The following is a 144179-nucleotide window of genomic DNA, read 5'->3' on the forward strand; positions in this document are numbered from 1 at the left end:
ACCAAATAGCCCCCAGTTATAACACATAACAGTTATTAAAAAGAGAAAAATTTGGCAAAAAACATAATTTCAAGGCACCTAAAATAATATTACACACATAATTATTCAGAATTAGATCCTGAAGTTTCCCAAGAAAAAACACATTGGCAGAGCAAAGAGCAAGAATGGCTTATAAAGTGTGATGTGTTCGGGAACAATGAGCCTGAGAAGCTAGCACAGGTATATCTGCCCTCCTGAAGCTCTGCAGACAAACTGTGGTATCAGGTTTCACACAGCAGCTAAAGCCAGTAGACTACCTGGAGAGAGGGGATTTTCTGAAAATCTGGTGAGAAGGGAGAAATGAAAGTAAAAGAGATGCGCCTGTCAGGCACATTAATCCCATCCGAGGGTTAATCCTTCCTTTCCTCCTCCGAACACTCCTATACTTTGGGCCACAATTAATGCATGGAAATATTTGTTGAAACAATCTCCAAAAATGAGTAAATACACTCAAATAAAGAATTTTTCTCTCCATTTTTTAGCACTGTTGGATAATATAGAACTTACCAAAGCTTGGCATTCCCTGAACTTAAAAAAGGTTTCTCATATACATGACGGCAATGATTTCATTTCCATTCTTGATATCAAAATCAAGCATAAAATTGCAGATATAGACTTCAAAACCCTAATGTCTTTAAGAGATACTCTTAGGAAACTTTTGGCTAACAAGAACTCGCTTCATGATTTGGTTGATTCTCTCTTTTGCAAATTGGATAATGCCCTGACTTGGAGCACAAAAAATATTTATCATCACCTGTTAAGCGATTTGACCTTTAATAAGCTGAAACACATGATGGAGTGGGAAAAAGATCTTGGGATGGCGTTTTCAGAGGAAGATTGGTTTCACTCTCTTAAAGCAACTAAAGGGTACTTTACATGCTGCGACATCGCTAGCGATCTCGTTAGCAATGTGAAATTCTAGGTTGCAAGTGCGATCTTTCGAGATTGCACATAGGTCATTTTACACATGTGCGATCTCGAAAGATCGCACTTGCTATCTAGAATTTCACATCGCTAAAGAGATCGCTAGCGATGTCGCAGCATGTAAAGTACCCTTAACTCTTCTTCCTTGTGTGCTTCTCTTCTGGAAACTCATTTCAAGATAACTTCTCGCTGGTACTACACTCCAACTAGGTGGCATAAATTTAATCCTTCCATTTCCCCATTATGTTGGAGAAATTGTAAAGGCATTGGGAGTCTGTTACATATCTTCAGGGAATGCCCAGTGTTGAAACCTCTCTGGGATAAAATATCAAATCTAATCAATAGAGTTAAGCGGGCTTTACACACTACGATATATCAAATGATATGTCGTCGGGGTCACATCGTAAGTGACGCACATCCAGCATCATTTGACATATCATAGCGTGTGACAGCTACGAGCGAGTGTGAACGAGCAAAAATACTCACCTTATCGTTGCTCATTGACACGTCGCTAATTTTCTAAAAAAATCGAACATCCGGTTGTTCATTGTTCCCGTGGCAGCACACATCGCTCCGTGTGACACCTCGGGAACGATGAACTGAAGCTTATCTGCGTCCTGCTGGCAATGCGGAAGGAAGGAGATGGGCGGAATATTTACGTTCCGCTCATCTCCGCCCCTCCGCTTCTATTGGCCGGCCGTTGTGTGACGTCGCTGTGACGCCGAACGTCCCTCTCCCTTCAGGAAGTGGATGTTCCTCGCCCACAGTGAGGTCGTTCGAGAGGTAAGTACGGGGGTTAACGACTTTGTGCGACACGGGCAAGAAATTGCCCGTGCCGCACAAACGATGGAGGCGAGTGCGATCGCACGAGAAAATGATACGTGTAAAGCAGCCTTTACTCATTTCATTTAGATATTGTTTTAACACCCCAGTTAGCTCTCCTTTCTCTTGATGTAGATTGATTAAGTCCTTCCAATAAATTTTTAATCATCCACATTTTCCTAACAACAAAATTATTAATTGCCTCTCATTGGAAAAACCCTCTGTCCCCTGATATAACCCAAGTAACAAACTCAATAAAACAACATAATGAATTTGAGAAAAGACACGCCACTTTAAATAATTGCTTTCCTAATTACCATAAACAGTGGAACCTCTGGAATGAGTACCTCCAGAGTATTACATATGTTGTCTTATCGCTATGGATAATTAGCTTCTTTTCGGTTTTAAATACGTGTTCATCATATGAAATTCTGCCTCACATACCTTCTTGCCTACTATTCCCATGATTTAAATATATTGTGGTCATTTACTTTATGTGTTTTTGTAACTCAACATAGTTATTTAAGATTATATAAAGATTAGTTTGTGCACTATTGTATTGTTAGTTTTTTTTTTGTTTTTTTATAGTTCTCCTATGTCCCTCTTTCCTTCTTCACTCCTTCCCCTTCTAGTAAACCCAACCAATTAAACTATTTGATCTCCAACTTCCTATTTCCTTTTACTCTCCTTCCTTCCTTATTATCTAGGTATAGATTATATTAAGTTAGTTGTTAATCTGTAATTTATGTGCATTATTTAAACTATTTCTATGATATTACTTTTCCCCCTTTAATTGTTAAACCCTTTAATAAAAATATTTTAACACTGAAGAAAAGCACGCCCATACCATGATGCTGCCACCACCACGTTTGACAGTGGGGATGGTGTGTTCAAGGTGATGAGCGGTGTTGCTTTTACGCCAAACATATCGTTTGGCATTGTGCCCAAATAAATTGATTTTGGTTTCATCTGACCAGAGCACCTTCTTCCACATGTTTGGTGTCTCCCAGGTGGTTTGTGGCAAACTTTAAACAACACTTTTTATGTACCGTATTTTTCGCTTTATAAGACGCACCTGATTATAAGACGCATCCCCAAATTTGGTGAAGGAATAGAGAATTTTTTAATAAATGGGGTCCGTCTTATAATGCCAGTGTCCGTCTAACAAATCATATAGGGTATATGTCCCTCATAGCCCCCCCATCCTAAAATTAGCCCTCTGAATCTGGATATGGCCCAGTGATGCCACATGTCCCCTATGCCTGGCACACATCCTCTATGGCTGGCACACGGCCCACTGTGGCTGGCACACGGCCCACTGTGCCTGGCACACGGCCCCATGTGGCGGCACACGGCCCCATTTGGCTGCACACGGCCCACTTTTGCTGGCACAAGGCCCCATGTGGCAGCACACGGCCCCATGTGGCAGGCACACGGCCCCATGTGGCTGCACATGGCCCACTATTGCTGGCACATGGCCTCATGTGGCTGCACATGGCCCCATATGGCGGCACACGGCGCCATGTGGCGGCTCATGGCCCCATGTGGCGGCACACGGCCCCATGTGGTGGCACACGGCCCCATGTGGCTGCACACAGCCCACTATTGCTGGCACACGGCCCCATGTGGCGGCACACGGCCCCATGTGGCGGCACACGGCCCCATGTGGCTGCACATGACCCACTATTGCTGGCACATGGCCTCATGTGGCTGCACACTGCCCACTATTGCTGGCACACAGCTCCCTGTGTTAAATATCGCCCCATGCTGCTGCATTTAGTAAAATAAACGCTTTCCTTACCTTCTCCAGCATTGTTCTGTCTCGTGTGTCCCTCCTCGGGGTTGAGCTCCGGCCTCCAGCATTTCCTGGTTCTCGGCCGGTCATATGATCGGCACGGCAGAGTGAAATCTCTGAGTGCCTTATCACAGCAGCAGGAGGGAGGCCGGGCAGACACACTGGAGGAGGTGAGTAAAGAGTTTATTATTTTACTGTATGCAGCAGCATGGGGGCCATAGCTAACACAGGGTGAGGGGGCATGTGCGATCAAAGAAGGGCGCAGACAGATATAATATACACTTGCTGCCCCAGCCCATCGCCGCGGTGCACTTTCAGCACCATGGTGGTGGACAGCGGCTGTGCATAATATATGAGCGGAGCAGGAGATCAAACGCTGCTGCTCCCAGCTTTCACAAGCCCCCCAGCAGAGCTCCAGAGCTGCCCGCACCTCCCCTGGACTCTGTAGTGTGTGTGTGTGTATATATATATATATATATATATATATATATATATATATACACCCCCCCCCCGTATATTCGGATTATAAGACGCACCCCCTACTTTCCCCCAAAATTTGGGGGAACAAAAGTGCATCTTATAAAGCGAAAAATACGGTATATCTTTGAGAAATGGCTTTCTTCTTGCCACTCTTCCATAAAGGCCAGATTTGTGCAGTGTATGACTAATTGTTGTCCTATGGACAGACTCTCCCACCTCATCTGTAGATCTCTGCAGTTCATCCAGAGTGATCATGGGCCTCTTGGCTGCATCTCTGATCAGTCTTCTCCTTGTTTCAGATGAAAGTCTGGATGGCTGGATGGACGGCCGGGTTTTGGTAGATTTCCAGTGGTATGATACTCCTTCCATTTCAATATGATTACTTGCACAGTGCTCTTTGAGATGTTTAAAGTTTTGGAAACCTTTTTGTAACCAAATCTGGCTTTAAACTTCTCCACAACAGTATCACGGACCTGCCTGTTGTGTTCCTTGGTCTTCATGATGCTATCTGCGCTTTAAACAGAACACTGAGACTATCACAGAGCAGGTGCATTTATACAGAGACTTGATTACACACAGGGGCTTATATTTATCATCATCAGTCATTTAGGACAACATTGGATCATTCAGAGATCCTCAATGAACTTCTGGAGTGAGTTTGCTGCACTGAAAGTAAAGGTACAATTAAACACACAAGAGGATTGATTAGAAATCGCATGATCACAGGAGCAACAACTCATACATCGTATTGAAAACAAAGCACTAAGAGTCTTTACGTTTGCAATAATAGGATACCCACACAAGCAAAATTAGAATATATTAAATATTTATTAAAGTGCTGAAGGGTATAACAATGATTGAATACATATAGATAATAAAATAACCAGAAGGGAGCTGTGCTGGAGGGAAAGAGAACCCCACATTTCCCAGAAACTAGAGAGGGAGTTAGTTCCCCAAATCTAGAAGTGATCATATAGGAATAACGGCAAGTGCCGATGGTGAGAGGCAGCTGCATGAATGATTTAAGCCTCACATGTAGTAATTAAACTACCGTGTGTAATATAATAGGAGCAGCGTTACTCACCAGAAGAGATCACAGTGAATCCGGGATAGAACACGTGGGGACCGGCGTCCCAACACGTGTTTCGCGTTGGTGTGCTTCGTCGGGGGACAGGTAAGAGAAGTGCACATGTACAGACCTTATAAAGGCACCCAGAGTCAAGAAGCCGCCCACCCCATGCGCGTCACTGGAATACCCGGAGGCAGGAGAAAGTGCCGAGGATCGGCGTCCACAGCAGAGACCGGATGGAAGAAAGAACTTCCTCTGACATCATCAATTTTTCCGGTCCTGCTGTTAAGGACGCCACCACGGCCATGTCCCGGCAACGGGTCCTCCCCGTGACGCGTCACCAAAACCCTGCCCAGGTAAGGAGATCACTCCCGACCCGCCGTCCATAGTGAAGAGTGAGTTCCCTACAGGGGGAAATCCTCGTTCCCCTCCATGAATGGCACAACGTCGCCGATTCCGCGCACAGACCTGGAGAAGACCCAATGCTGAGAGTTCCTCATAATGAGAAAAGGGGACGATCAGTGTGACAGCAAGGAGTGCCCAGAATTAAAAGACATGCAGCAATTAGAAGGGAAAAAACAGTGCGGTATTTTATCAAGCAAAACACATATTTTATAGTTATAAATATAGTTGAATTAATGTATAACATTGTATAACCAATTAGTATATAGTCGCCGCAGGTCTTCTGTGAATTCATTACACTGGGCTCCAGTCCTTGGATAGAGAGATGTCTTCATATAGAAAATCAGGCTTCATCCATTATAGTTGTAACCCCAGTAATTCAAATAGGTGGGCTGGTAATGAGCGGAAAGGGGACGGGATGGGCGGGAAAAGATGGGAAGGGGAAAAAGGGGGGGGAGGGAAAAAAGGCTAGATGAGAAAAGAGGGTGCCATATCACTATAAAGGACAAAATAAAAGACACACTGTTAAAAAAGAGAACCATAATGACTGTCACATTAACGAATCGCATGAGCAATCCAAATCCAGGCATTATAAAATTTTGGAGTAAAAATTATTGTAGGACAACCGTGCAGACACATACGTAAAAACTCGCATATATCTGCACGGTGGCACCACTGCATCATATCTAGTTGGAGGAAAAAATGGCCCCACAGATGGACAAGAGGGCCAATGAGAGGCAGAGGAGGTTATCCAGCACCAAGAAAAAAGGTCTCCTGAATCTTGAAACAACTCATAGAGACAGACTACAAAAAAGGTGCAAAAGTGAGACGCTCATTAAGGCCATAAGGCGACATGGTACCCAAGGTAAAAATCCAGCGACATTCCACCTGTGCAAGTCGCTTTTTGATATATCCACCCCGTATACCAAGATGTACCTTGTCAATACCACGGATCTTCAGAGATCTGGGGTCACAATTGTGAACCTCTCTGAAGTGCCGGGGTATTGTTTTCAAGGACTCTAGGTTGGTGATTTCCTTAGCTGCGAGGATGTCACGCACATGTTCTCTTGTACGTATACGGAGTTCCCGGGAGGTCAATCCGATATATATCTTGCCACAGCCACATACGGCGTAGTAAATTACGCCGGATGTGCTGCAGGAGATATATTCTCGGATAGAGAACTCCCTTTTCCCATCTGCCGAAGAGAAATGGGTAGCCCGAACGATGTTTTGACATCCCCGGCAGCTACCACAAGGATAACATCCAACACGTGGAGGACCACAGCCAAAGAGGGGAGGTGCCTTCGCCACATAGTGGCTATGTACCAGCATATCTTTAAGGCTCCTACCCCTCCTGGCCGTCATGAGAGGACATACTGGGAGGTATCCCTCAAGTGAAGGTTCAGTTTGAAGGATACCCCAATGTTTATTCAGCACCCCTCTTATTTGGTCCCATTGACGGCAATAGGTGGAGATAAATCTAGCAACTGGTCTAGATGCAAGGTCATTTGGACTATTCTCAACCAACAGTTGGTCACGTTGGGAGTATTTAGCTCTCTGGTATCCATGCTTAATGGATCTACGACTATTTCCTCTGCTGGTGAACCTCTCCCTCATGTCTCTAGATTCACTCTCAAAGGTGCGATCCGTAGAGCAGAGTCTGTGTAAACGCAGAAACTGCCCTGTCGGAATTGCATTGACCGTAGACTGTGGATGTGCATAGGTAGCATGAAGGACAGAATTCACCGCAGTTGTTTTTCAAAAGATATTCGTGGACACCATGCCGTCATGTTCGATTGAGATCCTGATGTCCAGGAAATCAATAGCTCTTGGGCCAATATGATAGGTCAAAAAAATATTAGGGTTGTTGGCATTGAGACGACGCACAAAGTCTTCGAATTCAGAACCGGTTCCCCCCCAGATGACAAGTATGTCATCTAGATAGCGGAGCCATGACTGCGCATGGGAGCTCGCCGGCACGCCATCCCCGAAAACCTCCCTCTCCCAAAAGCCGAGAAAGAGGTTTGCATAGGATGGCGCGCAGGCCGCCCCCATCGCAGTCCCCCGCCGCTGGAGGAAGAACCGGTCCCGAAAATTAATATTAATAAATATTTAATATATTCTAATTTTGCTTGTGTGGGTATCCTTTTATTGCAAATGTAAAGACTCTTACTGAAAGTAAAGGGGATGAATAATATTGCATGCCCCAATTTTCAGTTATTTATTTTTTATAAAAGTTTAAAATAAGCAATAAATTCTGTTCAGCTTGACAATTGTGTCCCACTTGTTGTTGATTCTTCATTATAACATTAAAATGTTTATATTTATGTTTGAAAACTGAAATGTACAAGTACGCGAAAAACTGCTAACACTCGGCCGACACGTTGATCAAAGTCTGGTAAAAAAAATCAGTTATTAGGGCCAATTTATTTTTTATCAGACTTTGATCAGAGTATGATTAGAATCTTATCATTTTTCAGCTCACCTGATGAGGTTGATCCTCCAAGCCCAATGTAAGGGGGGGCACATGGGCTACTGGCCTCAGTGCAGTTGGCGGTGAAACATGCAGGAAACTGAAATAATCCAGCAGGGGGACCCAGAGACCCCTGGAGTATGTAAGGTGGTAGTAAATGTATTATACCAGCATGGGGAGCTCACACAATAATAATGCTGGGAAACTGAAGAATCCACTAGGTGTAACTAGCGCCACCAGTGGATCAGAAGGGGTTAGTAATACAGGCCGGGGTCTGAGCCAGGAGATCACGTGGTACCTGGGATGAGGTGGAGTCACAGTCAAGGGAGAGCCGGGTCAGAAGCTGAGAGAGAATTTCAGGGACCAAAGGAGAACATTTACCGAAGTCTGTCACTAGCCGAGGTCGGGAGCCAGGAGAGCAGATGGTAGTAGGGAAACACAGAAACTGAACAACCGAGAGGGGACCGGAGGGGAAGGACAGAAGTCAGGGAGGACAGACACGGTAAGGAGGAACACTGACAGCCTTGAGTCATGACAGAAACAGTTAGTGGAAGTACAGGAGGCTAGAGTCAGATAGGAGATCATGAAGCAGGTAGTGAAAGCATAGGAGGATGCAAGCAGATAGGAGACAATGAAGCAGTTAGTGGAAGCACTGAAGGCTGCAGGCAGACAGGAGACCAGGAAACAGGTAGTGAAAGTGCTAGAGGTTGTACTGTAGGCATACAGGAGACAAGGAAATGTGACGCCCTGGGCAAGCCAGGGGTCACAGGTCATCACACCACCACACCCTACACCCCAGTTAGGAACATCACAGCTAACCAAAATCCTTGTTGCCTTCCTCCAGGGGCTGATGTTCACACCAGGGGGTGGGCCAGGCGGTTGGCTCCGCCCACCGAGGAGTTCACAGCCCTGGAGGCGGGAGGAACCAGGCAGTTTAGCCCAGGCAGGGCTTGAGTGAGGAGTAAACAAGTAGTCAAGTGAAAGTAGGAGGAAGTGGAAGGAGGTGAAGTGGTAGAGGAGCAAAGGAGAGAACTGGAGAAAAGGAGTAGAAGTGAGAGTAAGAACGCCTGAAGCTGTTCCGGCTGTGTGCAGGACAGAGTCAGCAAGGTCAGCAACGGCGGTGATTGTCCGGAGGGGTGACCGTTTGGAAGTTCCTGGAAGGACCGTGGACGGGTGGTGGCCCGGCGGTCTGGAGCAGTGTACAAAGGACAGTCAGCACCAGGGCAGGGGCCTCTCGGACCCCGGCAAGGCTAGGAGTCGCCATAATTTGCCAAATCCGTCAGTGAAGGGGACGTCTGTCTCCCAACAACCAAGTCCTGATTGAAGGCAACAGCCCAACCATTACAGTAGAGACACCGCCACCGCCAGGGCACCAGTTTCTAAGGGCCAGCACCTGCGGGCAAAGAGTAGAGCTCCTCCGGTCCAGCTTGAAGCCGGGGAGCGGGTTACCGGTGGGAACCCATCGAGACCATCAACAACATTAGGTGCAGGAAAAGGGACATCACCGTCACCTACTGGGGAAAGCAAGTGCAGCCGTCCGTGGGAACCGTCTTTACAGCCGTGTGTTTTACCGAGAACTGTGTCAACGTCTCAGGCTGAGTGAGTACCACAGTGCCGAAAGGCACAGCGCTGCCCCCGCATCCCTGCGCCCACCAAGCCCTGCATCTCCCACCTCATCACTGGGCCCCGGGATCATCAACCCCTACCCACGGAGGGGGCAACACAACAACTTGCTGCTTCACACCATCACTCCCGGGATCCCCACACCGAGCAGCGGTGGTGCTAACAAATCACCACAACCGTGGGTGGCGTCACGGACAATAGACTATATCCCAAAACCCAATCCCCTTTCACTCATGGGTGAGGAGTGCCGCTCGAGAACCCCCGGGATCCGGCCCACCGCTCGAGCCACCACTGAGCAGCCGGACCCGAGCAGAGGGGTGAGCGCAGTGCTGACACCCTCCTCCCCGCCCGCGACAGAAGCAGGTAGTGGAAGCGCTGGAGGTTGTATTTTAGGCAGACTGGAGACCAGCAAGCAGTTAGTGGAAGTGCTGGAGGCTGCAGGCAGACATTAGACCAGGAAGCATGTAGTGGAAGCGTTGGAGGTTGTAAGCAGACAGGAGACCAGGAAGCAGGTAGTAAAAGCACTTGAGGCTGCATGCAGGCAGGAAAACAGGAAGCAAGTAGTGGAAGCACTGGAGGCTGTAGGCAGACAGGTGACCAGGAAATAGTTAGTGGAAGTACAGGAGGCTGCAGGCAGTTGGGAGACTTTGAAACATGTATTGGAAGTGCTGGAGGCTGCAGGCAGACAGGAGACCAGGAAGCAGGTAGTCGAGGCACTGGAGGCTAACAGCAGACAGGACATAGGAACACTAAATGTCTTAAAACCAAGACACAGGTGTGTGTCTTGGTGATATTTATATAGGCTCAGGCAGATGATCACATGGGAGCATGCCAGGTGATCTGCAAAACCCGTCGTGGTGCACAAGAGAGTTTGTTTGATCAGAGTGTGGTCAAAGAATCATCATTTTTTCTCATATGTGGAGACTGTCATCTTTGTGACAATTAGTGGAAATTTGATTTCACTTGGCTATCATCCGAGTGCAGTCCGATTTTTCCACGGACCTTTAGACCTGTATAGTAGATTTTGATTCAATACCTGGATCAAAATCAGATGTAATAATGGCTAAGCTAGTATTTTCCTTTAAAGGGTTGTCTAGGCTATGGGCACAAGTTTGCAGTTACGATATATGACTGCAGACTTGTGGATTCTCACAGTGCGCACAGAGTGCGCTGACAGAATTTTTCTGAGTCAGAGCTGGAAGTAGGCAGACATGTGTCTGCAAGTATGTGACTTGCATACATGCGGTCACATGCTAACTAGATGTTGTCACGCTCCCGGTGTCCCAGCAGCGCTCCTTACCTACTAAGCCAGTCTCACCATCCAGGCACCGCTCCGTAACCACTGAGCCAGTCACACCTGCGTCACGCCACCGCTCTGTACCCACTGATCCAGCCTCGCCAGCGTACCACCGCTCCTTCCTCACTGGTCCAGTCCACGTGTCCACTGGTCATGGCTGCCGCTCCCGCTCTTGCTCTCCAGAGTCCTGTTCCTAGTCTCAGGAGTCTGATTCTGACTGATGTTCTGTATAGGACCGGGCCGCACCCACTCACCTGGTCTTATAGCCCCAGTACTGCTGCAACAGGAAATGACCTGAGGCTGTGCTGGGTATATAGGACTGGCCTCTCCATGTGGGCGGGGCCTGATCATCGCGTGTGTTTCTATGCCTTGTCTTGTGAGCTAAGTGCTCAGGTCTTTGTTCCTGTTTCCTATTACTGCCTTAAAGTACGCTGTGACCTTAGTGACCTGGTCCTGTCTTTGCTTCCTGATACCTGCACCCGTTCCTGCCACGTTAGTGCTCCAGCTACCATGTACCCTGCCCTCCAGGTGGGGTGCTCGGTCCAGTGGATGCACCTCCTGGGCCTACCAGTCCTCCCCAGCCCTCACAGTATGATCAGGCCATGGATCCCGCTGGAGCACAGGCCATGGATCCCGCTGAAGCGCAAACATCAGAGCTGGCTGAGCTGCGCCAGGAGCTGGCGCAACAGCGTGAAACCCTGAACCGGATGCTGAAATTCTTGGTGTCCGTGGACCACCGGTTATATACGCTGCAGACCGCCGCCTCGTCCACGCAGCAACCAGTCTCCAGGTCTGAACCAGGTTCCTCCACAGCCTCACAACTTCGCCTTGCTGCTCCGCCTCGCTACGCAGGGGATCCCAAGTTCTGCCGAGGCTTCCTGAACCAGTGCTCCCTGCACTTCCAGTTGCTCCCGCACTTGTTCACCTCAGACCAGGCTAAAGTGGCGTTCCTTATGTCACACCTGGAAGGTGAAGCCCTGGCCTGTATTAACCCCCTTTGGGAGAACGAGGACCCGATGACCACCGACATCCAGGAGTTCCTGCGAGCCTTCAGGAGTACCTTCGATGAACCCGGACGAACTACCACAGTGACCTCTACGCTCCTCCGGCTACGCCAAGGGACCCAAACAGTCGGCCAGTATGCCATACAGTTCCGCACGCTCGCTTCGGAGCTGGGCTGGAACAATGAGGCCTTAACAGCGGCCTTTTGGGAGGGTCTCTCTGGTTGTATCAAAGACGAACTCGCCGGCCGTGACGTTCCACGCACCTTGGACGCTTTGATTTCCCTGGCCACCCGGATTGACCTCCGTTTTCAGGAGGGTACCAAAGAGATAGTCCGGGAGAAGCGACCACCTTGCCACGTCTTGCCCCCACAGAAACCTACCGCACCCTCGTCCCTGCCTTTCCGCGAATCGTCACCAGAACCCATGCAAGTGGACCGTCTGACCCAAGCCAAGCAACGCCATGCAGAACGGCTCGCCCGGGGCCTGTGCTTCTATTGCGGAGACGGTTCACATATGCTCCATTCTTTCCCGGAGAAACCAGGTAGACCCCAGGTCCAAGGGATGGTGGGAACCGCCACCCTTGCCACCAAAATCCCTTTGGTTCCAGTTAAACAGACTGTTTGTTTGACGACAGAGGGGACCCGGTTTTCAGCTGAGGCCCACATCGATTCTGGGGCGGCAGGCAACTTTATCCACCAGGTCACGGTAGACAAATACCAGGTCCCTGTCACCCCGCTGAAGAAGCCTCTCTGGATCGCCTCTGTAGATGGCAAACCGCTCTACGAACCTGTCCGGTATACCACCGAGCCCGTGAACCTCCAGGTTGGTACTTTGCATACAGAGACCATCGCCTTCTATGTGATCCCGAGGATGGCTCCTGAGCTCCTGTTGGGCCTGCCCTGGCTGAAACTCCATGACCCTGTTATTAGTTGGCGCTCTGGCGCGATTACCCGCTGGAGTCCCTTGTGCCACGAAACCTGCTTGCAGCCTGTTCCTCAGCCCCTGGCACTTGACTCAGTCAAGCTGCAGGATCCTGAGGAAGAGACTACGCTATCCAGTGACGTTCCACCGCCCCAGGCATCCGAGACCTTGATTCCACCATCTTCTGGAGATGAGACTTTGATTTCACCGCCTTCTAGAGTTGAGACTTTGAGTCCAGCGGCTACTGAGGATGAGACTATGACCGATACCCGGTCCGAGACGCCCGATCCGGTCATCCAGGATTCCAGTCCTGCTTCTGACTGTCCTTCCCTTTCCGTTGCTTCCGTTGCCACTGCTCGAAAATCTTCGGTTAAGCGTGTTGCGGTCCGGAAGGGTGCATGGGGTCAGCCGTCCCTCCTTTCCTTTGCGCTGGGTTACGGTTCAGGGGCTCGGTCAAGGGTGCCCCGGGGGTCCTTTGCTTGGAGAGGGGGGCTTCAAGGGGGGGTACTGTCACGCTCCCGGTGTCCCAGCAGCGCTCCTTACCTACTAAGCCGGTCTCACCATCCAGGCACCGCTCCGTAACCACTGAGCCAGTCACACCTGTGTCACGCCACCGCTCTGTACCCACTGATCCAGCCTCGCCAGCGTACCACCGCTCCTTCCTCACTGGTCCAGTCCACGTGTCCACTGGGCATGGCTGCCGCTCCCGCTCTTGCTCCCCAGAGTCCTGTTCCTGGTCTCAGGAGTCTGATTCTGACTAATGTTCTGTATAGGACCGGGCCGCGCCCACTCACCTGGTCTTATAGCCCCAGCACTGCTGCAACAGGAAATGACCTGAGGCTGTGCTGAGTATATAAGACTGGCCTCTCCATGTGAGCGGCGCCTGATCATCGCTTGTGTTTCTATGCCTTGTCTTGTGAGCTAAGTGCTCAGGTCTTTGTTCCTGTTTCCTATTACTGCCTTAAAGTACGCTGTGACTTTAGTGACCTGGTCCTGTCTTTGCTTCCTGATACCTGCACCCATTCCTGCCACGTTAGTGCTCCAGCTACCGTGTACCCTGAACTCCAGGTGGGGTGCTCGGTCCAGTGGATCCACCTCCTGGGCCTACCAGTCCTCCCCGGCCCTCACAGTTGTGTACGGTCTCGCTCAGTGAAAGTGATATAATTGCTCTCTGCGCAGGAAGCGGAAAAACTTGACTGTGAACACTGTGCGCTGTAAGGACTCAGAAGTCTGCAATCACATAGAATGACTGCAGCCTTAAAGCCGCTTTACACGCTGCGCCATCGCTAGCGATGTCGCTAGCAATCGCACCCGCCCCCGTCGTGCGTGCATCACGGGCAAATCGCTGCCCGTGGCGAACAATATTGCAAGTATGCATCACACACACGTACCTTCCTAACGACGTCGCTGTGGCCGCCGAACAAACTCTTGTTTAAGGGGGAGGTTTGTGCGGCGTCACAGTGACGTCACACAGCGAGCCACCAATAGAAGCGGAGGGGCGAAGAGCAGCCGCATTAATGTCACTCCCACCTTGTTGCCAGAGGACGCTGGAACGCTGTTTTTCGTTGTTCCCAGGGTGTCACACGTAGCGATGTGTGCTACCTCAGGAATGACGAACAACCTGCGTCCTAAAAGATCAACGATTTTTTGGAAAGCAATGACGTGTCAACAGTCAACGATTTTTCCCTTTTTCCGGATCGTTAGATGTCGAATGTAGGTGTCACACGCAACGACGTCGCTAACGACTGCGGATGTGCCTCACGAATTCCGTGACCCCAGTGATATCTCGTTAGCGATGTCGTTGTGTGTAACGGGGCCTTTACTCTTCAAAATTGGAGAACCCATTCAATGTTTAGCAGGATGTCCTATTGCTATTGATAAATAATATATTTCAGTAAAATTGAATTGTTCTTGAATTTTACAAAAATCTGCATTGAACAAAATGTGGATTTTTGTCATTACCTGTCACGCAAATTCAGCAAAATGGTGGTCGATGGTCGCCAATTTTCTGTAATATTTTCCCAAAGGCAGTGATATAAGTTTCCACTATGTCATATTTGACTTTGTCTCTATTTGTTAATTATATTAGTCCAATACTTCAAACTGTGTTTTATGATCAATTTATCTTCTTTACAATTATTTACTGGCATTCCACGGTTAGTTGGTGTCTCGTGTCAAAAAACTCAGTTCAACTTTTAGCTGTTTGTTTTGTACTTATCTTCTATATTTCTTGGAAACTCTGCAATGTAGATGTTCTCGCTCACGGGACATAGGTCATTTGACTTTTCAGCAATGGACAGTATTACAATGTATAGAAATGTGCACAAACGCAATAAACTAAAAATAGTTGTACTGTGAATACCTGCCGAGAGGTAATAAAAAGCTGTTATGAAGTGCAGGGGAGTCCTAAACAGCATAATAACACTCAAGATAAAGATATATACACACATAGACAAAATTGTTGATATCTTTCTGGTAAAGTAAGAAAAATCCACAATGGTCAGTGAAATAACTTGATACTAACAAAATTAGTTTTAGTTTAAATTTACTGAATATCAGCTACATTTTAAATTCTGGTGCAATCGAAAAAAAAAAATAATAATGAAAATGGTCTAAACAAAAATGATAGTACTATTAGAAAAGAATAAAAATATTTTGACCACAAGGACGTGTTAAACTAAGGCGAGACTGTATTTAGCATCAAGTGTCTGCAAATTTGTAATCTGTTAGTTGCCTATTTATAGCTTGAAAAGTAGTCACTGTGCTGTTTGGTATCAAGGTGTGTACCACAAAGAACATGAATTAAAGAAAGCTGAGAGAGTTGCCTCAGGAATTTTAGAAAGACAATTATAGAAATACATGTTAAAGTTAAAGGCTATAAGACCATCAGTGTCACACTGCACCATTAGTCGCTGTTTTGACCATGAACATCACCAGTACCCCCTGGTATCATTTAGCTCTCTCGACCAATAACAGTTGCAATAGGAAAAGGAAAAAATCTGTCACCAAAGTAGTAAAAATTGCTTTATTGTGCTAACACACAATTAAAAACATAATGGAGGAAAAAAATCTCCTCTCTACAATACCTTACGCGTTTCGGTGGAAAAAAACACCTTACTCAAAGGCTTACAAATGTAGAGTGAATATAGACATATATATAGAAACAGTATATGCATATGCAAATTACAAACAAGCAATCAATTAAGCATGAACACCAGGTTACAGTTAGCCTCAGGACTCAGATGGTTAAGCAAGAATCAGGCATGGAAAAAGTTACAAAGATAGAAAGACCCAATCAATGTATCAAAAAACTGTGTGCACACAATTAAATGAATATATTGAACATGAGCATATATATACACGCATGCAATAAGTATTACAAATGGAAATCCCCACAAGCACACGTATGTAATCATGTGCTGGCTATGTCTCAACAAAAAATACAAAGAAAAAAAAACACCCCAGAATCACACATTCAATAGAATTGATATTAAATACTGTCTGTCTCTCTCTATCTCTTTCCCTGTCTGTCTGTCTCTGTCTGTCTCTGTCTGTCTCTTTCCCTGTCTCTTTCCCTGTCTGTCTGTGTCTGTCTCTTTCCCTGTCTGTTTCTGTCTGCCTCTGTCTGTCTCTTTGACTGTCTGTCTCTGTCTCTCTGTCTCTTTCCCTGTCTGCCTTTTACTCTGTCTGTGTCTATTTCTGTCTGTCTCTCTCTCTCAGTCTCCCCACCCACATCTTATTACCTCACACATAAGATTCTTATCCTAACAATTTATTTTGTTCCTATAGTAACCACCACTGCTCCTAGTAATGACCTGTAGCTCACAGCTCTATTGACTTTAATGGAGGCAGGTTTTTTGGAGAGTAACTGTAAAGCGCTGGGTTACATTTTCCCATCAAAAAATAGTCTATAACATTCCCTGAGTCACATGAGGCGTCTGTGCACAATATTGTGCTTGTAAATATGATGGTGCGGATTCCTTTAGCGGACACACACACACACACATACACACACATACATAAACACATACACTCAGCTTTATAAATTAAATGATCTGACTTATCTCTTTCATAAATGTGACTTGCAACTATTTAACATGCTTGTATGATTAGTACTGAAGATTCTTGTCATGTCACTGCATTGTTATTATTTTGCTCATGATGGGGGAAAAATCTTTTTCTTCCTGTATACTACAAATTACGACCTGTTCTCACATTCCCTAATATCTCAGTATGTTACTAGGTTCATTCCTAAGTGAAAAGTTACTGGTTCGAATTGAGGAGCAGCCATGAAGAAGATTTCCCAAGAAAAGAGAAACGGAATCAACCAGGTAATTGATAGCAGTCTCTCGGCCAAGAAAAATGCCAAACTGCTTCAAGTGAGGCCATAACAGTTGGAAGAATATGAAATCAAGTTTGTCCATCCATTCAAAAGCCAAGAGGTGGAAGTCCAGGCAAAATATCAGGAGTCAACAAGTCGGTCATCACAAGATCTATTTGTTCTGGTGTGACAAACATGGCAGGGGAGGTGGTGCGTATGTGGCTGGGGAGGTGGTGCGTATGTGTCATGATAGTGAGATCACAGACGTCTATGCAAGCACAGTGTGATGCACATTACACAAGTCTGGAATGGTGGCCCGAAAAGAAGGGAAGAAGATTTGTCTTCAATATCATCATAAGAAGTGTCGGCTCGAGTTTGTACAAAAAGTGAACAGTAGAGTATTGGAAACGTGTGATTTGGAGCAATGGGACAGAAGTCAATAGACTAGGCTCTGATAGGTGCAAATGTGTGTGGAATGAAAAAGGGAAAAAGGGGCAAACGGATCAAAGTTTGAAGGAACTGTCAAGTTTGATGTTGGAAGCCTGATGTTATGGGGTTGTTTCACAGTCAAAGGTGTTGGATACTTGACCTGGATTAATGTTGATATCAATGCTGAGCTATATGTGAGTATCCTAAAAGATGAGTTACTTCATACATTTGACTACTATTGGTATGAAAAGAAGACATAGTGTTCTGGCAGGACAACGATCTAAAGCATACATCGAGATTGAGAAAGAAATGCTTCAATGACAGGGAAGAAGTGGTGCTGGCCCTTTTGCCTTCACTCTGCGGTCCAGCTTACCCCAAACCATCTCGATTGGGTTCAGGTCTGGTGACTGTGGAGGCCAGGTCATCTGGCGAAGCACCCCATCACTCTCCTTCTTAGTCAAATAGCCCTTACACAGCCTGGAGGAGTGTTTGGGGTCATTGTTCTGTTGAAAAATTAATGATGGTCCAACTAAATGCAAACCAGATGGAATAGCATGCTTCACAGTGGGAACCAGGCATGTAGAGTCCATCCGTTCACCTTTTCTGCATCACACAAAGACACGGTGGTTGAATCCAAAGATCTCAAATTTGGACTTATCAGAGCAAAGCACAGATTTCCACTGGTCTAATGTCCATTTCTTGTGTTCTTTAGCCCAAACAAGTCTTTTCTGTTTGTTTCCTGTCTTTAGCAGTGGTTTCCTAGCAGCTATTTTACCATGAAGGTCTGCTGCACAAAGTCTCCTCTTAACAGTTGTTCTAGAGATGTGGCTGCTGCTAGAACTCTCTGGGGCATTGACCTGGTCTCTAATCTGAGCTGCTGTTAACCTGTGATTTCTGAGGCTGGTGACTCGGATAAACTTATCCTCCACAGCAGAGGTGACTCTTGGTCTTCCTTTCCTGGGGCGGTCCTCATGTGAGCCAGTTTCTTTGTAACATTTGATGGTTTTTGCCACTGCACTTGGGGACACTTTCAAAGTTTTCCCAATTTTTCGGACTGACTGACCTTCATTTTTTAAAGTAATTATGGCCACTCATTTTTCTTTACTTATCTGCTTTTTTCTTGCCATAATACAAATTCTAACAGTCTATTCAGTAGGACTATCACCTGTGTATCCACCAGACTTCTGCACAACACAACTGATGGTCCCAACCCCATTTATAAGGCAAGAAATCCCACTTATTAAACCTGACAGGGAGCACCTGTGAAGTGAAAACCATTTCTGGTGACTACCTCTTGAAGCTCATCAAGAGAATGCCAAGAGTGTGCAAAGCAGTAATCAAAGCAAAAGGTGGCTACTTTGAAGACCCTAGAATATAAGACATATTTTCAGTTGTTTCACACTTTTTTGTTAAGTATCTCATTCCACATGTGGTAATTCATAGTTTTGATGTCTTCAATGTGAATCTACAATTTTCAGAGTCATGAAAATAAAGAAAACTCTTTGAATGAGAAGGTGTGTCCCAGCTTTTGGTCTGTACTGTATATCAGGGTCCAATTTTCATAGAATCGATACTCAGCTCAGTTAATTACATTAATCACATTTAACATATTTTACAACACAGTGCGTGATTCAGGCAGAAGATCTCATACTGTACATGTCTTTATCATTGCACACTATAAACCTGCGTGCCTTTATCCTGTATAGAATCACATAGGGCTGTTTTCTCAAAGGTTCATGTGGAATCCATAGAAAATTTAAACTTGTGCATGATCCATCAAATATTGCACAAAAACTTGAATGAAGGAGAATTTGCTACATTCATTATAACTAATTTAAATTAGAGAAATCGTAGGCAGCGAGTTCTGAAGATGGAGGTCTACGTCCTGACAGGTGAGCCAAGTTTCTTTTTCTAAAAGGTGAATCCAGTTGAACTGATTTCCGAAGTAAAGTGAGTTCTTGTAATGTAAAAAGTTTGCACAACAAAAACAAGCCGCATCAAAAGCTCATTGTGAAAAATGGCCTTATGTAGATTAAATCTTTATATTTAAAAAAAAAACTATGAAAACCACAAGATCCCTCAAGCATGTAGTAAGGAATTTTATAGACCGCACTCATTGATTACCTTTTTAACCCACAACATTGACCATGATAATGGTCAAAAAAGTGACACAAAGTCCAAAAATATAAATAGATTATTTTAATAGAATAAAGGTAGATACAACAAATAGGTGCTTCAAGATGAAAATTTAAACACTGGGGACGAGTGGACATGTAATAGGACCAACCATAAATATGATTACCAATGCAAACATATACAGTATATACCTACAAAAAATTCCAATAAATGTCTATAACATGCTGCAATGATAATATGCAGATATACAGTTAGGTCCAGAAATATTTGGACAGTGACACAATTTTCGCGAGTTGGGCTCTGAATGCCACCACATTGGATTTGAAATGAAACTTCTACAACAGAATTCAAGTGCAGATTGTAACGTTTAATTTGAAGGTTTGATCAAAAATATCTGATAGAAATTGTAGGAATTGTACACATTTCTTTACAAACACTCCACATTTTAGGAGGTCAAAAGTAATTGGACAAATAAACCAAACCCAAACAAAATATTTTTGTTTTCAATATTTTGTTGCGAATCCTTTGGAGGCAATCACTGCCTTAAGTCTGGAACCCATGGACATCACCAAACGCTGGGTTTCCTCCTTCTTAATGCTTTGCCAGGCCTTTACAGCCGCAGCCTTCAGGTCTTGCTTGTTTGTGGGTCTTTCCGTCTTAAGTCTGGATTTGAGCAAGTGAAATGCATGCTCAATTGGGTTAAGATCTGGTGATTGACTTGGCCATTGCAGAATGTTCCACTTTTTTGCACTCATGAACTCCTGGGTAGCTTTGGCTGTATGCTTGGGGTCATTATCCATCTGTACTATGAAGCGCCGTCTGATCAACTTTGCGGTATTTGGCTGAATCTGGGCTGAAAGTATATCCTGGTACACTTCAGAATTCATCCGGCTACTCTTGTCTGCTGTTATGTGGCTCAGTGGTTAGCACTGCAGTCTTGCAGCGCTGGGGTCCTGGGTTCAAATCCCACCAAGGACACTATCTGCAGGAGTTTGTATGTTCTCCCCGTGTTTGCGTGGGTTTCCTCCGGGTTCTCCGGTTTCCTCCCACACTCCAAAGACATACAGATAGGGACTCTAGATTGTGAGCCCCAATGGGGACAGTGTTGCAAATGTATGTAAAGTGCTGTGGAATTAATAGCGCTATATAAATGAATAAAATTATTATTATTATTATTATTATGTCATCAATAAACACAAGTGACCCAGTGCCATTGAAAGCCATGCATGCCCATGCCATCACGTTGCCTCCACCATGTTTTACAGAGGATGTGGTGTGCCTTGGATCATGTGCCGTTCCCTTTCTTCTCCAAACTTTTTTCTTCCCATCATTCTGGTACAGGTTGATCTTTGTCTCATCTGTCCATAGAATACTTTTCCAGAACTGAGCTGGCTTCATGAGGTGTTTTTCAGCAAACTGTCTATTTTTGGAATTGATGAATGGTTTGCATCTAGATGTGAACCCTTTGTATTTACTTTCATGGAGTCTTCTCTTTACTGTTGACTTAGAGACAGATACACCTACTTCACTGAGACTTTTTAAAAAAAATCCAGCACCGAATCCAGGAAATGTATTAAAAATTAATGACGTTTATTGAAACATATTAAAAAGTCCAAATAGGGTCCAGAGCAAGGAACCGGAGAGGACGCGTTTCGAACTGTATAGTTCTTAGTCTGTCTCGACAGACTAAGAACTATACAGTTCGAAACGCGTCCTCTCCGGTTCCTTGCTCTGGACCCTATTTGGACTTTTTAATATGTTTCAATAAACGTCATTAATATTTAATACATTTCCTGGATTCGGTGCTGGATTTTTTTGAAAAAGTCTCCATACAAGATTGCCAGCTGGTTTATCCTTGCACGTGTCTGGGAAGCATTGGTCTCCTTCATACCACAGGTGAGCGGATACATACACTTTCCTTGGACTCTACTTCACTGAGAGTGTTCTGGACTTCAGTTGATGTTGTGAACGGGTTCTTCTTCACCAAAGAAAATATGCGGCGATCATCCACCACTGTTGTCATCCGTGGACGCCCAGGCCTTTTTGAGTTCCCAAGCTCACCAGTCAATTCCTTTTTTCTCAGAATGTACCCGACTGTTGATTTTGCTACTCCAAGCATGTCTGCTATCTCTCTGATGGATTTTTTCTTTTTTTTCAGCCTCAGGATGTTCTGCTTCACCTCAATTGAGAGTTTCTTAGACTGCATGTTGTCTGGTCACAGCAACAGCTTCCAAATGCAAAACCACACACCTGTAATCAACCCCAGACCTTTTAACTACTTCATTGATTACAGGTTAACGAGGGAGACGCCTTCAGAGTTAATTGCAGCCCTTAGAGTCCCTTGTCCAATTACTTTTGGTCCCTTGAAAAAGAGGAGGCTATGCATTACAGAGCTATGATTCCTAAACCCTTTCTCCGATTTGGATGTGAAAACTCTCATATTGCAGCTGGGAGTGTCACTTTCAGCCCATATTATATATATAATTGTATTTCTGAACATGTTTTTGTAAACAGCTAAAATAACAAAACTTGTGTCACTGTCCAAATATTTCTGGACCTAACTGTATGTGCATAACATAATATCAACCACGTGATACACTAATAATTTATCAGCAGCACAGATTACAGCCAAGTACAAAAAGAATATTTTTTTGCCACAGTAAATGACAAACAAAATATCATATTATTAATAACAGTATACATATACACATCATGTAAATCACATGGTAATGCGCAATGCATGAAGTGTGTAACCACAGGCAATTGGAAAGGGCTGCTATACTGTGTCACTGAAAAAATATAGAATCAATTGCACATCATACCTGCCAAAGTATATGGTCCTAGTAGCACGTCCACGTCCCGACCCCGACACGTGTTTCGCCTTAGCGTCCTCAAGGGGCGTGATTTAAAAAAACTAAAATAAAAAAATTGGAGAAATGCTATGATTTCTGTTCTTAGTGAAAGTAAGTTTTGTATATCACCTATTGAATCACTTTACAATTGCTGGTTTTACAAAATCATATTTATTAATAAGAACCATAAGATTTAATTGACTCCTGATTGTGATTTTATGAGTGATTGAAGAAAAAAGCTTTGGAATGCGTAGAGATCTTCACCGGGTAAAGTCAGTTCACAGATTAAATATTTTCTTAGTGTTTGCTGCTGTATATAAGGCTCCGTGATAATGCATTACATAACGACTGTACAGGGAAGAGGAATCCAGCTGTGTCCTTTACATTGCATGGTAAGCAGATAAGAACTTATACTTGTTTTAATAACTTTTCTAAATGACAAAAAATGATTTTAAATTATTTATAAACTATTAATATAAATCTAAAATTGATTTTAATTTAATGTTAAACTTATTGTAAATCTACAATGCAACTATGACAGACAATACATTTCCAGTCTGCAATAATCTTAAGATTTGTTATTCATGAATTCCGCTTTCCCATATCCCCAAACCTCCATCATGTATTTATCGATATGTTTGTTAATAATCTTCTGAACAATCTCTTTTTATTATCTAATTGATTTTTGCACATGGAAAAGAAACGTTTTTTAACGTGATGGCAATATATTGAATTTATCGTTTTATAAGACGCTCTGGATTATAAGACGTACCCCAAATTTGAAGGTGCAAAATAGGAAAAAATAATTTTTACTCTTAAAATGAGATTCCGTCTTATAATCATAGTGCCTCTTATATTTGTTCACCAGGGGGGAGCGACGGTGGTGAGAGGCTCGGGAAGGTCACAGGAGGCAGGATAAGCAATGCTGCAGGCTCAGAGGAGGGGGTGTTGTGGCTCAGAAGTGTTGGTGATGCGGCGGGTTCGTGGGGTGTAACGGTGGTTAGCACAATTGATCTGCCAGCGGGCGGCACCTCTTTTGTGAACCACCCAAGCATCAACTCTTCTATGAGACAGCCCCATACTCATAATCACTGGTCTGCCCAAGGGTTGAAAATGAATAATTGGTTTTCAAATGAGTTCTATTTACTGAAATTAATTATAAGATTGCTAAACTATCTAAAAATATTTGATGAGAATTTAATATGGAACACATCATTTTGAAAAGGTTTGATATTCTTTTGACGTGAACCAGCATGTTGGGAAAAAAATCCCATAAATGAATCTGAAATCTTTTGAAATTCTGTATCATTATTTATGAAGATAAAATCATAGAATGGTAGCGTTGGAAGGGACCTCAAGGGCCATCAAGTCCAACCCCCTGCGAGTGCAGGTTTTCCTAAATCATCCCAGCTTTATGTTTATCCAGCTTCCATTTTAAGATTTCCATCAATGGAGAAACAACTACCTCCCGCAGTAGCCTTCTCAACTGACCTTCATCTAGAGCCATTGCACTGTAATTTAAGACTCTCATTTCTCCACCACAGGTTCTTCTGAAAAAATGTTGCCTCTTGATCCGGTCACAGTTCTTTTGTCCATCGTAACATGCATTTTCTTGGCAACTGTTATGTATAAACAGAAGGGACGTGTTCACCCGAATTACCCTCCTGGTCCAAAGCCATGGCCAATAATCGGAAATATTCCCATCCTGAATGTTCAGAAACCATACTTATCATTTCAAGAGGTAAGATTTTAGGATCTTTGACTGGTGGATCTCTACATCCATAAAACAGCAATTGGATGACATGGTTGAGGACAGATTGCTTGCTTGATGACCTGACTTACTGCAGTCCTTGACTGGAATAATAATAGTGGTGAAGGGCACATGGAGGTGTGCACCACTGCTCCGATGGTCCTGATTCATGAAGAAGCCTCTTCATGAATCAAAAGTCTCTAAATTCAGCATACCACCGCATCAATACCAGACGGAACAATGCCTGTTTTGATGAGTCAGGACCATTGTATGTACTGAGAAGTGAGAAGCTTTATAAAGTTCTATTGGCTTCTGTTTTGCAGCTCGCAAAGAAGTATGGACAAGTGTACAGTATAAGGATTGGAGCCCAGGAGATGGTTGTGTTATCTGGATATGACATAGTGAAAGAAGCTCTTGTGAACAAGGCAGAGGAGTTCTCTGAGAGACCGAATGTGCCTATTTTCATGGATTTTTCAAAAGGACACGGTAACATTTATAACCCTTTGATAACTGCAAATATGCCTTTTTACTGCCCTAAATGATAGAGCATAGAGTCCTCTGATGGGCAAAAATGCACCGGTATACTATAGCTAATATCCTGCTGCATTAGTGCTGAACATGGTTGTTTAACCTCCCTACATGCTGCTGTCAATAGCGACAACGGCATCTAGGGACTTAGTAGAAGAACGCGGTTTCCTATTTATGCAAATCAGCATCCCACAATCATGATTGTGTGGTCCCAATAATTGCCATCACAACCAGAGGCCATATAATGGCCCCAGAATCTAACAGTTATGGTAGCCTGGTCCACTGTTAACAAAATTTTAGTGAAAAAAATGGAATCGTTAATTTTATTAATTATATTTAGCTTTAAAGGGATTGTTCACTACTCGAAATTACTACATTCTTCCAAGTTATGTAAAAAAGCTTGAACTCCCCGCAAGTGCTAGCACCGTTCCATCATTGTTGGTGCCGTTTCTCCCAGGACTTGTGTAACATGGTTATGTGATGTTAACCCTGTAGGCCATCAGTGTCAGCTACTCATTCATCTCAATCTCCCTTCTTGTGGATTAACTTGATATCTGGAGGAAGTTGGAGAGTAGCAGCATTTCTCACTTTTTTCGGATGTCCGTTTCTTTACAAAGTGAGAGTAAAGTGGTCCATAAGTTACGGAAGATTGGCTGTAATAAGGAAAGGAAATAACTAAGGCAATATACTGTAACCAGGAAAAAAGGTGGCCAAATCTGTGCTGCTGTAGGCAAAATGTTCCAAGTCGTTGAAAGTTAAAAGGTGGTTTAATTCTATGTGTTTCGAAGTGCAACCCCACCACATAACCACCAAATAGGTACAGTGAAACCCTGGTTTACGAGAACAATCCGTTCTGGGAGTGTGCTTGTAAACCAAGTTACACGTCTAGCAAAGTAAAATTTCCAATAGGATATAATGCAAGCTCAAACAATTCGTTCCACAACTTGTGCAATGTCCCATCCTGGTCTTCTATTGTGCCATCCTACACAGATTCGCAAACACAAACACACACCACACACACACACTATGCTCACCTTACCCTCTGTTCCCTCACCGGCCTCCTGGTTCTTTTAGTCCACAAATACAGTATGTGTATCGGGTAACCATCGCGATGATGCAGGAGCTTCCACTGTTAGCGTCCCCGTCATATGTAGGAGCTGCTTGCTTCTTATTGGCCAGCGCACTGACGTCAAAGGCATGAGCCGCTTGCCTCTGATTGTCCAGCGCGCTGACATCAAGGACATGAGCCACTTGCCTCTGATTGGTCAGCGCACTGCCTTTGAGAAGTGGCTGACAGCGAAAGTTGCTCCATCGTCACGATGGTTACCCAATACACATACTGTACCTGCGGACTACAAGAATCAGGAGGCTGGTGAGGGAACGAAAGGTAAGGGGAGCATAAAATGTGTGTGTCTATACATGTTTGTGCGTGTTTGAGCGGACTGCAAAAGCGGTCAGAGCGCAGTGAAGGTACAGAACCGGAAGTGTGTACGGTGAGTATTTGCTTGTACAGCAAAGCTTGCTCGTAAACTGAGTTACAAATTTACAGCAGGCTTTGCTCGTATAGTGAAATACTCGCACACCAAGTTACTCGTAAACCGAAGTTCCACTGTATTTGGTGGCTTGTCCTGAGAAAGAAATGGGGTTTCACTTTAAAACGCATAGCATGAAACCACGCTTTAACAATCTACGACGTGGATCGTTTTGCCTAAAGCAGCATGGATTTAGCCACCTTTGTTCCTGGTTACAGTTTATTGCCTTGTCTCTTGATAATTCAGCTGCATCCAGTATGGCCATTGCACGGGCATAAAAAGCTATGGTAAGTTTGAATAAAACTATCACAGCTCAGGAAAAGCATGGAAATGTTGTTACCAAAATTCTCCTTATGCCACTACCACGGTCATCCATTATGTAAAGGACTTAGCACATGAAAGAAAGCTAAAAATGACGTCTATTTTCCAGGAATTGTTTTCTCTAATGGACATAGCTGGAAAGCCATGAGATGGTTCACTCTTTCCACATTACGAGATTTTGGCATGGGGACAAGAACCATAGAAGACAAGATTAACGAAGAAACCAATCATTTAATAACAATATTTAAATCCTACAAAGGTCAGAGATTATTTTTGTTATGCTGAAATGCACGAGTGTATAGTACTGAGTAGATATTAACAGATCCATCTGCGGAAGATTGAATTTGTGTCCAATTTCCAAAAATTTGTGGTTTTGGTTTCACAATTTGAGATACAAGTAAAATATATCTTTGTACCGTGTTAGCCAGTAGAGATAAAAAAAAAAATTGTTTAAAAGAACTCAAGTCCTCAGTGGTTGATACCTTTTAATGGCTAACTGAAAAGATGGTAATACTTGCAAGCTTTCGAGACTACTCAGGTCTCTTCATCAGGCATGGTATAACACAAAATCTGAAGAGTCACATATTTATGCACAACAGGACATAGAATAGTGCAGTAAAAAAAAAGAAAAAAAGCAACAACCAAGTTATATAAAACAGAACTATCTCTATGGCAGGGGGAAACTGTTGTGGCCATAAATTTTGCTGCAGTTCAGTGTGAAAGTTTTATTGTCCTCTGATAAGGGTCTGGTCCGGGCTGTGACACGCTCGGATGGTCAGAGGAGCACATCTTTTAACTGATGTAAAAAGACATGAATCCATGAGACACATTCATTCCTGCTCTGAATGTGTCAAAGGTCATCATAAGTTTGTACTCCCATAGTCTCCTATCTCTCTGGGACTTGAAATTTCCTTTCAATACCAGCAATTTCATGTCCATAATGCTGTGGTCTGAGTTACAAAAATGTTTGGCCACAGGTAGATCCATCCTTTTTTCTCTAATTGTGTGGAGGTGAGAATTCATCCTTGTCCTGAGCTGTTGTCCTGTCTCCCCTACATACAGACCCCCAGTTGGACATTTGGTACATATAATTAAGTACACCACATTGGTTGTAGTGCAGCTGAAGGTACCTGGGATCTTGTAGTCCTGATGTGATCTGGGAATCTTTATCTTGTCCGTTGTCAGTATTAATGGACAGGTCTTACATTTTTTCTGGTTGCAGGGAAATGTTCCTGTTGGTGTTGGAGAGGACAGGGAGCTTCTAACAATGATGCTTCTTAGATTTGGGGGCTGTCTAAAACACAGAAGTGGGGGGTCTGGAAAAATAGATTTTAACCGGGCAACTTTTTGTAGTAATGGTTGTAGTTTCCGTGCAGCTCCTCTAAACACCTCCAGATGTGGATTGTAGGTGACTACAAGAGGGACCCGATTGTTTTCTTCTTTGTTGTTGTGTATAAATATGTGACTCTTCAGATTTTGTGTTATACCATGCCTGATGAAGAGACCTGAGTAGTCTCGAAAGCTTGCAATTATTACCATCTTTTCAGTTAGCCATTAAAAGGTATCAACCACAATTTGAGATGTGATTTGTAAAAAGAAACCATGTAGTGGGTGGTGACTGTTACAGTTCCGTTCACCACCTTAACGATTGGAAGCAAGCAGCTGCAGGGAGAATAAAAATTATATTTTTCCCTGCAGCTGTATTCCCAGTAAACAAACCAAACATGATTTATACACTATTTACCTGTATACGGATAAAAAAGCATTTTTGTAGGTTACAGGATCCTTTTACACTCCCTTCTTACTGTTATGCATATTCTGTATTTAGAAAAAACAAAAAGCCAGCACTAAATGTGCACTTCAGCACTAAACATTCCAAACTGTACTTATTAAAAATTTTGAGATTTTTGGCAAAAAATTGAAATTTCTTGAGCTGCCTCGCCACGTCACGGCAAATCTCATTCGAGGCAGTCCTACACTAAAATATTTTTATAAAATGTGCCATACGGCCTCACATATGAATAGTAGAACTGCTCTTAGCAGCACTCACCTGGTCTATTTCAATCCCGTACCCATGACTGAGTCATGGCTGTGGGCGGGACAGGTCCAAGCAAATGCTGCATGAAATAAAAAGCCTGTGGACAAGGCTTGATGACTTACTGTGAACAGTCACCAACCGCCAAAATCTAGACAGATGGAATACATCCCAAATTGGGGTGCATAGCAAGGTGGAGGTCAACCATCGACCAATTCAATGAAGAAAAAACAAAAAGCCAGCACCAAATGTGCACTTCAGCACTAAACATTCCAAACTGTACTTATTAAAAATTTTGAGATTTTTGGCAAAAAATTGCAATTTCTTGAGCTGCCTCGCCACGTCACGGCAAATCTCATTTGAGGCAGTCCTACACTAAAATATTTTTATAAAATGTGCCATATGGCCTCACATATGAATAGTAGAACTGCTCTTAGCAGCACTCACCTGGTCTATTTCAATCCCGTACCCATGACTGAGTCATGGCTGTGGGCGGGACAGGTCCAAGCAAATGCTGCATGAAGTAAATAGCCTGTGGACAAGGCTTGATGACTTACTGTGAACAGTCACCAACCGCCAAAATCTAGACAGATGGAATACATCCCAAATTGGGGTGCATAGCAAGGTGGAGGTCAACCACCGACCAATTCAATGAAGAAAAAACAAAAAGCCAGCACCAAATGTGCACTTCAGCACTAAACATTCCAAACTGTACTTATTATAAAAATTTTTTGAGATTTTTGGCAAAAAATTGCAATTTTTTGAGCTGCCTCGCCACGTCATGGCAAATCTCATTTGAGGCAGTCCTACACTAAAATATTTTTATAAAATGTGCCATACGGCCTCACATATGAATAGTAGAACTGCTCTTAGCAGCACTCACCTGGTCTATTTCAATCCCGTACCCATGACTGAGTCATGGCTGTGGGCGGGACAGGTCCAAGCAAATGCTGCATGAAGTAAAAAGCCTGTGGACAAGGCTTGATGACTTACTGTGAACAGTCACCAACCGCCAAAATCTAGACAGATGGAATACATCCCAAATTGGGGTGCATAGCAAGGTGGAGGTCAACCACCGACCAATTCAATGAAGAAAAAACAAAAAGCCAGCACCAAATGTGCACTTCAGCACTAAACATTCCAAACTGTGCTTATTATGAATTTTGAGATTTTTGGCAAAAAATTGCAATTTCTTGAGCTGCCTCGCCACGTCACGGCAAATCTCATTCGAGGCAGTCCTACACTAAAATATTTTTATAAAATGTGCCATACGGCCTCACATATGAATAGTAGAACTGCTCTTAGCAGCACTCACCTGCACTATTTCAATCCCGTACCCATGACTGAGTCATGGCTGTGGGTGGGACAGGTCCAAGCAAATGCTGCATGAAGTAAAAAGCCTGTGGACAAGGCTTGATGACTTACTGTGAACAGTCACCAACCGCCAAAATCTAGACAGATGGAATACATCCCAAATTGGGGTGCATAGCAAGGTGGAGGTCAACCACCGACCAATTCAATGAAGAAAAAACAAAAAGCCAGCACCAAATGTGCACTTCAGCACTAAACATTCCAAACTTTACTTATTAAAAATTTTGAGATTTTTGGCAAAAAATTGCAATTTCTTGAGCTGCCTCGCCACGTCACGGCAAATCTCATCCAAACAAATTTTTATAATAAGTACAGTTGGAATGTTTAGTGCTGAAGTGCACATTTGGTGCTGGCTTTTTGTTTTTTCTTCATTGAATTGGTCAGTGGTTGACCTCCACCTTGCTATGCACCCCAATTTGGGATGTATTCCATCTGTCTAGATTTTGGCGGTTGGTGACTGTTCACAGTAAGTCATCAAGCCTTGTCCACAGGCATTTTACTTCATGCAGCATTTGCTTGGACCTGTCCCACCCACAGCCATGACTCAGTCATGGGTACGGGATTGAAATAGACCAGGTGAGTGCTGCTAAGAGCAGTTCTACTATTCATATGTGAGGCCGTATGGCACATTTTATAAAAATATTTTAGTGTAGGACTGCCTCAAATGATATTTGCCATGACGTGGCGAGGCAGCTCAAGAAATTGCAATTTTTTGCCAAAAATCTCAAAAATTTTTTATAATAAGTAGTTTGGAATGTTTAGTGCTGAAGTGCACATTTGGTGCTGGCTTTTTGTTTTTTCTTCATATTCTGTATTTAGACTGGGCAAAAAATTTGAACCTTCATCTTTCTAATCATTATCTTAACTTATGTTTTGCTGATACTTTAGGTGAACCCTTTACTAACACCATGATAATGAACACTGCCGTCTGTAATATCATTGTATCTATATTATTTGGCCATCGCTTTGAGTATGATGATCAAAAACTTCACAAGCTTTTGAAAATTGTAATGGAAGTTGCCAAGAATACTGGTAGCCCCATGGCCTTGGTAAGTTTTTTTTAATGTTTTTATGGCTATATAGTACATGGCACAGAGGCTGTCAAGGCAATAGGGGGTTTTGCAATGTAGCAGAACTGCTTTACTCAGCCATTTTTATATATTGAGTACATTTTTATCTCCTCAAACCCTCTTGTAAAGCCAGACATCTAAATTTCCCCCTTTTCATAAAATTTCAAGTGTGTCACCTAGTGGCACCTCCACATTCTGTCAAAGGTGTTGGTCACACTCACTAGGAAACATCATTTTTGTCTGCCAGCTTGCATGAGGAAATGCTATTGCAGATATAGGCTGGGGCAGAGTCCAACACTATGTGCTAGGTGTAGTGGCTGTGATGACGAGAACTCAGGTGTAATAAGACACCAAACCACTAGGTGTCGCCAGGCACACTAGTGGAGTGGATCTGCCTGGTTTATACACTAGGTGTTGCTAGACACACCTAGTGAGGAGCAGTCAAACAAGTCAGGGGTCAAAAGCCAGGAGAAAATGTAAATGACAAAAGGAGCAAACAGAGCTGGAATCAGGGGACGAGCCGGAGTTGGTAAACAGAGAGGTCACATAAGTACAAGGGAGCGAGCAGAGCTGAAGTCAGGGGGCAAGCCGGGGTTGGTAAACAGAGAGGTCATGTAAGTACACGGTAGCAAGCAGAGCTGGAGTTAGGGGTGCTTCACACACAGCGAGCTCGCTGCCGAGATCGCTGCTGAGTCACGCTTTTTGTGACGCAGCAGTGACCTCATTGGCGATCTCGCTGTGTGTGACACTGAGCAGCGATCTGGCCCCTGCTGCGAGATCGCTGCTCGTTACACACAGCCCTGGTTCGTTTTCTTCAAAGGCGCTCTCCCACTGTGACACAGAGATCGCTGTGTGTGACAGCGAGAGAGCGACGAAATGAAGCGAGCAGGGAGCAGGAGCCGGCATCTGGCAGCTGCGGTAAGCTGTAACCAAGATAAACATCGGGTAACCAAGGTGGTTACCCGATATTTACCTTAGTTACCAGCCTCCGCCGCTCTCACGCTGCCTGTGCTGCCGGCTCTGGCTCTCTGCACATGTAGCTGCTGTACACATCGGGTTAATTAACCCGATGTGTACTGTAGCTAGGAGAGCAAGGAGCCAGCGCTAAGTTAAGCGGTGTGCGTTGGTAACTAATGTAAACATCGGGTAACCATACCCGATGTTTACCTTAGTTACCAGTGTCCGCAGCTTCCAGACGCCGGCTCCGTGCAAGCGCAGCGTCGCTTGCACGTCGCTGCTGGCTGGGGGCTGGTCACTGGTCACTGGTGAGATCTGCCTGTTTGACAGCTCACCAGCGACCATGTAGCGATGCAGCAGCGATCCTGACCAGGTCAGATCGCTGGTCGGATCGCTGCTGCATCGCTAAAGTGTGAAGGTACCCTTAGAGGATGAGCCGAGGTCAGGGAGTCAGAGAATAAAGTCAGTAGGTCGGGAGATGGGAAGGGAACAGAAGAACTAGGGAGCGGGACAAGATCAGGTCAAACACTTACGGGTACCAGAGATGTGCACTGGAAAACAGGAACTATCACTGGCATTGTTCAGGGTGAAACAGCTCCCAGATAAAGCAGAGAAATCACCCAGAATGAGGCTCCAAAGAACAGACCCCTCCTATACCATACAGGACTCGACAGGGAACTGGGGAAAACTATAAAGCCCAGCATATGAGAGCAGGGCACAACTGAGCAGAATCATGACAGTGGCCCTAGCGAAAGTCCATAAATTAGAAAAATGTGGTCCCAGTTGGACAACATATGGTAATTAAGGTAGAAGAAGGACCTTCTCCACAAGTGTAAGAAGAGTGGGCCTGAATCAAACCATAACTGACTGTGCTTTGGACTAGTGAGAGACTTAATAGTAAATGTCCAGCTGGATAATCTCTTGTGGTTTAGACAAGGTAAGAGTAATTGTTTCGGTTTGGTGCTCAACATCTTCTGCAGCCCAGGCTTTGAAGAGAATCCTTGGTATGTTTTTACACATAAATATTTTCCAATATTCAATGACTTCAAATGTATTTCCATTCACAATTGTACAACGCATTTCCATCTCTGATGCGTTGGATTCCTGGGACCCACAAATCTGTACAGCAAAATGTTGATGAATTACATTCATTTATTAGAGAGATCTTCACAAGACAGAGGAATAAACTGGATGTCAATGACCAGAGTAGTCTTATAGATTACTTTCTTATCAAACAAAAAGAGGTAAAGTATATATATTAGATGTTTATTAATACTGTATTTTTAGGATGTATGTAGAAGGGGAAGATTAATGACCTGATTCATTAAAATTGGCGTTTTGTATGCCGATGATTAGCATGCAGGAATAAAATCCACAGAATTCTTAAAGAGGTGCACTCCACTTAATGAATTTGAAGTATCTTATCAGTGTCATGAGCCTGCATGTAACATGTCAGATATGTTACACTATGCAGGATATTAGAAACACTGACACTTTTGAAAAATAGGCAAACTTGGCTAGGCCCATCCTGCTCTGGCTCCCCCCCAGGTTGCGCTTTTTGGTAGAGAAACCCAAATCTGATATGCAAACACAAAAATTCACAACATTTTTTAACAATCTCTCATTGAGCAAAAATGTAGTAACTTTTCAATGTTTTACACTAGTTGTTTCAAATTCCTGTGCTATTCTCTCGCTTTCTAGACCTCACATTTCCACCTTAGAGGAGTCATATTAACGTTTTCTTGAGGGCTCTGTTGCTTTAAAACTTAATGCTATTTCCAAGAGTGGGTTCGGTGATGTCACAAAAACTTGTTGTTTAAACCCTAAGACATAATTTTTACTCACAGATTGCTAAGGGCTGTATAAGTCAAGCTCAGAAGCAAAGCCTGCTTCATACCTGGCAGATGTTTGCTGAGTTATACAGTTATTGTTGTGTAGCAGAGAGCAGAGCCGAGTGTCATAACAAACACCTTCATATTGCGTGTCACAGCAGTCAGTGTGGATAGGAGGAGATACAGCTGAGCTGACAGCAGAGAAGAGCTAAAGCTGCAGAGGTGTTTGGAATCACACTTAGCTCAGCATTACTCATATTCCCCCACAGTGAGATGAAAGCTGAAGGAGTAATCACACAACTATGCCCTATGCTACAAACAAAAAGGGAAAGGATCCAGCACTGAAAATTTACTCGTTTATGCATATTAAAAATACAAACTGTGAACATGGAGGAGACAGACAAAAATAGGTGTGATTTTTGCCTGTCTCCTCCATGTTCACAGTTTGTATTTTTAATATGCATTAAATGAGTTAATTTTTAGTGCTGGATCCTTTCCCTTTTTGTTTGTTCCCTGTTGGGTTTTTTCTGATCTGTGCACGTCTTGCAGGTGAGCTGTTGTTTTCTTTTTTCTTTTGGCTTTGTATGTTCTATGCCGGAGGTCCCCAACTCCAGTCCTCAAGGCCCACCAACAGTGCAGGTTTTTGGGATTTCCTTAGTATTGCACAGGTGTTAATGTAATTACCTGTCCAGGTGCTGGTTCCAACAGCAGTGCAATGCTAAAGAAATCCTGAAAACATGCACTGTTGGTGGGCCTTGAGGACTGGAGTTGGGGAACCCTGCTCTATGCTACTCAGTAGATGCAGCGATAAAAAATGAGAGCAGAGCTGTCTGTCTTAAATACCTCAGAGGATAAACCAGGTTTCTTTGTCGCTCTATTGGGAGACCCAGACAATTGGGTGTATAGGCTATGCCTCCGGAGGCCGCACAAAGTATTACACTCAAAAGTGTTAAGCCCCTCCCCTTCTGCCTATACACCCCCCGTGCTCCCACGGGCTCCTCAGTTTTTTGCTTTGTGCGAAGGAGGTCAGACACGCACAGCACAGCTCCACAGATTAGTCAGCAGCAGCTGCTGACTATGTCGGTTGGAAGAAAAGTGGGCCCATATAGGGCCCCCAGCATGCTCCCTTCTCACCCCACTCTTGTCGGCGGTGTTGTTAAGGTTGAGGTATCCATTGCGGGTACGGAGGCTGGAGCCCACATGCTGTTTTCCTTCCCCATCCCCCTCAGGGCTCTGGGTGAAGTGGGATCCTATCGGTCTCCAGGCACTGAGACCGTGCTTCATCCACAACTCCTGTGGAGCCTGATGGATAGGAGCCGGGTACCGTTCAGGGACATGGCCCTGCTACGTGAAGGTACTCTGTATCCCTGTGGGGACCGCGCACGGCAACACCTCAGCTTTGCTGGGTGTGCTAGTGCACCGGGGGACCGGGTTAAACTGTGCCATTACACACTCAGCGTCGCTGAGTGTGTTTATATGTAGGGGCTACCGCGCTAACCGCCGCTGCCATGGGAAACTGCGGCGCGGCTGGGACTTGTAGTTCGCCGGGGAGTTCGGCGTTGGCCGCGCTTTTACGGCGGCCACGCTTATACTCGAGTCCCCGGCTTGGCTTGCGGCCTAGTTTCCCTTTCTCCCGCCCTCAGCCCTGACAGGCAGGGGAAGGGCGGGACGCTGCACGGAAGAGCAGCACTGAGGGCTGGAGTATGATTCCCATACTCCACCCCCCTCACTGTGCACAGTGTGAGCACCTCGGCTACGCCCACGGCTCCCTCCTCTCATCAGGACGCCGCAGCCATTTCCTGTCAGCTCCTACGACGCTGCAGAGAGGGACAAACCCTGAGAGACCCAGACACAGTCTCTGGTGGCCTCATAACCGCTTTAGGCGGCTGGTAAGCAGCACCTGTTGGTGCTAGCCTCATGGTGCTGTAGTGTACTGATACATTATTTGTTTTTAGTATATATTTTACACTGTATGAGCACAGTTCATTCTGGCTATATACCCTAGTGTGTTACTCAGGGAAAACAATAGCATGGCGCCCACAAAAGGCAGGGGTGCCAAAAACACAGGCTTATTATGCTGCCTGCGTCGCTTGTACGACCCAGCTGCCGGCAGGTTCCATTGACCCTCATTGTGTGCAATGTTCGGCCCCTGTGTCACTTCTTCAGCCAGGGCCTCTGCTAAGAGGGGCCCAGGGGGCCTAGTGACGGGGACGGAGTTTGCAAAACTCTCTGAGACTATGGCTAAGATACTAGAAGCCTTGCAGTCCAGGCCGGTATCTCAGCAAAGGGACTCTGTTGAATCATTGTTCCCTGGCCCCCCTCAGTTGGACCAACAATGTCCTCCCGGGGTATCTCATACATCCCAGGCTGAGGGTTCTGACTTAGACCCCAGCCCCAGACCGACTAAGCGGGCTCGCTTAGAATTTCCCTCGACATCATATTGTTCAGGGTCTCAGCGGGGGGAATCTCTGGTTGATAATGCGGAGACAGCTGATCAGGATTCTGATCCTGAGGGCGCTCTCAATCTTAATACTCCAGACGGGGACGCCATACTGAACGTTCTTATTGCGTCCATCGATCAAATGCTGGATATTTCTCCCTCAGCTCCTCCGGCGGAGGAGTCAGCTTCTCTTACACCGAGTATGTTTCTAGACCACTCTGATTTCAGAGAGGCAGTCCAGAATCATCATGCTTGTCCAGATAAGCGTTTTTTTCTAAGCGCCTTAAGGATACACGTTATCCTTTTCCCCCTGACGTGGTTAAAGGTTGGACTCAGTGTCCCAAAGTGGATCCTCCAATCTCCAGACTGGCGGCTAGATCCATACTTGCAGTGGACGAGGGGGCCTCGCTCAAGGATGCCACTGACAGGCAGATGGAGCTCTGGTTGAAATCCATCTATGAAGCTATCGGAGCTTCTTTTACCCCAGCATTCGCAGCTGTATGGGCGCTACAAGCTATCTCAGCAGGTCAAGCACAAATTGAAGCAGCCACATGCACGGCCGCGCCACAAGTGGCATCCATTACCACCCAGACCTCGGCAATTGCGTCTTACGCTATTATTGCTGTCCTGGACTCTGCGAGCCGTACGGCGGTCGCGGCCGCCAATTCGGTGGTACTCCGCAGGGCCTTGTGGCTACGGGAATGGAAGGCAGATTCTGCTTCCAAAAAAGCGCTTAACCAGTTTGCCAATTTCTGGCGACAGGCTGTTTGGCGAGCGTCTGGATGAAATCATCAAACAATCCAAGGGAAAGGATATATCCTTACCCCAGTCCAAACAGGACATACCCCAACGGAGGAGAGGGCAGTCGAGGTTTCGGCCCTTTCAGGACGCGGGCAGGTCCCAATTCTCCTCGTCCAAAAGGTCTCAGAAAGTACAAAGGAACTCTGATGCATGGCGGTCTAAGTCACGTCCTTAAAAGGCCACCGGAGGCGCCGCTAACAAAGCGGCTTCCTCATGACTTTCGACCTCCTCTAGTAGCATCCTCGGTCGGTGGCAGGCTTTCCCGCTTTTGCGACACCTGGCTGCCACAAATAAAAGACTGCTGGGTGAGAGACATTCTGTCTCACGGTTACAAGATAGAGTTCACCTCTCGTCCCCCGACTCGATTCTTCAGGTCATCCCCGCCTCCCGAGCGAGCCGTGGCTCTTCTGCAGGCGCTGAGCACTCTGAAGGCAGAAGGAGTGGTGGTCCCTGTTCCTCTTCAGCAACAGGGTCACGGTTTTTACTCCAACCTGTTTGTGGTCCCAAAGAAGGACGGGTCTTTCCGTCCTGTCCTGGACCTGAAACTGCTCAACAAACATGTAAAGACCAGGCGGTTCCGGATGGAATCCCTCCGCTCCGTCATCGCCTCAATGTCCCAAGGAGATTTCCTTGCGTCGATCGATATCAAAGATGCTTATCTCCACGTACCGATTGCTCCAGAGCACCAGCGCTTCTTGCGCTTCGCCATAGGAAATGAACACCTGCAATTCGTGGCACGGCCGTTCGGCCTGGCAACAGCTCCACGGGTTTTTACCAAGGTTATGGCTACTGTAGTAGCGGTCCTCCACTCTCAGGGTCACTCGGTGATCCCGTACTTGGACGATCTGTTGATCAAGGCACCCTCTCAAGAGGCATGCCAACACAGCCTCGACGCTACCCTGGAGACTCTCCAGAGTTTCGGGTGGATCATCAATTTTACAAAGTCAAATCTGACACCGGCCCAATCGCTGACATATCTTGGCATGGAGTTTCATACCCTCTCAGCGATAGTGAAGCTTCCGCTGATCAAGCAGTAGTCACTACAGAAAGGGGTACAATCTCTCCTTCAAGGCCAGTCACACCCCTTGAGGCGCCTCATGCACTTCCTGGGGAAGATGGTGGCAGCAATGGAGGCAGTCCCTTTCGCGCAGTTTCTCCTGCGTCCCCTTCAATGGGACATCCTACGCAAATGGGACAGGAAGCCGACGTCCCTCGACAGGACCGTCTCCCTCTCTCAGGCGACCAAAGCTTCCCTTCGGTGGTGGCTTCTTCCCACTTCATTATCGAAGGGGATATCCTTCCTACCCCCATCCTGGGAAGTAGTCACGACAGACGCGAGTCTGTCAGGGTGGGGAGCGGTTTTTCTCCACCACAGGGCTCAGGGTACGTGGACCCAGCAAGAGTCCTCGCTTCAGATCAACGTTCTGGACATACGGGCAGTGTATCTTGCCCAGAAAGCGTTCCAGCAGTGGCTGGAGGGCAAGCAGATCCGAATTCAGTCGGACAATTCCACAGCGGTGGCATACTTCAACCACCAAGGTGACACACGAAGCCGGCAAGCCTTCCAGGAAGTCCGGCGGATTTTGATGTGGGTGGAAGCCACGGCATCCACCATATCCGCAGTTCACATCCCAGGCGTGGAAAACTGGGAAGCAGATTATTTCAGTTGCCAGGGCATGGACGCAGGGGAATGGTCCCTTCACCCGGACGTGTTTCAGGAGATCTGTTGCTGCTGGGGGGTGCCGGACGTCGACCTCATGGCGTCCCGGCACAACAACAAGGTACCAATGTTCATGGCACGGTCTCAAGATCCCAGAGCTCTGGCGGCAGACGCCTTAGTTCAGGATTGGTCGCAGTTTCAGCTCCCTGATGTGTTTCCTCCGCTGGCACTGTTGCCCAGAGTGTTACGCAAGATCAGGACCGACTGTCGCCGCGCCATCCTCGTCGCTCCAGACTGGCCAAGGTGGTCGTGGAACCCGGATCTGTGGCATCTCACGGTCGGCCGACCGTGGACACTACCAGACCAAACAGACTTGCTATCTCGAGGGCCGTTTTTTTCCATCTGAATTCTGCGGCCCTCAACCTGACTGTGTGGCCATTGAGTCCTGGACCCTAGCGTCTCCAGGGTTATCTCAAGACGTCTTTGCCACTATGAGACAAGCTAGGAAACCAACGTCCGCCAAGATCTACCACAGGACGTGGAAAATTTTCCTGTCGTGGTGCTCTGCTCAGGGTTTTTTCTCCCTGGCCTTTTGCCTTGCCCACTTTTCTGTCCTTCTTTCAATCTGGACTGGAAAAGGGTTTGTCGCTCGGCTCCCTTAAGGGACAAGTCTCAGCGCTCTCTGTGTTTTTCCAGAAGCGCCTAGCCAGGCTTCCACAGGTACGCACGTTCCTGCAGGGGGTTTGTCACATCGTTCCACCTTACAAGCGGCCGTTAGAACCCTGGGATCTAAACAGGGTTCTGATGGTTCTTCAGAAACCACCATTCGAGCCAATGAGAGATATTTCCCTCTCACAACTTTCGCAGAAAGTGGTTTTTTCTAGTAGCAGTCACTTCTCTTCGGAGAGTGACTGAGCTAGCAGCATTGTCGTGCAAAGCCCCTTTCCTGGTGTTTCACCAGGACAAGGTGGTTCTACGTCCGGTTCCGGATTTTCTCCCTAAGGTGGTATCCTCCTTTCATCTCAATCAGGATATCTCCTTACCTTCTTTTTATCCTCATCCAGTTCACCAATGTGAAAAGGATTTGCACTTGTTAGATTTGGTGAGAGCACTCAGACTCTACATTTCTCGTACGGCGCCCCTGCGCCGCTCGGATGCACTCTTTGTCCTTGTCGCTGGCCAGCGTAAAGGGTCACAGGTTTCCAAATCAACCCTGGCTCGGTGGATCAAGGAGCCAATTATCGAAGCTTACCGTTCGGCTGGGCTTCCGGTTCCATCAGGGCTGAGGGCCCATTCTACCAGAGCCGTGGGCGCGTCCTGGGCTTTGAGGCACCAGGCTGCGGCTCAGCAGGTGTGTCAGGCGGCTACCTGGTCGAGCCTGCACACTTTCACGAAACACTATCAGGTGCATACCTATGCTTCGGCGGATGCCAGCCTAGGTAGACGAGTCCTTCAGGCGGCGGTTGCCCACCTGTAGGAAAGGGCCGTTTTTACGGCTCTCTTACGAGGTATTATTTTACCCACCCAGGGACTGCTTTTGGACGTCCCAATTGTCTGGGTCTCCCAATAGAGCGACAAAGAGGAAGGGAATTTTGTTTACTTACCGTAAATTCCTTTTCTTCTAGCTCTAATTGGGAGACCCAGCACCCGCCCCTGTTTTTTTGTGTACACATGTTGTTCATGTTGAATGGTTTCAGTTCTCCGATATTCCTTCGGATTGAAGTTACTTTAAACCAGTTTATAATTCTTTTTCCTCCTTCTTGCTTTTGCACCAAAACTGAGGAGCCCGTGGGAGCACGGGGGGTGTATAGGCAGAAGGGGAGGGGCTTAACACTTTTGAGTGTAATACTTTGTGCGGCCTCCGGAGGCATAGCCTATACACCCAATTGTCTGGGTCTCCCAATTAGAGCTAGAAGAAAAGGAATTTACGGTAAGTAAACAAAATTCCCTTCTCTTCTGACCTTCTGGGGGCATGTCTTTTTGCCCTTGCATGAAATTTATTGGTTATGATTGGTCAACATCATGCAAGAGAAAAAGTATCTCTTGTAATTTCACCAATGGGCTTATAAAGTATAACCTAATCTTTATAAGCGAATATCTCTGCAATGCAGATAAAAAAAATATATATATTCAGCTCTGCAGTCACTTTTCCATGATGTGGTAAAATAAACATGCTCAAATTGATGAAAAATCCACTTCAAAAATTAACCAATAATAGAAGATGAAGATATATTTGATCCAATATTCTGGTTTTTACCATTTGTCCATAGTATTCCCAATACATAAATTCTATGTTTTCTAAATTTCAGGAAAAACCAAATCCAGAGTTATATTTTCACGATGAAAACTTAACATCTCTTGTAGCTGACTTGTTTGCTGCTGGTATGGAGACAACTTCTACCACCCTGAAGTGGGGCCTTCTAATAATGATGAAATATCCTGAAATTCAAAGTATGAATAATATTTTTAATATTTTTGTAAATACCATATACATATACTTGCAGATGTATCCAACCTTATTTGGTCATATATTTTCTTGAATTTATCTAAAGGAGTGGTCCAAAGGCGAAATACATTTTAATTCAAATTCCAATTGTGACGGGGTCCTTCTCCCATATCACAGCGCAACAGATGAGTGAAAAATCCAAAATTCCTTTATTCCATGCAATGCAGAAGGTTCATAAAAATTATCCACCATACAGAGGGTAAAAATGTCCAGAAACACGAATATAGTCCAGTAAGCAATAAATGTCCAGGTCTCTCTGAAAAACCGTAGCTTCTCCCAGAGGATCAATCTTTTTCTCTTGAAGTTCTCAAACAGACTGACAATCCCCCAGGTGGGGGAGCAGAGAGTTTAGGTGGATCCCAGGCCCCCTCCCCCAGACCTAGGGACAGAAACACTCCATGGGGTGATTGCCAACAGACAATACAATGTACACACAAGCAATACAGAGAATAGACAGTGAACCATGCCTAAAATATGAACCTACACAACATGATACCCAATCCCCCATACTCTACCATCACATCAATCTATTAATTGCCCCAATCTAAATTAATTTCTAATACCACTGCAATAAAAATTCCCTACACTTCTCTGGCTACACTATCTAACTACTATTGATTTCTTTTCACTGCAGGGGCAGTGAGGGTCTCTCAACTGCCCCGGGAACTCTGACATTGTGTACTGACTAAGATTGCAACCTTTGCTCCCTGATGACACTTATTGGAGTATACCAGCATGCCTTGGGATATTCAAATGAAGCGTCATCAGACAGGAAGTAGGAAAAATAAATCAATAGTAGTTAGATTGTAAAAATATGCACCATCCAGGCCATGCAAAGAATGACGATCCAAGAGTCAGAAAATGCTGACTCATGGGTTCAATACCTACTCCATAGGAAACATAAGCAAAAAAAAGGCCAGGGAGTATATAGTACAAAATTATCAAAATCTTTATTAATATAATCAATAAAAACAAGATGACAAAAAGACAAGGGTGAGGAGGAAAAACAGACACAGAGATGTAAATGCACAGGCTGCAAATATAAACAGGTATAAATTAAGGTGCACAAGGGGTTAAGTCATAAAATCATATTGTCCAAACATAGAATGTTAAATGACAAGGTAGAGGTTGTATTTGGGAACAAAGACACAAAAATCCCTCAGTGCTAGGAAAAAAGTGCCCAGTCTACCAGGATATATAGGGTCCCATAAGAGGTTGTGTACACAGGCATGTCTTCAGCAATGCACCAAAATAGCACATACCGGTAATGGAGGAGACTGGGAGTAGTAGTTAGACAGCCACCTCTCCATGAGGAAGCTGTATTAACTACAGCAAAACATGCGTTGGGGGCGTTTCTCTGCCTGGGTGCTTTGAACCCTTTATATCCTGGTAGACAGGGTACTTTTTACTAGTACTGAGGGATATATTTTGTTGTACCCTACACGCTTGCAAAATTGTGAGTGAGCCTAAGCCCACACTGTGGATGAGGAGCCGCCAAACATGTATGGTCTTAGGGTATGTGCACACATTAAAGGGAACCTGTCAGGTCACATTTGCCCTCCAACCCAATAGCATTTACATGTGTATGCCAAAATTCCATGCCTAAAAAGCCATGTTTAATGCGCATTTATAAACTGTGCTGTTCCTATGCTAATTAGGGCCTTGACTAGTCGAAGAGGTGTTGTTTCTGTAACAACCCTTTAATTTGCCGCTGGGGCAGGGTGTTCGGTAGTTCTCACCTTGATATGACGCAGTGCCTCCACCCGAATCTTGCTAGGAGCTCCAGTGGAATGCAGAAGGGTCTTTGTCTTCTGCTAGGGGTCGACTCGGGAAACTCCTACCCACGCTCCGTACACACTCACAATAACTGAGGTTAGAAATCTTAACAGGTTTATTTGCAGGAGGATGAAAAATGGCAATTGCAGGGTAAAAGCAAATAACAGTGAAACGACAGGTAGTGTTATGCAGTATTCTACAAAAATGCAGGAAGGGCTCTTTGTACTAGACCTGAAGGTTAGGGGTAATGCTTCCTCTTTAACCTACACCACACACTCTGCTGACTAATTACTAACTACCAACTAACAGCTGCAGCCTCACAAATGACACAGTCCCAAATTGGGGCCCCAGTTGCCGCGGATGTCGGCGCGCTTGCAGTACGTTGGCGCGCTTGCAGTACATTGGTGCACTTAAAGTAATGAAGGCAGAATTTCCCCAGGGCTGGTCCTATACAAACTCCCAGTTAGTGCAGTCAAAAGTCCTCTCTAGCAAGGCCTTGTAATTTGCTCCAGCACACTTCTCAAACTGTAGAACTACAAGTCACAGCAATGTCCTCCTCACTTCTGTCTGCAGCAGGCCTGTTCTCTCAGACTATTCCACACTGGGGCGTCTGGATTCAATGTCTGGCAGAGAGTGGTGGGTACAGCAGGCAAAATCCTTCTTCGGCATGGTAAACTTGGAAGACAGCAGCTCCTACTCATGGTGCATCATGTAGCTTTTTCACTCAGTCTCTCCTCACACAGAGTTGCAGCTTCCCACCTCCAAGATGGCTCAACTTCCTTCCACCCCTCCTTCCTGTTTCCTCCTCCCCCAGATTTGCAAGGCACCTTGGGAATTGTAGTATTCTCCAGTTCAACCAAAAAAGCAACATCTGTAGAGGTGAATGTGGGTGGAATGCTATAAATCGCTCCCAAAGCAGGTGTCACATTTTCCTAGACTAGTTGGCCACATTTTCATGTTATCATGCCCTGTGGGTATGATAACATGATTTCTAAGAGCTGGCATGATCGTCAACTCCTGCAAATCTTGCACATGCACGTGGTTCATTTTGTCAGCGTCCATGCGCCTCAGAAGACAAGTGTAAAGGGCCCGTTACACGCTACAATTTATCTGATGATTGCATGTGCGACGTGACACGCCCAGATCGTATTTACATTTTGCCGGTATCGCTTATAGGTTATTTATTTGTTGTCACACGTAACGATCTCAAAATCGACTCATCAGCAATCAGCGATATATTGTTGGACCCAGGCAGTTGTTTGAATGTTGTTCGATGTTGGCAGGGTGTCAAACGGAGCAATATGTCAGCTGGTTCCCCAAAACGAACAATTTTTTAAAAATGAACGACGTGTCAGCGATCCACGATTTTCACCCTATTTGCGATCGTTCAGAGTCGCTCGTAGGTGTCACATGCAACGACGTCGCAAACAATGCCAGATGTGCATCACGGAATCCGTGACCCCGACGGCATATCGCCAGATAAATTGAGGCGTGTAACGGGCCCTCAAGTGTCCTGGCTTCAGAGCTGTGCACTGCACATGATGGAAAAACACCTTCTGCACTTCCGATCATGCGCATTGCATCTCTCTGAAGCTGGGATGTGTACATCCAGCTTCTCAAGCACACTGATGCTGCCAAAATGATCAATGCACATGCACAAGATTTACAGGACTTGACATTGACACTGGCTTTTGGAAATCATGATATCCTATTTTGCCTATCTTTTTGCAAAGTTCAGAATATTTTTTAAGCCAGTAAAGTAATAAAGAAAGGTCTTATACGTTTGGTATCAATGTAATCATACTGAGCTTAAGGCCTAAGACACACGGCATGAAAATCGGAGCGAGTAGAATGCGATAAAACATCGCATTCCAGTCGGACCAATATTACTCTATGTGTCAGCACCCATGAGCGATTATTTTCTCAGCCCTAATCGGACCGAGAAAACAGTCGCAGCATGCTGCGAGTGTAATGCGATCCTTGTTTCTCTCGCACCCATTCAAGTCTATGGGACGAGAGAAAAATCGCACTTCACTCGTTCTACACCGGTGTACTGCGAGTACAGGGCGAGAATGGCAATAGCCAGCAACGGATGAGAGAGGGAGATAAATCCCTTCCTCCCCTCCGCAGCGCCGGCCCGCCCCTCCTCAGAGCCGGCCCGCCCTTCCTCAGTGCCAGCCCGTCTCCTGCAGCTGTGGTCCGATTGCATGATTGCACCTCAATCGCAGTGAGACTCACATGACACTTGGCTCCCTCTTTGCTGCCAGCGTGAGCCGAGTGTCATGCGAGGATCGCAGTAGTCCCCCTTGTGGCCTCGGCCTAATTATCATTTTGGTGTATCTGTTTTACCTGTGAATGAATGCCATTCAAACTAAACAATTAAGCAAAAAAAAAGTACGGGCTGCAGACTGAAGATATACAGCTCCTGAGACCTGTGTTTCAACTTACAAGAGCTGTATCACATGCTTCTATCAGCTGCTGGCTTTGATTTATGAATAAATATTTTTACCCATATTGTGCTTGAGGAGGAGGTCTCCAGCTTCATCTTTCTGCATTGGTTTGTCAACTTTATGCAGGGACACTGACTGCGCACAAATAGAAAACAAAAATTTAGGAGAATGAACCTAAAGATTTTTTATATAACCCCTGTTGTGCTCAAGAGCTTTATTTCATCCCATATGACAACCTGACTGAGGTATGTGTAATACAGCTCTTGCTATTTCACACACAGGTCCTTATATCTTAGATATATATCTTCAGTTTGCAGCCTATAATCACATGTGACTAGGACAGGCTGCAGTCTGAATTATATCAGGAATGCCATTTTACTTAATTTCCAGAGAACCCCTTTAAAGAGTTATATTATTTCTGAGATTCAGAAATTAATCCATAGGCAGTAAGTTACTAAGTTCCCCATGGTAGAGGATATGAACAAACAGAATTTTGTCATTTATTTAGCTTATATGTTTTTATGACGGGAAGCTGAGGATCTGGAGCTTTATTAGACAGGATAAAAGTAGCGCAACATGGCGACTTTGGCTGTGGCACCTGTCACCTAACCAAGGTGTGCTATTGTTGCTGTTTAATTGCATCACAATACAAGTGTGAACCCAAGGGTTGCAAAAACATGACAAGGCTGGACTTTGACAGTTGCAGGTACAGCATCCTCATGGTTACAATATGACTCCATTCACTTGTATTGTGCAGTGATGTAACAGAGACACTGAGCTAACTGTGGTCACATGACAGGTGTCGCAGATAAAGTCGCCGTGTTGTCCTAGTCTAAATGGTCCTACATAATATATTAAAGGTAATTCTTACTTTGATAACAGCAAATGTTCAAAAAGAAATTGAGAAGGTCATCGGTTCGGCCGAGCCGCAGATGGCACATCATAAAGAAATGCCGTACACAGACGCTGTAATCCATGAGGTTCAGAGATTTGCCAATCTTGTGCCAACCAATGTGCCACATCAGACTACTCAAGATGTCACCCTGAGGGGCTTCTTCCTACCGAAAGTAAGTAGTAAAAAATTATTTTCTTGTATCATCTTCAGTTATTAAATCTTATGTTCATCTATGGTCTATGTGACCTTTTGAGATATTTAGAAACATTAAAAGAGGTCATCTAAAATGGAGCTTAAGACATATGTAGGTACAAAATAGAGGTACATACAGGCAAAACCATACTCTTAAGATATATTTTTCTCCATGTCCTTTTGTTGCCCCATTAAGGTGACTACCTTGTAAGTCACTGTTTGACTCAAACAGCCTTGAAATATCTTTAGGTGTTTAGTTTATTTGATCCATGCTTTTGTTTTATTAGGTTAAAAGGTGTATTAATTTACTCATTTGTCTGCCCAATCATATTTTGGTGGGGGATTTAAATACTGTCCTGCTGGTATTTCCTGCTGGTGATATTCTCATTTTGAAGTCCAGCCATATTGCTGTTTATTTATGCCAGTCAATGGAAGGCCAGCAAGGGTACCTCTCTCTGCTTTGTATGTTCTTTAGTCTGCACCTATCTTCTGTTTATTGTTAGTAGGCAACATATTCTTTAGCAATATAATCCCTCTATTGTATTTTCCATTTTGTTGTTTGTCTCACCCATTCTGAGATAACTTTCTCTTTGCGCACACATTTCCTTCTGTAGGTACTCTCTGGTTCTCTAGGAAGAACGTAAAGCACGCGATGGCCAATCAGGCAGAATAGGTCTGAGTTGCCATTGTTTAGTTTGTGGTCAGGGATTTTTCAATTTATATATAAACAACAAGCTCCGTAACACCATTCAATTGGTATTGTGGGTATAGGTTCTACCGAATCCCCACATATAGCACAAACTCAAAAACTGAGTATTTTAAGTAGGAGAATATAGAGTTTTTAAAGTGCAGAATGATACAAAAGTTTATTGACACACAAGGTGTATATCTATTATCAAAAAAAACATATTAAATATACCAGGGCCAGGCCCCGCATGCATACCATTAGAGACTCATGATGTAGAATACATTACAAAGATTTACAAAGTGAAGAAAATATCAGTGTGTGAAAACACCATATTGGAGTATGTCCATACTGGAGATAACATCACAGAATCCCATATACAAAATTGTAGCATACAGAAAATATCAGGATAAAATATCTACCAACAAAGATGGTAAAGTTGGATATAGAGGCCGGTCACTGGAGTAAACCTCCGAAATATGCCCAACATACGTTTCGAAATATTCGTGTAATTCTTCATCAGGGGAGAGGAATGCAGGAAACACAAGGCATCTCTAGTTTGTAGAGGAACCAGCAAGGTCAGTTGCAGTTTTTAGTGTTACCTATATCCCTTGTGAGTTCAAACACAACCATAACACTTCCCTGTCAGTAATAGCTCTTTCAAAGGCCTACAGAAAGTATGGATCGAAACTCAATTGTGGGCTGCCACCCACTGACTACTCAAAGCAACAAACTGACCATTACAAAACAAAAGGGCACTGATTCACAGGTAACAGTTGGCACACCTGCTCCCAAGATACAACATTGCCCTTCCTTTCACATAGGTGCTAAAGGGTTATGCACTCCCCAAAAATCTATCTCATATCCATAGGATTGTTAGTGGCCCAATCATTCGAAGTGCTTTACTCAGCCTCTACCTGCAGTCTCATAGACATTGAATGAAATAGAGGTCGAGCTAGTGCACCTTTGCTCTATATAGTAAAAGCCTGCAGAGATCCATTTTCAGGGTTCCAGTGCCACTTCTTAGGCTGTCTTTGGGTTGCAATGTTTATACCCCCAAGAATAACCAATTGTTTCCCTATTCTGTAGTTAGGGGATAATTTAGTAGGGTTTTATTTAATAACCTTGAATATATTGGCCAAGATTAGTGTTCTCTTTCCCTTACCCCGTTGTAAGGGCAAAAGAGGCTACACAAAAATCATATTATTTTCCTTCTTGTAAAATAAGTGAATTTTTGAGAAGAAATACATCATCCTCTTCAGGTACTCGCTAAGTTTATTCACTACAGTTCAACATGGATATAACTATGTACCCATATAGGGTCTAGATATTATTGCTTTGGGTTTTGACCTATTTTTAGTAGATCTGAGCACGGAGAACCATTCATGAGTTCATAAATATTTGCAGGGAACTCACGTAATACCGTCACTGACATCTGTCCTTCGAGATGACAAGTACTTCAAGAAACCTGACGACTTTTACCCTGAACATTTTCTGGATTCTGATGGAAATTTTGTAAAAAATGAGGCCTTTCTACCATTTTCTGCAGGTAAGTAGTCTTAAAACATTTGATGGATACCTCCACAACATAAGGGGCTTTCTATAACCAGGATTCTCCATGGACTTATGTTTTATCTCTACTCTTTTTTTAGGGAAGAGAAGTTGTGCTGGAGAGAACTTGGCCAAAATGGAGCTTTTCCTCTTCTTTACAAAGCTGCTTCAGAACTTCACATTCAAGGCTCCTCCAGGGGCAAAGTTGGATCTCACTGCTGAGATTGGCTTCACCTTACGCCCACAGGAACATGATATCTGTGCAATATCTCGATACTAATGGACAGCCTCGTGTGTGATTGTCTCATGCATTTTTTAAGATTGAATTTACACATCACAGTGGCCATTTTCTACTCTAGGGTGTTAGCAGATAAATAGGGCTGAATCACCAGGCTCCAAAATGACAAAATTTAGTTTCTTCCCTTTCAGGCAAAAGCACCTTTGAGCCATTCAACTTTTTAGGGTCAGTACTTGAAGATTAATTCAAAATGCTGGTTGTCTATAGTTAATCAGGGATTACATTGTAAGATGGCTATGTGTGAAAGGTAATATTCCTGGTAATTAATACATTGCTATCTGTGGTTGTCCAGAGTGGATTGGGGTGGCCTAGCAATTAATACATTGTTCTCCATGGTTGTCCATAGTGGATTGGGGTGGCCTGGCAATTAATACATTATTGTCAGTAGTGGATTGAGATGGCTTGGCAATTAATACATAGTCATCCATGGTTGTCCAGAATGGTTTAGGGTGCCCTGGCAATTAATACATAGTCATCCATGGTTGTCCAGAATGGTTTAGGGTGGCCTGGCAATTAATATATTAATGACCATGGTTGTCCAGTGTGGATTTGTGTGGCCTTGCAATTAATACATTGTTATCCATGGTTGTGCAGAGTAGATTGGGGTGACCTGACAATTAATACATTGTTATCCATGATTGTGCAGAGTGGATTGGGGTGGCCTCACAATTAATATATTGTTATCCATGGTTGTCCAGAGTGGATTACGGTGGCCTGGCAATCCATGGTTGTCCAGAGTGGATTGTGGTGGCATGACAATTAATACATTGTTATCCATGGTTGTGCAGAGTGGATTGGGGTGGCCTGGCAATTAACACATTGTTATCCGTGGTTGTCCAGAGTAGATTAGGGTGGCCTGGCAATTAATACATTGTTATCTATTTTTGTTCAGAGTGGATTAGGGTGGCTTGGCAATTAACACAATGTTATCCGTGGTTGTCCAGTGTAGATTAGGGTGGCCTGGCAATTAATACATTGTTATCTATTTTTGTCCAGAGTGCATTGGGGTGGCCTGGCAATTAATACATTGTTGACCATGGTTGTCCAGAGTGGACTGGGGAGGCCTGGCAATTAACACATTGTTATCCATGGTTGTCCAGAGTGGATTGTGGTGGCCTGGTAATTAATACATTGTTATACATGGTTGTCCAGAGTGGACTGGGGTGGCCTGGCAAATAATACATTGTTGACCATAGTTGTCCAGAGTAGATTGGGGTAGCCTGGCAATTAATACATTGTTGACCATCGTTATCCAGAGTGGATTGGGGTGACCTGGCAATTAATACATTGTTTTCTGTTGTTGTCCAAAGTGAATTGTACCAAGTTAATGAAAATATTGCTGATGGTCTCGGGTTCCATGGTTGTCTAGGAGAGAGTGATGGTCAATATCACTATCGGTGGTGATCTGGATCTGGGGTGGTAATTTACCTACATGAGTAATCATAGGATGTTGTATTTGGCTGTTTGTGGTCAGATCCTCCTTCATAGCCACAATATGGCATCAATGGATTTACTTTCCTCACACAGATCTCCAGTCCACTGATTAAGACATCCCACACTTCTCCTGCTCTAGAAGATCCTGCCTTAAGCCGGTCTTCATAAGAAGACTTTTCATATATGTTTGCAAATAAGTTTCCTTTAAAGGGAAGCTGTCATCAGAAAATGACCAATAGTTTAAATCGTTTTTTTTTTGTGTTATATGTGCTATAAAGTAAAACAGCATATTTTTTTCTTCATACCATGATCTTTATTTAAAAAAAAAACTAAATTATTAAATTCTTAATCTTCCAATTTTCACACTGTGACTGTGGCGTTCTAGACTCTACCTTCCTATTTCAGGTTTACAGCAGTTTCCTTATCATCAATATAATATCAAGTAAACTTTCTATACACAGCTGATAACTTAATTTCCACCAAGAAAAATAATTAATGTCTTAGCTCCCCTGCTCCCATCTCCTTCACAATGATATTTCACCCGCTAATTAGGTGCTTCAATACAAAAGATAGGTTTGAAGTCAATTCATTGTGGCAAATGTGCGTGTGTTCTTTCCTGAAACATAGCGTAAAAAAAACCACAGTGGCCAGTGTGAAAATTGCAATATTTCTTTTTTTAACACAGATTGTGATATGGCGTGATGAAAAACCTTGCCAAACCCAAACAAAAATGAACAGGAAAACTTTATTTAACAATGTTTCATTTTCTGATTGTATCTTTTCTTTAAGATGGCTTTTGGTGTAACAAGAGTCAAAGACCCCTGTACTTGGAAATTATAGAATATATAGAATATATAGATAAAGAATATAAAGTCATTGATAGTTCTCCATTCCTGGAGTGGCTGACATTAAATGAAAAAAAAAAATCCTGCCCCTTAATGATCTTTGTAAATGTATGTTTTCATCTTATATATTACATTGTTACCAATTTTACATGTGCATTTTATATGAAACCTAATAAACAGAATTAAAAATGTATTTTTTTGTCAATTCCAGGTTTGAGATATAAAAAGGAACATACAAACTAATCAGCATGTAGGTTAGATTCTGCTCAAAAACTGATATTTCTGCTTATTACTCTTAAGGGGCACTCACACGAATGTATGACTCGGCGAGTGCAATGCCAAATATTTAAAGGGGTCAGATACGGCTTTAACCCCTTAGTGACGGAGCTAATTTTCAGCTTAATGTCCAGACCAAATTTTGCAATTCTGACCAGTGTCACTTCATGAGTTTATAACTCTGGAACGCTTCAACCGATCCCAGTGATTCTGAGATTGTTTTTTCGTCACATATTGGACTTCATGTTAGTACCAAATTTAGGAAAATTTAATTTTGGCAAAAATTTTGAAAATTTAGCAATTTTCAACTTTTGAATTTTTATACCGTTAAACCAGAGATTTCTGTGACACAAAATAGTTAATAAATAACATTTCCCACTTGCCTACTTTACATCAGCACAATTTTGGAACCAAATTTTTTTTTTGTTAGGAAGTTAGAGGGGTTCAAAGTTTATCAGCGATTTCTCATTTTTACATCAAAATTTACAAAACCATTTTTTTAGGGACCACATCCTATTTGAAGTGACTTTGATAGGCCTATATGACAGAAAATACCCAAAAGTGACACCATTCTAAAAACTGCACCCCCCAAAGTACTCATAATCACATTCAAGAAGTTTATTAACCCTTCAGGTGCTTCACATGAACAAAAGCAATGTGGAATGAAAAAAAGCAAAAATTAAATTTTACCTAAAAATGCTACTCTAACCCAAATTTATTCCCTTTTAGAAGAAATAACACAACAAAATGGACCCCAAAACTTGTTACCCACTTTCTTATGAGCGCGCCGATACTCAACATGTGGTCAGAAACCTCTGTTTGGATAAATGGGAGGGCTCGGAACAGAAGGAGCAATATTTAAATTTTGGAAAGCAAATTTGGCTGAAAAAGATTGTGAGCACCATGTTGCATTTACAGGTCTGCTAAGGTTCCTAAACAGAAGAAACCCCTCACAAGTGATGCCATTTTGGAAACTAGACCCCTCAAGGCCTCTATCTAGGGGTATAGTGAGCATTTTGGACCCACAAGTATTTCACAGATTTTGTTAACGTTACGTTGTCATATTGAAAATTTTAATAATTTTCTCAAAAATGTTGCTTTAGCATCAATTTTCTCACTTTTTCAAGAGGTAATTCCAAAAATTTGACCTCAACATTTGTTACGCACTTTCTTATGAGTGCGGTGATACCTCACATGTGGTCTGAAACCTTTGTTTGGATAAATGGGAGGGCTTGGAACGGAAGGAGCAGTATTTGAGTTTTGGAAAGGAAATTTGGCTGAAAAAGATTGCGTGCACCATGTCGCATTTGGAGGTCCCCTAAGGTACCTAAACAGCAGAAACCCCCCACAAGTGACCCCATTTTGGAAACTAGGCCCCTCAAGGAATTTATCTAGTTGTTTAGTGACTACCCTGAGACCCCAGGTGCTTCAAAGAATTTTGTAACGTTGAGCCATGAAAATAAAAAAATAACATTTTATCACAAAATCGTTACTTCAACCAGGTATCTTTTTTTTTTTACAAGAGTAAAAGGAAAAAATTCAGCATAAAATGTATTGTGCAATTTCTCCTGAGTTTGGGGATACCTTATATCTGGTGGAAATCAACAGTTTGGGTGCATGGCAGGGCTCAGAAGGGAAGGTGTGTCATTTGACTGCAAAATTGGCTGGAATCAATAGCGGACGCCATGTTGCATTTAGAGAGCCCCTGAGGTGCCTATACAGTGAAGCTCCCCAACATGTGGCCCCATTTTGGAAAATAGACCCCTCAAGGAATTTAGCTGGATGTTAGTGAGTACCCTGAACCCCCAGGTGCTTCACAGAATTTTATAATGTTAAGCCGTGAAAATAAAAAAAACTATTTTTACCACAAAGTTGTTATTTTAATCAGGTAGCTTTTTTCTCACAAAGGTAACAGGAAAAAAATGCACCATAAAATGTATTGTGCAATTTCTCCTGAGTTCGCTGATACATCATATGTGGTGAAAATCAACTGTTTGGGTGCACGGCAAGACTTGGAAGGAAAGGAGCACCATTTGACTGCAAAATTGGCAGGAATTATTAGCTAACGCCATGTTGCGTTTGGTGACCCCCTGAGGTGCCTAAACAGAGCAGCTCCCCCACAAGTGACCCCATTCTGGAAACTAGACCCCTCAAGGATTTTATCTAGGGGTATAATGCATTTGAACCCACAGATACTTCATAGAATTTCATAACCTTAGGTAGTCATATTGAAAATTTAGATTTTTTTTTTCAGAAAAATGTTGCTTTAGCACAAAATTCCTCACTTTTTCAAGAGGAAATACCAAAAAATGGAGCACACAGTTTGTTATCCAATTTCTTATGAGCGCAGTGATACCCCATATGTGGTGAAAAAAGCTCTGTTTGGACAAACAGTAGGGTTCGGAACGGAAGGAGCATGATTTAAATTTTGTAAAAGTTGAAACAAATTGTGGGCACCATGTTGCATTTGCAGGGCCCCTAGGTCACCTATACAGCAGATACCCCCACAAGTGACCCCATTTTGGAAACTAGACCCTTCAAGCACTTTATTCAGGGGTATAGTGAGAATTTTAAATCTACAGGTACTTCACAAAAATGTTGCTGTTGCGCCAAATTTCTCATTTTTAGGCTATGTGCCCACAATCTGGCGACACTGTCTAGGATGCAGTGTGAGCCCTCCTGCAGAGATGTGAGTGTTGTCCACGAGAGAACGCAGCTACCTGTGTATACACTCCAGGTTCAGACCGCTGCAGACTTTATTTTTCCTTCGAAGAACACTTTAGTCTCTGCAGCATAAATTGACATCCTGCTGCTCAGGAAGCCGCACCACAGGTCAGTTTATGCTGCAGAGAAAAGAAGTGACATGGGCAGGAGATTTCTAAAAATCCTTCCACTGTGCTTGTACTGCACAACACAGTGTTATGGACGCAGTGAAAACACTCTGCATCCAAAATGCTGCAAATCCTGATTGTGGGCACATAGCCTAAAGAGCTAGGATCGATGGATGGATAGATGTCTAACACATATATAATGTCCTACCCCCTGCATATTCTAAGGTGGTGCCCGTTAGTGACTTTCATTGTGTTGTGCCTTGTATTTAGCCCGAATATAAATAAATAATTAAAAAAAAAATGACGTGGGGTCCCCCCTATTTTTGATAGCCAGCTGGGGTAAAGCAGACGGTTGCAGCCTATAGACCACAGCTGGCAGCTTCACCTTGGCTGGTGATCCAATTTGGAGGTCACCTCAAGCTGTTTTTTTATAATTATTTATAAATAATTAAAAAAAAAAAAAAAAGTGGGATCCCCCTCAAATTGGATTACCAGCCAAGGTAAAGCAGACAGCTGTGGCCTGGTATTATCAGGATGGGAAGGGCCATAGTTATTTGGTCTTTCCCAACTTAATAATAGAAGGCCGCAGCCGCCCCAGAAGTGGCGCATCCATTAGATGCGCCAATTCTGGCGCTTCGCCCCAGCTCATCCCGTTGCCCTGGAGCGGTGGCAAACGGGGTAATAAATGGGTTGATGCTAGATGTGTAATGTCACCTGGCAGCATGATGAGAGGTTAGAGATGTCACAGCATCTAAACAGATACCCGACATCACTAACCCAGTCATTAATAGAAAAAAAATAAAGACGACAAAAAAAATTATTTGAAAAAACACTCCCCAAAACATTCCCTCTTTGACCAATTTATTGAAAATAAAAAAAATTCCGGTCCCCCGTAATCCATTTTGGAGGTTCTGGACCTTCTAGAATATGGGGGGCACGCTCAGGGAATGTATCCCCCATTTTCTGGAAGAGCAAGCTCTTCCTGTGAGCAGTGTGGGTGCAGTAATCTGAGAATACTGCACTCACACTGCCCCGGTCCTACCTAGGGCAGAGTGACCTGCAGTAACCTCATTCCAGAATATAAGGGGCACGCTGAGAGAACGTATCCCCCATTTTCTGGAACAACAGGCCCTCCATGTGAGGAGTGTGGCTGCAGATTACTGCACTCACGCTCCCCCGGTCCGCAGTACAGCAGCGAGGTCAGCGTCCCTGCTTGCAAGGAGCCAGTTGACAGTCGCTGTCTGCACATGCGCCGCCAGCTTTCCAGAAGGAGGCGGAGTGATCACGGGGACCGGAGCAGCAGCCAGATACCAGGGAAGACCGGGGGCTGGGGCTGATGGGGGGTGACCTGGCAGGACCTAGGGACAACTTTTCTGTCGCATGTGACGTGTCACATGCGACAGAAATGAGGGAAGGAGGATGAATGCGGCCGCGCGCTACTGTGCGCATCGCCATCTTGCATGCTCCAGAGGGGAGGGGGGATTGCTCTGCAGAACCGGAGGGGGCTCCGGGGGACCAGAAGGCTCCGGTGTACCGGAGGAGGGCTCAGGGGGAGGACATTTCCCTCCGATCTGAAATGTTTCATCATTTCAGATCGGAGGGAAATGAATGCAGAGCCGGCGGCGGCGTCTTCCTGAAATCTCTGGAGGGAGGGCTCTGGAGAACCGGAGGGGGCTCCGGGGGACCAGGGGGCTCCGGTGTCCCAGAGGAGGGCTCATGGAGGACATTTCCCTCCGAAATGAAATGTTTCATCTTTTCAGATCAGAGGGAAATGATTGCAGAGCCGGCAGCGGCGGCAGTTTTCGGCGCCATTTTGGATGTTCCGGTGGGGGTGGGGGGGTGGGGGTTGATTTCTCCGGTACCGGGGGCTTAACCCCCGAGATTTTCCGTCACTAGGGGGCGCTACAAGCTTTTTCCGGCCTAACGTCTCAAAGCGTCGGAACAGAATAAGTACCCTGTTTTTCCGACGTCTTGAGACGTTAGGCCGTCGCTATGGGGTTAAAGAAGGCAATTTTTATTATAATGATTCAATGGTTACAGAAAATAGCAACTAGTGTGATATTTTGTACACTTTTGCATAACAAAAATCACAAAGGTAAAGTATTTACATTGCACACTACATAGAAAAAACTTTACCAGGAGCTACATGCATCATCTGCCCGGAAACATCAGCTGTGGGAAGCAAAACAGCGAAGACAGAGAAACTCCTGGGATCCACAATGTGGCGTCACGGGCGTCCCCTTTAAGTTCACAGGTAAACAGGCTTCTGACCTTGCTGAAATCTTCACCAGTTTATATCTCATTTGAAAAAAAATGCCTGCATAACCATTATGCCAATATACCAGTATTTCTCTTCTGAGTGGCCAACTGTTAAAATGTCAATCTACACTGGACAAATACGTCACCAAATGAGACATGCCAAAAGCTCCTGGCACGAGATATTTTACCATACTATAAAAATGTACTTTCTCACTAAACATTGATACTAGAGCTATGACTTCAGGTGTTTGGAAAAATTATAGAAAAACAAGTGATATAAACTAAACTGTTACTGTCTAATATCTTAAAGGGTTCCTTAAAGGCACACTACCAATATGGGCTCCTGATGGCCACTAACATTCTAGCAGTACACTAACACACCTTGTTCGACCTGCTTGTTTGAGATACCGCAACATTTAAGCTTTTCCGTCATGTCCATATATCAGCTGTGACAAAAAAAGGGGATGGCTTAGATATTTAAATCATCAGCCCATCAGGCCCCTTCACAAAGTTCTGACAACAAAAAAAAAGTTAAGACACTTCTATGTCAAGCAAAGAGTCAGATGTGAAGCTACTGAAAAAGGGACATCTGTGGAGTTATTCTAAGATGTGCATTAGTAACTTAGTAAAAATTATTAAAAAATCTGCAGCATGTCGAAAATTTTTCCTGCATTTTTTAGCCCTTGCAGCCATTGACTTTACTAAAAAAGCACGGAAAAAATGCACCGCATGCGTTTTTTGGTGCTTTTTTTGCCAGAAGGTGCAGATTTGATATTTAAAAGATATTTGAAAATTTCTGCAGTGTGTGCACATAGAGTTAAGGGTGCTTTACACGCTGCGACATCGCTAACGATATACCGTCGGGGTCACGTCATTAGTGATGCACATCCGGCGTCGTTAGCGAGATCGCAGCATGTGACACCAAGGAGCAACGATCAACGATCGCAAAAACATCAAAAATCGTTGATCATTGAAACGTCGCTCCTTTTCATAATATCGTTGGTGGTGCATGCCGCTGGTTGTTCGTCGTTCCTGCGGCGTCACACATCGGTATGTGTGACACCGCAGGAACGACGAACATCTTACCTGCGTCCACCGGCAATGAGGAAGGAAGGAGGTGGGTGGCATGATCCAGCCGCTCATCTCCGCCCCTCCTCTGTTATTGGGTGGCCGCTTAGTGACGCCGCTGTGACGCCAAACGAACCGCCCCCTTAGAAAGGAGGCGGTTCGCCGGTAACAGTGACGTTGCTAGGCAGGTAAGTACGTGTGACGGGTGTTAGCGATGTTGTATGTCACGGGCAGCGATTTCCCCGTGACTCACAACCGACGGAGGCGGGTACACTCACTAGAGATATCGATAACGATATCGCAGCGTGTAAAGTGCTCTTTACAGTTCTCCATAGCACTCTATGAGCACCAACTTTTATCTCCTACTTCAGTTATCGGAAAATCTTACGGAATGAGAATTTTAAGAATGTGTGATCAGTTCAGGAGGAGAAAGAAGCAGATTTCTCTGATAAGGTATATTACAAAGTTTCCTATTTTCATATGTACTATTGATTTATAAAAAAAATAAAATAAAATAAATTGATATTTATGCTTCATCTAGTTGGGAGTCTGGCAAATTTAATTTAAAGATCCCTAATTCGTCTATGTTTAGGAAAAGCCTTCCTGTATAATCTCCTTCCTTTGAAAAATGTGCTTGTGTGTCGCCCTGGGCAAGCCAGGGGACACAGATAACAACACACACACACCCCACATTCCCTGTAGGTACACCAGCTAACCCACAAATCCTTGTTGCCTTCCTCCAGTAGTCTGTTGATGCACACCAGGGGGTGGGCCAGGCGGTTGGCTCCGCCCACCAAGGAGCTCACAACTCTGGAGGCAGGAAGAAAACAGGCAGATTAGCCCAGGCAGGGCAAGTGTAAACACCTAAGTGAAGGAGAGAGAAGGAACAACAGAGTGTAGCTCAGGAGGGAGCTAGAGTGAAACAGCAGTGAGAGTGACAGAAAGCCTGAAGTTGGTCTGTGGCTGTGTGCCCAGACGGAGTCAGCAAGGTCAGCAGACAGCGGTGAAGATCTGCAGTGGGACTGTCTGGAGGTTGCTGGAAGGGCCACGGAGGCTGTGTGTATCCGGGGCCTGGAGCAGTATACAAAGGGCAGTCAGCACCAGAGCAGGGGCTTTCGGATCCCAGCAAGGCTTGGAGTCGCTGTAAATTGCTAAATCCGTTAGTGAAGGGGACGTAGATCCCCCAACAAGCAAGTCCTGATTGACGGCAAAGGTCCAACCACAATGGGGAAACACCGCCACCGCCAAGGCACCAGTTTCCCAGGGCCGGCGCCTGCGGGCAAAGTGTGGAGCTCCTCCGGCACAGATTGCAGTCGGGGAGCGGGTAACCGGTGGGGATCCACCGCTACCAAACAGACATTTCAAAGGTGCAGGGAAGAGACCGTCACCGCTAACTGCAGGGAACCGCAGCACCGTGAACCGTCCGAGGGACCCGTCCAACCAGCCGTTTGTTTACCGAGAACTGTGTCGTGTTTACTGGCTGAGTGAGTACCTCAGTGCCGCAAGGCACAGCGCTGCCCCTGCGCCCCTGCACCCCACTGGGCCCCGGGATCACCAACCCCTACCCACGGAGGGGCAACACAACACCTGGCTGCTCCCATCACCATCCCCGGGACCCCCACACTGAGCAGCGGTGGTGCCATCACCACAGCCGTGGGTGGCGTCACGAACTATAACCCCAACAATCACCTCCCCTTTCACTCACGGGCGAGGAGTGTCGCTCGAGACCCCCCGGGATCCGGCCCGCAGCTCGAGCCACCAGGAGCAACTGCCGGACCCGAGCAGAAGGGGTGAGCGCGGTGTGCTGACACCCTCCTCCCCGCCCGCGACAACTTGGCGTCACGAACAGGATCTTACCGCTCTGCCGTCTGGTAGAGGTGCGCCTTGTTACCGCCGGAGGTATCCGGCAGAAAAATTTCAGAAGCCGCCATCTTTGGCGCGAAAAGTTCCCGCTCGAGCGTCTTCTCGAGCAGTAGAGGCGCGAAGGCCAAAACCCCGCCCCGAGAGAGGAGGGGCCGGAAAGAGCTAAGGGGGACGGAAACAAGATGTCTGCGCCCGACGGAGCCGCTGGAAGAGCGGTGGTCGCAGCCGCAGCGGCACCCGCGGATGGGAATGGGCCTGCCCAGGTCCCGGCCGTACTGGCGGGAGGTGCCGCGGCCCCCGCGCTTGCTCAGGTCATGCCGTTTTCCTTGCCCTATGCGCCCGGAGCTGCCTGGCTACCGCAGTATGACGGGAAACCGGATGCCTTGCAGGCCTTCCGGAAAAAGCTTAACCCGTTGCTAGAGCTGTACCCCCTGACTGATAAGCAACGTGCAGCGATAGTGCTAGGCCAGTTAACCGGTGCGGCGGAGCAGGAAGCGGAGACCTGGGCCGAGGGGGACCGGCTCTCTGTAGCCACCATCTTCGAGAAGCTACAGACTGCCTTCGAGACTCGGACTGAAGCTGAGCTGAGGATGCAGTTTTACCAGTGCCGGCAACGAGCTGGGGATAGCATTCGGGACTATGCTCTACGTCTGCAGACCGCCCTCCGCACGCTGAAGCGGGTGAACTCTATTAATGAGGCGGATAGCAACAAGATGTTAGTGGAGCAATTTGCGCAGGGGATGAGGTCCCCTGAGGATCGTAAACAACTCCGGCTGTGGGCCCTGGAACACCCTGATGTGGACTTTGCTGTGTTAAAGGAGCGGGCTATCAAAGCACTACAGCCCCCAGCTGCTGAAGTTCTGGAACCCGTCCCGTGGCCCGTCGAGACAGCTCCCGTTGTGGCGGCCCCAGCCAAACCAACCTCCTTACTACCTGCAGCCTCGAGCAGCACAGTGGAAGAACTGGCAGCCCAGGTCCGTCGCCTGGACGAAGACCTTGCCAAAATCCTTGCTGCACTACAACCTCTGACCAGATCTCAGCCCCCAGCACAGATACAGCTTGCTGACAGTCCCGAAGATGTTCCCTGGATGCAGCGGAGAAGCGCTAACAACCCGCGAAGCAGACCTCCAATCTGCTACAAGTGCCGTAAGCCGGGCCATTATTACCAACAGTGCCCGTTAAACGAGCAACCCCTGGGGCCCCGGGCCAATCCTCAGGAGTAGAACACCGTGGCCCCCCGGACTGGCGAGACCGATATGTCGGGGCCCGTCCTATCATCCCTGTGGCTGTGGACGGCATACCAGTGATGGCTCTCTTGGACACTGGATCACAGGTAACTACCATACCGTACACGTTGTATCAGCAATATTGGGCCACAGACGACCTGGCGCCTCCAGACAATAGTATAAATTTGATTGCCGCTAATGGACTTCCATTGACCCAGGTGGGGTATAAACAGGTGGCTATGACAGTGGGGCAAGCTGAACTGCAACACCAGGGTTTGATTGTGATCATGAATGAGCCTAGTGATCATAACCCGAAAATAGTGCTGGGAACCAATGTGATGGAACACTGCATGGCTGATGTGTTGAACCTTTTGCAACAGCTGGCCGCCACGGCGGCGGGGAGCCGGCAGAGGGCTGTGCAACGTGAGATCCGCACCCTGATGTACCGCCAGCATGTAAGCTCAACCGGAGGGGAGATTGGTGGAGTGCGAGTGATGGATGTTGCTCCATTGACTGTGCCCCCTAGGAGTGAGATGATGATCTGGTGTAGGGCAGCAGTAGGGCCTCAGGGGCGTGACTACCCTGCGATGATGGAGCCCATGCCTTCCGAGCACTGGCCCACTGTAGTGGCCGCCCGAGGGGTGGTAGATGTGAAGAAAGGGAGAGTGCCTGTGAGAGTGTTGAACTGTGGGGAGGAAGAAGTCAGGCTCCCCCGGTATGCCACCATTGCCAAGCTGCTCACCCTGGACCCTCATACTATCCAGGAAGCCCGTCCATCCACACTCCCACCTACCACCAGCACTTCCCCACCCCAGGGGGACACCAAGGAGTGGCACCAACAGCTACACGTGGGCACTGATGATACCCCTACACATCATAGGGCAGGGGTACACAGGGTAGTGCAGGAGTACGAACAGGTTTTCAGTAAGCATCCCCTAGACTTTGGGCAGATCAAGGGGGTCCAACACCACATTCCCACGGGTGAACATCCCCCTATCAAAGAGAGGTATAGACCTATTCCCCCTGCACATTATCAGTGTGCCAAAGATATGTTGAAGAATATGAAGGAGGCAGGGGTTATTCGGGACAGTTGTAGTCCCTGGGCCGCTCCGTTGGTACTGGTCAAGAAGAAGGATGGTACCATGCGGATGTGTGTGGACTACCGGAAGATCAATCAGATAACCCACAAAGATGCCTATCCATTGCCTCGTATTGAAGAATCTTTGGCTGCACTGAGAACTGCAAACTACTTCTCGACCCTTGACCTCACCAGCGGATACTGGCAAGTGGCCGTGGCCCCCGAGGACCGGGAGAAGACCGCCTTCACCACCCCGATGGGGCTATGCGAATTCAATAGCATGCCGTTTGGGCTGTGCAATGCCCCCGGGACCTTCCAACGGTTGATGGAGTGCTGTCTGGGACATTTAAACTTCGAGACCGTCCTGCTGTATTTGGATGATGTGATTGTTTATTCCCAGACGTATGAGGCCCATCTGGAGCACCTGGCCGAGGTGTTCGCGTCCCTTGCCAAGTTCGGGATGTAGTTGAAGCCCTCGAAGTGCCATCTGCTGAAACCCAGGGTGCAGTATCTAGGACATGTGGTGAGTGCGGATGGTGTCGCCCCCGACCCTGAGAAGATCACTGCCATCCAGAGCTGGCCGAGACCAACCACAGTGAGGGAAGTAAGGCAGTTCCTGGGTCTGGTGGGGTACTATCGGCGCTTTATAAAGGGGTACACGAAGATGGCTGCCCCCATGCAAGATCTCCTCATGGGACAGACCAAAGGTGGTAGACCCATTGGAGCCCCACTGTTGTGGGAGGACAAGCATGAGGAGTCCTTTGGCCAGTTGAAGGCGGCCTTGACCGGAGAAGAGGTCTTGGCGTACCCTGACTATGGGCGCCCGTTCATCCTCCACACGGACGCCAGTAACGTGGGGTTAGGAGCGGTCTTGTCCCAGGTCCAGGATGGGAAGGAGAAGGTGATCGCCTACGCCAGCCGAAAACTCCGGCCGACCGAAAGGAACCCTGAGAACTATAGCTCCTTCAAGCTCGAGCTATTGGCGTTGGTGTGGGCTATCACAGAGCGGTTCCGCCACTACTTGGCGGCGGCAAAATTCACCGCGTTTACGGATAACAATCCGCTAACTCACCTGAACACGGCCAAGTTGGGCGCGCTGGAGCAGCGGTGGGTAGCCCGGTTAGCCAACTATGATTTCACCATAAAGTACCGAGCTGGTCGTGTCAACATCAATGCAGATGCACTCTCCCTGATGCCCCATTTGTCAGAAGAGGGGTGTGAGGATGATGACCTTGAGGAGATTGAGTTGCCTGCGTTTCACCAGCCGCCTACTGAGAGAGTACAAGTATGTCAGCAACGGGTGGATCTGGACCCGCGGCCCAGTCAAGAGTGGCAGGACGCCCAGGACCAAGCGCCGGCTGTCCGCCTTGTCAAGACCCTGGTGGAACAAGGTGCTATGGGAATAGACCCTGCCGCTCCAGCCGAAGCCCAACGCTTGTGGAAAGAACGAAAGCGGCTCTACCTACACCAAGGGAGGCTGTACCGTGAGCTGATCAACCCAAAGACCCATGAGAAAATATGCCAGTTGATCGTTCCTCAAGCTGAGGTTGCTACTGTCCTGCGGGCATACCATGATGGTGCTGGCCACTTCGGGTGGAAGAAGCTGGAGATGCTGTTGAGGGAGCGGTTCTATTGGAGTGGGATGCGTGAATCGGTGGAAGCCTGGTGCCGAGAGTGCGGTCCTTGTACACTGAGGAGAAAGGACGAGACTAGCCAGAGGGCACCGTTACATCCCATCGTCACCCATCAGCCGCTGGAGCTGGTCGCCCTGGACCATGTCAAACTCACCCCTAGCCGAAGTGGGTACACCTACGCATTGACCATGGTAGACCACTACTCAAGATTTATGGTGGTAGTCCCCGTTAAGGACTTGACTGGTCAAACCGCTGCTAGAGCGTTCCAGGCCTATTTTTGCCGACCCCATGGGTACCCCGAGAAGGTGCTGACTGACCAAGGCCCGGCTTTTGAAGCAGAGGTGTTTCACGAATTCTGCCAGTTGTACGGCTGCAAGAAGATCCGGACCACTCCGTACCACGCCCAAACCAACGGCATGTGCGAGAAAATGAACCACTTGGTCCTGGGGCTCCTCAAGACGCTACCGCTGGAAGAACGGAACATGTGGCCGGAAAAGTTACCCGACCTGGTCGACATGTACAATAATATCCCATCCAGCTCGACGAAGTGCACCCCAGCGTATCTGATGAGGGCTTGGCCTGGCCGCCTGCCGGTGGACCTGGAGATGGGGTTGGAGGCTCCGGAAGCACTCCCTTCAACGGCAGAGTGGGAAAGTCGGAGGAGGGCCCAGTACCGGCAAATCCAGGAGTATGTGGAGAAAAACCTCAGTCGAAGTCGGGAACAGCAAGAGCACCGGTTCAACCAGAAGGCGCCTGCAGGTCCTTTCCAGCCAGGAGATGTGGTGCTGAAGCGGAAGAGAAAAGCCCACAAACTGGATGACCAGTGGGAGCAAGTCCCTTACGTCGTACAACCCACCGAGTGGAACAATGGGGAGACCTACCAGATCAGTCGTGACCAAGGGGGCACCCTAGCCACAGTCTCTCGGGACCATCTAAAAAAATGCCCCCCAGCGTTGAAAGTAGAGGCTGAAGTACCGGTTCCTCCACCAGTGGAAAAGGCAGCAGAGGTAATCCACACTGTAATGGGTGACTTCCCAGCAAACTGGCCTACACAGAACGGCGCGGTGATACTTCCAGTGATACTGTTCCCACAACCCGTGGATGAAGAAGTAGTGGAAGCGGTTAACCGTGAGCCAGAACCAGTGCCAGTGCCCAGGGATGAACCTGTACCCAGCCCCCCTGCACCTCCGCCTGCCCCACACTATAGCAGGGAGGAGGAACCGATTGTTCCCTCTACCCCACTGTCTAGCACCACTGACACCGGGCCCCGAAGGTCCACCCGTTCCAACCTAGGTAGACCCCCACTTAGGTACAGGGAGACCGTTCTATGAGTAAGAGGGGCCCGCAAATGTAAAAGAGTGTTGCTGTTTGTTTGAGAAAAGTTGAAAGTTTTGAAAAATGGAAAAACACTGATTGAACCGAGTTTTCACCTGATTGTCTTTTGTTGATTAGCAACCGGCTGGAGCCGGCACCGTTGTCCCCGTGGGGACCGTTAAAAGTTTATGCATGGGAACTAGCCATGGACAAGCCCGTGAACTCTGCAGGGCAACCACAAACGTTAGTGGCTTGTAAATATGTTGGGTACCGTTACCGTTTCCGCAGGCCGCCTCCGGAGAGGCAGGTTGGAGGGAGGGCCCTGAGCAGAGCAGGCCAGGGCCCAGCCACCAAAGGAACCGGTGGCTACCCTCTGGAGGGAAGGACAGATCCCGCTCGGGTGCCGTGTGCTGGACTGTGGGTCAAGGGGTGCTGCCTGGGCTTTAGGGGCAGCATCAGGGCCAGGTTGCTTGGGTGGGAGAGAGCGGAAACCGTGACCGTACATCGTTGAAACGTTAAAAGTAAAATGTGCCTCCCGTCTTGGGAAGAGTTGTGATTAAAAATGTATATTATTTACTGTTTATAATGTTATACCGTTTACCTTTTCAGAAAAACAAAAAGGAAAATAAAACCGGTGTTGGACGGGCAGCCCGAGGACGGTCTGCGTTTTGCTAAGGGGGAATGTGTTGCCCTGGGCAAGCCAGGGGACACAGATAACAACACACACACACACCACATTCCCTGTAGGTACACCAGCTAACCCACAAATCCTTGTTGCCTTCCTCCAGTAGTCTGTTGATGCACACCAGGTGGTGGGCCAGGCGGTTGGCTCCGCCCACCAAGGAGCTCACAACTCTGGAGGCAGGAAGAAAACAGGCAGATTAGCCCAGGCAGGGCAAGTGTAAACACCTAAGTGAAGGAGAGAGAAGGAACAACAGAGTGTAGCTCAGGAGGGAGCTAGAGTGAAACAGCAGTGAGAGTGACAGAAAGCCTGAAGTTGGTCTGTGGCTGTGTGCCCAGACGGAGTCAGCAAGGTCAGCAGACAGCGGTGAAGATCTGCAGTGGGACTGTCTGGAGGTTGCTGGAAGGGCCACGGAGGCTGTGTGTATCCGGGGCCTGGAGCAGTATACAAAGGGCAGTCAGCACCAGAGCAGGGGCTTTCGGATCCCAGCAAGGCTTGGAGTCGCTGTAAATTGCTAAATCCGTTAGTGAAGGGGACGTAGATCCCCCAACAAGCAAGTCCTGATTGACGGCAAAGGTCCAACCACAACGGGGAAACACCGCCACCGCCAAGGCACCAGTTTCCCAGGGCCGGCGCCTGCGGGCAAAGTGTGGAGCTCCTCCGGCACAGATTGCAGTCGGGGAGTGGGTAACCGGTGGGGATCCACCGCTACCAAACGGGAAGAGACCGTCACCGCTAACTGCAGGGAACCGCAGCACCGTGAACCGTCCGAGGGACCCGTCCAACAAGCCGTTTGTTTACCGAGAACTGTGTCGTGTTTACTGGCTGAGTGAGTACCTCAGTGCCGCAAGGCACAGCGCTGCCCCTGCGCCCCTGCACCCCACTGGGCCCCGGGATCACCAACCCCTACCCACGGAGGGGCAACACAACACCTGGCTGCTCCCATCACCATCCCCGGGACCCCCACACTGAGCAGCGGTGGTGCCATCACCACAGCCGTGGGTGGCGTCACGAACTATAACCCCAACAATCACCTCCCCTTTCACTCACGGGCGAGGAGTGTCGCTCGAGACCCCCCGGGATCCGGCCCGCAGCTCGAGCCACCAGGAGCAACTGCCGGACCCGAGCAGAAGGGGTGAGCGCGGTGTGCTGACACCCTCCTCCCCGCCCGCGACACTTGTTCACTAGCATAAGAGAAAAGTGACTTGAGAGACTTGTAAAATATTCAGAAGCACTCAATGCATTTCTATCAGAAGGATGGTATACAGTATATACTCGCTTTCCTTGTGATGTGCCCAATATACACTGGATTGGACTCAGAGCACTTAGTGACATAGATCACACAAAAAAAAATCTTAATTTAATCATTTTGTTTGGCTTCCGCATCTGTGATTGTGTTGCCTTCCTTAGCTTTAATACGTCTTGCATGTCCAATGTCCACATATACAAAAAAGTTTCAAAAATGTGGCAAAAAATGTTGGGAAAAAAATAGATTACCTAAAGTGATGGCTAGTCTTAACATAATCTTTCATCCACCCTCGAAAATTTGATTCTCATCCACACATGAAACTGATAGATGTTTTTTACCAATGTGACTGATATCTATAAAGAGCTCCTGTCTAAAAGTGTCCAGTTTTTGTTCTTGTTTTTGTTCATGCTGTTCCCCTGAGCAGTATGTTTATCTTTTTTTTTACATAGTTTTAGTTTTTTAAGTCTTTACAAGGAGGCATGGTTCACAGTATTCTCTAGGACTGTGTCTTTAATCTAGGTAACCTCATGAGGTTTTGCCCTCTTAGGCCCCCTTCACACATCCGTGTCCATGTGGAGCACATGTGTGTCTGCAGCACCCCTGAAACACTCAAGGCACTACTAGGTACTGCATCCTGACAAAGATGCAGGACCTACCCCCCAGGGACCTGGAAGACCAGTGCAGGTACCACAAAAACACATAACATCTCCAGTTTCCCACTCCCAATTAGGGATAACTGACTAGTCCGAGACCCAATGGATAGCCACCCAGAGGTGGAGCCAGTCCAGTCCACAAGCCGACAACTCGGTGAGATAGGACAGACACTCAGAGAGTAGGGAGTCTGGTAGTGACAGTTGAAGGGAACGGACGTGTCTCCAGATGGAGTCATGTAACAGTGACCTAGGTGGCGTAACAGAGTGGTTGCCAGGAAGGGTACAGCCAGGTACCCCTGGAAACAGAGCACAGGGCCCTAGGTCAGGCAACACCTTCAGGCAACCTGACAAATACCTGCACAGGGAGGGGACCTTCACGGACCTCACTGACCCAAGAATCCGGGGGCACCAGCAGTAAAGATAGAGCCAGGGACCAGAACACCGACCCTACAGGGTTTGTGTGACGCCCTGGACTAGCCAGGTACAACAGTCAGACAAAAACCCTTGTTGCCTCCCTCCAGGGCTTCATGTCCACACCAGGTGGGGTGGAACCAGGTGGTTGGCCCCACCCACCGAGTAGTTCACAGGCCTGAAGGCGGGAAAAGTGACAGATAGTGTTTGGAGGTGAAAGTGAGAGGACACAAACTGCAAGTGTCTGGGTTGGAGCCCAGGCACTGACAGCAAGGTTGGCAGACGGTGGTGGCCATCTGCAGGAGTGATGGAACTCTGCAGAACCGTAGGACCGGGACCGGGACCGGGTGGCCCACCGGTACCAAACCGGGGACCGGAGTGAAGTCAAGCACACAGGCAGAGCCATCGGACCCCGACTAGGCTTGGAGCCACCGACAATAGTCAAATCCGAGTGTGACAGGAACCCCAGGGGTTTCCTAACAACCAAGTCCCGACAGAAGGCAACAGTCCACACCGTGAGGATATACAGCCACCTCCACAGGCTAGAGATCCAAGGGCCAGTGCCTGCGGGCAAAAGGGCTCCCACGGTACCTATACGCCAGGGAGCGGACTACCATTGAGAAACCATCGGAGTCAACACAGTTTACACAGGTGCAGGGAAAAACAGCCACCATCAGCCGTCCGGGGAGAGCACAACAACACTGCAGCCGGCTGCGGGACCTGTCCATCCGGCCATTTGGTTTACTAGAGACTCTGTCATTAATCGTCTGAGTGAATCCACCAGGCCCCACAGGTTCAATAGAAAAGTCACTGGTAATAAGATTTTCAGCAGAGAGATCTCCTCTCTTAGTGATCCACTATATTCCAGGGGTCCCTATGAATGCTTAGCTGGGTTGTGGCATGTAAATAATTGTCAGAAACCCGTCTCTTAATACTTCGGCACAGGAGCTCAAGCACGACACGTCTTACTCCATTGAGCTCAGGCCACGCCATATGTGCAGCGCCAGGTGCGTGCGTTACCTTCAGGGACTCCACGTGGAGGGGCAATCTGGTCACAGGTAGGTTGTCTTCTTTAGGATGTTGTGATGCCACTCTTGGTTTTGCGATCAGGGCGACCGCCACTGCAGATTAGGGAACGCCTGGGGCTGATGTTGGGTGCAGCTAGGTGTAGTGGCCTCCCGAGAGTGAGGCTGGCCCCAGGGCCCAGTGTAGGTGTGTGGAACCAGAGGTCACAGAATGACTCACACGCACAACCAGAATGTCATTCAGGGTATTTACTCACGCTAGGTTGCAGGGTGAGTAACCCGGGAGTAGCTGTGATACACACAGTAGGGAACCAGGCTCCTTCAGGCTGACTTGTGAGGGTGGCTACTGACTTGCTTCCTAGCCCTCTGTTGTTTGTGGTGACACAGACTTGAAGTCCTACGGGGTCACCCAGGGAAGTTGCTTCTGCCTGTTCTCCCCTTTTTCGGCCCGTTTGCTTGTAGCCTGGACCAGGTCAATCTGGCTGCTCGCCTCCTGTGAACTATGGGCCCTCTTGTTGCTACGTAGCTCCAGACTCTGTGGTGGTTTGATGAAGGGCATGGAGTGCCCTCACCCGCATGTTTAGCAAGCCTAATAAATAGGTTCCTGCTCTGGGGACCTGTAACCCCATGCGGGCAGAGTCTACAAGGCAGTCCCCTTACTCCACCACCTCTCAGCCCTCCTGGCCCTAGGTGATGTTTCAGGCGGCACTACCAGGTAGCCCTTTCTCCTCCATCAGTAACCACTGCGCCTTCGGTGTCTAACTAGTGACAGCCTACAGGGTTCCTCTTTGCGACTACACTCCCTGAGCTCCACTTCAGACTGACTCACTACTACTGTCTATGCAACTTAGCAACCAGGCTCTCTACCACACCCCTTGAGTGGAGATGGAGGCCGTGACCCCTCCTGGATTCCCCAGGGGTCCCTTCAAAGGTCAATGTGGGAGACCTGCTTACTATGCGCCTGTGTAACCACGCCTCGGTCAGCCTTCTGGATTACCTGTCTTGTACTCACTCAGCATGAGTGCAGTACTCAGTGGTGCCTGACCAGGTCAGGGGCACCACACATACATACATACATACCAGAATCACTGACCTGTGAAAGAGACCTAAAACATACATGATATCTACTGCTAATTACAGGTTTCATGAAAGGTAACGGCAGGTGACTCGAGTTCTTGGGTGGAAATGAATGAACACAGTGCCATCATGATAGGGAAAGGTGAGCCGAGTTTCTTTACTGAAAGTTGAAACCAGTTAATCTGATACAAGAGTTAATCTGAGTTCTTGCACTGAGGAGTGTAAGCGAGTTTATATTTGTACCAAACTTCATTAACTATTCACAATCTGAACAGATTGAAATAGCACAAGTCGTGAGCCTCAAACTTTTTCTTGATTTAATACACATAGTGACAATTGAACACATTTCTGGAGCAAATTCATTGTCCTCTTTTTCTTGCATATCATTCAGCTGCATTACGCTCTTGTTCTCTGCATCTGAGATAATAAAATAGACCAAGAGCATAAAAAAAACAAAAATACCTTTTTAAAGGGAAAGAATTTATTCCTAATAATTCAAAATGTAATAAATAAACAAACAAATAAATAAGATTATATTATTACAAGAATGTAAATATTCTAAAGGGATATCGCGATTTTTGGAAAATTTCCACTTCATATTTTTTTATATTTTTATTATATTTTTATAATGGTAACTTCTTTATTTATTAAATTTTGGATTATTGGAATTAATTGTACTTTCCTTAATAAACCGGGACTAATGGATAACTTGCTCTTTCAAATGAGCTTCTTTTCATTCAATTGGATTATCATTATTACCATTGTCGTCCTAACCTCCGCGATCAGGCAGGACATACTGTACATCTATAGGGTTAATTAGGGTCTTTTTGGATTACTATTGGGACCCATTATTTAGTATTGTGCTTTATTCTTATAAAATGTTCCCCTATTATATTTAGTTTTACTGGTCTCATATATATACAATAAGAAATTATTGCAAATAATAAGTTGCATGTTTCACTGATTTTTTTCCCACAAAAAATGGATTTTAATCTGATTATCTACTTTTGCTCTGTAATATCCTACATGCAGATGAGATTCAATTTTCAACCCATTAAGTGTTGGAATCAATAGTGGCTATAGCATTTAGGCATTATAGCAAACTGAGGATGTTTTACTCTCAGGATTTAACATTTACCCTTAAGACCGCTTTACTCGCTGCCATATCGCTAGCGAGATCGCTAGTGTGCGTACCCGCCCCCATCGTTTGTGCGTAACGGGCAAATTGCTTCCCGTGGCGCACAACATCGCTTACTCCCGTCACACTACTTACCTGCCTAGCAACGTCGCTGTGACCGGCGAACCGCCTCCTTTCTAAGGGGGCGGTTCGTTCTGCGTCACAACGACGTCACTAAGCGGCCGCTCAATAGAAGCGGAGGGGCGGGGATGAGCGGGACGTAACATCCCGCCCACATCCTTCCTTCCTTATTGCCGGCGGCCACAGGTAAGGTGAAGTTCCTCGTTCCTGCGGTGTCACACATAGCGATGTGTGCTGCCGAAGGAACGACGAACAACATCGTAAATGCAGCAACATTGATAATTGGGAATAGGGAGTGATGTCACCGATTAGCGATTTTGAACGTTTTTGTGATGATTCAAAATCGCTCATAGGTGTCACACACAACTACATCGCTAACGCGGCCGGATCTGCGTCAAAAATTCCGCTTTAGCGATGTCGTAGTGTGTAAAGCGGCCTTTAGTCTTATTCTCATGTTGGGTATGGGGAAGTGCCAAGCAAACAACAAAAGGGAAGGGAAACCCTATATCTAGGGAAGGGGAAGTTGGTGACCCCTGACCAAACCTACTGCTGGTCTCTGGGTCCCTCATCACCCTAGATAGGTTCCACACCTATGCGCCGATCTGGACACCTGACCCTAGGTATCCCTAGTGCTGGGCCCTAAATAGGGAATGGGTGGGATGAGATCTTCATCAGCCCCACAAAACACTAAAGAAGGCACAAGGAGGACACAGGGGAAAAAGCATGAACTACCTAGCCACAGATGACACAGGCAGGAGTTCAGCAAAGTTTTCAGCAATGACAACAAAGCCACCTTCTTGCAGCCAAGGCTTAAATGAAATATCACCAGCACCAGTCCAAGCAAGGAAGAAGTATGTAAGCACCAAGAGGATACCTATAATCAGCAGCAGGTAGGAAGGCGAGCTCCGGCTGGGACCAAAAGAGGGAAAGATGAAAATCCATCAGGAAAGATACCTATACCAATGAATACTGACAGCAGGAACAATGTAAAGTCAGGGAGTATTCTCCGCAGCCAAACACTGTGACCTTCTACGACCAGAAACCACATAACTGTCTGTCACCCGTGACGCACCCTTGACACTTGTCCTGTAAAAATGGCTGTTAAGCTTGCTCATACATGTCAGATACTGAAGCTATTGGCCAAACAGAAAATAATCTTTCCCAGCTTAGATATAGATATGAGCACCTGACTTGACTGGTCTGGGAAAAAAGGAGAAAGTCACTGCTTTCAAGTTGACCGGTAAAGTTGAAATCAGTGGGTTTTGCAAACATTAGAAACCGGCAGGGCACATCTGAGATATTCAAAACAAGACCTTGTATAGTTGCATATCCCAAGATACGTGCCATGATATGACCAGCTTTAAAAGGAACCTGTCACCAGATTTGGTGACTATAAACTGCGACCACTACCAGTGAACTGTTATATACAGCAATCCAGAATACTGTATATAAGAGCCCAGGCCGCTCTGTAGAACGTAAAAATCATTTTACTATACTCACCTAGAGGGCGTTCCGGTCCGATGGGTGTCGTTGCTCTCTGATCCGGTGCCTCCTCTCTGCTGCAATCTCCATCCTCCTTCTGAGGCCTGTGTGCATGATGTGTCCCACGTCATCCACACTAACCGGCATTGAGGTCCTGCACAGGGCTTTGATCTGCTCTACTTAGGGCAGATCAAAGTATTGTCTTGCGCATGTGCAGGCGGTCTTTAACCTTTCATTGCACCTGCACATTACAGCAGGGCAGATCAAAGTGCGCCTGTGCAAGACTGCAATGCCGGCCTGGGCTGGGTAGAAGGAGGACGGAGGTGCAGAGAGGAGGCGCCAGACCGCAGAGCAGCAACACCTATTGGACCGGACTGACCCCTAGATGAGTACTATAAAAGTGTTTTTTATGTTATACACAGCGGCCTGGGCTCTTATAAACATGAGAAAAGAGTAACCCCGGCACACTACAACTCCCAGAAAAAAGGCAAAATGCAAAAAGTTGTATGCAATATTTTTATTAACACAATAGTTCCTTGAATGCTTTTTTTCAGAAAAAATGAATATGGTCCAACAAACTGGACGTTTCGGCCACAGGCCTTCGTCAACATGGACTATTATCGTGCACAATCAAATGTATGCGAATATTCGGTAAGGGACTAGGAATTATTGGAATGAGTAGAGTCTCATATGTTTATCACTGTGTCAATTCGCATACCCATAATTGGAACGGTATATACGTCAAGGGTATTCAATGCTAGTACATCGATTCTATACTGTGTGTAGCATTAGAATGGTGCTACAGAATAAGACCTATATGTATGGTGCCAAAGAGGGAAGGGGCAGCATGTATCTGGTCACAAAACACAGGGGAATAACCAAAAGCTGGTACTCAAGTGAATCCTATCTCCACCTGGAGAGAACTGCTAAAAAGCAGTGAAGCAGGAAACTTGTAGTAGCTGATGCACACTCTTGCATGTGCTGTGTCAGTGTAGTCGTTCTATGTCCTCAGGCAGTAGGGGAAAACTGAAGCCGGTAGAACCGGAGGTGCAATTGCCCGGACCAAACCGCAGCTGGACGTGTGTTCTGTAACAAGTCACCTGCACAGGATTCACTTGAGTACCAGCTTTTGGTTATTCCCCTGTGTTTTGTGACCAGATACATGCTGCCCCTTCCCTCTTTGGCACCATACATATAGGTCTTATTCTGTAGCACCATTCTAATGCTACACACAGTATAGAATCGATGTACTAGCATTGAATACCCTTGACGTATATACCGTTCCAATTATGGGTATGCGAATTGACACAGTGATAAACATATGAGACTCTACTCATTTCCATAATTCCTAGTCCCTTACCGAATATTCGCATACATTTGATTGTGCACGATAATAGTCCATGTTGACGAAGGCCTGTGGCCGAAACGTCCAGTTTGTTGGACCATATTCATTTTTTCTGAAAAAAAGCATTCAAGGAACTATTGTGTTAATAAAAATATTGCATACAACTTTTTGCATTTTGTCTTTTTTCTGGGAGTTGTAGTGTGCCGGGGTTACTCTTTTCTCATGTGCTATTTTTTACCCTAGAGCACCTACTTTATCGGTGACGCGGAGCTTCACTCCTTTATATGGGCTCTTATAAACAGTATTCTAGAAGGCAGTACATAAGGGCTCACTGGTGGTGACCGCAGCTTATAGTCGCAAAATCTGGTCACAGGTTCCCTTTAGGCCTGCGACACACATCTGTGCTGCCGGCACGTGTTTGTCATTTTTTACACGTACCGGCGGCACGGAGACACGTTAACCAATGCTACCCTATTGTAGCAGGCACATACACGTAAAACCACACGGAACGTGTGTCCGTGTGCGTTTGTACGTGTGTGCGTTTTTCAAAGCGCTGACATGTCAGTGATTTCTCCCGCAGCACGGGTGTCACACGGCCCGCACCCGTACCACACGGGTGTAGTGTGGATGCGGTCCCGTGTGACACGCGCCGGAGAAAACACACATGTGAGTAAAAAAAACCTTAACTCACCTTCTCCAGCCCTCCTGTCTCTGCCGCTGCTGCCTCTTGCTGCCGACCGCCGCTCATTATTCTCATTGAATATTCACTTCACTGCCTGGCAGCAGCAGCAGCGGGGAGACGGGAGGGCTGGAGACCGAGGATCAGCACCACGGACAGCAGCGCGGACATCAGGAAGGACCAGGTGAGTATGTTAATTACCGGTTCTACGTGTGCTATCGCGGATAGCACACGTAGAACACACGTGGCCCGCACGTACCAGAGACACGTACTTACCTGCACGCAACACGCAGGGAAAATACGTGTCTTTCGGCACGTGCGTGAATTTCACGTGAGTGTGGCAGAGGCCTTAAAAATATTTTGTGATATTCTGTCAGGAGATGTTTATGGCATAAGTATTTGTGTGGCCACCCAGTGGTTGGGATGTGCATTGCAGCCTGTTGAGTATTTTGTTAACATGCTGTGGTAATGCATTGAATTGGGAGTCCTTAACCAAAATCATGAAAAGCTAAAGGTAGAAACTGCAGACTATGATATTTCCACCGGCTGCCTTTATTATTTTTTTATATGACTTATTTTTAATGAGCTTTGCCCTTTGACAATCTTGCTGAATGTTTTGATTAACAGTCAGCAGAATTGTAATTGCAGCATTGGGTATAAAACAAACGCTATCTCAGGTCGAGAGCAACAGTTCAATCCAGCTAACGGGGGACCCAGGAGGATGTTCTGAGGTTCCACCAAACAAGAAAAGGAGAATCCAGATACAGACAGCGATCACCGATAGCGGTAATTTATGATAATGCAACAAGCTTCTGATTATTCAGTAGATAATACCTGTGCGTAATCTCATAAAAGAAAAAACAAATACAACTATAACCTCTATTTGCAGTGAGAGCAATATGTCAAATTTCACCGATTTCAACATTGTATAATACTGGTATACAAGAAATATTTTAATAATTGAGTGACAGAAGATTTTATTGCTGTATGGGTTATTAAAAACATAATATACATAATATAACGAATAAATACTGGACCGGATAAAATTCCCAAGTGTTATCTGTAGATTAACAGGTTATAAGGTGCCTAGTGCAGTGCCCTCTAAGGAAGATATCGCTTGAAATGCGCGTCGGGGTATTGTGGCATACAGGATCTTTGACCAGTTTAAAGGTATAGTGCCCCAATACTATTTTTATCAATTTGGCATCTTTTATGCCTGGGGAATACATACATAAACATCTGACATTATATATAAGTATCTATTATTAGAATATAGTCACTGCACTAAGCACTTTGTTATATAATCATTTTTTATTGAAACATGGTCATTGCACTAGGCACCTTATAAGCGGTTAATCCGCAGCTAACACTTGGGAATTTGATCCGGTCCAGTATTTATTCTTTACTAGCTGTAGTACCCAGGCATTGCCCAGGATAGTAACTGTTTGTCTCTTTTCCCGTCTGTCTCTTTCCCTGTCTATCCTTTTCCCTGTCTATCCCTTTCCCTATTTGTCTCTTTCCCCATCTGTCTCGTTGCCCGTCTGTCTCTTTCCAGGTCTGCAAATCAAAAAAGGTCCGTGGAGCCTCTGTTAGGAGTCTCCACACACTTGGTCCTAGGTCCTTCCCGGAGGGGTATCTGGCTAGTTCTGTGTCGAGACTCCTAACAGAGGCTCCACGGACCTTTTTTGATTTGCATACTATCCAGGGGGCAATGCACCTAGGATTTCACTGTTTGAGCGCCTTTGTTCGCTGCTGGCAGTGTTTTCTCTGGCTGGTCTCCCCGAGATCAGTGATTGTTTTGTCTTGTTGGTCTTTCCAGGTCTTTCTCTTTTCCAGGTCTGTCTCTTTCCCCGTCTGTCTCTTTCCCCATCTGTCTTTGTCTGTCTCTCTGTCTGTCTCTTTTGCTGCCTGTCTCTATCTCTGTGTCTCTTTCCTTGTCTGTCTCTTTCCAGGTCTTCCCCGTCTGTCTCTTTACCTGTCTGTCTCTTTCCTGGTCTGCCTCTTTCCAAGTCTGTTTCTTTCCCAGGTCTGTCTCTTTCACAGGTCTGCCTCTTTCGTAGGTCTGTCTCTATCCCAGGTTTGTCTCTTTCCTCATCTGTCTCTTTCCCTGTCTGTCTTTGTCTGTTTCTCTGTCTGTCTCTTTTGCTGCCTGTCACTTTCCCTGTCTGCCTGTCTCTGTCTGTCTCTATCTCTGTGTCTCTTTTCTTGTTTGTCTATTTCCCCGTCTGTCTCTTTCCCCGTCTGTCTCTTTCCCCATCTGTTCTCTGTCTGTTTCTCTGTCTGTCTCTCTCTCTCTGTCTCGTCCCTGTCTGTCTGTGCCTGTCTCTTTGTCTGTGGCTGTCTCTTTCTCTGTCTGTCTGTCTCTTGTCTGTCTCTATCCTTCTCCACCGATATCATATCACCTCACACATAAGCTTGTTATACTATGAATGTTCTTTGTTCCTATAACAACCAATCACAGCTGTACTATTAATTTCCTTTAGCTCGCAGCTCCATTCACTTTAATAGAGGCAGGATTTTTGGAGAGTAACTGTAAAGCGCGGGGTCAATTTTTCCAGTCAAAACATAGTCTATGACATTCCCTGAGTAACATGAGGCATCTGTGCAAAATTTTGTGATTGTACATGAGACGGTGCGGATTCCTTTAGCGGACACACACACACACACACACACACACACACACACACACACACACACACTCAGCTTTATATATTAGATATTTATTATGTATATTATGCTTTTAATGGTTAAAAGATAAATAAAATATATGTTTTATATCATGAATCTGTCACTATTCCCTTTTATTTTGAATCTATATGGGTTCTGCCTAGGGGTTTTCTGTTATTTATGAATGTATCGTGGTGGCATTATACGGAATGTTTTGATTTCTTATGGGTTACCAAAAGTAAGAGTTTAGCAATGTTTATAGATGGGCTGAGTCAGATTTTATCAGGTGACGTCAGCACAGGGATTAAATATTTTCTCAGTGTTTGCTCCTGTATAAAAGGCTCCGTGATAATGCATCATATAACGATTGTACAGAGAAGAGGCATCCAGCGGTGTCCTCTATATTGTAGGGTAAGCAGATAAGAATGTCTACTGGTTTTAATAATATTTAAAGATTATTTTAAAATGTTTGCAAATAATTAATTTTTATATTGATTAAAAAGTACTAATTTCAAATAATATAAAAGATATTGCAGTTTATCACTAGGACAGAGTGTATAAAAAATAGCAATCGTGATTATTTTTGTTACTTTTGTATCTAGTTAATTTGTGAAATCATTTTCCCATTGATGGGAGAATATAATGTGTAAACAGTGGTGACTTAGTAAAAAGGTGGCTGAATTTGGTCATTAAAGCAACCCTCATAAATTGCACATTAGTTTCTGAAAAGGAAGTGCTAGGCGTTGTCCCATTATTTTAGAAGCGCACTGCTCTCCTGCCTCCTGGGGGGGGGGGCAGTGCAGTTCAGATGATTGATAGTTCAGAGGAGCAGCATGGCTGCACCTTTGGTCCAAACTGTGCACTCTCGCGTTGTCACGCACAGAGTTGGAGATGCCCATATATAATGTGCCATGTGTAAAGGAGAATGAAAGGGTTGTATGCCGCGCTATCACCATTGACACAAATTGATTATTCCATTTCTTTATTTTCTTTCACAGGTCAGGTCAGGGACTAACCATCCCCTTCATCAGGACAGTTTGATGTTCCTAATGTCCTGATGAAGGGGATGGTTAGTCACTGAAACGCTTTGACCTGTTCTGTGAAAGAAATGGAATAATCAATTCGTGTCATTGGTGATAGCATGTCATACAACCCTTTCATTCTCTTTTACACGTGGCATCTCCGGGGCTGCTCCTTTCGCTATCTTAAAGATTTACTAGGAGTTGTGCCTCTCACAACCCTGGTAGATGATTTGAACACCTTTATTGATTCTACTGTTATTTGTGATAAGACTCTATTGTGCTTTCTCCTTTCATAGTTGTTTTCGTATATAATGTGCAACACGTGATCAGACCAACGGATGTCTGATGCACTACGATAAAACACCACAAAAAGGAGGACACAACGGGGTCATGATACAGTGGAGGTCCCTGCCGCTGGGGAGAGGAGTGAATGGGAACCTCCTGCACTCACCTCAAGTTGACTTCTGAGCTCTCTAGTGTCCCTATACAGGTTCTCTTAAGGTTCTTCCTGCCCTGCTCCATGCAGGGCAGGACAGCTGTAGCTGTTTGGGCCCATGATCATTTACGTTAAATACTGGCGCCTTCCCAGCAGTCCCTGTTGTTGTTAGAAACATTTGTACTGTGGCCACCCTGGTGGAAGGAACTGCTGAGGTTTCTCCTGTGCCCATCCACCTGCTACTATAGAGTCCATCTGCTATGGAGAAGTTTGCTATCTTGTATCATTCTGTTTATTCCCCCCGTTTTGTTGTTGTAATTCCCGAAGTGTTTAGTATCCTGCGTCCTTTAGTCAAGCATACTGTATGTAAATCCAAACTGAATATGTACTGCTCCCCACACCCACCTCTCAGAAGTTAGTGTAGATTTTTACGATCACTGATGCCAGCACAGGAAAGGTGGGCATGGGGAGCAGTGCATAATCAGTTTGGATTTACCTATGCTTGACTAGCTGGTGTGTGATACTGAATTCTCTAGGGCTAACAACAAGATAACAGGAGCAGGTACAACAATAAAAGTTACTGATCCTGTAAGGCTGCCTAAACCCTATTTCAGGACACCATTAGTTTAGTACTAGAAAATCACATGACAGATTCCCTTTAAAGTAGTTGAGACAACCCCTTTAAAACATCTAGTATTTTCCTTTCTTATTTTTCCACCATGGTACCTTTGGTTTAATGTCCTTTACCCTAGACACATCCTCCAAAACAGGGAGGTCATTTTACTTATAGAGACTCTGTCAGCACAAAAATATTGTTCCAGCCAAGTACATTCACTTAGCATCATTGTGTGGCCAGACATTTAAGTGCATCTTCCCACCTGATTGTTTCCATCTATTGGCACCCTTCTTTGGCTCTATGAAGCCAGACCTGCCAATCATAGAAAAGGGGGTTGAAGATAAAGGCAAATCAAAGCAGGCGACAAGTTGCACTTATCTGCTTGGCAGCGCATGGAAGCACGATCACCTGTACTTGGTTTCAGCCGTCATTCTGTGCTGATAGTCCTTTTAAATGAAGAAGGGGCTTGGAATTGAAGGAACTAGGCCGTAAAGGAAAGAATCAGATATTTTAACTCTAATTTTTGGTATGATCCAACAAAAGTGGAAGAAGAAATAGAAAAAGGGCACTCAAATTCCTTACAAAGGAGACTTTATTACTTACATTAAAAGTCATGGCGAGTCAAGAGATTGGAAATGCAGGGACAATGGACTACAGCTGTTTAGCATGCCTCTACTGGTCTACTGGTTCTACTAGTCCACAGAAGGTGGAAGATGCATGTCTTCAGCTATAAACATTACACTTTAATGTCAGATTCTTGTTTCTCCACCACAGATTCATCTGAAGAAATGTTGCCTCTTGATCCGGTCACAGTTCTTTTGTGTGTTGTAGCATGTATTTTTTTGGCAAATGTTACATGTAAGCAAAAGGAACGTGTTCACCCGAATTATCCTCCTGGTCCAAAACCATGGCCAATAATAGGAAATATTCCCATCCTGAATGTTCAAAAACCTTACTTAACATTTCAAGAGGTAAGAACTGAGAATTGTTGACTTTTGATCATCTGTAGATTCTTTCTGAGGTTGTGGATATCTTCACTTCAAGTAAATATTACTTCCGAGATAATACAGTAATTTGTTGAAATTACTTAGGACAAAACAATACTGGATGACCATTTGGAAAGAAATTAATGCTGATCAGTCATAAATCTAAATATCTCAAGTGCCTTAAGACCTCTTAAAGTTTAGTAGTGCATCATGACATAGACCTGTAAACCAGTTCAGATCTATTTCACATATTCATATTGGTTCAGAATATTTACCAACTTTGCACCACCGTATCATAGTAAAATGATACAAGGTCAAGAAAAAGGTAGAAATTCAGTTGAGAGACAGGCGAAGTAATAGACTTATGCCTCTCCACCACATAAACAGACTACAGAGCCATAACTGAAACATGATAGTGTGGGTCCCTCTTGCAGGTTTAGTGTTGGTGGTTAGAACTCTTAGGCGGGCTTTGCACGTTGCAACATCGCAGGTGCGATGTCGGTGGGGTCAAATCGAAAGTGACGCACATCCGGCATCGCTCTCGATATCGCAGTATGTGAACCTTTTTACATACGATTAACGAGCGCAAAAGCGTCGTTATCGTATGATCGGTGTAGGGTCCGACATTTCCATAATGCCGCTGCAGCGACAGGTACGATGTTGTTCCTCGTTCCTGCGGCAGCACACATCGCTGTGTGAGAAGCCGTAGGAGCGAGGAACATCACCTTACCTGCGTCCTGACTGCAATGCGGAAGGAAGGAGGTGGGCGGGATGTTTACATCCCACTCATCTCCGCCCCTCCGCTTCTATTGGCCGCCTGCCGTGTGACGTCGCTGTGACATCGCACGACCCGCCCCCTTAGGAAGGAGCCGGGTCGCCGGCTAGAGCGACGTCGCAGGGCAGGTGAGTGCATGTGAAGCTGCCAAAGCGACAATGTTCGCTACGGCAGCAATCACAAGATATCGCACTTGCCACGGGGGCGGGGACTATCGCTGCAGTGTCGGTAACACATTGTTACCTATGTCGCAGCATGCAAAGTGCCCCTAAGTAATGCCTCTGTGTTACAAAAATTAATAAACATTCTCTACTTTTTAAAGGGAGCCAGTCACATCAGATAATTGTCATCCCTCAGTTTTGAGACTCAATCTGGTGACCGCTTGATGTGTGGTCAGTTTCTTTTCCTGCTGAGGTATTACCTGCTCAGTCTCAGCCTTATTGTTGATGTTTCTCTTTTCTTTTCTTTTCTTCCATTGGTGTAACGCCTGCCTGTAACCACAGACTCAGACTGGCTGTAATGGATAGGCTAGAGGAAAGCCACTCACAAAGCAGGACCTTGAGAACCCCGAAATCCTTTAAGCTCTATACAAGGATTTGGAATTACACAGGGCCCCAGGGATCGCTACCTCTGAAGGCTGCAGTCCGATCAGAGTAATAGTCAGGCAGAGTCAAACCAGGAAATGCAGAACAGTGACAAAATCAGGCAGGCAAGGACGTAATCAGAAAATGAGGCAGAGGTCAAATCCGGATCGGGTAGTGAGGTACAAAAATGGTAGGCAGGAGGGTAGTCAGAGAACAGGCACAGGTCAAAGCACAGAAATCACAAAACATAATGAGAACCAGGAAGTAGAAATTCAGAACTATCTCTGGCAGTAAGCAGCAGACAGAAGGGGAATTAGAAAAGTGTGGTGCTTTCCCATTGGCTGCAGCTGAATAGTGGTAATGTCAGCTGGAAGACACACACCACCTACAGTCAGCCAGTGATACTGCAGATCCCAGGGAAACCCAGCCTAGTGGATGAGCGGAGCCTGCGCCGACCAGAGCCACTGGCACTGACTCCTCTGCTATCACCAGCACTGTCCACAGTGGGAACATGGAGCCCCCTGGCAATTGAAGAAGAAGTCGCAGGAGCGGACTCTGGGGGGACGTGACAATTGGTTTGCTTTCAGTCAGGTATTTCTAACTTTCCTATTTTGACATGTCCTATCACATTTTGGGTGGGGATATTTATACTCATCTTGCAATGGACTTCTTTGCTGGATATAGTTCTTGGTGGATGCATGCTAACGAAATCCAGCCGTGCAACTAAGGGATTTTGCCTCTTAGGCAGAGACCGGTTTTATTACTTCTCTGTGATTTTTTCCATTTTAACTTCCCAACACCTTACCTGTCTCCTCAGTGAGATTGGTGGGAAGTTTCTGTTGCTTTAATTTATTATATTCCTTTGACCCTGCTTTATGTAAGTGCTTTAACCCCTTCACCCCAGGCGATTTTCTTTTTTTGTTAACATTTTTATTTTTTGCTCCCCTTTTTTATTTTTCCGTCAATCTTGCCATATAAGGGCTTGTTTTTTTGCTGGATGAGCTGTACTTTAAAATGAAACCATGAGTTTTATCATATAGTGCACTGGAAAACGGCAAAAAAATCCAAAAGCGGACAAATTGCAAAAAAATTACTCACTATATGGTAAAACTGATGTGTTAGTGTGATGCCTCAGGTCGGTGCAAGTTTGTAGACACCAAACATGTATAGGTTTACTTTTATCTAAGGGGGTATGAAAAAATTCAGAAGTTTGTCCAAAAAAAGTGGTGACCCTTTTTGTGTCATTTCCATGACCAGTAGCCTTCTTATTTTTCTGGATCTATGGCTCAGTGATGGCTTATTTTTTGCATCTTCAGCTGACGTTTTTAACGGTACAATTTTTATACAGATGCTATGTTTTGATCCCCTATTATTGCATTTTGCGCAATTTGCAACAACCAAAAAACTATTTATTACCATCTTTTCGGTTAGCCATTAAATGGTATCAGTATCTGAGGACTCTCATTTCTTTTAAACATTTTTTTTCTGTACTGGCTAACACGGTACAAAGATATATTTTACGGTACCTCGACCAGAAAACGTAAATTTGGCATTTGGAATGTTTTTGCCGCTACGCTATTTACTGATCATGTTAATTGATTTTATATTTTGATAGATTGGGCATTTATGATACCAAATTTGTGTATTTTTTTATTTTTTTAACCCTTTAATTTTCAATGGTGCGAATGGAAGTGTTTTGAACGTTTAGGTTGTTTAATTTTTTAAAACTTTTTTTTACTTTTTTTTATTTATTTTACTAGTCCCCATAGGGGACTATAAGGATCTGCAGTCTGATCGCTTGCTCATTTCTGCTGATCATAGCTGCAAGGCTCAGATTAGCAGAAATTCTCATCTTCTGTTATAGCCGGCGCTCTGCCGGCTGTAACAGGAAGTGAGTCATGATAGTGACAGGAGTCAATACATGAGCCTATGCTACTATGGCAACAATCGGTTCCCTGTGATCGCGTCACAGTGCCTCAGATGGCGTCGGGGAAAGGCGCATTCCCCGCTGTGGCCATTTACATCGCAGTGTCACATTTTGACAGCACGATTTAAGGGATTAACAGGCACAGATGAATTGTGGATCCACCTGCGCCTGATAGCTGAACATGTCTGCTGTACAAATCAGCAGACATGCGTGGGACTCGTCGCCGACTCACCACAGCAGCGGTGAATATACCAACATGATCTAGGACATACCCAGTACGTCCAATGTCGGTAAGAGGTTAAGTTTCCTCAGTTTGTATCTCTGTCCACCTCTGCACACTTTCACTCTCTTTGGTTAGTTGTGCGAAATGGCATCTCTTCTGGTTCCTCAGGAGCAACTAGAAACTGCTGAATGGCCTTTCAAAGAGTTGGTGTTTTAGTTGTCCGGTTATGGATTATGTAGTCTATGCAGTAACCAGTAGGGTGTGGGTGCAGCTTCTGTGTTGTAGGCTTTATTTCTTCCTTTACCAGTGTTTGAGTTATTTACATGCATAACAATAACACTGTTTACCTGCAGATATAGAGTTAATCTGCAGGTAAATAGCACTAGATAGGTGGATACCCGAATAACTGAAAGATAAATTGAACTTTATTCCTCCCGGGAGCTGCTGGCTTTCAGTCATACAGACAAGCTGGAGTAACCACAGTCATAGCTCAGTACATAAAAAGTGGCAGCTGTAGGCACACCTTGACTGACAGCCGACTCTGCGGTGCATAAGTGCTGCCATGGCTGTCAGTCAATGTTGGGGCTTGCTTACAGCTGTGCTGTGGATGTTGTCTGTAATTGCTCAGGGCACAAGTGCATGACTGAAAGTCAGTGGCTCTTGAATAGAATTAGAGTTCATTTTCTTTTGGGAGCCACACAGTAGTAAAGCAGCCATGCACCTATCTAATGCTATTTCCGTACAGATTGACCCCCACATCTGCAGGTTAAAGAAGTTGTCCAGTTACCAAAACTGATTGTTTTTTCTCCTAAATCTTGCTATTATGGGCCTCTCCACCCATCTACTATGTTATTTCAGCAATATTACCTTTTATCATACTCTATCAGCACATCCTAATTGCTGGCTCCAGCTCTTATAGGGTTAATCTCTCTCCTGACTTCCTAGGTTCAGTTCCTACAACTGCCATAATCCTTTGCAGTGGCACCTTGCGCTCTGCTCATCCTCCCACCCCCACCCCTGTGCGATAGCATACTTACACGACATGACTCCTCTCCCTCTCCTCTCGCTCCTGCTGCCGGCCCCGCACACAGCTGCAGGATGTTAAGTAAACCCTCCTTTTCTTCTCCTCATGCTGGGCTGTGACGTGTGGAGATCACCACCCACAGCCCAGTCACTAAGGATCAGAGGCGGCTGTAGCTGCTGACGTCACGTCAACTTTCGGAGCCCAGAAGTTGATGTGACATCAGTGGATACCAGAGGCCACAGCACCCGGGGGTCATGTGATCGTCACTGAGCGAGAAGGATAGTGCCGCTCACTGCCAGAACTGGAAATGGAAGGCAATTAAGAAGACAACTGAAATAATAAGTTACACTGATAAAGAGAATAAAAAAAATGGGTGAACCATCCCTTTAATAATATTATCTGATGTGACAGGTTCTCTTTAAGTCCAATTCTTTTTTCAAATCAAAACTATTGTCATGGGATTTGGGTTCTTGTGTATCAGAATCAGCAGAGTCACTATTCAGAGAGTGGTAATTCACAACTTGGCAATTAACTTCCGGTGACGGAGTACTTGCAAACTAGCGAACATTTGTAATTCCAAATCATAGAGTATCTCTTATTTTGCTATCATTATGCCCAAGAAAGTCCAAAAAAGTGCTACAAACACCCCTTTGGCATTAACGCCACCCAACTGTGGTTCAGTTAACAGGACAAAAAAAAACTAAAGCCAGTATATATATTTGATTCAACATGAGAAAACAAGCACAACATTCTGTGAGTGGCAGCACAAATTGGATGGCACACACTAATTCAAGTTTGTGGGTGCATGTAAATCATTTGACTGCAGTCGGTTGACATCGTAGTGCAGTCCAATTGCCGCTGACTCACCGAATTGAGAATATGCAGAAATTGTGTTCTCCATCTTCTCCTCACTTGAGACATGATTTTCTCGTCCAATAGAAATGGATGACATTCGGCTGACTCTCCGATCAAACTCAGATTATAGCCCGGTCAGGTTGTCATTATCATAAACGATCCGATTCTCTCGCGGTAGAGAATCTACAGTCATGTGACCACAGCCTTATTATGTCTTCTGTTTTGCAGCTCGCTAAGACTTATGGTCCAGTGTACAGTCTAAAGATTGGAGCCCAGGAGATGGTTGTGCTCTCTGGATATGATGTTGTAAAAGAAGCTCTTGTCACTCAGGCAGAGATGTTCAGTGACAGACCGGCCGTACCTGTTTTCATGGATGTTACAAAAGGACATGGTAACATTTATATGTTGTGTCATTAAACAATTTTTATGTATCTGGTTGCACAAATAAATAATAAATAGAGATGGACCGCCCATTGTTTTCAGAAAATTTGGATTATTACTAAAAGACCATATTTTTGCCATTGTAAAGGGGTTGTCTGTAGAGATGAGCGAGTACCGAAATATCCATAATAGCTAAACTCGTTACGAATACTTTGTAATACTTGACTATTTGTTACGAATAGCGAGTACAATGCAAGTCAATGGAAAATGCGAGTAATTTTCTGCTGGACCCAACAAAGAAAGTGTTGCAACTGAATGGGGAGAGCCTGGAGAATATGCCTGCATGCATTTTTTGCACGCATACTCACCAATCACCAATGCGGCACTGCTGTCACACTGCTCCTGCTGCCTCTCATTCTTCTTCCGGAGCCGCTCATTAGGCTCATAAGTATTCGCTGCTTCTCCTGACCACTAGCGTCTGTGATTGGTTGCAGTCAGATGCACCACTTTGCTGAATGATAGCTGTTTGACTGCAACCAATCACAGCCGCCGGTAGGCGGGTCTATATTGTACTGTAAAATAAAGAAATAATTTTAAAAAAAGATATGCGGTCCCCTCCAATTTTGATACACAGCCAAAATAAAGCCCCACAGCTGGGGGCTGGTATTCTCAGACTGGGGAGGCCTATGGTTATTAGGCTCTCCCTAGCCTAAAAATATCAGCCAGTATCTGTCCGGAATTGTCGCATTCTAAGATGTGACAGTTCTGGCGCTTTATCCAGCTCTTCCCAATTGCCCTGGTGCAGTGCCAATCAGGGTAATAAGGAGTTAGTGGCATCCCTTAGCTGCCACTATGTCCTAGTTTAGTGATGGCAGACGTGTATGAGACACCCACTCATCACAAATCTGTAGGTGAAAGTAAATAAACACAAACACCTAAAAAATCCTTTATTTGAAATAAAAGACAAAAATCCCCCTCGTTCACCACTTTATTGATCCCCCATATATCCCTCCAGGTCCAACGTAATCCACACAAGGTCCCATGATGCTTCCAGCACTGCTACATCTGAAGCTCACAGTGATCACCATAGTACAAGACTGCCCGCTGTGAGCTCCACGCAGAAAGTGAAGTGAGCCACGCGATAAGCGGTGATGAAACTTAGGTGATTTCCGGTCACAGCTGGAGTCCTACATCTGTGACCGCAAATCAGGTCGCCAAGACTGAAGTGAGCAGTGCGATCAACGGTGACGTCACTCAGGTGAGTCCTCCACCTGCAGTTCATTACAGTCACGGGCTCCAGGGCACATGGACTTCTGCTGTCACACCACCGCTTATCTTGAGGCTCACTTCACTTGCTGTGTGGAGCTCATAGCGGGCAGTCATGTTCTATGACACTCACTATGACAGGACCTCATGTGGATTACGTCTGACCTAGAAGGGTGTTTGGGGGATTAATAAAGTGATGAAAGAGGGGTCTTTTTTGTCTTTTATTTCAAATAAAGGATTTTTTGGGTGTTTGTGTTTACTTTCTTTCATTTACAGATTAGTGATGGGGGGTCTCATAGACGCCTGCCATCACTAAACTAGAGCTTAGTAGAAGTTGTGGGCTGTTATTAACTATTACCTCTCACTAGATCCAGGGCCTCCCATTGTTTTTGTTTCCCTGATGCCCCCCCTCTTCTTGTGTTTTTTTGTTGTCCATCAGACACACGCATGTCTGAACGCACCTCTCTACACTTGCTACACCTAGCAAGTGGGATATTAGTATAATAAAAAGGCACCATCTCCAATGATACGGTATGGCAAGGATAGGCCATTAATATCAGACCAGGAAAATCATGTTTTCAACTAGAAGATGCACCCAAGTTTGGAAACCAAAAAATATGGAAAAAATATTAATATTAAAATTACCATGGCGATGTAAAGATGCGGAGGGGATAAAGTCACTAACGTTGGTGGTCTATGGTTGTGCTCAATTCTGGGTGCTTTAAGGGGTACTTTGCACGCTGCGACATTGCTAGCCGATGCTAGCAATGCCAAACGCGATAGTACCCGCCCCCATCACACATGCGATATCTTGTGATAGCTGCTGTAGCGAACACTATCGCGACGTCACACGGCAGGCGGCCAATAGATGCGGAGGGGTGGAGATGAGCGGGATGTAAACATCCCGCCCACCTCCTTCCTTCCGCATTGCTGGTGGAGGCAGGTAAGGAGATGTTCCTCACTCCTGCGGCTTCATACACAACGATGTGTGCTGCCGCAGGAGCGAGGAACAACATCGTAACATCGGTCGTCCCGAAATTATGGAAATGACCGACGCTACACAGATCACCGATTTACGACGCTTTTGCGATCGTAAATTGGTGCATCTAGGCGTTACACGTTGTGACATCGTTACTGTCGCCGGATGTGCGTTACTTTCGATTTGACCCCGACGATATCGTAGTAGCGAAGTCGCCATGTGCAAAGTACCCCTTAGTTAGAAGAAAACTTCATGATTTATTCCAGGAGTATATTTAGAGGGTTGTAACCCCCCCCCCCCCCATACTGTCCTCGACAGTGATATAACAAGGTCCCAATACAGTATACTTTATGTTGTCTTGTACCAAAGTTCATAAGGGGCACAAGTCCATTTATTGTGGAATCAGCTGTGTGGCAGGTGTGTTACATGTGTAATGTCTTTCATTTATGCAATGTAAACCCCTTATACACAATTAAGCAACACTGTACACTTTAGTAAAGTTACTCAAATTTCCACACTATAAGGGACACCTAATGCAGATTTTCAATGAAGCAATCCCATGCCCTTCATGACCACACATAAATTTAGGCAAACAAAACCAGCATCCTGTATGTATCCTGTATGGTGCAGACAGAGCAACACTTGGAAACTCAGGAGATAATATTTTGTCTAGGAGATAGCGGCTCTTATCCTAAGTGAAAATCAATTCAACAACGTCATTTTTTTTCAGCCTGTACACAAAAGATCCATTCTTTTAACCCTCATATGGACACCAGCTTTCCCCAACCTGGTAGCAAGCTCAGCTCAGTCTCTCTCGCTCAATTACACAGAGAGAGAGAACTGTGCAGCCACTTAGTTATCTCAGTAATAGGAGCACAGCGCTTATGAATGCTCTCCTGCTCAGAATTCATTAAAAAAAGAGAACTGTGCAGCCACTGAGATATCTCAGTAATAGAAGCACAGCGCTTATGAATGCTCTCCTCCTCAGCATTCATTAAAGAGAGAGAACTGTGCAGTCACTGAGATATCTCAGTAATAGGAGCACAGCGCTTATGAATGCTCTCCTGCTCAGCATTAATTAGAGAGCAAGAGAGAACTGTGCAGTAGTTGCTTAGGTATCTCAGTAATAGGAGCACAGTGCTTATAAATGCTGTCCTGCTCAGCATTCATTAAAGAGAGAGAACTGTACAGCCGCTTAGTTATCTCAGTAATAGGAGCACAGTGCTTATAAATGCTCTCCTGCTCAGCATTCATTATAGAGTGAGAGAGAACTGTGCAGACACTAAGTTATCTCAGCAATAGGAGTACAGTGCTTATAAATGCTTTCCTGCTCAGCATTTATTACAGAGTAAGAGAGATCTGTGCAGCCACTTAGTTATCTCAGTGATAGGAGCACAGTGCTTATAAATGCTGTCCTGCTCAGCATTCATTAAAGAGAGAGAACTGTACAGCCGCTTAGTTATCTCAGTAATAGGAGCACAGTGCTTATAAATGCTCTCCTGCTCAGCATTCATTATAGAGTGAGAGAGAACTGTGCAGACACTAAGTTATCTCAGCAATAGGAGTACAGTGCTTATAAATGCTCTCCTGCTCAGCATTTATTACAGAGTAAGAGAGATCTGTGCAGCCACTTAGTTATCTCAGTGATAGGAGCACAGCACTTATGAATGTTCTCCTGCTCAGCATTCATTACAGAGAGAGAACTGTGCAGCAGCTTAGTTATCTCAGTAATAGGAGCACAGTGCTTATGAATGCTCTCCTGCTCAGCATTCATTAAAGAGAGAGACCTGTGCAGCCACTTAGTTATCTTAGTGATAGGAGCACAGCACTTATAAATGCTCTCCTGCTCAGTATTCATTACAGAGCAAGAGAGAACTGTACAGCTGCTTAGTTATCTCAGTAATAAGAGCACAGCACTTATGAATTCTCTCCTGCTCAGCATTCATCACAGAGCGAGAGAAAACTGTGCAGCCACTTAGTTATCTTAGTGATGGGAGCACAGCTCTTATAGATGCTCTCCTGCTCAGCATTCATTACAGAGCGAGAACTGTGCAGCCACTTTGTTATCTCAGTAATAGGAGTACAGTGCTTATGAATGCTCTACTGCTTAGCATTCATTAAAGAGAAAGAACTGTGCAGCAGCTTAGTTATCCCAGCGACAGTAGCACAGCACTTATGAATGCTCCATCCTATTGTTTAAGGTGCAGTCAGAGAGGTTTTGCTGACCCTACATCTTGCAGACTATAAGAAGCACATACATTTTAGCAAGACATTATCTTACTAAAAAGTGTCTTAGAATCAGTAAAGTATGGTGATTAAGATCAATCTAATGAAAACCCAAATAAATAAACATATAAAAAGCAAAAACTATAATAAGAATCACACTGCTATAAAAAGTAAAAGAAAATGTAGAAACAAAAGACAAAAATTGGCCGAGCTGTTATAGTTAATTTTCCACTTGCTGAATTTCTCCATATATATTTTTTTAGGTCTATTAATACAATATTATTTTCTACAGTGAAAAGATTTTGAAAAGTTAAAATATTATTCATTATGTTTGTTTTTTTTCTCAGGTATTGTCTTCTCTAATGGACATAGCTGGAAAGCCATGCGACGGTTCACGCTTTCCACATTACGAGATTTTGGTATGGGGACAAGAACCCTAGAAGACAAGATTAACGAGGAAACCGATTATTTATTGAAAATATTTAAATCCTACAAAGGTAAGAAATTGTTAATGTGCTGAAGATTAAAGGGAACCTGTCAGGTCCAATGTGCACCCAGACCCACAAGCAGTTCTGGGTGCATATTGCTAATCCTTGCCTAACCATCCCTGTATACACTATCATAGATAAAGGGATCTCTAGAAAAAGTATTTCTAAAGATCTTTTATCATATGCTAATGAGTGTGGGGACTAGTCCCAAGAGCATTGCTTCCTTTGCTAGTCAGCCTCATTAACACGTTAGTACACCCCTGTGGGTGTGCTAACATACTAATGAATGTGCAGCATCAGAGGATGATCTCACTCACCTCTACGCTGCCCTCGTCATCCAACGCTGGATTTTGGCTCAGTGTGTATTGTTAAGGGGGCCATAATTTACAGTGATGCAATCCAAGTTATGCATCTACCTTAACCCCGTCTGCATCCAAATCACGAGTAATTTTGTTAGTAGCATGCTATTCATCTACACTGGACCAGTAAGAAATGGTACACTGATCCAGTTAGAAGATATGACTGACTTTATTGCGGAAGTTAAGATACATTTAAAGAAATCAGTTGGCTAGGAGCCAAGAATACGTAACACGTCTCCTATTGGGTAAACCGTAAAAGAGCTTATTCTGCGATATATATGTATACTGTATAGTGTTTCCTCATTTATATTAAGCCAAGTCAGCATGAGTCACTTATCACTGGAAAATCCCAGAATATCTCGTGAATCTTATGATGTCTGCTGAATATAGGTGTGGTACATATTTGAAACGCCATCTTATAGTACTGTTTTTTGGATATCTTCATATAACTCTTAATACTCATAATAATTCATAATCATGTCCATAACAGCATGACCCAAACTCCGTGTAATACTATTGTATGTACTGAGGATATCGATTACGTTAGGGCAATGACAACCAGAGACGAGTTCTTGGTGCAAAAGACGTTTTATAATATGTAACCGCAATATGTGCACAGAACAGAATATACACAATAATAAGTAACTGCAATATGCACACAGAACAGTATATACACAGTAATATGTAACCGCAATATGCACACAGAACAGTATATACACAGTAATATGTAACCGCAATATGCACACAGAACAGTATATACACAGTGGAACATAAACACAGTAAATACCTGCCGGGTTCAGAGCAAAAGGGAATTCCCGGGACCGCACACCGGACTCCCCCAGGGAGACCACCAGGAGTGAACCCCTATACAGGGGCTGTCCGGCGATCACCCCAGAAGGCCTAAATGCGCAGCAGCCGGGACACAAAAAGGGCAACAGATATAGTCCAAAAAATGTCCGTACGTGATGTGAGTCCTAGGGTGGATATGAACGGAAGGGACCGGGCAGAAGTGCTGACCAGAGACAGCAGACAGAGTCCGAGCACAGTTGGATGAGAGGTGAAGTCCAGAGCTGGTGTCAGGTGTTTCCACTGAATCCAAACAGCAATCAGGAGATGAGAGCAGCAGGGCAGGAGTACACAGGAAGCAGTATACTCAGGCAACTAGACTAAGCTTAGGGGCGGCTTTTAAACAGATGGACAGGGAGTAGGGCAACAGAACAGAAAACTCCATGTTAACAAAGGGCAAGATCCTTCAAAAGAAAACTGGAAATCCCAGAACTCTGACACTCCGGGGTCATGCGCACTGAGCCAAAATCCAGCGTCGGGCGGCGATGGCGGCGGAGAGGTGAGTGAGATCATCCTGTGATGCTGAGTCTTTATTAGGCTGGAAACACACTTATGCATGTAAAATTGGTCCGAGTTGCATGAAAAAAACTCGGCCGATTTTAGTTCACGTTAGGTCAGTGTGCAATGCAAGTGCAATGCTTTTTTTTAATTGTTTCCAGGCTAGCAGAGCGTGTGTAATGCGTGTGTGATCCGTGTGTGATCCTTTTTTTTCTCAGCAGCTGTCATCTGCCATTCAGCTCTGCTACATGGCCGCTGACAGCAGACACAGACAGAGCCATGTAGCAGAGCTGAGTAGCCGCTGACAGCAGACACAGACAGAGCCGCGCGATCAGAATGAAGTCGGATGAACGTCATCCGACTTCATTGTCATCCTGCGGCTCTGTCTGTGTGGCATGGCCTGATTTTCGGTCACCAGTGAAGGTCTCACCGGTGACCGCAAATCCCCTGAGTGACCGCAGTGAGCCGCGCTATCAGCGGTGCCATCACTGAGGTTACCCGTGGCCACAGCAGAAGTCCTCCCACTGAGATCTGTGGCCGCGGGTAACCTGAGTGATGTCATCGCTGATAGCGCGACTCACTTCAGTCGCTGCAGGGAGCTCACAGAGAGCAGTCGTGGTCTGTGACTGCTCTCTGTCAGCTTCCGATGTAGCAGAGCTGACAGCGTCGAGGGACCTCTGTGGATTACGTCAGACATGGAAGGGTATTTGGGGTCTTGAATAAAGTGGTGAAAGAGGTTGGTTTTTTTATTTATTTCAAATAAAGGATTTTTGGGTGTATGTCTTAATTTTCTTAATCTTACAGGTTAATCATATAAGGTATCTCGGGGAGACGCCTGCCATGATTAATCTAGGACTTAGTGGCAGCTATGGGCTGCTGCCATTAACTCCTTATTATCTCGATTGCCACCGCACCAAGGCAATTCAAGATGGCCGGGTACAGTCCCGGGACAGTCGCATCTAATGGATGCGGCTATTCCAGGCGGCTGCTGGCTGATATTGTTAGGGTGGGGGGGGGCTCCCCACAACGTGGGGCTCCCCATCCTGAGACTACCAGCCTGCAGCCATGTGGTTTTACCCTGGCTGGTATTAAAATTGGGGGGAACCGCACGCCGTTTTTTTTAAATTATTTATTTATTCATTTTACTGCATTACATAGACCCGCCAACCAGCAGCTGTTATTGGTTGCATGGAGACAGCTGTCACTCATCGTGGGGGCGTGTCTGACTGCAACCAATCATAGGCGCCGGTGGGCGGGGAAAGCAGGGAATACGAGATTGAATAATGAGCGGCCGGCTTTTTCAAAAGAGGAGAAGCCGCCGGAGAAGTATGAACGCTGTGCAGCGCCGCGCTGGTGACCGGGGATCAGTGAGTATGAGAGAGGGGGGGGGAGGGATAGACCGACATGGACAGAGAGAGAGAGAGAGACCGACAGAGAGAGAATAGAGACCGAGAGGGAGAGACCGACTGACATTAATCGCATGTTTCTCAAAACACTGGAAATGAGTGAGGTCTCACAATATCGGTCAATCTCTATGATTGACCGACATTGTGAGACCTCACTCATTTCCAGTGTTTTGAGAAACATGCGATTAATGTATTTAGTAAAACGAATGTCACTAGGATGGTGTGAGTGCCGGTTCGTGTGACATGCTTTTTTTTCACGCTCCCATAGAGTTGCATTGGAGGGACTCGTGCGTGAAACTCTACAAATAGCAGCCTGCTGCGATTTTTTTTCTCAGTCCGATTTGGACTGAGAAAAAAATAGCAGATGGGAGCTGCCTCATTGTTTAACATGTGTCCGAATGCAATGCGAGAATTTCTCGCATTGCACTACTGCGAGAAAATCGCAAGTGAGAAGCCGGCCTTAGCATGTTAGTACACACAGAGGGACGTACTAACATGCTAACGGGGCCGACTAGCAAGGGAAGCAACGCCCTTGGGACTAGTCCCTGTGCTCTTTAGCATACGATAAAAGATCTTTAGAAATGCTTTTCCTAAAGATCTCTTTATCTATGCTAGTGTATACAGGGACAGTTTGGCAGGGATTAGCAATATACACCCAGAACTGCTCATGGGTCTAGGTGCATATTACACCAGACAGGTTCCCTTTAAGTGTATATGATAAAAGGGCTAAACAATTAGAAAACCATCTCATGGCCAATTATAATGCTGACACCTCTCTGTATTCTTCCAGAAGACCACCTATGGTTCTGTGTTCCTGCAATAAGATTAAACAGAGGTTATGCACTTTGTGTAGGGTCAGTCATACGGATGCAGACTTTAACCAATGTTAGTTTACTGGTATTTTTACTGCCAAACATGATTTTTACTTGCAGATTAAAGGCCCTGTTACACGCAACAACGTATCTAACGATATATCGCCAGAGTCACATCCGGCATCGTTAGTGATGTCGTTGCGTGTGACACCAACGAGTGAGCGTTAACGATGGAAAATACTCACCTTATCGTCCATCGCTGACACGTCGTTCCTTTTCAAAAAATCGTTGATTGTGGAGGACCCAGGTTGTTCGTCGTTCCCGAGGCAGCAGACATTGTTATGTGTGACACCCCGGGAACAACAAACAACAGCTTACCTGCGGTCGCCCGCAATGCGGAAGGAAGGAGGTGGGTGGGATGTTACGGCCGCTCATCTCCGCCCCTCCGCTTCTATTGGGCGGCCACTTAGTGTTGCCGCTGTGACGCCGAACGAACCGCCCCCTTAGAAAGGAGGCAGTTTGCTGGCCACAGCGACGTCACTAGGCAGATAAGTCCGTGTGACGGCTGCTAACGATATTGTGCACCACAGGCAGCGATTTGCCTGTGACGCACAAACGATGGGGGCTGGTGCTTTAACCAGCAATATTCCTGCGTGTAACGGGGCCTTAACGGTATAACAGGTGACCTCATCTCGTTATTGTTTTATTATGTATTCTGAATTACCTTATTGTGGTCAGAAACTTTTTTTTTAATTTCTGTCTTTAGACTGGGCAACAAATTGAGCCTTTAGCTTCCTAATAATTATCTTTCCTTACTTTTTGCTGTTACTTTAGGTGAACCCTTTGACAACACCATAATAATGAACACTGCCGTCTGTAATATCATTGTATCTATATTATTTGGCCATCGCTTTGACTATGATGATCCGCAACTTCATAGACTTTTGAGAATAGTGATGGACACTGTCAGGATTGCTGGGAGCCCCATGGCCTTGGTAAGACAATTTTTCTTTCCATGTATTTATGGTAACATAGGGAGGTAGTCAGTGGCGTAGCTAGGGTTTCAGCTCGGGGTAGGGGAAGCAAAACATCTGAGTGGGCCCCTAACCAGGTAACCATGATAACTACGGTGGCGCAGACTAATCGTGGGTATAGTAGAACCTCGGCAGATGACACTATTACCTCTATATGGTGACTATATAGTGGTGGATATCGGTGCTGCAGCACATACAAGAGATTATAGTGCAGTTATAGATGGTGACTTACAGCTGATGTTTTTTCAGATGGAATTGTTCACCTTTTCCGTCTTTTGTATCTGGCCCAGACCGACATGACAACTTCTTCCAGCCACAACTCATCTACAGAGATTACAACAAAGACACATTTGATTACTCACATTTACGGCACCGTCCGCCATCTAATCCCAACCTGCACAAACTCCTCATCCTGCCATCACCACAATACTGACTCGCTGTTGGTGTATGTGTCTCTATTACTGCACCTGCTGTGTGGCACAAAAACCATGCTCCTCTTACTATCCCACATACACTGTGTGCAGAATTATTAGGCAAATGAGTATTTTGATCACATGATACTTTTTATACATGTTGTCCTACTCCAAGCTGTATAGGCTGAGAGCCAACTACCAATTAAGTAAATCAGGTGATGTGCATCTCTGTAATGAGGAGGGGTGCAGTGTAATGACATCAACACCCTATATAAGGGGTGCTTAATTATTAGGCAACTTCCTTTCCTTTGCCAAAATGGGTCAGAAGAGAGATTTGACAGGCTCTGAAAAGTTGTGAGCTGTGTGGCAGAGGGATGCAGCAGTCTTGAAATTGCCAAACTTTTGAAGCATGATCACTGAACAATCAAGCGTTTCATGGCAAATAGCCAATAGGGTCGCAAGAAGCGTGTGGGGCAAAAGAGGCGCAAAATAACTGCCTATGAATTGAGGAAAATCAAGCATGAAGCTGCCAAGATGCAATTTGCCACCAGTTTGGCTATATTTCAGAGCTGCAACGTTACTGGAGTATCAAAAAGCACAAGGTGTGCCGTACTCAGGGACATGGCCAAGGTAAGGAAGGCTGAAAAACCACCACCTTTGAACAAAAAACATAAGCTAAAACGTCAAGACTGGGCCAAGAAATATCTTAAGACTAATTTTTCAAAGGTTTTATGGACTGATGAAATGAGAGTGACTCTTGATGGGCCAGAGGCTAGATCAGTAAAGGGCAGAGAGCTCCACTCCGACTCAGACACCAGCAAGGTATAGGTGGGGTACTGGTATGGGCTGGTATCATCAAAGATGAACTTGCGGGACCTTTTCTGGTTGAGGATGGAGTGATGCTCAACTCCCAGACCTACTGCCAGTTTCTGGAAGACAACTTCTTCAAGCAGTGGTACAGGAAGAAGTCGGTATCGTTCAAGAAAAACATGATTTTCATGCAGGACAATGCTCTATCACATGCATCAAACTACTCCACAGCGTGGCTGGCCAGTAAAGGTCTAAAGGATGAAAAAATAATGACATGGCCCCCTTATTCACCTGATCTGAACCCCATAGAGAACCTGTGATCCCTCATAAAATGTGAGATCTACAGGGAGGGCCATGTACAGTATCTGGGAGGCTGTGGTGGCTGCTGCACGCAATTTTGATCGTAAACATATCAAGCAACTGACAGAATCTATGGATGGTCGGCTGTTGAGTGTCATCATAAAGAAAGGTGGCTATATTGGTCACTAATTTTTTGGGGTTTTGTTTTTGTATGTCATAAATGTTTATTTATAAATTTTGTGCAGTTATATTGGTTTACCTGGTGAAAATAAACAAGTGAGATGGGAATATATTTGGTTTTTATTAAGTTGCCTAATAATTCTGCACAGTAATAGTTACCTGCAAAAACAGATATCCTCCTAAGATAGCCAAATCTAAAAAAAAACAACTCCAACTTCCAAAAATATTAAGCTTTGATATTTATGAGTGTTTTGGGTTGATTGAGAAAATAGTTGTTGATCAATAATAAAAAAAATCCTCTAAAAGACAACTTGCCTAATAATTCTGCACATGGTATAGATCTGACTGCCTTGTAGCCTATTGAGAGGACTTAACGTTGAAATCCAGCTGAGCAAGCTACTATGGTCAAGATAGTGTCAAACCACCCCAACAAAAAACAAGTAATAGTGAGTCATCCAACCTCCTGAGTAAGGAAGTAAGGAGAAAATTCACGTTTTACATCATGAGTTGGAAGTAAAAGCTAGCGGAACTGTTATACTGTATGTAACACTGATGGGTTTTTGTGCATAAAGTATACAGTTAGGTCCAGAAATATTTGGACAGTGACACAATTTTCGCGAGTTGGGCTCTGCATGCCACCACATTGGATTTGAAATGAAACCTCTACAACAGAATTCAAGTGCAGATTGTAACGTTTAATTTGAAGGTTTGAACAAAAATATCTGATAGAAATTGTAGGAATTGTCACATTTCTTTACAAACACTCCACATTTTAGGAGGTCAAAAGTAATTGGACAAATAAACCAAACCCAAAAAAAAATTTTATTTTCAATATTTTGTTTCGAATCCTTTGGAGGCAATCACTGCCTTAAGTCTGGAACCCATGGACATCACCAAACGCTGGGTTTCCTCCTTCTTAATGCTTTGCCAGGCCTTTACAGCCACAGCCTTCAGGTCTTGCTTGTTTGTGGGTCTTTCCATCTTAAGTCTGGATTTGAGCAAGTGAAATGCATGCTCAATTGGGTTAAGATCTGGTGATTGACTTGGCCATTGCAGAATGTTCCACTTTTTTGCACTCATGAACTCCTGGGTAGCTTTGGCTGTATGCTTGGGGTCATTGTCCATCTGTACTATGAAGCGCCGTCTGATCAACTTTGCGGCATTTGGCTGAATCTGGGCTGAAAGTATATCCCGGTACACTTCAGAATTCATCCGGCTACTCTTGTCTGCTGTTATGTCATCAATAAACACAAGTGACCCAGTGCCATTGAAAGCCATGCATGCCCATGCCATCAAGTTGCCTCCACCATGTTTTACAGAGGATGTGGTGTGCCTTGGATCATGTGCCGTTCCCTTTCTTCTCCAAACTTTTTTCTTCCCATCATTATGGTACAGGTTGATCTTGGTCTCATCTGTCCATAGAATACTTTTCCATAACTGAGCTGGCTTCATGAGATGTTTTTCAGCAAATTTAACTTTGGCCTGTCTAATTTTGAAATTGATGAATGGTTTGCATCTAGATGTGAACCCTTTGTATTTACTTTCATGGAGTCTTCTCTTTACTGTTGACTTAGAGACAGATACACCTACTTCACTGAGAGTGTTCTGGACTTCAGTTGATGTTGTGAACGGGTTCTTCTTCACCAAAGAAAGTATGCGGCGATCATCCACCACTGTTGTCATCCGTGGACATCCAGGCCTTTTTGAGTTCCCAAGCTCACCAGTCAATTCCTTTTTTCTCAGAATGTACCCGACTGTTGATTTTGCTACTCCAAGCATGTCTGCTATCTCTGATGGATTTTTTCTTTTTTTTCAGCCTCAGGATGTTCTGCTTCACCTCAATTGAGGGTTCCTTAGACCACATGTTGTCTGGTCACAGCAACAACGTCCAAATGCAAAACCACACACCTGTAATCAACCCCAGACCTTTTAACTACTTCATTGATTACAGGTTAACGAGGGAGTCGCCTTCAGAGTTAATTGCAGCCCTTAGAGTCCCTTGTCCAATTACTTTTGGTCCCTTGGAAAAGAGGAGGCTATGCATTACAGAGCTATGATTCCTAAACCCTTTCTCCGATTTGGATGTGAAAACTCTCATATTGCAGCTGGGAGTGTGCACTTTCAGCCCATATTATATATATAATTGTATTTCTGAACATGTTTTTGTAAACAGCTAAAATAACAAAACTTGTGTCACTGTCCAAATATTTCTGGACCTAACTGTATATGCACCTAAATATGACTTTTTGTATTTCGCTCCACAGTTGTACAATGCATTTCCATCCCTGATGCGCTGGATCCCAGGAACTCACAAATCTATCACGCAAAAAATTTTTGAATTACATACATTTTTTAAAGGGATCTTCGCAAAACAAAGGAAGGAACTGGATATCAATAACCAAAGAAGTCTCGTAGATTATTTTCTGGTCAAACAGAAAGAGGTAAAGTAATGGAATGGATGATAAATAATACTGGTTGTCTGAGACGAATGGGCAAAATAAATTTACGCTGGTCATGGAGAAAGAGCAGACTAATGGGTGCTTTACACACTGCGACATCGCGATGTCGTGTGCGATAGCACCCCCCCCGCCGTCGTTCGTGCAACATTTGGTGATCGCTGCCGTAGCGAACATTACTGATTACGTGATTGCTACGGCAGCGTCACACGCACATACCTTGACAGCGACGTCGCTGTGACCGCCGAACAATCCCTCCTTCAAGGGTGAGGTGCGTTCGGCGTCATACCGACATCACTGCGGCGTCACTAAGCGGCCGGCCAATAGAAGCGAAGGGGCAGAGATGAGCGGGACACAACATCCCACCCAACTCCTTCCTTCCTCATTGCCGGTGGACGCAGGTAAGGAGATGTTCCTCGTTCCTGCGGTGTCACATATAGCGATGTGTGATGCTGCAGGAACGACGATCAACATCGTACCTGTAGCAGCAGTGATATTAAGGAAAGGAGCGACGTGTCAACGATCACCGTTTTTGAACGATTTTGCGATCGTTGATCGTCGCTCCTTGGTGTCACATTCTGCAATGTCGCTACCGGTGCCAGATGTGCGTCACTAACGACGTGACCCCGACAATATATCGGTAGCGATGTCGCAGCGTGTAAAGCAACCTTAAGAGTGTCATGGGCCCTGTAAATGTAATCTTCATGTTATTAAAACAGTTTTGACAAAGCTTTTCACAGCTTTGAAGCTTGGACACTATTCGGATCCCCGTCTGTTGGGAATCCTGACCTGAGCTACTGTTTCAATTGAAAACCTAGTTGTGGTCTGGAGTTCTGGTGGTCAAGTTGGTGATTGCAATCTGGTTCATGGACATGTGAATTTAGCAAAAGGAACATTATTGCTATTGTTGTTCTCTGTCTTACTTGACCGCACTTTGCTTCCTTAGTAAAGCATTCCTATATAGTTGTCTGTGCACAATAATAACTTTGCTTATGGGGATCAGTTTTGTAAAATATAACAAAGTCATACTCACCTCCACCACCCATCTGGATCCAGCACAGCCTGCTCCGATTTAGGAAGCTTTGGTATCATTGTCCACCAGCCGCCAAATTCATGTTGCCTTTGATTGACAATCTGGTGACCTTGAGCAGTGCATCATCATATAACATACGATTATGCACTGCTCAAGTGAAAGGGAGTGGGACCAATCAGTAGCATATACAAGTTGTGACGGGGTCCTTCTCCCATATCACACAATCAACAGAGCGAGAGCTGGCTGTACAATCCAAAGAACATTTATGCCAAGCAAATCAAATGTTATCCACAAAACAGAGGGTAACATTAGTCCAGAAATATGAATATAATCCAATAAGCGATAAATGTCCACGTCTCTCTGAGAAGTCTCAGCTTATCTCAGAGGTTCAACCTTTCTCCCTTCAAGTTCTCCAAACAGACTGCTTCTTCCCCCCAGGTAAGCAGAGAGTTTACAGTAGGTGGACTCTAGGCCCCCCTCCCCCCACCCCCAGGGATGGAAGTGCCTCAAGAGGTTATAACCTTGCACTATAGGGGGTGATTACTTACAAATAGTGATGAGCGAGTACTAAAAAGCTCGGGTGCTCGAAGCTCGGGCCGAGCCTCCCAAGATACTCGTGTACTCGGCCCGAGCACCGAGCCCAATGTTATCCTATGGGAGACCCGAGTATTTTTGTGAAATGACCCCCCGGCAGCATGTAGAAACCCTAAAAATGTCACAAAAGTCTCAGAAGAGTGCTCAAATGACATGGCAACAGCATGGGGAAGACCCCTTGAAGCATTTATCACTCAAAAGTCACAGCTGTGAACAATTTTGTCCAAGTTTTACGCCATTTTTACGGACTCACCAGAAAACCTTCCAAAATGACACCAAAATGAATTTTCATGGCGGAAATGTTAAGGGCACATACCCAATAGTGAGATAGAGCTGGTGTATGTTACTTTTTGAGATTAATACATGAAAGATTTTACATGAAAACCTTGTGTGGCACTCCGATGTCCAAAACGCACGTTTTGTGCTTTTTACTAGCGATGTCGGTCATTTTTTTTTTTTATTCTATCTCCCTCAGTCCGTCGGTCTGTCTCTCTCTGTCTTGTCTGTCCCCCTCTCACAGTCTGTCGGTCATTCTCCCCCCTCTCTCTTACTTACCGTTCCCCGATCACTGCCGCGGCGCTGCACAGCTGTTCAAACTCCGGTGGCTTTTCCTCTTTTGAAAAAGCCGGCCGCTCATTAATCAATCTCGTATTCCCTGCTTTCCTGCTTTTCGGCGCCTATGATTGGTTGCAGTGAGACACGCCCCCACGCTGAGTGACAGGTGTCTCACTGCACCCAATCACAGCAGCCGGTGTGTGTATACTGTGCAGTGAAATAAATAATTAAATAATTAAAAAAAACGGCGTGCGGTCCCCCCAATTTTAATACCAGCCAGATAAAGCCATACGGCTGAAGGCTGGTATTCTCAGGATGGGGAGCTCCACGTTATGGGGAGCCCCCCACCCTAACAATATCAGTCAGCAGCCGCCCAGAATTGCCGCATACATTAGATGCGACAGTTCTGGGGCTGTACCCGGCTCTTCCCGATTTACCCTAGTGCGTTGGCAAATTGGGGTAATAAGGAGTTAATGGCAGCCCATAGCTGCCACTAAATCCTAGATTAATCATGTCAGGCGTCTCCCCGAGATTCCTTCCATGATTAATCTGTAAATTACAGTTAAAAAACACACACACCCGAAAAATCCTTTATTAGAAATAAAAAACACTAACAAAGTCCCTCATCACCAATTTATTAACCCCGACAAACCCTCCATGTCCGGCGTACTCCACAGTCCTCCAGCGTCGCGTCCAGCTCTGCTGCATGGAAGTGACAGGAGCTGCAGAATACACCGCCGCTCCGGTCACCTCCACGCAGCTAATGAGATGAGTATAGCGATCAGCTGAGCTGTCACTGAGGTTACCTGGATCCAGCGGTGGATGCAGCGGTGGCCGCGGGTAACCTCAGTGACAGCTCAGCTGATCGCGCTACTCACCGCCGCTCCAGTCAGCTCCATGCACCAACTGAGGTGAGTATAGCGATCAGCTGCTGTCACTGAGGTTAATCGCGGCCACCGCTGGATCCAGCGGTGGCCGGGAGTTACCTGACTGACAGCAGCTGATCGCGCCATTCCCTTCATTAGCTGCGTGGAGGTGACCGGAGCGGCGGTGTCTTCTGCAGCTCCTGTCACTTCCATGCAGCAGAGCTGGACGCGACGCCGGAGTCCGTGGAGTACGCCGGACATGGAGGGTTTGTCGGGGTTAATAAATTGGTAATGAGGGACTTTGTTAGTGTTTTTTATTTCTAATAAAGGATTTTTCGGGTGTGTGTGTTTTTTTAACTGTAATTTACAGATTAATCATGGAAGGTATCTCGGGGAGACGCCTGACATGATTAATCTAGGACTTATTGGCAGCTATGGGCTGCCATTAACTCCTTATTACCCCGATTTGCCAACGCACTAGGGTAAATCGGGAAGAGCCGGGTACAGCCCCAGAACTGTCGCATATAATGTATGCGGCAATTCTGGGCAGCTGCTGACTGATATTGTTAGGGTGGGGGGCTCCCCATAACGTGGAGCTCCCCATCCTGAGAATACCAGCCTTCAGCTGTATGGCTTTATCTGGCTGGTATTAAAATTGGGGGGGACCGCACGCCGTTTTTTTTAATTATTTATTTATTTATTTTACTGCGCAGTATAGACCCGCCCACCGGCTGCTGTGATTGGGTGCAGTGTGACACCTGTCACTCAGCGTGGGGGCGTGTCTCACTGCAACCAATCATAGGCGCCTGTGGGCGTGGAAAGCAGGGAATATGAGATGGCTGTGTACAGAGCACAGCGCGCCGGCCGGTATAAAGGCTCGGTCACGCTGTGCAGGCCGGCCAATCACTGCAATTCCACAACTAACAGGGCTGTGGCATTGCAGTGGTCTGCCAGCCAATCCCTGCATGAGGGCTGGCTCTCAAAAGAGCGCCAACATGCAGGGATGAAGACCACGAGTACAGCACGAGTATCGCGAAATTACTCGGTACCCGCCGAGCAGCGCGAGTACAGTGATACTCGTGCGAGTACCGAGTAGTAACAAGCATACTCGCTCATCACTACTTACAAACAATACAATGTACACACAAGCAGTACAAATAATGGACAGTGAAGCAAGCTTAAAATAGGAATCTGTACAGGAAGATACACCTCCCCCCATATCCCACCATCACACAAGCATTTCCAACAATGTTGTTGCCAAGAACACACTGCCTTTCACTGATCAAAGAAACTGCTCGAAATGGATGAGCTCCAAATTTAGTTCCTCAGAGTTAGGGGTACTTTGCACGTTGCAACATCGCTACGGCGATCTTGTTGGGGTCAAATCGAAAGTGACACACATCCGGCGCCGGTAACGACATCGCAACGTGTAAAGCCTAGAAGCACCGATAAACGATCGCAAAAGCGTTGAAAATCGGTGATCTGTGTAGTGTCGGTCATTTCCATAATTTTGCTGCAGCGACAGGTACGATGTTGTTCCTCGTAACTGCGGCAGCACACATCGCTGTGTATGAAGCCGCAGGAGCGAGGAACATCTCCTTACCTGCGTCCCACCTGCAATGAGGAAGGAAGGTAGGTGGGCGGGATCTTTACGTCCCGCTCATCTCTGCCCCTCCGCTTCTATTGGCCGCCTGCCGTGTGACGTCGCTGTGACGCCGCACGACCCGCCCCCTTAGGAAGGAGGCGGGTCGCCGGCCAGAGTGATGTCACAGGGCAGGTAAGTGCGCGTTAAGCTGCCGTAGCGATAATGTTCGCTACGGCAGCTATCGCAAGAGATCGCATCTGCGATGGGGTCGGGGACTATCGCGCTCGGCATCGCTACAATCGGCTAGCGATGTTGCAGCGTGAAAAGTACCCCTAAGAGTCTAATGAGAGGACCAGGTTAGGTGGTGCTTGTGGTGCTGTAATAAAATTAAAAAGCTCAAAAGATCAGAAGAGAGGCAGATTTGGCATCAAAAAGAAGGAGAGAGCAGATGAACGAGCAGGAGGGCAAAGTGTCTACTGCCCTGTTGATCGGTCTACTGGGCTTATTGATACCTTCAGGAGGATGGTAGTGTGTAATTCTTCAGAGATTCCATTCATATACCGATTACGGGAATAAGTCATAACCTATGCTAGCAAACTCCAGAGTCCTGACGACAAGCACGAACTGCAGTCTACACCATTCAAGATCCAGAGTCCCAACCTCGAGGTTAAGCCAAAGACTACACCAGTCAGGATCCAGAGTCCTAACCTTGAGGCCAAGCCACAGACTACACCAGTCAAGATACAGAGTCCCCACTACGATGTAAAGAAACAGTTTACGCCAGTTTTGTTTTTCTGAGTTCATCATTGAACTTTAAGCTAGAGCTTGGTTCATGAGCTACTACAATAGGTAATTGATTAGAGACAGTGGTTGTCAAAGATAGTGTGATGCCCTGGGCAAGCCAGGGGTCACAGGTTATGACACCACCACACACCCCACATTCCCTGCAGGCACACCAAGGTCAGAACACAAAATCCTTGTTGCCCTCCTCCAGGGGCTGATGTCCACACCAGGGGATGGGCCAGGCGGTTGGCTCCGCCCACTGAGGAGTTCACAGTCCTGGAGGCGGGAAAACCAGTCAGTTTAGTTTGCGAGTTGAAGGAAGTGAGAAGGAAGTGGTAGAGGAGCAAGTGAAAGCAGTTGAAGTGAAGGAGAAGGTGACAGCAACAGAGCCTGAAGTTGGTCCGGGTGTGTGCCCCGGACTGAGACAGCAACGTTGGCAGACGGCGGTGACCGTCTGCAGGAGTGGCCTATTGGAGTCTACCGTAAGGACCGTGGATGGGTGGTGGCCCGGCGGTACCGGACCGGTACACAAAGAGAAGCCAGCACCATTGGCAGGGGCCTTTCGGATCCCGGCAAGGCTTGGAGTCGCCGTACAATTTGCCAAATCCATCAGTGAAGGGGACCTCCGGGTCTCCCAACAGCAAAAGTCCCGATTGAAGGCAACCGTCCAACCATATTGGAGAGACACCGCCACCGCCAAGGCACCAGTTTCTCAGGGCCAGCGCCTGCGGGCAAGAGAGGGGCTCCTCCGGCTCATATCCAAGCTGGGGAGCGGGTTATCGGTGGGAATCCATCGCTACCAACAACCGTATTTAGGTGAAGGGAAGAGACAGTCACCGCTAACTTGCAGGGAACTTCAACACCGCAGCCATCCGAGGGACCCGTCCAACCAGCCGCTTGTTTACCGTGAACTGTGTCATCATCCTTGGGCTGAGTGAGTACCTCCGTGCCGTGCGGCACAGCGCTGTCCCTGCGTCCCTGCACCTCAACAGGCCCCATAACCCGCCCGTCAACTATCCTAACTCCCCATCATCGGGCCCCAGGACCACCAACCCCCTACCCACGGAGGGGAGGGCCAACATCTAGCTGCTCCATACCACCACTCCCGGGATCCCCATACAGAGCAGCGGTGGTGTCCACACAATCACCACAACCGTGGGTGGCGTCATGGACAACAATAAATCCCCAAAAGCAATCCCCTTTTCACTCACGGGCGAGGAGCGCCGCTCGAGTCCCCGGGATCCAGCCCATCGCTCGAGCCACCGAGCAGCAGAGGCCGCGGCAGCAGCGGCAACCGGACCCGAGCAGAGGGAGAGCGCGGCGTCCCCTCCTCCGCCCGCGACAATAGCAAGAAGGTTTATATTTAGAAAAAGATCTACAGTATGTGAGGGATTTGGCATTCTTCATCACCAAAATGAAACTCCAAATGATATGAAGGTACAGTTATTTGCCAAAAAAACCTCGGTTGCTTACTGTTTGGATGTTTGAGGTATTGGCTGTTTTGACATTTGACATTAATAGAAGCTCTGATTGGTTTCTATAGGCAACAAAGGAGAGTCTTAAGGCTACTTTACAGGCAACGATTTATCTGACGATATGTCGTCGGGGTCACGGTTTTCGAGACGCACTTCCGTCATCGTTAGCGACGTCGTTGCGTGTGACATCTATGTGCGACTCTGAACAATTGCAAATAGGGTGAAAATCATTGATCGTTGACACGTCGTTCAGTTTCAAAATATTGTTTTGCCTTTGGAACGCAGCAGACATATTGCTACGTTTGACACCCTGCCAACGACGAACAACATCCACACGACCGTCTTGATCAAACAATATATCGCTGAACGATATAGCATCGTTTGTGAGATGTGTACGTGTGACCGCTACAAAATGACCTATGAGCGATCTCGGCAAATCGTAACAACGATCTGGGTGTGTCATATCGCCAACGAGATCGCTAGCGATATCGTTGTGTGTAAAGCAGCCTTTAGTATAAGACAGCTTATGTGTCAGTTAATATGATTTCGGTGGTGAGAGGGCGATAGACAGAGAGAGTGGGAGGGATAGTGAGAGAAAGTGGGAGAGAGGGAGAGTGAGAGAGAGAAACAGATGGAGAGAGAGGGAGACCGGGAGAGAGACAGAGAGAGAGGGAGAGAGACAGAGAGAGAGAGAGGGAGAGAGACAGGGAGAAAGGGAGAGAGAGAGAGAGAGACAGAGAGAGGGAGAGAGACAGAGAGAGAGGGAGAGTGGGAGAGGAGGAAAGTGGGAGAGGGGGGGAGTCATAGAGGGAGAAAGGGAGGGTGGGAGACAGACAGAGAGGGAGACAGGGAGAGGAGGAGAGAGGGAGAGAGAGACAGAGAGAGAGACTTAGTTACTATCCTGGGCAGCACTGGGTACTACAGCTAGTTACAAGATAAAACCTATAATAAAAGCAAAAGAGCAAATCCTCTGCAGTAAACAAATAGTAACAGTGCATGGAAATAACATAGTTTTACTAAGTCGACATTATTTTGATAATAAAAGCTATCCTATCGCGACTTGTATCTAATCAGGATCATCCGTAACTCTAGTGTTTTGCCTTGCTATGTGCCAACAGGCCTCATAAGTGTCAGGGGCAGAGCAGGGCCCAGACCTGATTGCTTCACACCTGCCAATGGAAAGCTATACAGACTAGATGCACTGTCCAAAAAGGGGGACCCATGCCCCTATATATACACAGAGTACAAGAAACTAAAGCAGAAGAGAAGAGCCAGAACCTATGTTGTACAATAACAAAAGATGAAGATTTACTTTGACCAAAATATATTTTTTGCTTTTCCTCATACTAGTCTCTAGTGTTCTCTAAAAGATATATTCTATATTTTTTGCATTTCAGGAGAAACCAAATCCTGAGTTATATTTTCACGATAAAAACCTAACATCTCTTGTGACGGATTTATTCGCTGCGGGAATGGAAACGACTTCTACCACCCTGAGATGGGGCCTTCTAATAATGATGAAATATCCTGAAATTCAAAGTAAAGACATAGAACAAATGTTTGTTGAAAGAACAATGGAGATAACTGTCTAAATTTATAAATCCTTGAATTTGCTTAAAGTGTACTTGTAATGTAATTTTCTTACATTATAATAGCTCCTTAAAATGGAAATCGTATAGTAAGCTTCCAGGTGAAGAGAGCCCCATGGTCAATGAAGAGACTATGCAGAATTTCTCATTTTAGAAAGCAGAAGCACGGCACAAAAGTGTGCCAACTCCTAGACTTTCTGTTGTGTGTAGCTCACACAGATGTTCAGCGCCTCTGTATCCTGAGATGGGCGTTATACATCTGTGATGCCCTGGGCAAGCCAGGGGTCACAGGTCATGACACCACCACACCCTACACCCCGGATAGGTACACCAAAGCTACACAAAAATCCTTGTTGCCCTCCTCCAGGGGCTGATGTCCACACCAGGGGGTGGGCCAGGTGGTTGGCTCCGCCCACCGAGGAGTTCACAGCCCTCGAGGCGGGAAAACCAAGCAGATCAGTTAGGGAAGTGAAGGAGTAAACAGTGAACTGGTAGAGGAGCAAAAAAGGAAGGAGAAGGAGGACAGTGAGAGTAGTGACAGAGAAGGTGACAGTTGAGAAAGCCTGAAGTTGGTCCGGGTGTGTGCCCCGGACTGAGAACAGCAAGGTCAGCAGACGGCGGTGACTGTCTGCAGGAGAGGCTACTTGGAGGTTACCGTGGTCGGGTGGTGGCCCGGCGGTACTGGAGAGGTATACGAAGAGAATCCAGCACCATTGGCAGGGGCCTTTCGGATCCTGGCAATGCTAGGAGTTGCCGTGAATTTGCCAAACCCGTCAGTGAAGGGGACCTCTGGGTCTCTCAACAACCAAGTCCCGATTGAAGGCAACAGTCCGACCGTTAGAGAGAGACACCGCCACCGCCAAGGCACCAGTTTCTCAGGGCCAGCGCCTGCGGGCAAAAAGGGGCTCCTCCGGCACATATCCAAGCCGGGGAGCGGGTAACCGGTGGGAACCCATCGCTACCAACATAGACTTAGGTGCAGGAAAAGGGACCGTCACCGTCAACTACCGGGGAAAAGCAACAGCAGCCGTCCGTGGGAACTGTCTTTCCAGCCGTGTGTTTTACCGAGAACTGTGTCACCGTCTCAGGCTGAGTGAGTACCACAGTGCCGTGAGGCACAGCGCTGCCCCGCGTCCCTGCACCCCCACCAAGCCCTGCACCGGCCCCGCCATCCCTCATCCTCCAACTCATCACTGGGCCCCGGGACAACCACCCCCTACCCACGGAGGGGAGAACTAACAACTTTGCTGCTCCCTGTCACCGCTCCCGGGATTCCCATACAGAGCAGCGGTGGTGTTCCTACAATCACCACAACCGTGGGTGGCATCACGGACAATAAACTATCCCCAAAAACCAAACCCCTTTCACTCACGGGCGAGGAGCGCCGCTCGAGTCCCCGGGATCCGGCCCATCGCTCGAGCCACCGAGCAGCAGCAGGCCGCAGCAACAGCGGCGGCCGGACCTGAGCAGTGGGAGAGCGCAGCGTCCCCTCCTCCGCCCGTGACACATCTACAGCCCCACAATAATAGAGCAGATTTAACGGGAAGCTATCATTAGAAAATGACCTATTGTTTAAAGGAACCTGTCACCAGTTTTTTCACTATGAAACCAAAAGTGTCACCTTCTGCAGCTCCTGGGCTTCATTCTATGAAGGTGTACATTGTGCTCTGACTCCCCTTGCAGACCCCAAAAATAACTTTATAAAAGGTGACCACCATGTATGCTAATTACCTGATCTAGTCTGGTGGGTGTCCTCTTTTTCGGCTCCTGTCCTCCCTCCTGCCGATGTTCGCCGTCCTCCTTTTTTCGATTGACGTGATGACGCCACCATCATCATGCACGCTGCTCGGTCAAATCTCGCGTCTGTGCATTCATTCCCCCGGTTCGCGCAGACGTAGTTCGCCCTCGCGCGAGCCAGTGCGTTATTTGCGCATGCTTGAAATTATGGTCGGGTACGAGGATGACGCAGGGGACGTCATTCACATTGCCGACCATAATCTCACACGAGCCAGTGCGTTGTTTGCGCATGCACGAGATTATGGTCGGCAATGTGAATGACATCCCATGCGTCATCCTCGTACCCGACCATAATTTCAAGCATGCGCAAACACCAAACCGGCTCGCGCGAGGGCGAACTGCGCCTGCACGAGCCGGGGGAATGACTGCGTAGACACTACATTTGGCCGAGCAGCGTGAATGATGAATCATAAAAGGAGCATGGCGAAAAAGGCCACAAGGAGGGACAGGAGCCGAAAATGAGCACACCCATCTGAGCCCCACAGGTCATTAGTATACCTAACGATCAGGTTTTATAAAGTTATATTCGGGGTCTGAAAGGAGAGTCAGGGCACAAGGTGCACCTACATAGAATGCAGCCCAGGAGCTGCAGAAGGTGGCACTTTTGGTTTCATAGTGAAAAAACTGGCGACAAGTTCCCTTCAAGTCATATTTTTGAGTTATGTGTATCTAAAATAAATTTTTGCTTTTTTTCCACATTCTCACCTTTAGTAAAAAACAAAATTAGTATTTTTTCACAATGGCTACTGGAGCTTTTTAGATTACATTTAACATCTTATATATTTTTTTTATTTACTCACATATGTAAACTGTATACTACAGTATATATACCTATATACCATATCATCCTATGACTATGTGACCAACTGTCACACACCCATGTTTTCTAAAAGTCTCAACACCATTTCAAGTTTACATTCAAAATTCTACTATAATTTACGTCATAATATATTTTCATGGGGGTGGAGATTCAGAGCTATGCCACACCCCTTTTATATACACTAAGGGCATCTGTCACCAGATATCACAAATTCTTACAATTATTAAAAAGATTTCTTAGACAGTCATACTGTTATTTACATTGACATTATGTAAAATTGCCTTTATAATGTTAAAATTAAAATAATAATTTAAATAATTAGCAAAAAAGTTTCAAAAAGGATTATACAGCATGTATCAAATCTTGTATAATAGATGTATTTAGCAATACAAAGTCTTTTTTGTGAAATCTGTTGATAATTTCTCAAAGGAAGGAAATTTACTTGTATGTAAAATCAGGTCATTGATCATGTATTTTTTTTTAAAAATTAGCAATGATTTTTCATGTCCCAATTTATTTTTGTCTAGGCACATTTTAGTTTTTTTTCCCCTATACATACAAGTTAAAGAGATGTAAAAACATTTTATTATTCAGATATTTAAATAATGATGCATATTTAAATATCTATATTTGGGTGCTTTTTATTGACTTATTTATTCTTCATTTATTTCACATATTTTCCACAACATAAGGTCATAAAAGATGTAAAATGTTTGACTTTTTGTTGTTGCTTGTTTTATCGGTGGATTTTCTGATGAAGAAGTGGGGTGACATTTCAAAAAGTGTAGAATAAAACCACATTCATTCAACTTTCCTGGATTTATGTCATACCTTCAGCAGCGCTTTAACAGTTTCCCATCTACTTTGTCCCTTATCTGCTTTGGCTTGGAATTTCAGCATTCAAATACACTTTTTAACCTGATTTCCTCTGTAACTGGGGCTGATATTTTAACCCCAGTTACAGGAGAAATTAAGTCTCCTAGGATGCAGCAGCTCCTGCTTCCTCCCTACATGCAGTGATCACAGGACTTCTGAGTCTGCAGGAGGAGGCATCATTCATGATTCCTATTACTCCTTACACAGTGCTCGTTTAGCGCTGTGAATAGTATTGAGAAGGCAGAAACAGTACTAACACCAGCAAAGAAAGTAAGCGCCGTTAGATGGTGTTTAACCCCTAAATACTTAATTTAACTTATACTTTAACTACCTAAATACGTCAATTTCAGTTCAACCCCTGAAATACTTCTGGTAATGTATTCCCCTAGACTCAAAACTTAATCCAGATGCAGTAAGCTACTAAGGTCCATCTCATGGTGGCACCAACCACACCTTTATGGTTTTATGAAGTGATATTGTGGATCATAATCTTTATAAGACAGAACAAATGGCTAAGACATAGAGATATTACGGATATTTTTTACTTTATTAACAGAAAATGTTCAAAAAGAAATAGAGAAAGTCATCGGTTTAACCGAGCCTCAGATGACGCATCGTAAACAAATGCCGTACACAGACGCTGTTATCCACGAGATTCAGAGATTTGCCAATCTCTTGCCAACTAATGTGCCACATCAGACTACTCAAGATGTCACCCTGAAGGGCTTTTTCTTACCAAAAGTAAGTATTAATAAAAAAATAATGACTCCTGGTAGTATTTTGATTAACATTTAGTGGATGAATCTGTGGAGAATCGTCGTCCAAAAACCAAATATCGTTGTCTGCTTAGTAGCGATGTTGTTCCTCGTTCCTGCGGCATCACACATCGCTATGTGTGACACCGCAGGAGCGACGAACATCTCCTTACCTGCCTCCACCGGCAATGCAGAAGGAAGGAGGTGAGCGGCATTTTTCAGCCCCGACCCTGCTATTGGACGGCTGACGTGTGATGTTGCTATGGCGCCGCACGAACCACCCCCTTAGAAAGGAGGTGGATTGCTGGCCAGAGCGACGTCGCTGACCAGGTATGTGCGTGTGACGCTGCCGTAGCGATAATGTTCGCTATGGCAGCAATCACATAATATCGCACACACGATGGGGGCGGGTGCTATCGTGTGCAACATCGCTAGCAATTGCAATTGCTAGCGATGTTGCAGCGTGTAAAGCACCCTTTAGGGGTATTTTGCACGTTGCGACATCGCTACTGCGATATCGTTGGGGTCAAATTGAAAGTGATGCACATCCGGCGCCAGTAACGATATCGCAACGTGTAAAGCCTAGATGCGCCGATTTATGATCGCAAAAGCGTCGTAAATCAGTGATCTGTGTAGCGTTGGTCACTTCCATAATTTCGGGACGATGTTACGATGTTGTTACTCATTTCTGCGGCAGCACACATCGCTGTGTGTGAAGCCGCAGGAGCAAGGAACATCTCCTACCTGCGTCCCGCGGCTCCCGCCGGCTATGCGGAAGGAAGGAGGTGGGCGGGATGTTGACGTCCCGCTCATCTTCGCCACTTCACTTCTATTGGCCGCCTGCCGTGTGACGTCGCTGTGACGCTGCACGACCCGCCCCCTTAGGAAGGAGGCGGGTCGGCGGCCAGAGGGACGTCGCAGGGCAGGTAAGTCCGTGTGAAGCTGCCGAAGCGATAATGTTCGCTACGGTAGCTATCACAAGATATCGCACGTGCGACTGGGGCGGGTAACATCGCACTCGGCATTGCTAGCATAGGCTAGCGATGTCACAGCGTGCAAAGTACCCCTTAGAGTTGAATTTCCTGAAACTCACAGAGTGTATGATTTTACGAGGGATTTGAGAGGCCAAAATAGAAAAAAATGTTTCAGTCTGTGAATAATAATCCAAAGATTCAGCAAAATAGGCAAGTGCTGTAACTGTGACCTGTGACTATGAATTTATTGATATGAAATATATGACAGTAACAGCATCTTTAGGGTCAGCACACACGGTTAGTAAAACGGAGTGAGTGGAATGCGATAAAAAAAAATCGCATTCCACTCAGACCAATGTTACTCTATGGGGCAGCTCTTATGAGCATTTTTTTCTCAGCCTTAATCGGATTAAGAAAACAATCGCAGCATGCAGCGGGTGGAATCCGATTTCCTTTCTATCGCACCCATACAAGTCTATGGGTGGGAGAGAAACATCACATTGCATTACACTGGTGTAATACAAGTGCAATGCGAGAATCGCTTTAGCTGGTAATGGAGGAGATAGGGAGATTAATCTCTCCCTCTCCTCCTCAGCGCCCATTTTTCCTCCGCGTTTGTCCTGCAATCGCAGGATCACAGTACAGTGGCTTGACAGTCGCATGACACTTGACTAAAGGGCCATTTACACGCTGCGACATCGCTAACGAGATGTCGTTGGGGTCATGGAATTTGTGACGCACATCCAGCCTCGTTAGCGACGTCGTAGCATGTGACAGCTATGAACGACCGTTAACGATCAAAATTACTTACCTTATCATTGATCGCTGACGCGTCATTCTAATCCCATTTATCATTGCTGTTGCAGGACGCAGGTTGTTGGTCGTTCCTGCGGCAGCACACATCGCTACGTGTGACACGATAAGAACGAGCAACATCACCGTACATGCCGCCGCCCGCAAAGAGAGAGGAAGTAAGTAGGTGGGCGGCATGTTCCACCCGCTCATCTACGCCCTTCTGCTTTTATTGCACGGCAGCTTAGTGACGCCGCTGTAACGCCAAACGAACTGCCCCCTTAGAAGGGAGGCGGTTCGCCAGTCACAGCGACGTCGCTAGGCAGATAAGTACGTGTGACGGTGACTAATGATGTTGTGCGCCACGGGCAGCGATTTGCCCGTGACACACAACCGATGGGGGCGGGTGCTTTCACCAGCGACATCGCTAGCAATCGCTAGCAATGTTGCAGCGTGTAAAGCACCCTTTACACTCCAGCAGAGCGGGAGCCGAGTGTTATGCAATTCACTCGCAATAAACCCTGTGTGTCCCCAGCTTAATACCAGTAAATGTTGCTACTAAAAGAAAATCCTGAATCCAGGGCTTGAGTAACACAACAGAAAAGGTGCTTCCTGCATTGGGAGACTGTATGTTTTTATATATACGGCTCACTGGGCAGCATTGAGGTAGAGATGGGAGGCAACTTTAAACATAACATACATAACATTCAGGTTGCTTTACTAAAACTCCTTAAAGCCTGCCACAAGCAAAGAAAATAAATGGCCTTTCTTGGTAGGGAAAAAGAATCCCAGAATCCACAATCCTATCAAAGGCACTACAGTGTTATCCACCACATAAGTCCAAGCATGGAGTTCCACACAGGAGAACTTCTTACCTCCACACACAGGTAGCAAATGAATCCACCTGAACTTTATTATTTTCACCATACCATGTCCCAGAATGTGGATGTAAGTATCCAGTCCCACACATCTCCCACCCTGGCTCTTGTGAGCCATATTAACCCTCTCATTACTATTCATAAGGGAGCTAGCTTCCAGACTTATATCACATAGGAAAATCACCCCAGTGATACATATCTCCCCTACATGATCTACCGTTCATATATAAAAAATGTTTTGCATATCCAAAATACAAATTTCCATGCCTCCGCTACTAGCATCACTTGCTATCCATTTTCACCTATTAAGTTAGATTGAGATTATTAAAACATTAAAAAGGCTGTCTTTTTATTACAGAGTTCAAAATAACTTCAATGCCTTTCTCGGTGACCTCAAAGTATAATACATATTTCTTTGGGGAAATTAAATACTTTTTGGAATTGTAATTTGTGGCATATTTATTTCAAGGAAATCGATTTTTGGCGGAGGAATTCATCAAACCTGACGAGTTCTAATTTTTGCTGTTTTAGAGAAAACCATGAATGACATTGTATGCTAATAAGATGCAAGTGCTGTGGGCAGGCCAAATACTCACAGGTTTCCTGCCTGTATGCCTATTCCCTGCCCTCAGCCTGCCTCCTGTCTCTGACTGACAGGTCACTCATATTTCAGTGACCTGTCAGTCAGAGACAGAAGTAAAGGATTGGGTAGAGAAATGGGAGAAAGGGCAAGAGTGCTGTAAGTGCTTGGCCTTCCCACTGCACTTGCATCTCATTAGCATGGAATAGGATCCATGGATTTCTCTAAAACAGCAAAACAGATTTTTATAAGCAAGGTAAGGAGTTATTTGGCATTAAAGTAGCAAAAAGGAGACAGTGGCACTCTGTAGTGCTAAGATATTTGGAACGATGAATATGGGAATATAGACATGCATAACTGCTATGAAAAAACATATAAAAATTGAGAAACTTAGCACAAAAATTAGCCAGATTTTATGTGAGCCCAGCAGCCAGCAGCAAGGTGACCTCAATTTGTTGGTTACCTATCAAACTAATGCCTCACTTTGAGATTAAAAAAAACCTGCAATTTATGGGTGGACAGGAACCTGCAAATGGAGAATTAAAATCGCCTGAGCAGGAGCTCAATCAGAAGGCATGACCCTGTAATCTAAGAAAAAGACTGATGGCATATCCTATCTACTAGTGTGAACAGGTGCAAACTGAATATGAAACATATTAACAAAAAGGAGACAGCGAAATGTGGAACAATAAATATAGGAATATAGACATACATTACTGCTATGAAAAACATGTAAAAATTGAGATAGCACACAAAATTGGCTAGATTTTTTGTGAGCCCAACAGCCAGCGGCAAGGCGACTTAATCTTTGTTGGGTCCCTATCAAAACTAATGCCTCTGTTTGGGTTAAGAAAAACCTTTTTCTTAGATTTGACATTAAAGGACCTTTATATACATGTCATTAGTTTGGGGGTTTAAAGCCCTGATGACAGTTTATCATTAAAGCATAAACATGGGTGCAAAAAAGAGGAAACCACAGGCAAAATCAAACTCTCAGGATAGACATTTTTCCATGTCCTTTAGTGCCACACATAGATGGCTTCCTTGTAAGTCACTATCTCATCCCTTAAAGAGTCTTAGATAGAGGATAACTTGATGAATGCTGGAGGTCCAACCACTAGGATTACTGTTCTCTCCTCCTTCAAGCTCTGACAATACAAGACAATGACCATAGTGGCCAAGCATGTGCACCTCTGCTCCATTCAAGATGGCTATTTTCTAAGGGGAGTCACAGTGGTCAAAGCCCCAGTGATCATCAAGTTATTCTCTATCCTAGGAATAAAAAATATTTTTTCTAATACCTTTTTAAAAACATTGGCTCCGATATGTGTTCTCCTTGCATTGCTTGAATAAATATGTGATATGGACCAAAGAGGCTTCATAAACAGCGCATTATTTCCCTTTGTTTAAAACTGAGTGGTTCCACCAACCTCCTGAGCTGACCATCAAATTAACTCACTGCAGTTCCAAATGGGAATAATATTGTGCCATTGTAGGTCCAGATATTTGTGGTGTGGGTTCTTCTTAGAGAACCGTTCATGAATCCATCAATCTTCACAGGGAACTCACGTAATACCATCACTAACATCTGTCCTACGAGATGAAAAATATTTCAAGAAACCTGACGAGTTTTACCCTCAACATTTTCTGGACTCCGATGGAAATTTTGTCAAAAACGAGGCCTTTCTACCATTTTCTGCTGGTGAGTTTTCTCATAAGCAAAGACTGTGGATAAATTGACCACCTCAGAGACTTTCTGCCTTCAGAACTCTCCATGGTCTTAAGTTTTTTGTCTCTTCTTTTCTTTGTAGGGAAGAGAAGTTGTGCTGGAGAGAATTTGGCAAAAATGGAGCTTTTCCTCTTCTTTACAAAGCTGCTGCAGAACTTCACATTCCAGGCTCCGCCGGGCGCAAAACTGGATCTCAGTTGTCCTGTTGGCTTCACCTCACGCCCACAGGACCATGAGATCTGTGCAATTCCTCGTTATTAATCAACGGATTACCTTGTGTATCTTTAAGAAGGAGTTTACATGTCACAATGGCCATTTTGTACTTTTGGGTCCTATATTTAGCATTAGTGGGGCTACACTTTGAGTCTTCAGGCCTCCAAATGAGAGTGTTTCATTTCTTTACTCTCAGGAAAATATAACTTTTAGGGAACATAAGTCAGTAAGGCAAAAGCACTGCAAGTTTTGAGGGGTAAGGTGATGGTGACCTGAAGATTAATGCTCTATTCTGTAGGTTTGTGAGGGACTAGGGATGATATTCTATGGTAACCTTCTGGTTATGTGTGAAAGATAATATCCCTTGTGGTCTAGTCTGGCCTGGTAACTAATACATTGCTATTGTTATTATCCCTGGTGACCTAGGGGTTAGTAACAATATTACTTATGGTCTAGGGTTCTAAGGTGATCTGGAATAGTGTCCATGTCTTTATTAAATGGGGTGATTCACCCATATTTATTATTTTCTAGATCGATATTATATTGAGAAACAATGTTTCTCTCAAATACCTTATGTTGGCAATAGTGCCTATGAGAGGCACTATTGCGGACCGCTGTTCCCCGCTCCGTGACCCCCGGACTCTGTGACCTCGGGGATCTGGTGACGTCACGTCAAGTGCCTGATCACGTGACATCACCGCAGCCGGCCGCAGTCTTCCTGACTCACTCAGCTGTGGGCGCTGTTTCACCGCTTGTCACAGCCCAATGTGTCTCCTGCTTGCAGCGTTCTGCTGTGAGGGAGGAGGGAGGTGATGGGCTGTGACGAGCGGTGAAATGCCGCCCAATACCCAGTCACTCACGGACACTGCGGCCAACCGCCATGTAACAGGAACTTGCCGTGACGTCACGGATCCCGGGGGTCACGGAGCGGGGAACAGCGGTCTGCAATAGCGCCTCTCACAGGTAGTATTGCCAACATAAGGTATTTGAGAGAAACATTGTTTCTCAATATAATATTGATCTAGAAAATAAAAAATATGGGTGAACCACCCCTTTAATATTGATCTTTGGTGCTAATTCCTTGCATTGGCTGGTTTTGTCCAGCTCCTCCTTCATATCCATGTCTGCTTATCTATCCCTTATTTAGTCATCCTTGCTTATAATTAAACAATATGACGTTAGTGAATTTACTATTTTCATGCAAATATCCAGTTAATCACTGCTCAGGGCCGCCCACAGCTCCTCCTGCTATATTACATTTGTCCTCTAGGGGGCAAATAGCGCTGATCACGTATTTCCGTTGCCCTATGAAGACCTTTCATATGTTTGCTATTGGGTCTATGAGGAAACTAAGACCCGTGTACTTGGGAAACAGAAAATATAAAGTCATTGACAATTCTCAATTTCTGGAGAGATGCTTGACAATATATGACAATAAATATTCCTCCTTTAGGATCTTTGTAAATGTATGATTTCTTCTTCTATATTGCATTGTTACCATTTGTAAGTCTGTATTTTATATGAAACTAAATAAAAATAGAATAAAAAAGTAACTCTGTCTCTGCTCCAGGTTTGAGTGTAAAGGGAACTTCTGCAACCCTGTAAAATAATGGGGAAATCCATTAATTCAAAGCAAAGGGGTTATGGGCACCTTGCTTACAGTAGTCAGATGTCTGTAGGCTGTTTCCAAATCTCTCATGGTGGATGAACAAGACCCCTATTCCCAACACCAGTTGGGTTCCCAGTCACAACTCCAATAATATTAGGATAGCCCATTACCATTAACATTTGGACTGTACAGGTCCGAATGCTGGTTTTTAGATGAATGAAGGGGTCTCTTAGTAAATGGCATGTCCCTCATATTGTTCCCTCACGTAGTGTCTGTGTCTGGTACTGCAACTCAACTCAAGAAAGTGGCATTTAGTTGGTCCTCCACAGATCATAAATTGGTGGTAATGCTAAGGATAGGTGATTAATAAAGAGTTAAAAAAGAATTATCAACCTTCTGTGACAGCGTCTGTGATTGGTTGCTGTCAGACTGCCAGCGTGCCGGCATCTGTGATTGGTTGCTATTAGACTGGCAGTGTGCTGGCATCTGTGATTGGTTGCTGTCAGACTGGCAGCATGCTGGTATCTGTGATTGGTTGCTGTCAGACTGCCAGCGTGTCGGCATCTGTGATTGGTTGCTGTCAGACTGTCAGCATGCTGGTATCTGTGATTGGTTGCTCTCAGACTGCCAGCATGCCGGCATCTGTGATTGGTTGCTGTCAGACTGCCAGCGTGCCGGCATCTGTGACTGGTTGCTCTCAGACTGCCAGCGTGCCGGCATCTGTGATTGGTTGCTCTCAGACTGCCAGCGTGCCGGCATCTGTGATTGGTTGCTGTCAGACTGCCAGCGTGTCGGCATCTGTGATTGGTTGCTCTCAGTCTGCCAGCGTGTCGGCATCTGTGATTGGTTGCTGTCAGACTGCCAGCATGTCGGTATCTGTGATTGGTTGCTGTCAGTCTGCCAGCGTGTCGGCATCTGTGATTGGTTGCTCTCAGACTGCCAGCGTGCCGGCATCTGTGATTGGTTGCTCTCAGTCTGCCAGCATGTCAGCATCTGTGATTGGTTGCTGTCAGACTGCCAGCATCTATGATTGGTTGCCCTCACAGTAGCTGTGTGGGTCGAGGAAATGGAGTGTAAAAATAAATATATAACTGGAAAAAATAGCGTAGGGTCCGCTCATATTTTGATACCCTTTGCAGATAAACAAATCAGCAATCCTCAAATAGAGGGAGGTCACCTACATGTAGTTGTGTACAAAGCAAAAATAAGAGGCTAAAATGTAACTTTTAATCCTAATACTCTTAAAAACCTAGATAAGGTAACACGTAACCAAAAACTCCTTAGTGTGCTGACATATCAGACTATACCATATGATATTAAATATGGTGCCCAAGGAGCCTATAGACATATAACAAGCCCAGTGGTCCCCTATGTAAGCACCAAAAAAAATAATCAAAAAAACTCAATATAAACAACCAAGGTACTGTATATTGGTCCTCAAAGGAGGAAATCACAATATTTAAAAGTACTCTAGATGAGAATAATAAGAACAATCTCACCCATACTGTGTAGCTCGGGGTACATCAAAGTTTCCTCTGTGTGGGTCCTTCCATTTTCATGTTGTCACTGACCCTACACATCCCTAGGGAAACTGACTTCACCTGTTACCCCAAAGACAAAGAAAAAATAGCGTAGTGTCCGCTCATATTTTGATACCCTTTGCAGATAAAGTAAACATCTGGAGGCTGCGTCCCCAGCTGTGTGTTATCTTGGCTGTGTATCAAAATCAAAGGACCCCACATGGCTTTTCAAAAATTATTTAACCCCTCTACTACCTAACACGTATGTGTATGTCCTATGTCACCTCCCTCCCTTTAATGTGAGCTCAAGCGCTGAGCCCACATCTTTCCCCGCACATGTCTGCTGATCTCCAATCCTCCCACAAATGTTAACCACTTAGATGGCGCTGTCAAACTGACAGCATGATCTAGTGCGATCTGGCAGAGATTGCGCTGTTTCCCGCCGCCATTGGTGACCACGTGATGCAATAAATTGGTTGTGATCAAAGTGTGTAGTCAGCTGATTACCCCTGTTGCTGTAATGACTCACTTATTGTGAATGCTGTCAGACCTCCAACATTCACAAGAGAACACTATTTCTGCCAAAGGAAAAAAGGAAAAACAGAAAATTGGCAGGTGGGAAATAGGTTAAATAAATAATTTAAAAAAAAAAAAAAAGGGTGTACAGTCCCTCTATTTTTAAACCCAGCTAATATAAAGCAGACAGCTGAGGGCTGATATTTTCAGGTTGGGCAGGCCTATGGTTATTTGGCTCTACCCAGACTAAAAATAGCAGCTCACTGCCACCCCACATTTAGTGCATCCATTATATGCTCCAGTGGCGGTTTGCCTGGCACATCCCGATTGCCCGAAAGGGGTAACAATTGGGGTAATATAAGAGGTTAATGACAGCTGTAATACACTATGTGCAGAATTATTAGGCAAGTTGTATTTTAGAGGAGTTTTTTTTATTACTGATCAACAACTATGTTCTCAATCAACCCAAAAGACTCATAAATATAAAAGCTTAATATTTTTGGAAGTTGGGGTGGTTTTTTTTTTAGATTTCGTTATCTGAGGAGCATATCTGTTTGTGCAGGTAACTATTACTGTGCAGAATTATTAGGCAACTTAATAAAAATCAAATATATTCCCATTTCACCTGTTTATTTTCACCAGGTAAACCAATATAACTGCGCAAAATTTAGAAATAAACATTTCGGAAATGCAAAAACAAAACCCCCAAAAAATTAGTGACCAATATAGCCACTTTTCTTTATGATGACACTCAACAGCCTACCATAGATTTTGTCAGTTGCTTGATCTGTTTACGATCAACATTGCATACAGCAGCCACCACAGCCTCCAGACACTGTTCCCAGAGGTGTACTGTTTTCCCTCCCTGTAGATCTTACATTTTATGAGGGACCACAGGTTCTTTATGGGGTTCAGGTCAGGTGAACAAGGGGGCTGTGAAATTATATTTTCCTCTTTTAGACCTTTACTGGCCAGCCACGTTGTGAAGTAGTTGGATGCATGTGATGGAGCATTGTCCTGCATGACAATCACGTTTTTCTTGAACGATACCGACTTCTTACTGTACCACTGCTTGAAGAAGTTGTCTTCCAGAAACTGGCAGTAGGTCTGGGAGTTCACCTTCACTCCATCCTCAACCCAAAAAGGTCCCACAAGTTCATCTTTGATGATACCAGCCCATACCAGTACCCCACCTCGATCTTACTGGCATCTGAGTCGGAGTGGAGCTCTCTGCCCTTTACTGGTCCAGCCTCTGGCCCATCCATCTGGCCCATCAAGAGTCACTCTCCTTTCATCAGTCCTTAAAATCTTTGAAGTATCAGTCTTAAGATATATCTTGGCCCAGTCTTAACATTTTATCTTATGGTTCTTGTTCAAAGGTGGTCGTTTCTTGGCCTTCCTTACCTTGGCCATGTCCCTGAGTATGGCACACCTTGTGCTTTTTGATGCTTCAGGAACGTTGCAGCTCTGAAATATGGCCAAACTGATGGCAAATGGCGTCTTGGCAGCTTCACGCTTGATTTTCCTTAATTCATGGGCAGTTATGTTGCGCCTTTTTTGCCCAACATGCTTCTTGAGACCCTGTTGTCTATTTGCCATGAAACATTTGATTGTTCAGTGATCACGCTTCAAAAGTTTGGCAATTTCAAGACTGCTGCATTCCTCTGCAAGACATCTCACAATTTTGGACTTTTCAGAGCCCGTCAAATCTCTCTTCTGACCCATTTTGCCGAAGAAAAGGAAGTTACCTAATAATTAAGCACACCTTATATAGGGTGTTGATGTCATTACACTACACCCCTCCTCATTACAGAGATGCACATCACCTGATTTACTTAATTGGTAGTTGGCTCTCAAGCCTATACAGCTTGGAGTAGGACAACGTGAATAAAAAGTATCATGTGATCAAAATACTTATCTGCCTAATAATTCTGCACACAGTGTATGTCAAAAAATCACAGCTTTCACAAAGCCCTGGATTAGTAATGGGTTGGGGTCTATGAGACCCCCCCCATTACTAATCATGTAAGTAAAAATAAACACAAAACAGAGAAAAGTTCTTTATTAAAAAAAAAACCTGAAAAAAAATCTTTCTTCAGTTTATTATTCCTTAAAATAATCCTACAGGGCCACCATAATCAATTCCATGATGGTATGATACTTTTAGTCTTGTTCATGAATTCTCAACTCTTCAGTTCATTTTCTATCATTAAAATAGGAATTGGGATTAGGATTTCTAAAATTCCAAGTCAACTATAGCCAAAGGGCCTTTGTATAGTAATAGTATACACAGCAATCGGTTATGTCATGGTTTATATATCCCTAAATCTAAGGATTTTTTGTCAGGCCCAAAGTCAGTGGAATAGTGGTCTTGGCTACAGATGAGAGGATGTTTGGTTTCACCGGGTTAGGCTGGACTCTGAAAAAAACATTGGTTGGGGACCCGAATTGACCATAACTCGACCCCAGACTCCGAACTCCTTGCAAGTCAATGGGGAACCAAATTTCTATGCTGAAAAATGGCTGTAAAATGGTCGGAATAAGGGCTAGGGGGCTGCCAAAGGAAGCAAAATTGGAATAAGAGCAGGACAATTACTCTGCAAGGAAATGTGGATAGGTAGAAGGGGTTATGTCACCATAGCATTCATGGTTACTTACCAAGTAAATGAATAAACAAAAAAATGTAACACTTACCCCACAAAGATGGATTTCAGAGTTTCTCCATATACCAACAATTTTATAAAAGGCCCATACAAGGCCTGTGGTCCCAGTTCACCCACATAGCCAAGATTGCCAGAGTTTAATCACAGAACAGAAGTTCAAAAAAGGCCCCTACAGAGCCTGTTATCCATTTTAACCCTCACAGCCAACATTGCCCAAAATCTAACACAGCGCACCCAATTTTTAACATTGCTTTGTATAGCACAAGCGATCTGATGATGGCAACTTCAAGTCCCCTAGGGCTATGTGCCCACGCTGTGGAAAATTTGCGGAATTTGCCATGATTTTTTCGTGGAAATTCCGCGGATTTTTCAAAAATCCGCAGTACAGCGAGTCCCCAGCTATTTCTAGGGCATTTAGGGAGTGCTGTGCCCATGCTGCGTTTTTTTCCACAGCGAAAATAACGAGAATTTCCCTGTGGAAAAATCACAGCATGTCAATTATTCCTGCGGAGTTTTCTGCAGGGTCCTATACTTATCTGTGCCTTGATAGAAGACACTGGAGTCACTTCCTCTGGTGCAGAGGAGCGCAGTGGAGTCAGGAACAGGAAGGAGGAGGTGGGCGGGGCCTTGCCGAGCTCCGGTCATGTGATAACCGGAGCTAGTTCAGGCCCGCCCACCTTCTCCGGCACAGTGCAGACACGGCTGGAAAGTGAAGTGCTGCATGATGGAGGTAAGTATGAACGCCCCGATCACTCCAGCACTTGTTCTGCATTGAGGATGCAGTGCCGAAGCCATGGTACTGTATCCTCAATGCAGAATGACTGCAGCAAATCCGCAGGACATTCCGCAGCACATCCGCAGCACGTAAATAGACAAAGTTGTGCTGCGGATTTCTAGGAGCTCCTGCGGAATGGGCACATAGCCTAAGGGTACTAGTAAAAATGGTAAATAGTAAATAATTTTTTAAAAAATATGAAAGCAATTAAAAAAAATCAAAAGTTCAAAACAATCCAATATTGTCCTATTAAAAATAAAACTATAATACAAAAATACACATATTTGGTATCTCTGTTTTTGTAAATGTCTGATCTATCAAAACGTAAAATAAGTAATTCCATTCTCTTCTTTAATTGGTGCTCCCATCAGGTCATTTTGGGGTGCCCAAAGGGTTGTCATTACATCCGAGAGTCAGTTGATGACCCCTGCGTCTGTTACTACAATCCTCCTGTGAACATCGGCTGCAAGCCACCATTCATAGGAGATTGTGATTTCTGCTCTAAAGGGTAGTGCTGATGCATGATTGGACGATTGTAGCTTCAAGTCCCCTAATAGAACTAGCAAATACAATAACAAGTGGTAAAAAAAAGTTCCTGTTTTGTAACCTGCCCTGTTACAGCCCCCGACCACAACATCACACATTCCATTTTCTCGACCAACTCAGCCCCCATCATCCAAATTTTTTTACACCACTTGCTGTACATAAAATAAAAAACTACATGTTTGGTTAGTATACCGCGGTAATTATAGTGACCTCTAGAATCGAACTGTCATGTCATTTTTGCAGTCCAATGAATGCTATAAAAACAAAACCCCAAGGAAAACAAAGTTTCAGAGTTTCAGCAATAAGCCATTGATTGATACATAACAAATATCACATATGGATACAGGAACTCGAAATGGATAAGTTTTGTAGAATGTTAGAGAAGGTAGAATCCAGCACTTGACTAAAAACTCCAAATTTGTTTTGTAATTTAAAAACGGATCAAAGGAAAAATTAAAACCATATGAAGCATCTGAAAAAAGCATCATGAAGATTCCTCTGATGCTTTTTGGACAATATTTTCCTTAATTATAGAAGAATTGATTGCATAAAAGATTATAACATCCAAAATGACACAACATTTTTGTAGAATTGGTTGCTTTTGGGATTTGTTAAAAATGGCACAAGTAGGGTAACATCTAGGGGACACATGAGGAATTGTATCCCACTCATTTATATTTTTATCACCAGATTTTCTTAAAAAATTAGTATTCTCTACATAAATCAAATCCTGAGGTTGAGGAATTTAAAACTGTTCTTCTCCTTCATATCATAGGTGACAAACTTGTCTGTACAAGTCTGGAGGGTGGGAGGAAATTACCAAATTACCAAAAACAAACATGGCTTTTTCTCCAAGTCATGAGACAATTTTCTAGTTGCACTTTACTCAGTGCTCCAACATCTTGCTAGATGATGGATTTTACCACCTTTGCACAGACCGACTGTACAAAATAAGGCTATGTGCGCACTAGAAAAGTGATTTTTCTCAAGAAAATGTCTTGAGAAACTTCTGGGAGTTGAAGATTACCGCTCCTGCGCTAAAAAAACGCACCAAAACCGCGGGAAAAACGCATGCGTTTTTGCCGTATTTTTGCCGCGGTTTTTCCGCAGGTTGGTCCCTGCGTTTTTTATGCTGTAACTGCAACAAATAATATAGATAATAGATAGATAATCGATAGATAGATAGATAGATAGATAGATAGACAGACAGATAATAGATAGAGGGAAAGATGGATAGATGAATAGATAGATAGAGATATAGATAGATAGATAGATAGATGAGAAAGACATATATAATGTCCTACCCCCCTGCATAGTCTAAGCTGGCACCCTTTAGTGACTTTCATGTGGCACTAAAGGGTGCTTAGCCTTGTAGTTGACCAAAAAATAAATAAATCATTAAAAAAAAACCTACGTGAGGTCCCCCCATCTTTTGTAGCCAGCTAGGGTAAAGCAGACGGCTGTCGCCTTCAGACCACAGCTGGCAACTTTACCTTGGCTGGTAATCCAAAACAGAGGGCTCCCCACACTGTTATTTTACATTAAATAAATAATTTAAAACAAAAATCGTGGGGGCCCCCCCAAATTGGATCCCCAGCCAAGGTAACGCAGACAGCTGTTGTCTGGTATTCTCAGACTACGGAGGTCCACCATTATTGGACACTCCCCAGCCTAAAAATAGCAGGCCACAGCCGCCCCAGAAGTGGCGCATCCATTAGACGTGCCAATCCTGGCCCTTTGCCCCAACTCATCCCATTGCCCTGGTGCAGTGGAAAACGGGGTAATATATGGAATTGATGCCAGATGTGTAATGTTACCTGGCATCAAGCCCTGGGGTTAGTGATGTTACACGTCTATCAGATACCCGACATCACAAACACAGTCAGTAATAAAAAAAAAATTGACAACAAAAAAAGTTTTATTTGAAAAAACACTCCACAAAACATTCCCTCTTTCACCAATTTATTGAAAAGAACAATCAATTCCAGGTCCAGCGTAATCCAATAAGGGGGTCCCACGACGATCCATACCATAGTCACTGTCCCAGTCAATGAAGAACAAAATGTTCCCCATTGGCTGGGAGAGCGGTGCAGTGACCTGAGCTAACATCATGAGGTCAGCCCAGGTCACTGCAGGGGATGACGAGCGTTGCTGTCAGGAGGTTAGATGACATGCTGTGACAATCTCCTGCTCTCCTGCCGTCAGCGCTGTCACTGACTTTTATGCCCGCCACGTTCTTAGCAGTATCGCGAGAGCCCGTGACGTCACCACTAGTAACAGTCTCTGGCCACCCGCGAGACAGGCATAGAAGGCAGTGACAGCGCTGACGTCAGGAGTGCAGGAGATCATCACAGCAGGTAATGACCTCATCTAACCTTCTGACAGCAGCGCTCATCATCCCCGCGGCTGCCAGCACTGCAGGGTGAGAAACTGCTGATACTGGAGGGCGGGCAGACACTGACACTGCTGTGCGGGCAGCCGCGGGGCTGGAGTGGGACACAGACTGCATGGGCACCCTATAGAGGTCACACGGAAGTGCTTCTGTGCGGCGTCCAGGGATTGAGTGTGATCTGTGTGTGTTTACTCTGCTCCGCTTCCTCTTCCTGTCATAATGACATCACTTCCCTGCAAAACGCAGGCAGTGATGAGCATTACCGCAGGTAAATCGCGGCTATACCAAGGGTATACCGCATATCATTTGCTACCTGCGGTATACCCGCGGAATTTCGCGATTACATTACAGTGATTGGTGTGAAATACCGCAGATATTTCACACCTGCGGAAAAGAAGTGACATGCACATTTTCTCAAGAAATTTTCTCAAGAAATTCTGCAGAAAGAATTTTTTTGAGAAAAAAACGCAGTGTGCGCAGCTATTTTTTTTCCCATAGGTTTTGCTAGGAAATGTCTGCAGAAACAAACATTGTTTTTGTAAGGGGTGCACCATGCCACTAGAACAGTGTTTTACAAAAGATCCAAAGTTTATCAACATAAAACCTTTATTTTGCCCAAAATGTGATGATGATAAATAGAGAACAGCAATGACTGTAGCACAGAGAAAGATTATAAGTACATTTTCTGAAGGTAACAACAGTCACAATCAGTAGGACATATATAGGTCTTTGCTTTGACTGATTTGAGCACATCTGCGGCCACAAGACATCACTAATCTCTTTCACTGCTCTGCTGTGATTTTGGTCCATTCTTCTTCTAGTCTCTTCCACAGTTCTTTTACTGTTGTGGGTTTTTTGGCCATAACTATGTCACTAAGGATTTTCCAGAGGTTTTTTATTGGGTTTAGAACAGGACTCTGGGCTGTGGCCATTTCATCGTTTCAATGAACTGATTTTCCTGTTTGTCTGTGTGACAGGGGGCATTGTCCTGCGTGAAAATTTCCAGCTGATGGAGTGATGAACGCAAGTATGAAACCACGGGTTGTGAAGATGATTCTGATACACACTTGCATTCACTCTGCCATGTAGATGTATGAGAGTTCCATCTCCTGCTGCAGTAAACATTCCCCAAACCATGACACTTCCTCCACCACCTTTCACTGACTTCTTAATACACTTTGGGTTCAGTCTTTCCCCAGTTTGTTGGTGAACTTAATCATACATAAATAAATTAAACTTGCTTTCATCACTAAAATCAACTGCGGACCACTTCTCCTCTGTCCACACAACATGCTCCTCACCAAAGTTGAGCTTGGCCTTTTGATTCTTTCTGCTAATGAGAGTGTAATACCTGCCTGGAGCCACAGACTCAGACTGGCTTTAATGGGAGGCTAGAGAAAAGCCGCTCACAAAGCAGGACCCAGAGAACTCTGCAACCATTTAACCCCTTTACAGGGATTTGGAATTACACAGAGCCCCAGAGATCACCACCTGTGGTAGACTGTAGTCCGTGGTCGTCAGGCAGGGTCAAAAACCAGGAAATGCTAAACAGGAACAGAATCGGCAGGCAAGGGTGCAGTGAGGAGACAAAGCAGAGGTCAAATCCAGAACTGGCAGCAAGGCACAAAAACGACAGGCAGGACGGTAGTCAAAAATCAAGCAAAGGTCAGCGCACAGGAATCAAAATACAAACAGCACATGAACCAGGAGTACAGAACGATCTCTGGCAGTGGTCAGATGACAGGAGGGGGAATAAGAAGGGTGTAGTGTCTTCCCATTGGCTGCAGCTGAATGATGGTAAACTTCAGCTGGAAGACACACACCACCCACAGTCAGCCAGTGGTACTTCAGGTCCCAGGGAAACCCAGCCTAATGGACGAGTGGAGCCTGCACCCAGCAGAGCCACTGGCACCGACTCTTCTCCCATCACCATCCAAGGTGGGAACATGGTGTCGCCTGGTGATCAGAGCAGAAGTCGCAGAGGCGGACACTGGGGGGACATGACAGAGAGGGTTGGTCACTGCAGAGTGGGCTTTCAGTCCAAATGCTCTTAAAAGTCGTGACACAGAATGGCGAGACTGATCCTTACCCTGTTCAATGCCGAACTGCAGAGCAATTCCAGCTGTAGTGCTGAAACTATTACCCATGGAGATTCTCCACATTATCCTGTCCTCTCTTGGATTTGTCATTCGGGAGTGACCAGCCTTTTTGGGGGACTTGAAAGAGTTTGTGATGTTGTAAAGATGCAATATTCTCAAAATTACAGACTTGGAACGATCAACTTCTCTTACTATGGCTGATAGAGTCATCGCTCTGACCTTCATCTGGACAACCTGCTGCCGGAGAGTTTCAGTCACTTTGGAACAGCACACGATTTTTGCAGAGTCAGTGGAAACTGGAAAATTAGGCTGCTGGTTACATAGGGTTTGTCAGATTATTAACCTTCGTCAGGCTGCATAATTTTACAACGTTAACAGCGACCTCTTATCTCGGAAGGGGGTGAAGATATTTTATTGAACTTTGGCCAATATATTCTGGACCAAAACTGCAGAGATGTCACAAAATTTCAGCCCTCTACGGCTTTTGGAAAAAAAAATTTATTGCAATTTTAAAACGGAATAGTTACAATTGTACCTATTCAGCCGGACGAAGGTTAAGGACATTAGCACCAGGTACCAGATTAACACCAATTACTTGCAGGAATCTGAAAGTATTCTCCAATTTACATTTTTGTTATGTGATTTTAAAAAAAAAATTCAATTCATGAAATAAGCAGAAAATCCTGCGAGTTTCCTCATGTTAGGCTATAATCACATAGGACTACACAAAGACGGCAACATTTACGATATTGTGAGTTGTTCTTTAATTTTGGTATCGACTTTGTAGAAACAGATGAGAAAGAATGGCTAGGCCAAAAAGTGTGAGGATTCTGTGCTACCCCATCATCCCATGTCCATATAAAAGTCAATGTGTGCACTGGGGCAAATGGTGGCACAGAAAATAGTATTTCTGAAACTGTTACCAAAAGGTTATAGGTATAAAATTGTCCAAAATATCTTGGTATGATGCAACATCACTCTTCACTGAAAACAAGAAGTCAAATCCTAAGGATTAGTTCCATACCATAATCGGTCCTTTAACAAATATTAGAATAATCACTATGCATTTCACTAGGTAGCATTTACACTGATCTAGCCGACCTATATTTGTCCATTGGTCGTATAGTGACAGGTGATTGATCATTCACAGAACAAGTTTTCACAAGTCCAGCAATGATGTGCTTTATTTCCAACTAGCTGTAGTAACCAGGTGTTGCCCAGGATAGTAACTGTCTCTCTGTCTCTCTCCCAGTCTCTGTCTGTCTGTTTCTGTCTGTCTGTCTCTCTGTCTGTCTCTTTCCTTTTCTGTCTGTGTCTATGTCTCTGTCTATCTGTTTCTATCTCTCTGTCTGTATTTGTATCAGTATATCTGTCTTCATCTCTGTCTGTCTGTCTCTCTCTATCTCTGTGTCTGTCTCTGTGTGTGTGTCTGTCTGTCTGTCTGTCTCTCTCTTTCCCCGACTGTCTCTTCCCATCTGTCTTTGTCTGTCTCTTTCCCTGTCTGTCTCTTTCCTCATATCTGTCTCTTTCCAGGTCTATCTCTTTCCAGGTCTGTCTCTTTGCCCCTCTGTCTCTTTCCCCGTCTGTCTCTTTCCCCGTCTGTCTCTTTCCCGGTCTGTCTCTTTCCAGGTCTGTCTCTTTGCCCATCTGTCTCTTTGCCCGTCTGACTATTTGCCCGTCTGTCTCTTTGCCCGTCTGTCTCTTTGCCCGTCTGTCTCTTTCTAGGTCTGTTTCTTTGCTGGGCTGTCTCTTTCCAAGGCTGTTTCTTTCCAGGACTGTCTCTTTCGGCTGTCTCTCTCCCTGTCTGTCTCTTTCCAGGTGTGTCTCTTTGCCTGTCTGTCTCTTTCCACGGCTGTCTCTTTCCAGGACTGTCTCTTTCCAGGGCTGTCTCTTTCCAGGGCTGTCTTTTTGCAAGGTTGTCTCTTTGCCCGGTTCTAGGGCTGTCTCTTTCCAGGTCTGTCTCTTTGCCCGTCTGTCTCTTTGCCCATCTGTCTCTTTCCAGGGCTGTCTCTTTCCAGGGCTGTCTCTGTCTCTCTGTCTCTTTCTGTCTTCTCTATCCGTCTCCCCACTGACATCTTATTACTTCACACATAAGCTTCTTATACTAACAGTTTATTTTGTTCCTATAGCAACCACTGACAGTTGCTATTAATAGCCTGTAGCTTCCACCTCCATTCACTTTAATGGAGGCAGGATTTTGGAGAGTAACTGTAAAGCGCGGGGTTACATTTACCTTTCAAAACATAGTCTATGACATTCCCTGAGTCTCATGAGGCGTCTGTGCAAAATTTCGTGATTGTAAATGCGACGGTGCGGATTCTTTTAGCGGACATAAACACATACACACACACATATACACACATACATACATACATACACTCAGCTTTATATAGTACAGTAAATGACTGTTTGCAATAAGTGTAGATAAGATACCTCAACTCAATAAGTAAATGGGATGTGTACATACTTTTGGCCTTATAGTATGCATCTCATCATATAGTTTGTCATTGGAAATCTTCATTACTGTATTTTATTCTTGTGTTATGTACCACTACTATTACTTCTATTATACTGAACAAAAATATAAGCGCAACAGTTTTTGACCCCATTTTTTCTGAGCTGAACACATGCCAATTGCAAACTCCCTCAAAACTTGTGACATTTGTGAAATTGTGGTCAGCCTAAGAGCCTAAGGGGCACTTTGCACACTACGACATGGCAAGCCGATGCTGCGATGCCGAGCGCGATAGTCCCCGCCCCCGTCGCAGCTGCGATATCATTGTGATAGCTGCCGTAGAGAATATTATCGCTGCTTCACATACACTCACCTGCCGTGCGACGTCGCTCTGGCCGGCGAACCGCCTCCTTATTAAGGGGGAGGGTCGTGCGGCTTCACTGCGACGTCACATGGCAGGCGGCCAATAGGAGCGGAGGGGCAGAGATGAGCGGGATGTAAACTTCCTGCCCACCTCCTTCCTTCCACATAGCCGACGGGAGCCGCGGTGACGCAGGTAGGAGATGTTCCTCGCTCCTGCGACTTCATACACAGCGATGTGTGCTGCCGCTGGAGCGAGGAACAACATCGGACCATCGCGTCAGCGTAATTGTGGAATTCGCCGACGCTACACCGATGATACGATTATGATGCTTTTGCGCTCGTTAATCGTATCATCTAGGATTTACACACTACGATGTCGAGAGCGACGCAGGAAGTGCGTCACTTTCGACATGACCCCACCGACATCGCACCTGCGATGTCGTAGTGTGCAAAGTACCCCTAAGGCACACCTTTGCAATAATTGTGCTATCTGAGACTGAGAATGTATTAAGAGAGTTATCTAGGATTGAATGTTGATAGTTTATCTGTAAGGAGATGATTGGGTTGTCATGTTTTTCCAGTTCTATTAATGTATAATGTTTCTATTTGTGTTAAGTGTCAGTATTTTACATGCTTAATCCTTCCAGGTTGTAGGTCTATTAGCCAAAAATTATGGGGTAAACCTAGAGATGGCCCATAGTGGTGAGGAGTAGCATGTGCCAGTGGGAAGTTGGTTCCATGTTGAGTGGGTAGTTATAGAGAGGCCTGGTGTAAGTGAGGCCAAATACGGGGGGAGCTGACATAGAGAAGAACAGACTCATGTAAAGAAGGAAAGGATGAATGCTTGATGGCTACAGAAGCAGCAGAGATTGGGGGAAATCTGCAGGAAAGATGAAAGGTTGGAATTCATGTTGGCCAGCTGAAGGAGGACCTTAGAAGAAAAAGGGAGCTCCCGGCTGCGGACACTGGGAAAAAGGAATTAACTCCATGAGTAACCCTAAGGATGGAGCAAAGTATATATTGGGGTATAGTGGCCACAGTAGCATATAAACTAATGGATCAAACGTCCAGGGAATATTACAAGTTATACAAAAATTCAACAGATATTCCCAAATATAAATATTTATTATTATATAAAAAATCCACACCACAGTGTAAATAAACAAGTGATCTCTAGATCATGTACATATTAAAATGTTCAAAGAAGACAATGAATGCAACAAGTTGACAAGGTTCACAGACCACTTAGAGCACAGGACTTAACTTAGGCTGGAAATATATCTTTGTTCAGCACCAGAGATTTATTGGAGCATATCAGTCCATAAGGTCCAAGCATATATGTGCTATTGCTCTTTCTGAAGTCCTTCAAAATGAACCGTCCACTTAGATGTCATATAGATATATTCAATTCCTCCACCTCGACGCGTTTCCCCACACAGCAAGTATGGTTCATCAGGAGGCAAAAGATGAGGATTTAGGTGCACAGGTCCATGGCATCAGAGAGACAGGATCAGCAATGGTACAGACAATGCTGTGTAGATGACCACCACTGTCCAAGTGATCGCCTATAGTGGCCACAGTGACACACATGGACCCATATAGCCCTAAATCTAGAAAGATTCAGGCACTCCAACCATCCCCCTATCCATTGGTTGTCTCTGTTGCCAAAAACAAAATGCTTTGTGTAACTCTTAAAAGGAGCCAGTGTATTGTTAAGAATGTAATAGAGAATGTGTAACATGTTACCTCTTGATCACCAGTTTTGCTGTGTATAAAAAAAGGACACTGTTTAGAAATGCTGGCTTGGTTTCCCTACTGAAAGGTTTAAAAGGAATGGTACCGCACTTTGTGCATTAGAAAGGACTGTAGAGGTCTCAGACTCTGAAGTACCATCGCACCCTTACACACCTAACCCACAATTTACTGTAGTGTTCACAGGTGTGGAAGATGACACTCTGTCCCACGACTACCGTTTTTGGTTACATTACATTTGGTAAAGTCAGCAGGATGTGAGGCCCTCATATGAAGTAAATAGGTAAGTGAGGACAGATGGCGTAAACAAAATGGTGCCTGGAATTGTACGGCCTATAATGGTGGCCAGCGGCATGGACCCTAAGATGTCAACAGCTTGTGAGAATGGCTGCTGGATATGTCAGTGAGTGAGGCAGAAGGCAAGGAGGTATGCCATCTTGTGACCAACGGTGCCATGGCAGGGACCTATTTTGCAAAAGGCAAAACTTCAGTCCAGTCAACATCCCTGCAAATTGTTGAACAGTGCAGCATGACCCTGCAGCCGCAGATGGGTCTCTATCTCCATGGAATGAGGCAAAGAGGGTGTGCCATCTCCCACCTGTCCCACAGAGTCAGCCAAAAAGAAGGAAAGGTAGATGCTGTCCTCTGTTGATGATTTATCCACCACTGCAGATGTAGCGCCCCACAGGGCCTCAGGGTTACTCATCACCGGGCCAGTGGTTTTCTGGGGTTGCTGTGACTGACTTGACTCGGCCCCGTGGCCCTGTTGGCTACATGCAAAGGATAAACAAACAGGTGCAAGGTGTAAAAGGGGATGGAAGGAGGGTGAAGGGTCCCTGGGAAGCATGTCACCAGTTGCAGCCTCCTTCGCCGCCATCCCTCCCTGCGACTATTCCTCTTTAGGGGCGGTGTTGGATGGGAATGCGGGATGCTTTGCAGCACCACCCATGGTGTGCAGCCAGGGATTAGCCACCGCTGTGAGATGTTAGTCTCCTCTGGGTTTGATGTTAACGCAGCTCATATAGTCTAGCTCCCCACAGGTGGAGCGAGCCCCAGGGAGGATGAGGGCGGTGGGGACGGCTGATGGCGCCTTAAGTGCAGGGCGGTGGCGCCGTCAATGACAAGGAGAACACCAAAGCTGCAGTTTAAAGTTCTCTTTACTCACAGTTCTTAAGATGCCCCAGAGGTGCCGCTCTCTGCCGCGATGGACCTCAGCCGGTCCCAAGTAATCAGAGGCAATCGCCGGTGTATGTGTAAATATGTGAGACCATCCTCCTCTGTACTGACATGCGGTTCTCAGTGGCCTGAAGCAATTTGGGTACCCCGCTGTCGGCGTTAAGTGTCCTATCCCATATGAACGTGGCGCGGATCCTCTCCATGGGGTCCGACCGTAGCCCTAACCCCAGATACTATATGTCACTGTACTCTGGGAAAGTGGGTAGTGGGCGATGTGACTTAGAATCCCCTTCCCCTGCAGATTTGTTAGAGTCCATGAAGGTTTCGTCGTGGGCGGGGAGGACGCCGCCGCTGCGCGCTCGCTAACGCTCGGGTCCGACGCTGCTGCGGGTGCTGCTCGGTGGCTCGAGCGGTGGGCTGGATCCGGGGACTCGAGCGGCGCTCCTCGCCCGTGAGTGAAAAGGGTAGTGGGTTTGGGGGATTTAGTCCGTGACGCCACCCACGGGTCATGGTGAAGATGGGCACCACTGCTGCTGGTCACGGTGATCCCGGGAGCGATGGTAGGGCGCAGCTGGGATAATGATTTCCCCCTCTGTGGGTAGGGGTCGGTGGTCCCGGGGCCCGGTGATGTGATGGGGAGGCTGGGTTGGTGAGGTGCAGGGTTGCAGGGACAGTGCGGTGCGGTGCCGGATGGCACGGGTGTACTCACTCAGTAAGAGATGCACAAAGTCCTCGGGTCCTCGGTAAACCAAACGGCTGGATGGACGGGTCCCGCAGCCGGCTGCAGTGTCTCTCCCCGGACAGGTGATGGCGGCTGTCTTTCCCTGCACCTTGATGTACTTGGTTGACTACTATGGATCCCCAAGGGTAGTCCGCTCTCCGGTTTATGGATGCCAGAGGAGCCCGTTTGCCCGCAGGCGCTGGCCCTTGGGTCTCTAGCCTTAGGCAGTAGCTGTATACCCTCATGGTGTGGGCGCTTGCCTTCTATCGGGTCTTTGGCTGTTAGGAAACCCCTGGGGTTCCGGTCACACTCTGATTTGACTATTGTCGGCGGCTCCAAGCCTGGTCGGTGTCCGATGGCCCTGCCTGTGTGTGCTGGCTTCACTTCACTCCCCGGTCGGTATCGGGGGGGCCAATGCCCGACCCCGGTCCTACGGTTCCGCGTTGCTTCACCACTCCTGCAGACGGCCACCACCGTCTGCCAACCTTGCTGTCAGTGCCTGGGCCACAAACCCAGACACTCAAGTGCTTGCTCCTCTCACTTCAAACTCCTAAACTGTTCTGACACTTTTCCCGCCTCCAGGCCTGTGAACTCCTCGGTGGGTGGAGCCAACCGCTTGGCTCCGCCCCACCTGGTGTGAACATCAGACTCTGGAGGGAGGCAGCAAGGGTTTTTGTTTGGCTGGTGTCACTGTCTAATGGGGGTGGGGGTGTTTGAGTGTTATCTGTGACGACCTGGCTAGTCCAGGGCGCCACATTCCCCCTTGGTGAAATGCAGACTGTCCGCGGGCTGCCCGTCCATCACTGGTTTTATTTTATTTTTTTTCAAAACTGTAAAACATAAATAACATGTAAACATTTCAAACATATAAGCATTTTTGTTAGGTCACTTAAACGTTGCACATATAAAAACATTTTAATACTGACAGATGGACGGATGTCTTCCGCTCTCCCACCCAAGCACCCTAGTCCTGATGCTGCCCCTAAGAAGTGGGCAGCACCCCTTGACCCCAGTCCAGGTTCAGGCTGCCCGAGCGGGAACGGGTACGGTTACTCGCACCCGGCTGTCACTTCAGGGGACCCCACGTCCAAGGGGGACCCCTGACCCCCGGAGGATGGCCACCGGTCCTGGTGGTGGCCGGGTCCCAGCCTGCTCTGCTGCGGGCCCTTCTTCCAATCTGCTTCTGCGGAGGCGACAACGGTTTCCATCCCATAAAACTATTTACAAACCCACAAGTTCGTGGGTGGCCTGCCAGTTCTCGGCCATGTCCATGAGTAGTTCCTCATGTGGGAGGTAAACACAGAAAGTCCCTCTGGGGACAACTTACCGGCAACGGCCGGAATAATCACACAGATAATCAGTAGTGATGAGCGAGTATGCTTGTTACTACTCGGTACTCGCACGAGTATCACTGTACTCGGGCTACTCGGCGGGTACCGAGTAATTTTGCAATACTCGTGCTGTACTCGTGGTCTTCATCCCTGCATGTTGGCGCTCTTTTGAGAGCCAGCCCTCATGCAGGGATTGGCTGGCAGACCACTGCAATGCCACAGCCCTGTTAGTTGTGGAATTGCAGTGATTGGCCGGCCTGCACAGCGTGACCGAGCCTTTATACCGGCGGGCGCGCTGTGCTCTGTACACAGCCATCTCATATTCCCTGCTTTCCACGCCCACAGGCGCCTATGATTGGTTGCAGTGAGACACGCCCCCACGCTGAGTGACAGGTGTCTCACTGCACCCAATCACAGCAGCCGGTGGGCGGGTCTATACTGTGCAGTAAAATAAATAAATAATTAAAAAAAACGGCGTGCGGTCCCCCCAATTTTAATACCAGCCAGATAAAGCCATACAGCTGAAGGCTGGTATTCTCAGGATGGGGAGCCCCACGTTATGGGGAGCCCCCCACCCTAACAATATCAGTCAGCAGCTGCCCAGAATTGCCGCATACATTATATGTGACAGTTCTGGGACTGTACCCGGCTCTTCCCGATTTACCCTAGTGCGTTGGCAAATCGGGGTAATAAGGAGTTAATGGCAGCCCATAGCTGCCACTAAATCCTAGATTAATCATGTCAGGCGTCTCCCCGAGATTCCTTCCATGATTAATCTGTAAATTACAGTTAAAAAACACACACACCCGAAAAATCCTTTATTAGAAATAAAAAACACTAACAAAGTCCCTCATTACCAATTTATTAACCCCGACAAACCCTCCATGTCCGGCGTAATCCACGGACCTCCAGCGTCGCGTCCAGCTCTGCTGCATGGAAGTGACAGGAGCTGCAGAATACACCGCCGCTCCGATCAGCTTCACACAGCAACTGAGGTGAGTAGCGGCTCCAAGCCTGGTTGGGGTCCGATGGCCCTGCCTGTGTGTGCTGGCTTCACTTCACTCCCCGGTCGGTACTGGCGGGCCAATGCCCGACTCCGGTCCTACGGTTCCGCGTTGCTTCACCACTCCTGCAGACGGCCACCACCGTCTGCCAACCTTGCTGTCAGTGCCTGGGCCACAAACCCAAACACTCAAGTGCTTGCTCCTCTCACTTCAAACTCCTAAACTGTTCTGACACTTTTCCCGCCTCCAGGCCTGTGAACTCATCGGTGGGTGGGCCCACCTGGTGTAGACATCAGACTCTGGAGGGAGGCAACAAGGGTTTTTGTTTCGCTGGTGTCACTGTCTAATGGGGGTGGGGGTGTTTGAGTGTTATCTGTGACGACCTGGCTAGTCCAGGGCGCCACAGTTTCACCAACCGAGGGTTCTGCACCACGACTGTGTACCGCCCCGTGCTCGGCTGCAGCCGAGACGCTCGGATCCGGGTTCGCTGGTGGGTGGCTCGAGCATCTCCGGACCCGGGGGTCCTGTGGTCACTTCGATCTGAAAGGGGCTGGCGGTTTAGGGGGCGTAGGTGTACGTCCGGAGCCGTGGTTAAGTTTGTGACGCCACCCACGAGATGTGGTGAAGGTGGACACCACCGCTGCAGTTATGGGGCACCCGGGGGAGATGTTATGTAGCAAGTTGTTAACCCCTCCATGGGCAGGGATGGTGGTCCCGGGATCCATTGGGGGTGTTTGGTGGTGCAGGGAGATGGTCGGCCGGAGGGCACTGGTGTACTCACGATTAGAAACACACACAAGTCTCTGGTAAATCAAGGTGATGGTGGTCGGTGCCCGCAGCCGGCTGCAGTCTGGTCCCCCACCCGGGTGGTGGTCTCTGCCTTTCTCCTGCACCTGTTTTGTGATGATGGACTGCCTGCGCCTGCAATGCCAGGAGTCCGCTCCCTAGCTTGTAGATGTCGGAAGAGCCCTTTGCCCACAGACGCTGGCCCGTGGGATCTCTCTGCCGTGGCGGTGGCTTTTTATCCCCCTCGTTGGGCTGTTGTCTTCAGTCAGGACCTGTAGTCCTGGCTGCAATCAGTGAATTAGCTACCCCCAGTAGCTACTGGATCTAGCTTCAGGGTCTGAGTACCCCCCTTTGTGCTCCGGTTTCCGAGTCGGTTCCCCAGGTCGGTACTGACGGGCCACTACCCTGTCCCGGTCCACCACGGTTCCACCGAGCCATCTTCCCGGCTCCTGCAGGCAGAGGCCTCCGCATGCCTCCTAGCCAAAGGTGCCCGGGCTCCAACCCTGGCACCTGTCAGTCTGCTACAGGCCTGTCACGCAGGCCTGACCTCCTCCACTCAACTCTCAAACTAGACTCCTTTTTACTGACTATTTGTGCTTCCTGCCTCAGGCTCTCTGAACTCCTTGGAGGGCATGCCAACCGCCTGGCTCCGCCCCCTGGTGTGTCCATCAAGCACTGAGGGAGGTGACTAGGTTTTAATGGTTGGCTGATGACACCTTGTTAGGGGACTGGTGTAGTGTGGGGCTCTATCTGTGACTACCTGGCTTGTCCAGGGTGTCACAACTGCACTGGCATTGTGGGAACGGTTAGGCTTGACCTCAGCTACCATGTCTCCTCTGTCTCACTATCTCCACTGGTCGCCTCTCGCCCTATTCCAGTCTCATCCCTGCAGACTCAGTGCGATGTTGTGGCTCCTGGTCCTGGGACAAAGTCCTCTAGTCTCCAGTTCCCAGGACAAGCTTTGCTCTCCTTTCTCTCTTAAGGCTGTCTGCATTCGTGCTCCCAGACTAAACTGACTCAAAACTGTTTGAGTTTGCTCACTTCCTCTGGCAGCCTCCACCCTTGGAATGACTCTGGCAGCACCCACCTTTTGGATGACTCTTGGTGGCGGGAATTCCCCAGGCAGTCTGACTTCCTGTGTTGTATAACTAGCTGACTCATGGGCTGGAGATTGTGTAAGATCTCTGTGTGTATGTTTTGTATGTGCAGTGGTTAACCTCTTCTTACACGAGATAAGAATTACACCATAAACCAGATGCAATTCCCTGTGGCGACTGAAGCCTCAGGGGCACCACACAGAGGACTGTGAACATCCGGTGGGAGAAAATTGGAGAGAAGAAGAAACTGAAGCAGCATCTGTAGTGAAGCCATTTGATGGGCTGAGACCCATTGAGTTTAGCTGGGGACGGGCTGGGGGGGTTCTTTGCCAAAGCCAGCAGCTCAGATAGGATTCTGGTGGCCACACATGGAAATGGATGTGGTGGAGGAGAGAATGAAGGCACATGATCTTGCTAGAGAATGGAGGGCGGGTCCTAGTAGGCCATTCTTTGAAGAGCAATGCACTTAGAGCTGGGTAGATGACTTTTGCCATATCAAGGACTTTGACTTCATAGAAGTTCAAGAGACGAGTGACCAGGTCTACATGAATCGGGCCATGGTGAAATAGAACTATTTACCCTACCGCTTACAAAAACTGTATGTGGGGGAGCGAGTAATCTCCTATAAGATGTGTTGTCACAAGGGCTGGTATGATATAGGAGTAACCAATCCCACCACCCTGGAAGAGGTGCTAGGATGGGAGGAGGAGGAGGCTGAATTTGAAAGGAGGAGAGGGAACCGGCGTCAGTGGGAAAGAAAGGATGATTCGAGGTCAGAGGTGAAACAGGTAGAAGGGAGGAAATAGGCTGACCTGTCTTAACCACATTTCTGCACCTTTTAAGTAATCTAGGTTAGTTGTATTATATTTTCATTGTGTTTTTAAATGCATTTTTTTATATATGCATGTCTTTGATATGTCTTATTTTAAATAAAGCTGCTTTTGTTTTTTATACTTCCTGGTATTTGGGGTTGACAAAATTTAATATGCAGAGTGTTTTTGCCCTAAAAATTTGCTTGTGTTTTTTACCTGCAGATTTTCTCCATCTAATGCAATTCCAAGGGGAAAATCAGCACGTAAAACTCAGTGTAACCGCAAGAGAAATTAACATGCTGCGGATTTGAAACACGCACTACAGGTCAATTTACAATGAGTAAAAAATAAGCACAGAGGAAGGGAGATTTCTATAAATCCCATCCACTTTGCTCGAATTGTAGGACAATGTGTAAAAAATGCATCAAAAATATATTGTTTGCACAACATTAAGAAGAACCTAGACGTAAATGATCGTCGGAATCTAATTGATGTTTTCTTAGCAAAGTAACAAGATGTATAATAAAAGTTCACCATTTGTTTTGAGAAAGCCATTTAAAATACATGATATCTTAAAATGTCACATGTGGGGCCTACCTATGCTGGAATGTGGTCCATATTTCATTTTCTCCTCCCCCAAAGGAAACAGAAGACTTGACTGGAACGTTTAGGTATTTTTGTTATTTTATTCTTTTTTATTTTATAACTGCTATGCATATTTGTGTGACATTTTTATCTTTTTCTTTTATACCTTTTTTATTGTAAGCCCTCTACTTTTCCTATTAAAGCTTAAAACTTGAAGAAACGTTTGATCCTTTGATGCTGTAAAGAATCCGTAGCCTTACACTGAGTGTGTGATCCTGTTGATTGTCAGACAGTATTATATTTTGGAGACTCATCACCCCGTGTGTTTGGTGAATGGTCGCAGCGTGTTGTGTAACCAGGGTGTATGGACTGTATTGGGGTGTGATTTATGCCCTATAACAGAGGTTGAGTGCTGAACTGAGTAAGGGGCAATAAATTTACCCTTGTAGGTGCAAAGCACAGCACATGCTGAGAAGTGTGTAAATTCAATTACTGAGAATTACACTAATGTGCACATTCATATACAGTACTTAGAATTTAATACATACTGTACATGAGAGAGAGTTTGGAGGAGTAACTAGATCTTTGTCCTAGAGTGACTCTAATCAATATGAAAAAGCAATGAGCCAATACTTGGACCAGGCACTAAGGTGATTAAGGGGTTTGAGTACTGCAAGGGTTAAGAAATCGACTGGTAAGAGGTGTCACTAGGTGGGTTAGTTCCTAGAGGAAAAGGAGTAAGGAAGGAATTTCTAAGATAGCGTCCATTTACAGGAGCCAGCCAATTTAGGCACAAGCTAAGAAGAAAAAAATATCCCACCCACTCTCTCTTTTTGTTGTTTTTGCTGGTACCTTTTCATTGGATTTTTGATCAGGGGGAAAGGGAATGGTTTCTTTGGAATGTGACTTTGGTGCTTTTTCAATCTCTGTCATAGTAATAAAGCCCAGGGGGGTGCCTCGAATTTGGTCGATGTTGTTAATGGCGGATCAGTGGTGGGGGAGCCCACAAGGTTCTGCTCAAGTGATGAACAAACACTAAAATGCTCGAGCTCTGGTTATTAAAAACGAGCAGGTTGGATGCTAGGTTGGTCTCGACTTGAGTAATGAATATAATGGATGTCAATGTTAAACTTGAGCTTTATCTGGAAGAGTCTAACAGGATGGCTGGAAAATCACTGAACTGAATGAAAACAGCATGCGGAAGACAACTAGATGCCCCTCTGACTTACAGATCACTGCTGGGAACTAAATTAATAAATAAATAATTTAAAAAAAAAAAAAATGATGTGTAGTCCTCTCTTCATTTGTTAACCAGCCAAGGTAAAGCAGGCAGCTGGTGGCTGGTATTATCAGGGTGGGAGGGTCCATGGTTACTTGGCCCTTCCCAGCCTAAAAATATCAGCCCTCAACCTCCCCAGAATTGGCACATTGCATTGGATGTTCCAATTCTAGCATTTTTGCGTGGATTTTCCCAATTGCCCTGGTACAGTGAGAATCAGGGTCATATTTTGGGGGCTTTATGTTATCTGTATAATGTCAGCTGATATAAAGCCCAGGGGTTATTAATTGACTGGGCGATATCAGACAC

At 45.6% G+C, this 144179-nt stretch overlaps 1 protein-coding gene across 1 annotated transcript; it reads left to right on the forward strand.

The window, feature by feature from the left end:
• Positions 1–24145: 24145 nt before the first annotated feature.
• On the forward strand, positions 24146–118922 carry LOC142297392 (uncharacterized). Its single transcript, XM_075341617.1, has 19 exons — positions 24146–24328; positions 24661–24823; positions 26828–26977; positions 31013–31172; positions 33218–33395; positions 41155–41335; positions 46499–46683; positions 48796–48937; positions 49041–49217; positions 75554–75712; positions 80442–80638; positions 86270–86432; positions 91241–91390; positions 96137–96297; positions 100304–100480; positions 108784–108925; positions 113025–113209; positions 118008–118149; positions 118259–118922. Exons 1-19 carry the CDS (start codon positions 24146–24148, stop codon positions 118435–118437), a joined length of 3174 nt encoding a protein of 1057 aa, XP_075197732.1. The 3' UTR covers positions 118438–118922.
• The last annotated feature ends 25257 nt before the right edge of the window (positions 118923–144179 follow it).

The sequence above is a fragment of the Anomaloglossus baeobatrachus genome, chromosome 3, assembly GCF_048569485.1.
Source record: "Anomaloglossus baeobatrachus isolate aAnoBae1 chromosome 3, aAnoBae1.hap1, whole genome shotgun sequence".
Classification (NCBI taxonomy): Eukaryota; Metazoa; Chordata; class Amphibia; order Anura; family Aromobatidae; genus Anomaloglossus; species Anomaloglossus baeobatrachus.

Excerpts from the sequence above, each read along its gene's own strand:
- LOC142297392 (XM_075341617.1), top strand. The coding sequence starts at position 24,146 with ATGTTGCCTCTTGATCCGGTCACAGTTCTTTTGTCCATCGTAACATGC. Across the intron at positions 46,684-48,795 it reads GGGGCTTCTTCCTACCGAAA|GGAACTCACGTAATACCGTC; the intron begins GTAAGTAGTAAA and ends AAATATTTGCAG. Across the intron at positions 96,298-100,303 it reads CTGGGAGCCCCATGGCCTTG|TTGTACAATGCATTTCCATC; the intron begins GTAAGACAATTT and ends TTCGCTCCACAG.